At 46.3% G+C, this 124,309-nt stretch overlaps 5 protein-coding genes and 1 non-coding gene across 6 annotated transcripts; 2 read left to right on the forward strand and 4 right to left on the reverse strand.

Annotated features, from left to right (window-relative positions):
* Window positions 1-3,105: 3,105 nt before the first annotated feature.
* On the reverse strand, window positions 3,106-4,971 carry LOC116976491 (paraneoplastic antigen Ma1 homolog). The gene has a single exon (XM_033026383.1). The coding sequence runs from the start codon at window positions 4,969-4,971 to the stop codon at window positions 3,106-3,108; it is 1,866 nt and encodes a 621-aa protein (XP_032882274.1).
* A 28,412-nt stretch (window positions 4,972-33,383) lies between these two features.
* LOC116976150 (cystatin-S-like) lies at window positions 33,384-36,839 on the forward strand. The gene is made up of 3 exons (XM_033025758.1): window positions 33,384-33,613; window positions 35,101-35,169; window positions 36,594-36,839. Exons 1-3 carry the CDS (start codon window positions 33,422-33,424, stop codon window positions 36,669-36,671), a joined length of 339 nt encoding a protein of 112 aa, XP_032881649.1. The 5' UTR covers window positions 33,384-33,421; the 3' UTR covers window positions 36,672-36,839.
* Window positions 36,840-41,229: 4,390 nt separating this feature from the next.
* On the reverse strand, window positions 41,230-57,044 carry LOC116976492 (solute carrier family 22 member 3-like). The gene is made up of 11 exons (XM_033026384.1): window positions 56,634-57,044; window positions 55,022-55,125; window positions 53,755-53,909; window positions 51,295-51,463; window positions 50,113-50,230; window positions 48,669-48,775; window positions 46,147-46,361; window positions 44,918-45,026; window positions 43,706-43,818; window positions 42,158-42,257; window positions 41,230-41,435 (listed from the first exon to the last, which is right to left on the reverse strand). Exons 1-11 carry the CDS (start codon window positions 57,042-57,044, stop codon window positions 41,375-41,377), a joined length of 1,662 nt encoding a protein of 553 aa, XP_032882275.1. The 3' UTR covers window positions 41,230-41,374.
* A 7,504-nt stretch (window positions 57,045-64,548) lies between these two features.
* LOC116976151 (solute carrier family 22 member 2-like) lies at window positions 64,549-98,794 on the reverse strand. The gene is made up of 11 exons (XM_033025759.1): window positions 98,353-98,794; window positions 94,816-94,919; window positions 94,569-94,723; window positions 93,494-93,662; window positions 92,130-92,244; window positions 88,341-88,447; window positions 85,817-86,031; window positions 81,096-81,204; window positions 79,478-79,590; window positions 76,584-76,683; window positions 64,549-64,854 (listed from the first exon to the last, which is right to left on the reverse strand). The coding sequence occupies exons 1-11, from the start codon at window positions 98,746-98,748 to the stop codon at window positions 64,749-64,751; spliced, it is 1,689 nt and encodes a 562-aa protein (XP_032881650.1). The 5' UTR covers window positions 98,749-98,794; the 3' UTR covers window positions 64,549-64,748.
* Window positions 68,991-69,182, reverse strand: LOC116976551. Its single transcript, XR_004412969.1, has one exon. It is a non-coding gene; the product is annotated as a U2 spliceosomal RNA (small nuclear RNA).
* A 7,040-nt stretch (window positions 98,795-105,834) lies between the features above and the next one.
* On the forward strand, window positions 105,835-121,532 carry LOC116976152 (bitiscystatin-like). The gene is made up of 4 exons (XM_033025760.1): window positions 105,835-105,972; window positions 107,137-107,339; window positions 117,243-117,353; window positions 121,049-121,532. Exons 1-4 carry the CDS (start codon window positions 105,945-105,947, stop codon window positions 121,178-121,180), a joined length of 474 nt encoding a protein of 157 aa, XP_032881651.1. The 5' UTR covers window positions 105,835-105,944; the 3' UTR covers window positions 121,181-121,532.
* The last annotated feature ends 2,777 nt before the right edge of the window (window positions 121,533-124,309 follow it).

Consider the following 124,309-nt stretch of genomic DNA (forward strand, 5'->3'; position numbering starts at 1 on the left):
CACATGTAAGACCGATAAGTGTGGCTCATACCAGTGGCACTGCCAGAAACCAATACAACCCACAGCAGCCTTTTTTAGGGTATGGCCAGGGACGGCCACCCTGGAAGATGCGGAAGCATCAACCTCCAGTACTACCTCGAACACAATCAATAAAAACAGAACCCCCCTTTTTCAAAAAACCAAGAAAATAATGCAACCACCAGTAACCATGGAGGTACGTGGGTGGGGTTCTTTTGTAAAAAAGGGACCCACGACGGGAGGGTGGGAGGTTGCAATACGACAGTTATGAATGGTGTAAAATCACTACAGACTCGTATATTCTAAGCAGTATTCAGGGTTATCTGATAGAATTTACTCATTCCAATAACCCCCCAGTACAACATACACCAGAAAGGCATTTCGTCCTTATAAAAACCGAACAATCTAAAGCCCACATGGAGCTACAACGATTGTATACAAAAGGTGTGATTGAGCATACTACTCATGAACAATTAAAATTTGTATCAAACATATTATTAAAAATTAAAAAGATGGGGGTTGCAGGATTATCATTGACCTTTCAACCCTAAACACATTCGTTCAATATGTTCATTTTAAGATGGATACCTTTATCACTGCTAAAGAATTAGTATCAGCTGGTTTCTATATGACAAGCATTGACTTAAAAGATGCATACTATACAGTACCCATCAGAGGGGAACACAGACGGTAGTTAAGTGTAAATTGATACCAGAAACTAATATGGATTATCTAGGATTCACCATTAACACGGTCAATATATTAGTAACTTTACCAATAGATAAAGCCGCAGCCCTACAGGAGGATTGCAGCGAGCTTCTTAAACACCAACAGACCCTCCATTAGAGGGTAGGCCGGATAATTGGGAAGATTGTGGCTACATTCCCGGCCACACATTTTGGGCCATTATATTATCAAAATTTGCAAAGAGCAAAAATTAGAGCACTCAAATTTAACAAAGGTCATTTTGATAGACCTATGGAGCTGCCTACGGAAGCTATAATTGAACTACAGTGGTGGGAACATAACATTAGGTATTGCTCCAACCCCATCATTATGGACAACCCGTCTATGGTATTACAAAATGGTGTATCCAAAGAAACATTTGGATATCGGCAACATACCTACCAGGTAAGCTAAATTCAGTGGCAGACACCAGGTCACGCAAATTTAATGAAAACACGGAATGGATGTTAAATAAAAATGTATTTGCTGAAATTACAGCAAAATATGGTAGACCAGATATTGATATCTTTGCGTCCAGGTTGAATCACCAATTACCAAGGTATGTCTCCTGGAAACCAGACCCTGGGGCAGAAGCTACAGATGCTTTCTCACTGCATTGGGGGAAATGGCGTTTTTTATGCTTTCCCCCCATTCTGCCTCATCAACCGGGTACTAAGGAAAATTCAACAATATTCGGCATCTGGGATTATCATAGTACCCGATTGGCCTACTCAACCGTGGTATTCGGTCATACAGGGGATGGTGTTAGAACCATGTTCCATTATTGGACATAGCCCGAATTTATTAATTCATACAGTAACGGGGGGGGGGGGGGGGGGGGGCAGTCACCCATGCCATAATACTATGGATTTGTTGATTTGTAGAGTCTGAAAGACCCACTACACGGCATGGGGCTGTCAGACAGGACGATGAATCTCATCACATCCGCACAAAGACTGTCAACACGGAAGCAGTACCTCGGACACATCAAGAAATGGGGCATATACTGCTTTGACAACAACCTCGACCAAAGAGCCAAGAACATTCCGGCCGTATTGGAATTCTTAACAAACCTCCATTATGACAAACGATTGGGCTACAGTGCCATCAATAGTGCCAGAAGTGCACTCTCCAATTACCTATCACAAGGAACGGAGCGGCACACGGTGGGAACGCACCCCCTGGTAACAAAACTTATGAGGGGCATATTCAATGCAAATCCCCCTAAAACCAGGTACTCCAAAATTTGGGATGTGGGTGTCGTTTTGAACATGCTGAGGAGCTGGTCGCCCATAACAGCATTATCACTTCAGAAACTGACCATGAAGATGGTTATGCTCATGGCGTTAGTTTCTGCACAACGAGTCCAGTCATTAAGCAAACTGAGCCTGGACTCCTTGATCATCTCACCCGAGAAACTGGTGTTTGTCATACATGAGTTAATAAAACAAAACAGACCAGGTTCATCGGGTCAAGTGATTGAATTTATGGCATATCCATATGACAAACGTCTGTGTATAGCAAGACATATCCAATTATACATGGAATATACTAAGAGCATTCGAGGGCAGGAAATGGCTCTGTTAATTTCTTACAAGAAACCGCACAAAAGGGTCACGACCCAAACTATCTCAAGGTGGCTCAAATGTGTCCTAAAGATAGCAGGAATAGACACTAATGTTTTTAAATCTCATTCCACCAGGGCTGCAGCAACATCCGCAGCAAAAATTCTGGAGGTACCCATGCACCAAATCCTCAGAATAGCAGGATGGTCATCCGAAAGGACTTTCCAAAGGTTTTATAATAAACCAGTTTTGGAGCCATCATCATTTTCGGAAACCATTTTACATTCAATATTATAATTTGCCCGAAGGGTTACAGGGCTATGATTTCAATTAATAAATTTATTTTCTCGTTATATCACACAAGTCTTTGTATAAGTGTGTCTAAAATTGCTAATGATACTCTCTCCCAATACCCAAGGCAGTTGTGAAGCATGGACTCGTTCCACGGCATGAGGTCACAGAGCTTTGAAATCTTCACGTAGTCACTCACGTGACTCCGAAGTAAAATAGTAAGATTAAACGAGAACTTACCAGTTTGAAGTTTGATCTGTATTTTATGAGGAGGAACGTTGAGGGAATACGTGCCCTCCGCTCCCACCCTCCTATGATCATATCAAAACTGGTATCTCTTTGATAATCTTACTATGTTAGGTCATTATAGTTTCTGTGACCTCACACCGCTGCTTTGAAGAATGACACGCATGCGTTGGAAGCGGGTTCTTCACGTATTCCCTCAACGTTCCTCCTCATAAAATACAGATCAAACTTCAAACTGGTAAATTCTCGTTTAATCTTACTATTTTGTTGTATTAGTGCCAATGACAACAGGAACTGGGTCAGGACTTGGCGAATCAGGGCATATTAGAGCTACCACGGGAACTATTTCTTCAACTCCCTTGGAATTAGGAGGCAGTCCCAGCTCAACTGCCACATAGCCTGTATATGGATAGCTAGTGTCACTCAGTCCCCATATGGCAAGGTCTTTGAGTGGGTGAATGGGCACATTGGGAAGGAGTCTGGTGTGCCAACTCTCAAAGATGATAGTGACTCTGGAGCCGCTGTCTAAAATGGCTCTACAGGGTTGACCATCAATTTTCACATCAGCCATCATGGATGGGCCAAGCAGTCCTTGTGGCAGGTTACGAGGCTGCTGTGTGTAGACTGGACCAACCTGCTTCGACTCAGCAAACCTTTTGTGTGACGCTTTATCTTCCTTACTTTTGCGCAGAGCACCGAGTAATTTTTGGATTACTTTTGGGCTGTTCTCTGGGGCTGTGCAGTGTGTGGCAATATGACCATTTTCTCCGCATCTGTCACAGAAGAAGCTCTCTGAGTCTTTGGCATTATGTGGTTTAGCTGCTGGGCTGGGTCTGGCCTTCCCATCCCTCTTTTTAGGGTCTGCAGTCACAGGACTGTGAGATACAGACATCACAGTTAGCTGATGTTGTAGCTGCAGCACCTGTTGCCTCAACATTTGAACTTCGTCTTGCTGCTTTTCCCTTAGCTCACCAAGCTCTGCACGAAGCTCTTGAATCTCTGCCTTCAACTTTTGGTCTTCTGTAGCTTTGGTATTGGCTTGGTCTCTGACTTGTACTTGTCTTACTGTTGTAGTTAATTTTCGTCGAGCTGTCTCATATTCCTCCTCTTCACGAATCTCATTTAGGAGCTTTAAGAAGGTAGGAGGTTTCTCTTTTCTTTCTCTCAATCTCAACTGTAACAGCATCATATCAGAGTCAGTAGCACCTCTAATGAGTTGGTGAATTCGAGCATGATCGGCTCTGTGGCTGAGAAGGCCTCCTTTCTGCACTACTTTGGTCAACGAGCGTTCCAGCCTCCTTAAAAAGTCAGAGAGCTTTTCACCAGACTGTTGGTGAAGGCTCCTGAAGGCAAAATATAAGTCTTCTCCTGACACGGGCGTGCCAAAGGCACTTTCCAAGGCCTTTACATAGCAGTCAGGGCTAGCATCGGGGTCGTTTAGTCGTACAGCCTGAATTATTTCCAGGGCCGGCCCCTTTAAGCTCTCGACTATTCTCTTTCGTTTCTCACGTTCAGAGCAGTCACATTCTTCAATCATTAGATAAGCTTGTTCGAGCCAATGGTCAAGGCTCTCCTCTCCTGGCGGCGTGGGAAGGTTTCCAGAGAACATCCGCAGACGTCGAAACGCATTGTTCTCACTGGTAGGTCTCATCGTTTTTCCCAACAGGTCTCCCACTGCTCGGATGATGGGCTCTGGGGAGCTTCCTTGTGGAGTCTCTGTAGTCAGCATGGCTTGAACATCATTTACTGATTTTCCTTCATCAGTCATTAGTTTGTTTAGCTTAGCTAAAAAATCTTCAGCTGGGCTCACAGGTTCATTGAAGAGGAAAATTTTCCATTCTGAGCCTCCCTTCACTGGCTGCAGTTGGGGGGGAATGTGATCTGACTGTACAACTTCACGGCATTCACAGAGTACCAGGTTGCTGCCAGTCTGAATGTCACTTTGGACGTCCCGTACCTTTACTCTCCCAAGTGCCTTTACTGTCTGAACAGTCTCTTCAATGTCTGCTTGGTCAGTATTAGTCGGCACGTCAAACAGGACAAAAGCATGGTTTGGGTCTAAGCATGCTTCACGACACCAGCTATGAAGCTTAGCTGCTAACTGAGAGTCTGCTTGAGTAGCCATTATACTACAACTGCTATAGGCACTTTAATACAAAAGTCGGGAAACAAAAACACTTCTTAAAGGCAAAAACTAACAGTAAATGAAATGGGAATTAATCCCAGCGGTGCCTCCATTTTGTGTAGCGCTTCTTTGCCCTCTACATGAGCTGCGCCCCAGGTTCGTAAACTTTAATTCCCTTATAGGTGTTTTACTGGTGTTTCTCACACAGATATTCAAAAAAAAACAACACTCAATAAATCAATCTTTTATAGTACCTTTAAGTATTAATTACTATGTGGGCCCACACACTCACTCACACAAGCCGGCAACATTAAAAACAAAACAAGAATAACCCCACGTTGCTGGGCTGGTCGAAGCTGGAGAGCGTCGCGGCCAAATACAGTGGAAGCCGACAAGTGCACAGTGCAGAAGCTCACAGGATGGCGGGGAGTTGGCTGACCAGAGAGGACCCCATGTGGCAGAAATCTTCCTTCTCCCTCGTTGTCTCCAGGGCTCAGCTAACCGCTGCTCTCACTCTCCTCGTAATCACAAAGTCCAAACAGCGACAGTCTTTAATCCACCCCTCCGAGCTGAAGGGGTAGCAGTTAGCCTAGGCTTCTTCTGTCTTCTTCTGGACTTCTTCTCTCTCTCTCCTGGACTTCGATTACCCACAATTCCCAGCTCCCACCCCCAAACCAATCACCACACAGGAAAATGATCTAACTCATTAACAACAAATCAAATGCAGAACACATATTCACAGCAAAACTTATATAAATCTCTTAATAAGAAAAACTAATATGAAGTTACACAGGGCTACATAACATTATCCAATCTCATTGGATGGCCTGCAAAACAAAGCTTTTGACTGTACCTCGTTGGTATATAAATCTATAGGTGGTGGATACATGGAATGAGCTGACAGAGGAGGTAGTTGAGGCAGGTACGAGAACAACAATAAAAGACATTCGAACGGGTACATGGATAGAAAAGGTTTAGGGGGATGTGGGCCAAATGCGGGCAGATGGGACTAGCTTAGATGGGGCATCTTGGTCGGCATGGAGGAGGTGGGCTGAAAGGCCTGTTTCCACGCTGTATGACTCTGCAACCCTAGGCTATTAAATACTTTCACCTCCAAATAAGCTGTGAATTACTTAGACTTGGGGGCATAATATTTGACTGTTATTGTTTGTTTATTGTTTGTTCTACAGAGTACTATGTCTACAGAGTTCTGCTGCTGTAGTAAGAATTTCACTGTTCCGTTTTAGGCATAGATGGGACATCTTGGTTGGCATGGGTATGATGGGCCGAAGGGCCTGTTTCCTTCCACGTTGTAGGAACCTCTCACTTAATTCTGTTTTCCGCCACAAATGGAGAAGTTGTCCCTTTTGTTAGAGATGGTGACAGTGCATCAGAGATGGACTGCGTTTGATGGAAGGGGGGGATTTTGTTGATCAGTGTTTTTCTCTCTGATCGAGGGCTCTATTGCTCCACATGACTAGTTAATTCCAGTCCCATGCCAGCTTGGACCAACTCCCATAGCAGTCTTTGCCTTACTTTCCTCTGCAACAACAGTTTCTATTTAAGTAACAGCTTTAGTGATTTGGTCCTGTCACAAGACTTGGCAGAAATGTGGACGGTTGATATTGCCCATGAGAGCAATAGACTTTGCTCCTGTTTTTAGTGTTTTTAATATTTCTTTATTTTGAATATCTTTACTTACTCCATCTTTTAATTGTTATTATTGGTGTGTATTAACTATTTTGTCAATGATTAGTGATGTACAGCACTTTGTTGCAACTATGATTGTTTTTAAAGTGCTCTATAAATAAAATTATTATTATTATTATTAATAGTGACTTTATTAACTTCTCAAATGGAGAGGGGCAAAGTTTAAAGGAGATGTGCGCGCCAGGTTTTTTTTTTACAGAAAGAGTGTTCGATGCCTGGAACATGCTGCCAAGGGTTGTGGTAGAGGCAGATATTATAGTAGCATTTAAGAGGCTTTTAGATAGGCACATGGATTTGCAGGGAATGGTTTAAGGGTGGGCAACACAGTGGTAGAGTTGCTGCCCTTACAGCGTTAGACACCTGGGTTTGATTCTGAATACTGGTGCTGCCTGTTGGGAGTTTACACTGGGAGTGTTCTCCCAAAGACCACGTGGGTTTCCTCCGGGTGCTCCGGTTTCCTTCTACATTCCAAAGACGTGCGGGTTAATTGGCGTCTGTAAATCGTCCCTAGTGTGTTATAGAACACGTGTACTGGTGATCATTAGTCGGCTCTGTATCACTAAACTAAACTAACTCGAACAACCAATTAACACTCTAACAAATGCTATACACCTGCATCCTATCTTCCACTAATCCTAGCCCATCATTAACCTTGTAACACCACAAATATCACCCTTGCATAAAACTGAGATACACCTACACCGACTACAATTACAAAGAAATACACTTACTGCATGTCTTACATTTTATTTCTGCCCCCAACTGACACTATTTCTTCTCCCTTTCTCTGCTGCCTCTGACATCTGTTTTACGGCCTGCTGCAAACTGACCTGGCGAATTCCTAGTTCTCCAAATAGCGACGTGGTCGATCTCGCTATGAAACCTCTGTAACCTATCTCTGCCGGACATAGTCTCGCACTACATCATCGCTGCCCAAACTCTGCTGCCAACTTTACATATCTAAGCTTTTTCCTTTCATATGCCTCATCCACTAAATTCTCCCAAGACACTGCCAGTTCTATAAAAGACACTATCCGCTGACTAACTGACCATTGCACTATATCAGGCCTCAAACTAGTGCTAATTATTTAGTGCGGAACAACAAGCTTTCCTCCTAAATCTACCCGCATCTCCCAATCATTGGCTCCCCGTAACTGGCCTAACTCATACCTGTCTGAAAACTTCCCTCCTCTACCTTTCTCTCCCTCGCAGGCAAAATGAATTGCTACCCTCTCAGACCTGATGCCTACTGAATTCACCTGCGCTCATCTCCTCTCAATTGATGCAGCCATGCACTTCAAGACCTGGTTATTCCGCCAAGGTTACCGAGCCTGCGAAAGACTAGTCCTACATCCTGACACAATATGCCTCAACGTTGCCACCTCTGAACACAGGGAACACGCTGGGCCCCACCTACCAATTGTTTGAGGTTCTGCGGTGATGGCAGTACTCATAAATAGTCCTCATAGGAAAACATACATGCCCTGCCTCCATGCACCCACAGGCTCCTCCAGCTAAACCTCCTCTTTTCAACACTTTCCCAGCTCAACCACTGTCCCTGCTTAATCTGGGCATAATAAACAAACATTTAAAATAGAAGTTCAATAACAAGAAGAGATTAGTTTAAATTGAGGCACAAATATTGTGGGCCGAAGGGCCTGTTCCTGTGCTGTACCATTCGATGCTTCATTCTAAAATGTTCAATGGTCTACAAGGACTTTAGAAAAAGCTGTTGGTTGGCAAGCGAGTGTTAAAGTGTGTGTGTGTATAACCACATGGTGACGGAGAGGAGATGAGGAAGTGGTTAAACCAGTTCCCCATCCCTCCTTCTGTCTGGGTGCGCCCTGTGTCTCTCTATGTTGGAGCCAGCTGGAGGTTGGGAGGGGCAGAGGCAAGCTGACACAAACACGGAAATGGTTGCACATTGATTGGCAGTGTCGGTATAAGATTACCGCCTCTGCCTACGCCCATAGCCCAAGGAGCCTCGCTCTCCAGTGGAGGCGACTGCCTAATTGCAGACACTCATGGGACTGAGAAGGGAACGAGAAAGAAGAGGACATTTTAGCTTGGGTAGTGGCGTAGAAGGGAAAATACGTGTGGTTCTGCACTAATGAACAACGATGCTCCTGAGAAACCTTGTGTTGTACATAATAGTGTTATAAACACATGAGTGTCAACAGGGGAAAGGAACTAGGGCCTTGAGAGTTTCAAACTCACAATAACAAGGTTATTTTTCTTGCAGCTTTTTCAAATATAAAGGTCTTTCCAATAGCAATGAGTTTATTTTTGTTACTGCATGCTAAAAATACGGGTTTCAAACTATCTTTAATCGGACTTTACTGGACTTTATTTTGCACTAAACATTATATCCTTTATCCTGTATCTGTACACTGTGTTCAGCTTGATTGTAATCATGTAAAGTCTTTCCACTGATTCGATAGCACGCAACAGAAAGCTTTTCACTGTGACCATCGTAAAGTAAACTAGATACAAAGTGCTAGAGTAACTCAGCGGACCAGGCAGCATCTCTGGAGAACGTGGATAGGTGACAATTCGTGTCTGGCCTTTTCTTCAGACCTGAAACGTCTCCTATCCATGTTCTCCAGAGATGCTGCCCTACCCACGGAGTTACTCCAGCACATTTGTAAGAAAGTACAGAAGCCTGAAAACCGTGACCTCCAGATTCAAGAACAGCTTCCTCCCAGCAACCATCAGGATCTTGAACACATGAACCTCAGCAACTGTGATCTATTATGGACTGTCTAGTATTGTTCTTGTTAGTTTATTAATTTTTTGTATAATATATATTAATCGGTGTGTATTGTGTTTATGGGCCTGTTATTCTGCAGCAAGTAAGAATATCACTGCTCCTTTGCTGGCACATATGACATTTAAACGCTCTTGACTCTTTGGTTCCATTTGAACATGGGAGCACTCAGGGCAAGGTTCGAGCTGGAGAATCCTTGTGAAAGGAGAGGATAGGAGTAGGGAATGCCCATTACATCCAGCGGCAGAAGGGAGAGCCAACACAGGGCACCAGTGGCAGGAAGATGAAGTACGGGAAGAACACAGAACAGTACAGCAAAAGAACAGGTCCTTCGGCTTACTACGTGCCCCGAACATGATGCCAAGACCAACTTTTGAAGTTATGAGATGGGAATTGGCTAGGACAGACTGGCAAATTATACTTAAAGGGTTGACGGTGGAGATGCAATGGCAAAGATTCAAAGACCGCATGGATGAACTCCAAAAACTGTTCATCTCTGTCTGGCAAAAAAATAAAACGGGGATGGCGGCTTAACCTTGGCTAACGAGAGAAATCAAGGATAGTGTTATATCCGGGGAAAAGGCATATAAATGGGCCAGAGGAGGAAGCAAACCGGAGGACTGGGAGAAATTTTGAACTCAACTAAGGACAAAGGGGTTAATTAAGTGGTGGAAAAAAGAGCATAAAGAAAGCTTGCGGGGAATATAAAAACTGACTCTAAAAGCTTCTTTAGATATGTAAATAGGAAAAGATTAGTGAAGACAAATGTACAGGTAGGTCCCTTACAATCAGAGACAGGTGAATTTATAATGGGAAACAAAAAAATGGCAGAACACTTAAACAAGTACTTTGGTTCAGTCTTCACTAAGGAAGACACAAACAATCTCCCAGACCGAGGATCTAGTGGGAGGAACTGTAGGGAATCCACATTAGTTAGGTAAACTGTTGGGACTGAAGGCAGATAAATCCCCAGGGCCTGATTGTCTGCATCCCTGAGTACTCAAGGAGGTGGCCCTAGAAATCGTGGTGATCATTTTTCAATGTTCTTTCGACTCTGGATCAGTTCCTGTGGACTGGAGGCTAGCCAATGTAACCCCACTTTTTGAGAAAGGAGAGAGAGAGGAAACGGGGAATTATAGAACAGTTAGTCTTACATCGGTAGTGGGGAAGATGCTGGAGTCGATTGTTAAAGATGTTTTAGCAGCGCATTTGGAAAGCAGTGACAGGATCGGTCAAAGTCAGCATGGATTTATGGAAATCATGCTTGACTAATCTTCTAGAATTTTTTGAGGATGTAAATAGTAGAATGGATAAGGGAGATCCAGTGGATGTGGTGTATCTGGACTTTCAAAAAGCTTTTGACAAGGTCCCACACAAGAGATTAGTGTGCAAAATTAGTATTGGGGGTAGGGTATTGACATGGATAGAGAACTGGTTGGCAGACAGGAAGCAAAGAGTAGGGACTAACGGGTCCTTTTCAGAATGGCAGGCAGTGACTAGTGGGGTTCCTCTGGGACCCCAGTTATTTACAATATATATTAACGATTTAGACGAGGGAATTAAACGTTAGCGTATGACACAAAGCTGGGTGGCAGTGTGAGCTGCAATGAGGCTGCAGGGTGACTTGGATAGGTTGGGTGAGTGGGCAGTTGCATAGCAGATGCAGTATAATGTGGACAAATGTGAGGTTATCCACATTGGTCGCAAGAACAAGAAGGCAGATTATTATCTGAATGGTGCAGGAAAGAACTGCAGATGCTGGTTTAAATTGAAGGTAGGCACAAGCTGGAGTAACTCAGCGGGATAGGCAGCATCTCTGGAGAGAAGGAATGTGTGACGTTTCAGGTCAAGTCTGAAGATGGACTCGACCCGAAACGTCACCCATTATCTGAATGGTGACAGATTAGGAAAAGGGGAGGTACAACGAGACCTGGGTGTACTTGTACATCAGTCACTGTAAGTATGCATGCATGTGCAGCAGGCAGTGAAGAAAGCCAATGGCATGCTGGCCTTCATTGCGAGAGGATTTGAGTTTAGGAGCAAGGAGGTCATACTGCAGTTGTACAGGGCCCTGGTGAGACCGCACCTGGAGTATTGTGTGCAATTTTGGCCTCCAAATTTGAGGAAGGACGTTATTGCTATTGAGTGAGTGCAGCGTAGGTTCACCAGGTTAATACCTGGGATGGTAGGACTGACATATGATGAAAGAGTGGGTCGACTGGGCTTGTATTCACTGGAACTTAGAAGGATGAGAGGATATACTTATAGAAACATATAACATTTTAAAATGATTGGACATGCTAGATGCGGGAACAATTTTCCCGATGTTGGGGGAGTCCAGAACCGGGGGTCACAGTTGAAGAATAAGGGGCAGGCCATTTAGGACTGAGATGAGGAAAAACATTTTCACCCAGAGAGTTGTGAATCTGTGGAATTCTCTGCCATGGAAGGTAGCGGAGGCCAATTCACTGGATGTATTCAAGAGAGAGTTAGATCCAGCTCTTAGGGCTAAAGAAATCAGGGAATATGGGGGAAAAGCAGAAACGGGGTACTAATTTTAGATGATCAGCCATGATCATATTGAATGGCGGTGCTGGCTCGAAGGGCCGAATAGCCTACTCCTGCACCTATTTTTCAATGTTTTTTATGTTTCATATCTGCCTGCACATAATCCATAACCCTCCATTCCCTGCATATATATTTGCCGATCCAAAAATCTCTTAAATGCCACAATCCTATCTGCCCATCACCCCTGGCAACGGGTTCCTGGCACTCGTGTAAAAAACATCCCCTTTAAACTTTGCCCCTCTCAACAAAGCTATGCCCTCTAGTATTTGATTTTCCCATCTTGGGGAAAATGATTTTTTTTACCCTTTCTATGCCTCTCATAATTTTATATCCTTTTATCAGGTCTCTTCGCAGCCTTCGATGTTGCAGAGAAAACAATCCAAGTCTGTCCAACCTCTACCTGTTGTTGAATCCAGGCATCATTCTGGTAAATCTGCTCTGTACCCTCTACAAAGCCTCCACATCATTCCTATAATGGGGTGACCAGAACGGCAAACAATACTCCAAATGCGGCCTAACCAAAGTCAAATAAAGTGCTAGGAAGTAAGACAACTAGAGATGACTACTCATGGTGAGTAAGTTCGTCAGCAAGTGTAGTCTTATACAAACATGCCCATCCTTTGTTCCATTGCCCATATTTCCAATGACTCACCCAACAATCATCTCAATCAGTTCAGAGTCATATCTCATGTGATTGAAAGATACAGCACAGAAACAGGCTCCTCGACCCACCGAGTACATGTCGACTATCGATCACCCATTCACACTAGTTCTATCTTATCCCACTTACTCATCCACTCCCAATGCATTAGGGCCAATTTACAGAAGTCAATTAGCCAACAAACTCGCACGCCTTTGGAATGTGGGAAGAAACCAGAACATGCGGAGGAAACCCACACGATCACAGGGAGAATGTGCAAATTCCACACAGACAGCACCCGAGGTCAGGATTGAACCAGGGTCCCTGGCGCTGTGATGCAGCCGCTCTAACAGCTGCCCCACTGTACCACCCATCAAATGTTCATCTCTCACACACATTAAGGGCGGTTTTACAAGCTTGAAGCCCATAACTCGACGCATATAACAATGAACACAACATCGGTGAAGGCTATTGCTCGACTGACAGCTCAAGTCATTTGGTGTCATGCAACACAGAAACAGACCCTATAGCCAGACCTGTCCATGCTCACCAAGATGCCACATCTACATTAGTCCCACCTGCCTAAGTTTGGTCCATATCCCTCTAAACCATTCCTATCCATGTACCTGTCCAAATGTCCTTTAAATGTTGTTATAGTACCTGCCTCAACTACCTCCTATGGCAGCTCATTCAATACACCCACCACCCATTGTGTGAAAAAGGTTCCTATTAAATCTTTCTCCACTCATCCGGTTCTTGATTCCCCTACGCTGGGTAAATTACCCTGTGCATTCACCCTATCTTTGCCCATCATGATTTTATACACCTTTGTAAGATCACCCCTCACCCTCCTGTGATGCAAGGAATAAAGTCCTAGCCTAGCCCAACATCCCCCATCTCATTGGAGACCCTCAGACTATCTTTAATTGGACTTTACTGGAATTTATCTTGCACTAAACTTTATTCAGGTTATTCCCTGTTTCATAAATCTGTACACTGTGGATGGCTCGATTACTATCATGTATCGTCTTTCCACTGTCTGCATAGAACTCAACAAAAGCTTTTCACATGATGATAAACTAAACTAAACCACCTCCCTTCCCCCATTTTTCTCCAGGTTCTCCTCAGTTCCAAAAGAGGTGGCAGGCATTCCAAGCCTGTAAAAACTTGCATCCTTCCCCACAATCTATTGAACCATCACTATTTCATAATTCATCACTGATCAGGCCACTCCCTGCCGACCTCATGAAGTGAAGGACATGTTTAGGAAAGCTTGTTGGAACAATGTTGAACTGTGGGAGGCTGGGAGTGGGTGTTGGCTGGATTGTGGTATGCAAAAATACTTTAGTCAGCATTGAAACGCAAGAAAGTTGAATTCTCCAAATTTAGGCAACTACCAACCCCTGTCCACCTATTGCCTGCCAGGCTTTGACCCGCCCCATCTCTCTTCCAAACTTCCACCCCCCCCCCATCCCCCAAAAAACGTCACTTATCCATATTATCCAGAGATGCTACCTGACTCACTGAGTTGCACCAAGTTACTCCAGCACTTTGTTTCACCAGACTCCTGACTGCTCATCTAACTCTAAATGTTAAAGCTGATTATGCCCTCTAGACTTTGACACTTCCACCCTGTGAAAAAGGTTCTGCCTGTCTACCCTCTCATAATTTTGATATACTTCTAATATAGTACTGGAATGAGTAGGTTAATCTACGATGAGCATGTGTCGGCACTCTGCCTGTACTTGCTGGAATTTAGAAGAATGAGGGGGGATCTAATTGAATCATACAAAATAGTGAACAGCTTGGATAGAGTGGATGTGGAGAGGATGTTTCCGCTAGTGGGAGAGTCGAGGACTAGAGGTCATAGCCTCAGAATTAAAAGACGTTCTTTTAGGAAAGAGATGAGGAGAAATGTCTTTAGTCAGTGGGTGGTGAATCAGTGGAATTATTTGCCACAGTCGCTGTGGAGGCCAAGTCAGTGGATATTTCTAAGGCAGAGATAGATAGATTCTTGACTAGTACACGTGTCGGAGGTTATGGGCAGAAGGCAGGAGAATGGGGTTAGGAGGAAGAGACAGATACATTTTGTCCCTCTCACCTTAAAGCTATGCCCTCTTGTATTTGATTTTACCCTCCTGGGTAAAAGATTCAGAGTGTCTACTTCTGAGATAACGTGGCCACAGTGGCGTAGCGGTAATGTTGCTGCTTTACAGCGCCAGAGACCCGGCTTCGATCATGACTATGGCCGCTGTCTGTACAGTTTGTATGTTCTCCCTGTGACCGCGTGGGTTTCTCCTCGCGCTCCGGATTCCTCCCACATTCCAAAGACGTGCAGATTTGTAGGTGAATTGGATTCTATAAATTGTCCATCGTGTGTTGGATAGAACTGGTGTTTGGGTGTTTTGTTAAGTTAAGTTTAGTTTAGTTTAGGGATTCAGCACAGAAGCAAGCCCTTCAGCCAGTTGTGGTAGTGCTGACCAGCGATCCCTGTACGCTGACACTATCCAACACACTAGGGACAATTTACAACCAAATCCAATTAAGCTACAAACCTGTACATCTTTGGAATGATCGCTGATTGGCGTGGACTTAGTAGGCCAAAGGGTCTGTTTCCACACTGTGTCTCTGAACTGAACTAGCTTAAATGGGGCATCTTGGTCAGCATGTGTGAGTTGGGCCGAAAGGCCTGCTTCCCTGCTTATGTGTCTCTGACTCTAGACCTCCCCTGCCGTGGAAGAGTTCCTCTCTGCACTATGATCCAGTGGCTGTGGCCTGATTCAGTGTTCTGGGTAGCACCATCTGAAACACAGACTTTAACAAATTCACGCCCTAACCCTCCCCCTTATAAAGGCCCCTTGCGTGACTGTGGCTGTTCCAGAAGATACCAGGTGAACCGCCCAAGCAGCCTGTCTCCACCTGTCCTTTGTGCAACATGTACATTCCAACAGCATTAGCTGCTGCAACACCATGCCCTGCCCCTCCCAACACACCTCCGTCCCAGTGCAATACACCACCTGCCGGTGTGCTTTGGAAAAGGCCAGCAACTTACTGCATGGTTTAGTTTGCTTTATGTATACAGCATGCTAACGCCCTTCAGCCCACCGAGTTAACATATGATGAGCGTTTGACAAACTGGGCCTCTACTCACTGGAGTTTAGAATGAGGGGGGACCTCATTGAAACTTACCGAATAGTGAAAGGCCTGGATAGAGTAGATGTGGAGAGGATGTTTCCACTAGTGGGAGAGTCTAGAACCAAAGGTCATAAACTCAGAATTAAAGGGCGTTCCTTTAGGAAGGAGATGAGAAAGAATTTCTAATCAGAGGGTGGTGAAACTGTGGCATTCATTGCCACAGAAGCCTGTGGAGGTAGTCAATTGATATTTTTAAGGCAGAGATAGATTTTTAATTAGTACGGGTGTCAGGGTTCTGGGGAGAAGGCGGGAGAATGGGGTTACATAGAAACATAGAAACATAGAATCTAGGTGCAGGAGTAGGCCATTCGGCCCTTCGAGCTTGCACCGCCATTCAATATGATCATGGCTGATCATCGAACTCAGTATCCTGTACATGCCTTCTCTCCATACCCCCTGATCCCTTTAGCTACAAGGGCCACATCTAACTCCCTCTTAAATATAGCCAATGAACTGACCTCAACTAACTTCTGTGGCAGAGAGGGTTAAGAGGAAAATATAGATCAGCCATGATTGAACGGCAGAATAGACATGATGGGCTGAATGACCTAATCCTGCACCTATCACTTATGAACTTATGCGTCCATGCTGACCAGTGATCACCCGTTCACACTAGTTTAATGTTATTCCACTTTCTCATCCATTCCCTACACACAAGGGGGAAATTACAGATGGCCGATTAACCTACAAACCTGTGGTCATTGTGATGAGGGAGGAAACCAGAGCACCCGGAGGAAACTCATGCCAACACAGGGAGAATGTACAAACTCCACATAGACAGCAATCGAGGTCAGGATCAAACCCAGGTCTCTGCCAGGACTCCAGGGCCTGAGACATACGGAGAGGACTTTATGCCTTGGACGACAGATGGGTGTGGGATGACCTTATAGAGGTGTATAAAATCTTGAGGGGAGAGGTAATATTTTTATTGCCAGGATAGGAGAATCAAGAACCAGAGGACATAAGTTTAAGGTGAGAGGAATGAAGGACAGACTATTTTCTAAATGGGGAGATAATTCAGAAATTGTTTGTGCAAAGGTACATGGGAGTGCTGGTGTAGGATTTCCAAAATGTTAATTTGCAAGTTGAATCGGTAGTAAGGAAGGCAAATGTATTTATTTCGAGAGAGATCCAATACAAAAACAGGTATGGAATGCTGAGGCTTTATAAGACACTGGTTGGAGTATTGTGAGCAGTTTTTGGCCCCATACCTGAGGAAGGATGTACTGGCATTGGAGAGGGACCAGAGGAGGCTTACGAGAATGATCCCAGGAAGGATTGGGTTAACATATGATGTTGTTCACTGGGCCTGTACTCGCTGGAGTTTAGAAGGATGAGGGGGTGGACCTCATTGAAACTTGCTGAATAGTGAAAGACCTGGATAGAGTGAATGTGGAATTGATGTTTTCACTTGTGGGAAAGTCTAGGACCAGAGCCCATAACCTCAGAATAAAAGGACGTACCGTTAGAAAAGAGATGAGAAGGAATTGTTTTTGTCAAGACATTGGTGAATACGTGGAATTCATTCCCACAGACGGCTGTGGAGGCCGAGTCAATGGCTATTTTTAAGGTGGAGATTGACAGATTCTTGATCAGTAATGGTGTCTGGAGTATGGGGCGAAGGCAGGAGAATGGGGTTGAGAGGGAAAGATAATAAGCCATATTTGAATGGGGGAGTCAGGCACGTGCCGTCAGGGTAGGCGAGGTAGGCACTGCCTACCCTGACTAAAATTATGAAATGGTAATTGTTAAATATAAATAGTAAAGGCATGGGAGAATTATGCCTATCTAGAGATCGATCTCTTAGGTAGGCATAATTCTCCGTGCCTTTCAACCGCAGCATTTGTAACACGCAAATGTCTGTGCAGCCCACGTGCCGTCAGCGCTGCTTGAAGCCGTCAATGACAAGCGGGGCTGATGGCAGCTGAAATTCTGCCTTTGCTGTACTGCACATGTGCAGCGCAAGCTCCTTGGCGCGTTTTTCAAATATGGATTGTCATTATTTTATGAGTATCTTAGAAAACAAAGATACTGTGTGTACCGATAATGTGGTAAGTACATTTCTTGGTGCTTTTTGTTTTTAAATACCGTATTTCCCGGGGTGTGGGGGGGTGGCTCCTTTCACAGCGTTTGGCCCGGGGTAAAGTTGCGGGGAGGGCAGGAGCATTGTGAAGGAGGGAGTCGGGGCCAGTAACCCACTTGCGACGCTCCGGGCATGGAGCCACCGCATTGTGGCCGGGGGGAGAAGTAGCTCGGGTGGCTGTGAGTGGCCGCAGGGACCGGACAGCCCCTTCTGCCAGCCCGCTCACCTCTGGCAGTGCTCTCCATCTGAAAACCTCTCTCCTGCTGCTTGCCGGCCTCACTCATGTCAGCCGCTTCCCGCAAATCCTTAAACTCCGACAGCGCGTTCAAGGGATGAATTGCGGTTACTCGGCTGTGGGAATTTAAGGATTTGCGGTAAGCGGCTGTCATGAGCGAAGCCGGCAAGCGGCAGGTGAGAGATGTTCAGTCGGAGAGCACTGCCAGAGGTGAGCGGACTGGTAGTAGGCACTGAAGTGGCGGCCGCTCCCAGCCACCCGAGCTGCTTCCTTCCCCGGAAGTGATGGCCAGTTCTGCTGTCCATGCACGGAGCGCTGCGGCAGCGTTCAGTGAGTGAGTTACTGACATAATCCCCGACCCCTTCCTTCTCAACACTCCTGCCCTCCCTGCAACTTTACAACCTCTCCACACGCTGTGAAAGGAACTCCCGTTTTTCCCACCATCTCTCCACCTGCCTTCATCCTCCATCCCCCACCCAGTCAGTAATTTAAAAAATGAAGGAGATTTGGAAGCCTTGGGCTAATTGAATAGTTACTTATTTTTATTTTTTATTTTTACGGAGAGAACAATAACGCGCATGTGCGGTTTAAGATTTTTTTTTAAAAGCTGACTGACTGCCTACCCTAAGTAATCACTCACGGCACGTGCCTGGGTGGAGTAGACTTGATGGGTCGAATGGCTTCATTCTTCTCCTATCACTTATGAACTTATGAGAGGGGAAAGATTGAATATAAACCTGTGGGGCATCTTTTTCGCAGAGTTGTGATTATATGGAACAAGCTGCCAGAGGTGGTAGTTGAGGCAGGTGCTCTAACAACATTTAAAAGACATTTGGACAGGTACATGGATAGGAACGGTTTAGAGGGAAATGGGGCAGATGTAGGCAAGTGGAACTAGCTTGGTTTACAACCTTGTTCTTTCTGCCTCCTCTGGTGTGAGGAGGAAGTAGCTGCAGAAGGAGATTATTCCCCTTACTGCTCATTATCTTCTTATTTAAGATGGTTTATTCCGATGCTTTGAAAATGTGTCATATACTATTTAACAGCAGATACAGTAATCATTTAGATTTTTTCTGGCTTTGGTATTAAAGAAATGGTTCATTGTTTTGTAACTTGATAGTTCTTAAACATTGAAGTGTTCTCATCTGACACGGAACAAGAGCGGCCGTGGGTGGAGCTGAAGCCTTACAGTGCCTGAGACCCGGGGTTGATCCTAACCTCGGTATTGTTTGTGTGGAGTTTGCACATTCCCCCTATGGCCAGATGGGTGCTCCGGTTTCCTCCGACCTAGAAACATCGAAAATAGGTGCAGGAGTAGGCCATTCGGCCCTTCAAGCCTGCACCGCCATTCAATATGATCATGGCTGATCATCCAACTCAGTAACCTGAACCTGCCTTCTCTCCATACCCCCTGATCCCTTTTGCCACAAGGACCACATCTAACTCCCTCTTAAATATAGCCAATGAACTGGCCTCAACTACCTTCTGTGGCAGAGAATTCCACAGATTCACCACTCTCAGTGTAAAAAATGTTTTTCTCATCTCGGTCCTAAAAGACTTCCCCCTTATCCTTAAACTGTGACCCCTAGTTCTGGATCCCAAAGACGTGCAGGTTGGTAGATTAATTGGCCTCTGTAAATAGCCCTCTAGCACGTAGGGAGTGGATGAGAAAGTGGGATAACATAGAACAGGGGAGGGAGGGAGGGAGGGAGGGAGGGAGGGAGGGAGGGAGGGAGGGAGGGAGGGAGGGAGGGAGGGAGGGAGGGAGGGAGGGAGGGAGGGAGGGAGGGAGGGAGGGAGGGAGGGAGGAAGGGAGGAAGGGAGGAAGGGAGGAAGGGAGGAAGGGAGGAAGGGAGGAAGGGAGGAAGGGAGGAAGGAAGGAAGGAAGGAAGGAAGGAAGGAAGGAAGGAAGGAAGGAAGGAAGGAAGGAGAACATGAGTGAGTGGGAGGGAGACATAAGGGGGGGGGTAGGAAAGAAGGAGGGAGGGGGACAGGAAGGAGACAAGAAAGAGCAAGAAGGAGGGATGGGATGACAGGGATTGTAGAGGATACAAGGGAGAGAGGGTACAGGAGGGAGGGGGGATTAGGTGGAATTGAACACTACGATTTCACTACGAGCAAGAGGGTCAGTATTGGAGCATCTTTCCCTCTGCACATAGTGGGATATAAACTATGAACAGAATCTGAGCAAAGTTCCCATTAAAGACCAACAATCAGAATTGTGAATGAGCCATGCTGAATCGAATAAACTGCCAAAGCCTACGGAGAGTAGAGGGTGTTTAAGTATCACTGAATCATTTGCCAGGCTTCGCCCCACCCCACCTCTCTTTGACAGCTTTCTTTTTCCCTCCCACTCACTCCTCCCCACAATTTGTCAGAAGAAAGGTCCCAGCCTGAAGCATGGCTTCTCCACTTCCTCCACAGATGCTGCTTGACCCACTGACTTTCTCCAGCACTTTGTGTTGTCTTTAATTGTCATATGTACCTGCAACAGAACAATGAAATCCCTGCGTGTGGTAGCTTTACGTCAATTAATCTAATAACACACATATAAACATACAATAATGCAATAAATTAATAATCAAGTAGAACTAGGTAACCATAGTAGTGCAAATAAAGACAGTCCGTAGAAGATTATAGCTGCTGAGGCTGATGTGTAGTGTTCAAGAGCCTGATGGAGGCTGGGAAGAAGCTGTTCTTGAACCTAGAGGGCACGGTTTTCAGGCTCAGGCACCTTCTTCCTGATGGATGTAGCGAGATGAGATTGTGCATCTTTGATGATATTGGCTGCCTTTTAGAGACAGTTTAAAAAAAATCAAAATAAACTTTATTCAGTGTAAAAAATATCTACAAAACAGGTACTGTGCCAAAAATATTCTTCTGACATTCTCAGAGGCTATACATACAGTGCCCTCCATTCTCAGAGGCTATACATACAGTGCCCTCCATTCTCAGAGGCTATACATACAGTACTCCACAATTTGAGATTTGTAATAGAAAAAATCACATGTGGTTAAAGTGCTCATTGTCAGGTACAACCTCAACATTGAAGTAATATTGGCTCAACTAACATCTCTACGGTTGCAACAATTGTTAGCTTTGCGACTCTGCATTGGTGAATTAATTATATCATTATTACCATCATGAAGTAAGTACATTTTATTTATATAGCACGTTTAAAGCAACTCGCGTTGAAACCAAAGCACTTTACATAAAATAAATAATTAAGTTTCTGTACATCCATAGAAAAAAATTAAAAATAAGATAAATGACACAACACATTATAGAATTCAACATGAACGTCCCCCAACACCAGAATCAAAAATTTCCACTGTGGGGAAAAGCATCAAAAAGTTAAATCCTCTTCCTCTGTGAATCACCTGAGGTCGGGGCCTATTTGTGGCCTCCTTAGGCAGTCCGATGTTTTCAGGCCCTCTTGCCGGAAAGCTGGAACTCCGGCATCGGGTGAACATTCCTCGGCGGCTTGGAAATGTCTGGAGCGGCCGCTCCCTCCCCGGAGACTGCGGCACCCAAAGTCCACAGGCCGCGCTGGTTGGAGCCCCGACTCTGGCGATCTCATCAAGAGATCCCAGGCTCCACGGTGTTTTAAATCCAGCGCCGCCCGCCCGCGGCTGGACGCTTCGCACACCACAGGTCCTTGGATGTTGGAGTCAGCGGTCACAGCACTCCGGAGCTTACCGCACGGCGACCCGGTAAGGCATCGCCCGCTCCGTGATGGTGTCCCATCGCTGTGCTGCCGCCGAAGCTGTAGACCCGGCCGGCCCCGCTCCAGTCCGATGGTAGGCCGCGAGGAAGGGGCAAAGAAACAGCTCAGAGGGAAGCCGCCTCTCCGACCAGGTAGGGGACTAAGAAATAAAGTTTCCCCCTTCCCCTCCCCCACCCCCCACAAAAAAGACCTCCAACTAACATTTTGTTTTTTAACAGGACAAAAAATAAAAATAAAAAAGGGTGAAAGGGCGGACTGCAGGGAGAAGAAGCCTGAACACTGTGACCTCCAGGTTTAAGAGCAGCTTCTTTCCAGTAACCATCAGGATCTAGAACACTGCACAACTCTAACCTCAGCAACTAAGAACTACTATGGACTAAAAACAGATATTAGGTGCTGGAGTAACTCAGCGGGTCAGGCAGCATCCATGGAGAACATGGATAGGTAACTTTCCTCTGAATTAGGGTTAGACCTGAACTGTGATGGAAATGGGTTTTAGGAACTAGGGGTACTCTAAAGTCCTTGAGGCTGAGGTTGGGAAGGACGGGGGGGGGGGGGGGGGGGGGGGGGGTTAATATGCAGTCATACCCAGGTAAGAGTACAAGAATGCATAACTTGTTTATTGTGTATTTATAATATAGTTTATTGTGTATTATATGTCATAGCTGCTTTCTTGCATCTCTCTCTGTGTTTACATTACCAAATGTTCCATAATGGTATATAATCTACATTTTTTTCTGTCACCTCCTCTTTCCTTCTGCATGCCGTTTCTTCAGCACGCCTGCCACTAAGAAGCCATGTCCTCACATATTCTTCGGGGTTGAATTTTGACAGAGGAGGTCCCACCAACTTAATAAATAGAAGAGTTGAGAGATGATCATTTTGAAGTCTTGCACGTTGTGGTGACCTGCAGAAATTCATGCCACTGAAGCTTCTTTCACATTCTGCTGTTGTTACCGGAAATGTATTTACAGCCGTTAGCAGCTGCTGAAAATCTGCAGAAACTATCTTCCCTTTAGATTCCTTGAATTCTCTGAAGGCTCTGACACAAAGCCGACCATGTCAGCCAAATTGTTCTGAAATTTCTTCTACATCATTATCCCTAAAGGTAAAAAGTGAATCTTCTGGAATATTGTTAATATCTAAATATTTCGACGTTAATTAACTTTTTACATTTATCATTGGAAGCTGTTGTAGATTCAAGCAGCCTGGATTTCATATTATTGACCAAACTGCTCAAAAACTGTTGTCTATGTAGAGTAGGTACTTTACCAGCTCTCAAATTTATTCCATTCAATATCATCTGGCTTGTTGCTTTCTCCACTTGAGTATAAAATATTCCTGGCTTCTCTATTTGACATTCAAGAACCTTGATAGTTTGTTTAATTTCCTCATGTGCTTTAATAAGTGTACAATTTCGGTTCTGCACTTCAAGTGACAGATCAGACAACTCCAGCAAACTGTCCATCAACAAGCCCAAATTATTTACGAATGCTGATGATTCTAATACTTTTTTCAGCCCCTCGTACTTTGCTCTCTCTGCAACAGATCTTGAAGCATCACAGCTTGCTTTTCCAAAATGCTCCCAAACAGCTTTATAAGACGCCACATTGCCTTTACAGTTCGGTAAGACAAAGCAACCCATCTCACACTGAAAACATGACCAATTTTCGACAGTTGACAGTGAGGAGCCTCAGCGCATGCAGTTAACTCATCCTGATTCTTAGGAGATCTATGATATAAGGAATACAATTTATCACAAAATATCTGAAAATGATTCAAACCTGCAACTTCATTTATAGCATCACCTCCACTGAGTTCAAGCCTGTGACTGGCACAGTGCCAAACAATTGCATTAGGGAAATCATCAAGAAATAGTTTGCAACCCCTACATTTCATCCTAACATCACTGATGCACCATCAGTTACAAGTGATATCACATTTTCTTTTAGGTACTGTATTGAAAAACCACCTCTTTGTAAGCAACTTAGAAGCCCATCATATATAGATTTTGCATTTGCACCAAGTTTCATATGTTCTAAGTCAAAATAGAATGATATAGGTTGGGAAGATTCACCAACTGCTGCTCTCAAGCAGACTACTAGAACAGTTTTCCCATTATTAGTAATAGATTCATCAATCATAATAGACATTTTAGATAGTTTTGAAATTATATTTTCCACCACTGTCTTTCGCATCTGGTTCCCTATGTGGTGAGAGGGGCAAAGCGGAAGAGAGGGGCAGAGCGGGGGAGAGGCGGAGAGGGGGAGAGGGGGAGAAAGGCACAGCGGCAGAGATGCACAGCGGCAGAGAGGCAGAGCGGCAAATAAAATAACGTGGAATAATAAAATAACGTGACTTTACCTGAGCCCGTGCTCGTGATCCAGTAGCCCTGACAGTGAGTTTAAGAAATTCTCCCGTGAATTTTATTCAAAGGAACGCGGCATCATTAATACATGGTCAAAACACAATTACATTTACTGAGGAATGTGGATCGATGTATTGATGACACATTGTATAACTATGTGTTAACTACTGGCTGTTAACAAGTGCTAACAGTGGCAGTTAACAAATCGTTTTCGTCTGAGTTGAATAATGTGATAAACGACTCGAATCTTTCTGCAGTATTCATTAAACCCGAGCTGGAAACTGAAAAGTAGGGGAATGCCTTCCCCCTGTGTACCCCCCCATTTCCATCACTGGACCTGAAAATTAGAATTTGAATTAGACCTGAAACGTTACCTACTAAGAGTCAAGAGTGTTTTATTGTTCTATGTCCCAAAATTCTTACATGCAGATGCATAACAGATATGTGAACATCCATGTTCTTCAGAAATGCTTCCTGACCCGTTGAGTTACTCCAGCACTTTGTGTAAACCAGCATCTGCAGTTCCTTGCATCTACAATTATTATGGACTGTGTCTTTGATTGCTGTATGGACTTTGATTTTACATTATTTTGTGCTGGTTACCTTATTTTTAGGCTGGTGAATACTAATTTATTGAATTATTCATGATTGTATATTTAACTATGTGTTATATTATTAACAGGCCTGTAAAGCTGCAGCAAGTAAGAATTTCATTGTTTTTTGGTGCATATATATCATTTAAACGCTCTTGACGACCATCAGTGAAAGATTAAAGATTCCATTAATTTTCAATGAGCTCTGAGTTCCCTAAATGAGCATTGTCTAATTGTTGATACCTTTTAGAGTAATGAGAGTGGTCTAATGAGAGTAAAGCACTAAGCCCCAAATTGATTCAGACTCTCAAGGTCTTTGGAAGGTGATTGCGAGTTGCACCTGGGGATATGTTGAGTATTATGCAAATCTCTAAACTAGGCTGTGTTAGGATTTCATGGGGCTGGGTGTAAGATCTACTTAAAAGTGGCCTTTACCCTTGTTAAAACAAGTTAAACAAGTCTGGGCAAATCACAGTGAAACACTATTTTAACTAATTACACCAGCCTCCGTCATTCTGACGTCATTTTTCACTCATTTGTCATCAACAACACTTTAATCAGTCACCACTGACTAGATTTGAGGTAGGGAAGAATTTCAAACAACTCTTTGTAAGGAAAAAGGTTATCTAATGATTGAAAAAAATGAAATACCGTATTAAAGGCATGGTGCTTTGAAGACACAAGGTATCTTGAGCAATATACAAAGTGCTGGAGGAACTCAGTGGGTCAGGCAGCTTCTGCGGAGGGAATGGGCAGGCAGGATCCTTCTTCAGTATAGTCTAAAGTAGGGTCCCAACCTGAAACTTCACCTATCCATGTCCTCCAGAGATGTTGCCTGACCCGTTGAATTACTCCAGCACTTTGTGTCTTTAGATCATATATTTTCTGTTGTGTTTGTAGATTATTTTGCATTGCTGTTTAGCAAGGAACATAATATGGACACATTCTCAAATATGTCTTTCATTAAAGGCATATAATACTTAACTGTCAGCAATGAGTGGTACAAGCCAAATTTCGTTTGAACCTCATGTGAGGTTCAAATGACAAATAAATGGTATTGTATTGTATTGTATTGTAAGAGAGTATCACAAATCTTACCACATGCTCTTAAAGGTTTTCTCCCCCCTGCTCCAGTCAGTCTAAAGAAGAGTTCTGACCAAAAAGGTCATCTATCCATTCGCTCCTGAATTGCTGTCAGCACTTTGTATTTGGCTCAAGATTCCAGTTTCCACATTTGACTACAAAATCCCCTCAATGAGTCCCGACCCAAAACATCACCGTCCATGTTCTCCAGAGATGCTACCTGAGTTACTCCATCATTTTGTGTCCTTACGTGTATTAACCAGTATCTGCAGTTCTTTGTTTCTACCTCTCCTCAAAGCACGGTTGTTTTGAAGAAGTTCTCTCTCCGACAGGAGTTCTGTGAGACCCTCCCTCTCTGATCCCCCTCCATCATTCTTGCTCCTCTCCTGTTCTTCAACCATGTTCTGACCCAGACTTGCTTCTACAGCTTTGAGAAAAATAGTCCTGACCCAAAACGTTGTCTGTCCATTCCCTCCACAGATGCTTCCTGACCCATTGAGTTCCTCCAGCGCTTTGTGATCTGCTCCAGATTCTAGCGTTTGCAGTTACATAGAAACATAGACAATAGGTGCAGGAGTAGGCCATTCAGCCCTTCGGGCCAGCACCACCATTCAATATGATCATGGCTGATCATCCAAAATCAGTAACCTGTTCCTGCTTTCTTCCCATAACCCTTGATTCCGTTAGCCCTAAGAGTTATATCTAACTCTCTCTTGAAAATATCCAGTGAATTGGCCTCCACTGCCTTCTGTGGTGAAAAACTCTCTTGGTGAAAAAGTTTTTCGTCATCTGGCCCATCCCTTATTCTTACACTGTAACCCCTGGTTCTGGACACTCCCAACATCAGGAACATTTGTCCTACATCACACAATACTCCAGGTGCGGTCTCATCAGGGCTCTGTACAACTGCGGTAGGACCTCCTTGCTCCTTTACTCATATCCTCACGCTATGAAGGCCAAGATACCATTCGCTTTCTTCACTACCTGCTCTACCTGCATGCTTACTTTCAGTGATTGATGTAAAAGGACACCCAAGTCTTGTTGCATCTCCCCTTTTCCTAACCTGACACAATTTAGATAATATTCTGCTTTCCTGTTCTTGCCACCAAAGTGGATAACCTCACGTTTATCCACATTATACTGCATCTGCCATGCATCTGCCTACTCACCCAACCTAACCAAGTCACCCTGCAGCCTCATAGCATCCTCCTCACAGCTCACACTGCCATCCAACTTTGTGTCATCCGCAAACTTGGAGATGTCATATTTAATTCCTTCGTCTAAATTGTTAATATATATTGTAAATAACTGGGGTCACAGCACTGAGCCTTGCGGCACCCCACTAGTCACTGCCTGCCATTCTGAAAAGGACCTGTTTGATTCCTACTCTTTGCTTCCTGTCTGCCAACCAGTTCTCTATCCATGTCAATACACCACCCCCAATACCATGTGCTCTAATTTTGCACACTAATGTCTTGTACCTTGTCCTTGTGTCTCTCTTAAAAGTATATATCCGTTCATGAAGGACAAAGGAAACTATAGAGAATGGTGGACATTGCTCGGTCCACCAAGGTTACAGACATCCCCACCATCAAAGGGATCTACAGGAGAAGCTGCCTTAAAAAGGCAGCCAGCATCATCAAAGACTCACATCACCTTGGCCACGCTCTCATCTCACTGCTACCCTTGGGAAAAAGGTACAGGAGCTTGAAAACTGTGACCACTAGATTCAAGAACAGCTTCTTCCCAGCAACCATCAGGCTCATGAACACTGCACAACACTAACCTCAACCAAAGATCTTAGAGCAGAGCTCTGCTCTAAGATCTTTGACCTCAACAGCTATGATCTTCTATGGGCTGTATCATTAATTGCACTAGGGAGGCTTCTTCAGACATTCTCAAATCCATCATTTCAAAGGGAATTGAAGATAAGCTCTTTACAAATCCATTAACACCCATCTATTTTTAAGTAGGCCATTTTAGTAAGGACTCAGTGAGGAACCTCTTATCCTTTTCAATCCAGGGAACAGAGACAATTACTTGCACTAAAGAACATAATGAAGTAAGTTTACGATTGATGAAGGCAAAAATCACCACAAAATTGGGATTGTGACCCAACAATTAGAATGTTGACACCTGTAACAGGGGCCTGATTCTGAAACTAAATACAATTACACCAAGAAAATTATACCACCAGACTCAGGAACAGCTTTTCCCCACCTGTTATCAGGCTTCCGAATGGTCCATTCAGAAGCTGTGGTACCAGCATTCTGGCAGGCAGGTTTGCCACTGCTACACGGGTGGTTTTAAACTGAATAAGGGGGGTGGGGTGTCGAATGGGATAGTGGAGGATGGAGTTAAAGGGAAAGGGTTTCTTAAATGTGTGAGCGTAGAGACAGAGGGGTGTAAAATGAGGGTAGAAGCAATAGGTAGCAAGGTGAAAAGTAAAAGTGGCAGGCAGAAAAAACCAGGGCAAAAATCAAAAAGGGCCACTTTTCAACATAATTGTATAAGGGGTAAGAGTGTTGTAAAAACAAGCCTGAAGGCTTTGTGTCTCAATGCAAGGAGCATTCGTAATAAGGTGGATGAGTTGAATGTGCAGATAGCTATTAATGACTATGATATAGTTGGGATCACGGAGACATGGCTCCAGGGTGACCAAGGCTGGGAGCTGAACATCCAGGGATATTCAATATTCAGGAGGGATAGAGAGAAAGGAAAAGGAGGTGGGGTAGCGTTGCTGATTAGAGAGGAGATTAACGCAATGGAAAGGAAGGACATTAGTTTGGAGGATGTGGAATCGGTATGGGTAGAGCTGCGAAACACTAAGGGGCAGAAAACGCTGGTGGGTGTTGTGTACAGGCCACCTAACAGTAGTAGTGAAGTTGGAGATGGTATCAAACAGGAAATTAGAAATGCGTTCGACAAAGGCAAAACAGTTATAATGGGTGACTTCAATCTACATATAGATTGGGTGAATCAAATTGGCAGGGGTGCTGAGGAAGAGGATTTCTTGGAATGTATGCGGGATAGTTATCTAAATCAACATGTAGAGGAACCAACGAGAGAGCAGGCTATTTTAGACTGGGTATTAATGAGGAAGGGTTAGTTAGCAGTCTTGTTGTACGTGCCCCCTTGGGCAAGAGTGACCATAATATGGTTGAGTTCTTCATTAGGATGGAGAGTGACATTGTTAATTCAGAAACAATGGTTCTGAACTTAAAGAAAGGTAACTTTGAGGGTATGAGATGTGAATTGGCCAAGATTGACTGGCAATTAATTCTAAAAGGGTTGACGGTGGATATGCAATGGAAGACATTTAAAGACTGCATGGATGAACTACAAAAATTGTTCATCCCAGTTTGGCAAAAGAATAAATCAGGGAAGGTAGTGCATCCGTGGATAACAAGGGAAATCAGGAATAGTATCAAAGCGAAGGATGATGCGTACAAATTAGCCAGAAAAAGCAGCATACCAGAGGACTGGGAGAAATTCAGAGACCAGCAGAGGAGGACAAAGGGCTTAATTAGGAAAGGAAAAATAGATTATGAAAGAAAACTGGCAGGGAACATAAAAACTGACTGCAAAAGTTTTTATAGATATGTGAAAAGAAAGAGATTAGTTAAAACAAATGTAGGTCCCTTGCAGTCAGAAACAGGTGAGTTGATCATGGGGAACAAGGATATGGCGGACCAATTGAATAACTACTTTGGTTCCGTCTTCACTAAGGAAGACATAAATAATCTGCCGGAAATAGCAGGGGACCGCGGGTCAAAGGAGTTGGAGGAATTGAGTGAAATCCAGGTTAGCCGGGAAGTGGTGTTGGGTAAATTGAATGGATTAAAGGCCGATAAATCCCCAGGGCCAGATAGGCTGCATCCCAGAGTACTTAAGGAAGTAGCTCCAGAAATAGTGGATGCATTAGTAATAATCTTTCAAAACTCTTTAGATTCTGGAGTAGTTCCTGAGGATTGGCGGGTAGCAAACGTAACCCCACTTTTTAAGAAGGGAGGGAGAGAGAAAACGGGGAATTACAGACCAGTTAGTCTAACATCGGTAGTGGGGAAACTGCTAGAGTCAGTTATTAAAGATGGGATAGCAGCACATTTGGAAAGTGGTGAAATCATTGGACAAAGTCAGCATGGATTTACGAAAGGTAAATCATGTCTTGTAATATATTTTTTTATTAAAGGTAATCAATTACAATGCTTCAAACAACTTTATATCAAATTAATTCAATTTGCATTAAGTAAAACACTAGTAATACTTATCTACTGTTTTTTTAGAAATAATGATAGAGAAAGAATAGAGAAAGAATAAATCATTAAGAGAGTGATTAAATAATAATTTGATTATATATAGGAAAGAAAAGAGAAACGAAAAAAAAAAAAAAAAAAAAAAAAAACAAAACATTTTTAGTAACCACAATATGTATTATTAATAACACTACTACAAGTGATAGTATCAATAAAGACATATATGTAATTCCAATATAAAAATGAATTATTCTCACCAAATCCCGCAGGGTGCACGTCGAGCTGTGTTGCCAAGAACAGCTACTTCTCTAAATACTGTATATATGGAGACCATATCTGTTCAAAAGAATTATACTTGTCCAATAGGACAAATCTAATTCTTTCCAGATGTAACGTCTCCATCATCTCTGTTGCCCACATTTTGGTTGTGGGGGATAATGTTCCCTTCCAAAATTTCAATATGATTTTTTTTCCAATTATTAAACAGTAATCAAAGAAATTTCTTTGATTTACTGTAAGTGATAGATGTAAATCCGGAATTCCAAATATTATTAGCTTTGGGTTAGGGTCCAATTTAACTTTGATGACTTCAGAAATAACTTTAAAGATTTCTGTCCAATAATAATTCAATTTAGGACATGTAACGAAACTATGTATTAAATTTGCCTCTGCTTTCTTGCACTTATCACAAATAGCGGAGAGATTCGGAAAAATACTATTTAATTTAGTTTTCGAATAATGTAACCTATATAATACTTTAAATTGTATCAGTATATGTCTGGCGTTTAATGAACACCGGTGTATTCGTTGTAGACTTTCTTCCCAGTTTTCTTTTGTTATAGCCAATCCCATTTCATTTTCCCATGCTTGACGATATACTTCCGTTATTGGATTCTCCTTATCCAAAATGATGTTATATATATAGGCTATTAATTTTTCTGTATTTGGATATAAATTAAACAGTTCATCTAACAATCCTGCTTCTTTATTTTTATAATCTTGTGTATTGGATTTAATATAATCTCTAATTTGTAAATACCTAAACAAATGTTGTGGAGACAATCCATAAATATCTTGTAACTCCTGGAATAAAAGAAATTTTCCTTTTCTATACAGATGTTCTATCCTTGTAATTCCTAAATCATCCCATTGTTTAAACCCCCCATCTAATATAGCAGGCTTAAACGATGGATTATTCATAATTGGTAATCTAAATGAGAGAGACAAAGTCAGCATGGATTTACAAAAGGTAAATCATGTCTGACGAATCTTATAGAATTTTTCGAGGATGTAACTAGTAGCGTGGATAGGGGAGAACCAGTGGATGTGGTGTATCTGGACTTCCAGAAGGCTTTCGACAAGGTCCCACATAAGAGATTAGTTTACAAACTTAAAGCACACGGCATTGGGGGTTCAGTATTGATGTGGATAGAGAACTGGCTGGCAAACAGGAAGCAAAGAGTAGGAGTAAACGGGTCCTTTTCACAATGGCAGGCAGTGACTAGTGGGGTACCGCAAGGCTCAGTGCTGGGACCCCAGCTATTTACAATATATATTAATGATCTGGATGAGGGAATTGAAGGCAATATCTCCAAGTTTGCGGATGACACTAAGCTGGGGGGCAGTGTTAGCTGTGAGGAGGATGCTAGGAGACTGCAAGGTGACTTGGATAGGCTGGGTGAGTGGGCAAATGTTTGGCAGATGCAGTATAATGTGGATAAATGTGAGGTTATCCATTTTGGTGGCAAAAACAGGAAAGCAGACTATTATCTAAATGGTGACCGACTAGGAAAAGGGGAGATGCAGCGAGACCTGGGTGTCATGGTACACCAGTCATTGAAAGTAGGCATGCAGGTGCAGCAGGCAGTGAAGAAAGCGAGTGGTATGTTAGCTTTCATAGCAAAAGGATTTGAGTATAAGAGCAGGGAGGTTCTACTGCAGTTGTACAGGCTCTTGGTGAGACCACACCTGGAGTACTGCGTACAGTTTTGGTCTCCAAATCTGAGAAAGGACATTATTGCCATAGAGGGAGTGCAGAGAAGGTTCACCAGACTGATTCCTGGGATGTCAGGACTGTCTTATGAAGAAAGACTGGATAGACTTGGTTTATACTCTCTAGAATTTAGGAGATTGAGAGGGGATCTTATAGAAACTTACAAAATTCTTAAGGGGTTGGACAGGCTAGATGCAGGAAGATTGCTCCCGATGTTGGGGAAGTCCAGGACAAGGGGTCACAGCTTAAGGATAAGGGGGAAATCCTTTAAAACCGAGATGAGAAGAACTTTTTTCACACAGAGAGTGGTGAATCTCTGGAACTCTCTGCCACAGAGGGTAGTCGAGGCCAGTTCATTGGCTATATTTAAGAGGGAGTTAGATGTGGCCCTTGTGGCTAAGGGGATCAGAGGGTATGGAGAGAAGGCAGGTACGGGATACTGAGTTGGATGATCAGCCATGATAATATTGAATGGCGGTGCAGGCTCGAAGGGCCGAATGGCCTACTCCTGCACCTAATTTCTATGTTTCTATGTCCGATTCACCTCCACCCCATTGCGGGCATTGTACTTGGACATTGGACAGTCTCTGGAACGTATGTGTTACAATGCTGTGAACTATACTCTGCACTCCGTATCTTCCCCTTCACGAGTTTAAGTTGATGGTTTTCATGTAAAGTATTATCTGGGCTGATTGGTTAGCATGCAAAACAAAGCTTTTCACTGTAGCTTGTTACATGCGACAATAATAATAAAATTAAACCTAAAAGAGGCTCGGTTTCTCAACTGGTGAACGAACAAATTTTGCAGTCTCTTAAAATAGTTGCAGTCTTTTAAAATAGTCTTTTAAAATAGTGCTAAGGAGGCATGCTTTAACACTGAAAAATTGCCACAGATTAACCAGTAGCCCCTGCTATTCTCCTTTAGCCAAATGGCCTTTGCTAGTGTGAAACCATGTAATGCAGAGTAATTTGTTTCTAAGCATTTAGAGGATAAAGAGAGGCTCTAATGTTAAATGGCCCAATTTCTAAACCTATATCATTGCTGAAGTCATTAACGAAGAGATTATGTTTAATACTGTAATTTAGGGGGCTTAACTACAGATGAGGTATAGAATTTGAGGGAAGGGCGAGAATCCTGTTATTTGATCATTATCACATCATCCTTCTCCAGATGGACACTATAAAGCTAGATGCCACCACATCCCTGCAGTCACTTGTTGGTAGAGTGCAAGATGGCAGTCAGCTGGCTGTGCATGTGCGTCCTCCTCTCTGCTTCCCTCTCCGCTTACGCCATGCCCGACGAAGACCTCGACAATGCCGTGGGACTAATTGAGTCGGTGGATTTGTCGGATGAGGGTGTTCAAAATGCTGCCTTGTATGCTTGTCAAAATACCAGCTGTACTGTGTTGGAGGCTGAAAGACAGGTAGAGTATGTGTGTTGGACCCTGTGTACAACCATTCATCCCCGCTTTAACCAGAGCTGTTTGTTGGCGCCGAGAGATTTTCCCTGACTCCTCGCTCAGCGATTATGAGAAATATTTGTGATCAAAATTTTAAATAATGTTAAGGACACGAAGTGCGGTAGTAACTCAGTGGGTCAGCAGCATTTCTGGAGAACACGGATAGGTGACATTTTGGGTCGGGACCCTTCTTCAGACTGATTGTAGGGGGGTAGAAAGAAAGCTAGAAGAGGGCAGAGGCAGGACAAAGTGTTGCAGTTAATAGGTGGTTGCAGGCGAGGGGGGATTTTGATAGGCAGATGGTTTGAGATAGGATTAAGAGTTGAAGATTGTGAATCCAGAGGGAGGAAAGTAGTGAGTGGGCTGGGGGAGGAAATAGGTGTGAGTCCAGATGGAGCACAGGGGAGAAGAGTGTTTAGTAGGTTACCTAAAGTTGGAGAGATCAACAAATTCTGTTATTGATTCTTGCTTAGCGATTGTTGAGCAATTTAAGGACAGTGTTTTCAATTTTAAAAGATGTCTGAAACTATGGTTGGTTTGCAATGGACCTTGAGCTTTAGTCTGTGGCTTACACTGCTTTGCAGTCCAACACTCCCAAATCATTCTGTAAAAGGTCGACTGTATAAGCAAAGACACAACTCAACGGGTCAGGCAGCATCTGTGGAGAACACGGATAGGTGAAGTTTCGGGACGGGACCCTTCTTCAGACTGATTGTGGTAAAGTAGGGGTAAAGAAAGGTGGGGGGCAGGACAAAGTCTGGCTAGTAATATGTGTTTACAGGACAGGGGGGGTTTCAACAGCAGTTGGGTGGACAAAGACCGGAGCTGAAAAGACAAAAAGTATGAAAGGGAAAAAAAGATAGAAGAGGTGAGAATTGTGAAGCCGGAGATATTCTCCCTTTATTGTATAAGCCTTGAGTTTGGTAGACATAAAATATGTTGCTTAGATACTCTGTATACGTGCATGGTGAGGAAGCTTGGAGCCACGTGGAATAAATTGATGCAGAGATGATGAATTGATGACGATGATGTTGCCAAGACTGGAGGTTGGGTAGACTAGGACTTTATTCCTTGGAGCGCACGAGGTGGAGAGTTGCATAAGATCATGAGGGGAATAGAGAGGATGATTTATTTTCCCAGTAGGTTAGAGGAATCAAGAACAAGTAACACCATACTGTGCAGATGATACTTTGAGATTACAACAACATCAAAAGATCTGATGAACGTATAGTCATAGAGGTGTATAGCAAGGAAGCAGACCTATCGGCCCATTTTGTTCTTGTCAACCAAGTTGGCATTTTGGGCTAGTCCCATTTATAATATAACACCATCCTAGGCAGTCAATACATTGAGATTACAGGGAAATAAAAAAATATCTAATAATGTTGTTATTAATACATAAATAATGTCTACATAAAGATGGCTAATATTCCTGCTGTTATTCTGACCAGGTTATTGCTGGATTCTATTATTATCTGTCGGTGATGACTAGTGGGAGTGGCCAATCCGCTGGACAAATGGTAAGAATTATTTCTTGCTGATGGGCTGTTGACCATATTGGATTGGGGTGGAGTGGTGGGACCCTAACCTTGCCCTTAGGGGCGACACAGTGGCACAGCGATAAAGTTGCTACCTTACAGCGCCAGAGACCCAGGTTCGATCCTGACTAAGGATGCTGTCTGCATGGAGTTTGTACGTTCTCCCTGTGACCATGTGGGTTCCCTCCCACACTCCAAAGATGTGCAGGCTTGTGTATGGGTGATCAATGGTTGGCATGGACTCTGTGGGCCGAAGGGCCTGTTTCCACATTGTATCTGTGAACTAAACTAAACTAGACTAAACCACTGTCAGGAGTGGGGGTAGAAATCTTTCGTGACTGGATTCTGAGTCCCAGTGAAAAAAGTATCAGCACACAAACCATAGAAACTCCACTGTAGGAGCTTCCTAGATTGGGGGTGTGTGCTCTTTCTTCATGGTGCAGTGGGGCAGAGTGCCGCAGCGGGTAGAGTCAGAGAGACAGATCCAACCCTGACCTCGAATGCTGTCTGTGTGGAATTTGCACGTGCTCCCTGGTAGGGTACTGTCTGATTCACCATTCTGGACATTGGACTTTGTCTCTAGAACTAATGCTCTACAATGCTGAGAAATATATTCTGCACTCTGTATTTTTCCCTTTGCTCTACCACTTGTACTTGCATTTGACCTGATTGTATAGTATTATCTGATCTGATTAGATAACATGCAAAACAAGGCAAAACCTAGACCTAAACCTAATATACTTTACCTGTCAGATTACTATTGTCAAATTAGAACATTAGATCCAAGGAACTGCAGATGCTGCTTTATAAAAGACACAAAATGCTGGAGTAATTCAACGTGTCAGACAGGATTTCTGGAGGACATGGATAGGTAGCGTTTCGGATTAGGACTCATTGTGGTGGGGGGAGGGGAAGACAGCTGGAAGAGAGGAAGTGTGGGACAAAGCCTGGCAAGAGAGAGAATGGCATGTTGGCCTTTATAACAAGAGGAGTCGAATATAGGAGCAAAGAGGCCCTTCTGCAGTTGTACAGAGCCTAATGCCCCTGTCCCACTTAGGAAACCTGAACGGAAACCTCTGGAGACTTTGCGCCCCACCCAAGGTTTCCGTGCGGTTCCCGCAGGTTTTTGTCAGTCTCCCTACCTGCTTCCACTACCTGCAACCTCCGGCAACCACCTGCAACCGGACAAATATTGAAAGACAAGGATAAACAATGTGAAATTGTGAAGCCAGAGGTATCAGGATCGAACCCTGGTCTCTGGCGCTGTGAGGTAGCAACTCTACTGCTCTGTCTGTGTGCCACCCCTCAGATTAGAATATTAGTGATTTATCAGCTGCAATGTAGAGTGCCATACACGTTACATTTCACATCATCGTGCATCTTGAAAATATTTTCTCTTCTTTCAGAAATGCAACTTTGAAGTGTATGATCGTCCCTGGGAGGAGTCGATGTCACTTGAAAAATCTGAATGCACACCGCAATGAGACCAGACCTCCCGTCATCTGTAGTCCCCAGCGTGTTCATCTGCACCTCCACTCTGTCATGGTGCACAGGTTCACATGGAATTCCTAATACATGAATGCAGCAATATTCACGAGACACTCGTGTCATGATTGTATTTCATAATTCAATAAACTTTTTCCCAAGCAAAATTTTTTATTGGTTGTTGTGAACTCTGGTTTAATCTGACCAACTATTACATAATAGAGTCAAGAAACTGCAGTTGCTGGTTTACAAAGCTGTTACATAGTTGCCATCAGCCCCCTTTACTGACACTGATCTCTTCAGAACGTAGAACAGTGCAGCATAGGAACAGGCCCTTCGGCCCTGTCCGACTTGATTGTATTTATGTATATTATTGTCTGATCTGAGTGGATAGCATACAAAACAAAGCGTTTCACTGTACTTTGGTACCCTTGGCTATAATAAACTTAAAGAGACACGGTTTCTCAATTGGTGGTGAACAAAAAAATGTCCATGCCGAACATGATGCCAGGTTAAATTGATAGAACACAGAACAGTACGGCACAAGAACAGGCCCTTCGGCCCACAATGTCACACTGCCACTTGCCGGAGATTCAGAGTTGCTTCACTGAGGTGTTAGTGTCATTGATGGAGGACAGGGAGCCTGGCAAGGTGGTGAGATGGCTCTTTTAATGAATGATTCACTGGGTGCAAGAGAGGAATGACCTGATCTGGGTCACATGCAGACAGGCACAGGCTACAAGATACACGAAACAGGCAGTTCAATCATTTATCCTCAGCAAGGAACAAGGTCAGCCTTAAGACTTTGAAATGAAAACGCTGGAAACCTGAAATGAATGCAGAAAATGCTGGCAACACTCAGCAGGTCAGGCAGCATCTGAGGAGATAGCAACAAAGTCAATGCAGCAGAAGCAGCAGAACTCAAATTTTCTGAGCTTGTAAGTACATTCGCTCATCTCACCCAGGGAGGTTCTGTTGACAAAATGATAAAAGCTTTTAACAGTAACCTAGTTACGACACTTGATAAAGTTGCACCTCTCAAGATTAAAAGGAAAGTAAGGGTTAAATGGAGATGTTTTAGCTGTTAAAACAACTCCATGGTTGATTAACTCTGTTCATAAGTTTAGAAAATCATGTAAAGTAGCCGAAAGAAAGTGGAGAAAAACAGGACTAGAAGTACATCTTGGCATCTGTACAGAATCCATTGCTACTTATAATAATGTTGTAAGATCTGCAAGGAGGACCCATTTTTCTCAAATCATCACAGAAAGTGGTAGAAATAGTAAGAATTTGTTCTCCACCATTGACAGAATACTAAACTCTGCTTCAAACCCTGATTTTTCTAAGCCAAGCTTCAGTCTGAAGAAGGGTCTCGACCCGAAACGTTGCCCATTTCCTTCGCTCCATAGATGCTGCTTCACCCGCTGAGTTTCTCCAGCATTTTTGTCTACCTTCGATTTTCCAGCATCTGCAGTTCCTTCTTAAACAGTATTCTTATATATCGCCTAGAAAACTGGGTCGGCCTGTCAGATCAGGTACTAAGTTGGTTCCAATCATATATAAGTGGAAGGAAATACTTTGTTAGCCTTGGGGGCTATGTATCACAGCTGCATGATAAACCCTTTGGTGTAACACAAGGTAGCTGCCATGGCCCGTTGCTCTTTTCCTTGTATATGCTGCCACTAGGAGGAGTTATCAGACAACATCATGTAAATGTTCTAAGTTATGCTGATGACACTCAGTTATGCCTCTCTGTCGAACCCACTGATGCAAATGCCTTAAGCTCTTTGACCTCCTGCCTATTTTCCATTAAGAAATGGGTGAATGCCTACTTTCTTAAACTCAACGATGACAAGACAGAAATTTTATTACATGGATCAAAACCCAAGAGAGAGATGTTACTCGGTAAACTGGGAAATTTGACTGCCAATGTCAAACAGGAAGTCATAAGCCTGGGGGTAAAAATTGACAATTATCTTAATTTTAAATCTCATATAAATAAGGTAACAAAGTGTGCTTTCTATCACCTCAGAAATATTGCTAAAGTACGGCCTTTCTTAACTCATCATGACTGTAAAAAACTCATACATGCTTTCATATCAAGCAGACTTGATCACTGTAATGCCTTATTTACCGGTCTGCCTTCAAAATCCACCAACAAGTTACAGCTCATTCAACATGTCACAGCCTGGCTCTTAACAAATACCAAGCTAAGGGAACATATCACCCCAGTATTATATTCCCTTCATTGGCTCCCTGTGAGATTCAGGATAGACTAGAAAGTGCTCCTTCTTGTCTATAAAGCCCTAAATGGCTTAGGAGCAGCATATTTTACAGTCCCTCCTTCCCTATGCCTCTACCCGAGCGCTCAGGTCTTCTGATGCCGCCTGTTAGCCACTCAATGCCGCAGCAATAAGAAAATTGGTGAAGCAGCCTTTTTCATTTACGCCCCCAAGCTGTGGAATACCCTACCCAGGGCTATGAAACGCCCATTCAGTTGACATTTTTAAACGGCTGCTAAAGACTTATCTGTTTAATCAAGCTTTTAAGTGACTTTACATTTTCAATTTTATATTTTATACAAAAACCTCTGATTGTTTGCTTGTGAATCTGCTTGGTTGGAGGGGGGTATGGAGAGGGGAGGAGAAGGAGGAGGAGAGGGGGAAGGAGGGGGGAGAGGAGAGGGGGGGAGTAGAGATGGGGAGAGGGAGGAGAGGGGGGAGGGGGCCCTCCCTCTCTGCCCCCCCTCTCTGCCCCCCACCCCTCTCTGCCCCCCCCCCTTCCTCTCTAGGGAGTGGTGAATATTGGGACCTAAGGGTGAGTGGTGGAGTATTGCGTTCAGGAACCAGCCCTCCCCTGTGATGCCGCCCCCCCCCCCACCCGCCCCTCAATCTCTACACCCCCCCCCCCCCCTCTAGCCACGCCTGCACAGTTGGGGGTTATGCGTGAGTGGATAGGGCGGGGAATGGGGTAAAAGGAGGGAATGAATAATATTAATATAATATCAGGGAGGGGTAGTGTGTGTGTGTGTGTGGGGGTGGGGGTGGGGGGTGGTTAGTGTCTGTGTGACGCCGAAGGCCGCCCCCCCCTCCCCGCAACCGCGTGTTGAGGGGACGGGACCCAACGGGTCCCCCTTGGTCTAGTTTTTAAATAAATCTGTGCTTTTTAACCACCTATGTTCTTACTGTTTTATATAGCATTTTTGTTTAGACCTGTGTCTACGTGGAACGCACTTTGGGTTGCATTCAATTGCATGAAAAGTGCTATACAAATAAAGTTATTATTATTATTATTATTATTAATAATGTTTTATATTGATTAAAAGATTGAAAGATACAGCGTGGAAACAGGCCCTTTGGCCCAATGAGTCCACGCCAACAATCGATCACCCATTCTCACTAGTCCAATGTTATCCCACTTTCTCATCCACTCCCTACACACAAGGGACATTTTGAGTCGCTCATTCATTTCTCAAATTTGATTTACTGTGTTAATTATGAGTGGCTTGACTGATAATCCAGAGATTACCACCTCTGAGTTTCTGCTTCTTACTTTGGAGGCTCTCTCCCTATACGGGCCGAAGTGTTACTCCGGCAATCAGCACCTTTGGTGGTGCTAGACAAACAGGTTTTCTGGACTATTGGACATCACTGCTAGGTCGATGATATTTCATCAGAACTCCTCTGAGATATTCCCTCAGATCTCGTTGTTTAGTTTAGAGATACAGCGTGGAAATAGGCCCTTCCGCCCATTGAGTCTGCGCAGTTCTATTCGACACACTAAGGGCAATTTACAGAAGCAAGCCTACAAACGTTGTGTCCATGTGTAGGTTTTAAGACACGTTGACATCCAACTCAGTGGCCACCATCAAGAAGTAGTTACAGAGCTTTACAGCATTGAAATGACTCTTCGGCCCACCTTGTCCATGCTGACCAAGTTGGCAAAGTGGACGTCCCATTTGCCTGCATTTGGCCCATATGCCTCTACACCCTTCCTATCCATATATCTGTCAAAATGTATTTTAAGGTTATAATTGTATCCGCTTCTATATCTTCTTCTGGCAGCTCATTCCAGATATGGACTATCCTCTGGGTGAAAACGCTACCCCGAGGTCCCTTTTAAATCTCTCCCCTCTCAGGCAGGAGAAAGGGGTTGAGAGGGAAAGATAGATCAGCCCTGACTGAATGGCAGAGTAGACTTGATGTGGCAAATGGCCTAATTCTGCTCCTAACACCTGTAAACTTAAGAACTCCCCCACTAACTCTATTGAATAGACAGTCAGTTTTAGAATGCTCTCTGATACAGCATTACTAACCAGCATTGAGACATGATGGTTTAACCTCCCCATATATAGTGATCATTCATTCATGTACCCTAGGTCCCAGGTGATAGATCCCAATGTTCACTGTTGATTGGTAAAATATGTAGGGAGACCCACCCAACCTTATGATTAACCAACACTACCAACTCCAAACATTATTATAATAGGAAAACTGATTTCTTACTTTTATTGGAATAATGCACAATTTGTTAATCAAAATGTCAAACAATCTGCTTCATTTTCTATCTACGTGAGCATCTACCACCAGAATGAAAACAATTGGTTGTGTTTTTATTGATCAGTCGGAGTTATTTTGTTTTAGCTCTGATTAAAGGCTCATTACCGGACGCACTCCCCTCCGCTGGGCTTGCATTTCCTTCCCTAGGTTGATGCTCGCAGGTTTATCATCTCCTTACATTCATCCTGGTCGTGTCTGTAAAGCCTGTAGTGACAAAGCGAAGCAGAGTTTAGCAATGTGGAAGGTGAAGGGCAAAGCCTGCGGCTCTGATCGGTCCGTGAATTCACCTCCCGGGCCCTCGGAAAGCACCCTAAACTAAAGTCCCTCCATCGGCTCGGGAAAGGGGGACATGGCGGTCTTGGCGCACGGAAGCAGAGGGGCGGCTGCTGGAGGCTACGGACGGCGTGTTTGCGGATGGCGTGGAGGGACGCATTGTTGTGGTCAAGCGTGGTGATTTTGGTGGATTCTGCTCGCCCTACAATCAGCCATGATCACAATGAATGGCGGTGCTGGCTCGAAGGGCCGAATGGCCTCCTCCTGCGCCTATTTTCTATGTTTCTACATCAGCCGGGCGAGCAAGCGAGTGAGCGAGCGGCAGCAGCGGCGATGGAAGGAGCTGACGGCACCGTTCTGGGCAAGACCGACCCCATCTTCGCTGATCCAGTGTTGCCAGCACACTGGGCCTTAAAGTGAAAAAATAATAAACTACAGATCTCCTTGGGCCATGATCAGACTTTACAGAGACTTGGAAGTTGCAAGATGGCGCCGGGACGTGGCGACTCTCTGCGTGCTGTCCCAGAAGAGGAATGCATTGACAGGATAACACACAGAACAAACATTTCACTGTATCTCTGTACATGTGACAATAATAAACTAAACTAAAGAGATCCAGTGACTGGTTTGGTACATTCCCCACTCATACATACCGGCCAATGTTTTCCACATCCTTTATATTTTCGGGCAGCCTCATTCCCCTCGTTTCAGGCAGTAGCATCACTAATCCACCAGCTACCAGAGCAAGTGCACCTGCGGTAACATGGAAACTAATTACAATCCTCTTTATGTGCTCTTCAGTGCAGTGACACCAACGACCATGCTGATGTGACAGCCAGGGAGACGGAGGAAGTTCAGCTTGTTCCCAACAACTCTTACAAACATCTACAGATGCCCCGTAGAAAGCAAACCGTCAAGTTGCATCACAGCTTGGTATGGGGGCAGCTCTGCCCAAGACCACAAGAAGTTGCAGAGACCAGACTCCCCACCATTGAATCCATCTACACTTCACTTTGCCTCCGAAAAGCAGCCAACATAATCAGACATGTCCCATCCTGGTCATTCCTTCTTCTCCCCACTCACATCCCCTAGAAGATACAGAAAATGAAAGCGAGCACCACCAAACTCGGGAGCAGTTTCTTCCCCGCTGTTATCAGGCCACTGAATGGTCCTTCCACAAGCTAGAGTACAGTCTGATTCAACTCAACCCCATTGCGGATATTGGACTTTGTCAATGGAACTGATGTGCTACAATGCTGAGAACTACATTCGGCATTCTGTATCTTCCTCTTTGCTCCAGCTATTCTACTTGAGTTTGAACTGATTTTAACTATGAATGGTATATCCGGTCTGTTTGGATAGCATGCAAAATAAACCTTGGTACATGTGACAATAATAAACCTAAACCTGTGACCACATGGGTATCGTCCAGGTGCTCTGCTTCCTCCCACATCCCAAAGCTGTGTGGGTTTGTAGGTTAATTGTAAAATTGCCCCTAGTGTGTAGGGAGTGGATGAGAAAGTGGGATTACATAGAATTAGTATATCTATGCTGTATCTCTAAACTAAACTAAAGCATGCATTGAGCCACAAGGAACTGCAGATGCTGGTTTATACAAAAAATAGACACAAATTGCAGGAGTAACCCAGCAGGTCAGGCAGCATCTTTGGAGGATATAGAGGTAACGTTTTGGGTCGGGACCCTTCTTCAGACTGTTCTTCAAACAAGAGGCAAGGGAATGGAGAAAGAGGGAATAAAGACTAACACGGATGAGTGAAGTTAGACATGGACTCAGACATACATTGCATTTTTTGTTAAAAATTATTTATCCAGAGTGCTGGAGTAACTCAGCGAGTCAGGCAGCATCTCTGGGCATGCATAAGTGAAGAAGGATCCCGAGCGGAAACGTCACCTATCCATGTTCTCCAGAGATGCTGCCTGACTTGGAGTTACTCCAGCACTTTGTGTCTTTTTTGAAGAATGCAGTGACTGTTTCAGGAGTTTCACTGTATCTCTGTACGTGTGACAATAATAATGTCCACTGACTGGGTCAACAGTGACAGTTGAGTGTAACCAGGGGCACCTTAGTGCTGGGCCCTCTGGTCCGGGAGAGGAAACTGGTCCACGCTTGTCTGTTGTACCTTCACCAGCACACTGATGAAACATGTCACTTCATCATTCAATCCCTTCCACAAACTCACCAAAGATCACCAGCGGGAGCTCTGTCCAAACTGCGGCTAGTTTATAGAGCACCAGAGGTGCTGCAAACCCACTGATGTCACTCAGGGACAGGCACACGGAGACTCCGAAACTCCTGGGGAATTTTTTGGAAGGAAAAATAATGATCAGATCACAAACTGGCAACCATCTAACCGACAGGGCAAAGAAACCTGAGCAAAAGGGAGAGAAGATAAGGACAGGCACAAGGAACTGCAGATGCTGGAATCTTGCAAAATGCACAGAGCTGGAGGAACTCAGCGGGTCAGGCAGTGTCTGTGGAGGGAATGGACAGATGACATTTCAGCTCAGCACCCTTCTTCAGACTGATGGAGTAGGGGGGAGTAAGCTGGAAAAGAGAGGTGGAGGCAGGACCAAGCCTGGCAAGTGATGGGTGGATACAGGTGAGGGGGGGGGGGGGGTGATTGGTAGATGGGGGAGTAAGTGACAAAGGCTGGAGGTGAAAAGGAGACAAAAGGGTGTCAGATCAGGAGAGAAGAGGAAGAGTGAAATGTAAAGCCAGGGACGGGCAGGATGTAGGTGGAAGGGGATGGTGTGGGGGGGGTGGGGTGGGGGGTGGGGGGGGGGGTGGGGGGGGGGGGGAGATGTGTGCATGGAGGAGGGGATAGCAGGAGGGTGACTTTGGTTGGGTGGGGGGGGTCTGTAGGTGGTGGGATAAATGTGCACTCACCAGGGTGGGGGTGGGATGGTGAAAGAGAGGGGGGCAATACTTCACATCGTTGGGTTAACATAGAATATAGAAGAGTATAGTACAGGAACAGGCCCTTCAGTCCACAATGTCTGTGTCGAGCAGACTCATAGGGACACACAACCCAGAAATGGACCCTTTGACCCAACCTGCCCATGCCGACAAAGATAAAAGCATGACGCAAAGCCCAACCCTAATCTGCCTGCATGTGTTCCGCATCCCGCCAGTCCCTGCATATCCATGTGCCTATCCAAAAGCCTCTTGAATGCCATTATCGTATCTGCCTCCACCACCCCCGGCAGCAAGTTCCAGGCACTCGTCACCTTTTGTGTAAAAAAACTTGCCCCCACACACCTCCTTTAAACTGTGACCCTCTCACCTTCAAGCTGTGCCCTCCGTTCATTGCCATTTCCACCCTGGGAGAAGGGTCCTGACTGTCTGCCCTATCTATGCCTCTCACAGCAAAGTAGGCAGCCCTGCTGGTTACCTGATGGAAGTGGGCTGCAGCTCGTTGGTGAGCAGGAAGAGGATGCTGAGGGAGATGGTGATGCCGAACCGGGCCAGTGTGGTGACAGCGGTCTTGAGTCTAGGCATTTCTTCCAGGGGGTGAAATACAAGGGAGAAAGCAGAGTTTACTCTCTGGGGGAAACAACTGGTTGCATCAGGAAATAACTACGACCAAATAACACCCACCCCTCCACTCCCCCTTTCCTCTGCTCCCCCCCCCCCCCCCGTTCACCAACCTTTACCCCTCCCCATCTAAGTAAGCACACATTCCCCGCACCACCTCGCACCACCACCCCAGTCACTCTGCTCCTTCCCCTTCCTCCGTACGCGCATCTCCCATCCCCGAGACCTCCTTCCCTTTTATCCCCCCCACTTTCCCCTCCCAAAAGACCATATGACTGAGGACCAGAATAAAGCCTTTCGGCCCATCGAGTCTGCTCCGCTATTTGATCACGGTTAATCTATTTTTCACTCTCAACCCCATTCTCCTGCCTTCTCCCCATAATCTTAGACGCCCAATCAAGAACCTGTCAATCCCCGCTTTAAAAATACCCAATGACTTGGCCTCCACCGCTGTCTCTGGCAATGAACTCCACAGATTCACCACCCTCTGACTCCCCCGTTCCCGTCCACCTCTCCCTCCCTCCGGCTGGGCCAGGCTCCAGACTACCCCTGTTCTCCGTGCTCCTCTGTAAACGGCCTACCAGCTCTCCACACACTCCAGGCCCCTCCCTCACAAGGGGAACTCCTCAGGGGAGGAGGGGGTCAGCCCTACATGGAGGGAACTCCTCAACCCCTCCCTCGAGAGGGAAACTCCAGGTCCTGCCCCCCTGTGGGGGAGGGTAACCCCAGGCCCTGCCCCTCTGTGGGGGAGGGTAACTCCAGGTCCTGCCCCCCTGTGGGGGAGTGTAACACCAGGCCCTGCCCCTCTGTGGGGGAGGGTAACCCCAGGCCCTGCCCCCCTGTGGGGGAGGGTAATTCCAGGTCCTGCCCCCCTGTGGGGGAGGGTAACCCCAGGCCCTGCCCCTTTGTGGGGGAGGGTAACCCCAGGCCCTGCCCCTTTGTGGGGGGAGGTTAACTCCAGGCCCTGCCCCCCTGTGGGGGAGGGTAACCCCAGGCCCTGCGCCTTTGTGGGGGGAGGTTAACTCCAGGCCCTGCCGCCGTCCCTGGGGTACTTCCCTCGGGAGATGAGGGGGGATCCATACTCACCTCCGGAGATGCAGGCTGCGATGAGGCAGAAGGCCGCGGCCAGCACGCTGGAGGCCACGAAGGGGCTTCTGCGCCCGACGCGGCGGACCACCAGCAGTCCCAACATGGTGGCGGGCAGCTCCACCGCCCCTGCCACAAAGGTGTCGCTGTAATTCTCTACCCCCTGCAGACCCAGGCGCAGGGTCAGGCCCAGGTACACCAGGCCGCTGGTGAACCTAGGGACACAGCAGCGTTATCACCGGTGGACAGCAGCGTGGGTCACGGAATATGGGACACCAAACATGGGACATGGAACACGGGGCACAGACCCCAGAGCACGGAACATAGGACACGGTACACAGAACATAGGACACGGTACATAGGACATGGTACATAGGACACGGTACATAGGACATGGTACATAGGACACGGTACATAGGACATGGTACATAGGACACGGAACATAGGACACGGTACATAGGACACGGAAACGCAGCATAGAATATATAACACGGAACACAGAACATGGATCACAGAAAATGAAACACAAAACATGAAGCACAAAACATAGAATATGGAACCCAGAACATAAAACAGGGAACAATACGGTACAGGAAGAGGCCCTTTGGCCCAACATGTTGTCAAGTGAAACTAATCTTCTCTGTCTGCACGTGATCCATATTTGTCTATTTCCTCTTCTTCCTTGTACCTATCTAATAACCTCTTAAACGCCACTATCGTATCTGCCTCCACCACCACACCTGGCAGCACATTCCAGGCCCCCACAACCCTCTGTGTGAAAAACTTTTCCCGCACATCATCTTTAGAAAGACTGGATAGACTTGGTTTATACTCTCTGGAATTTAGGAGATTGAGAGGGGATCTTATAGAAACTTACAAAATTCTTAAGGGGTTGGACAGGCTAGATGCAGGAAGATTGCTCCCGATGTTGGGGAAGTCCAGGACAAGGGGTCACAGCTTAAGGATAAGGGGGAAATCCTTTAAAACCGAGATGAGAAGAACTTTTTTCACACAGAGAGTGGTGAATCTCTGGAACTCTCTGCCACAGAGGGTAGTCAAGGCCAGTTCATTGGCTGTATTTAAGAGGGAGTTAGATGTGGCCCTTGTGGCTAAGGGGATCAGAGGGTATGGAGAGAAGGCAGGTATGGGATACTGAGTTGGATGATCAGCCATGATCATATTGAATGGCGGTGCAGGCTCGAAGGGCCGAATGGCCTACTCCTGCACCTAATTTCCATGTTTCTATGTTTAAACTTTGCTCCTTAAAGCTAAGTCCTCCAGTCTTTGATATTTACACCCAAGTTTATCCAACCTCTTCTTGTAGGTGTACAAAGGAACAGCAGATGCTGGTGTACATTGAAGATAGACACAAAATGCTGGGTTAACTCAGCGGGACAAGCAGCATCTCTGGATAGATGGAATGGGTGACATTTCGGGTCAAGACCCTTCTTTAACTTCTTGTAGCTAAGTAATACCTACACAACAATCTATCTCCAGGACAAAATCTTAATGCAAGAACTCTCCTCAGCTGCTTTAATCTCTCTTTAATGCCTCAAATCCAAGTATCATTCTGGTAAACCTCCTCTGCACCCTCTCCAAAGCCTCCATATCCTTCCTGTAATGGGGCAACCAGAACAGTACGCAATACTCCAAACGTGGCCAAATCAAAGTTCTATAAAACTGCACCATGACTTTCTGACTGTTATACTCAATGCCCCGACTGATGAAAGCAGACATTTAACCCTCCCTCTGGCTTTACATTTCACTCATCGTCTCTCCTGTCCATTCCTTCCACAGATGCTGCCTGACCCATTGAGTACCTCCGGCACTTTGTGCTTATTTTCCTTTTACAACATAAGCAGTTCTTTGTGTCTGCAAGGATTAGAAGCACACAGTTTATTGCAGCCACCAGGAACTGCAGATGTTGCAAACACAAAGTGCTGGAGGAAATCAGCGGGTCTGGCAGCATCTGTGGAGGGAATGGACAGTCAACGTTTTGGGTCTGGACCCTTCTTCAGACTGATGAGGGCGAATGGTATTCATGTAGATGGGCAAAAAGGTGAGTGTAGGCATGATGGGCTGAAGGGCCTGTGTCTGTGCAATACGAGTCTTTGGGACGACAGATGGCACAATGGGCTAAGTGTTCGGCTGGCAACCGGAAGGTAGCCGGTTCGAATCCCGCTTGGAGTGCATACTGTCGTTGTGTCCTTGGGCAAGACACTTCACCCACCTTTGCCTGTGTGTGAATGTGTGTGAATGTGTGTGAGTGATTGGTGGTGGTCGGAGGGGCCGTAGGCGCAGATTGGCAGCCACGCTTCCGTCAGTCTGCCCCAGGGCAGCTGTGGCTACAGAAGTAGCTTACCTCCACCGAGTGTGACTGAGGAGTGAATGAATAATGCGATGTAAAGCGCCTTGAGTATTAGAAAGGCGCTATATAAAATCCCATCCATTATTACAACACTGACTTTGCCCTGGACTTTTGCTCCACCTGAGGCGGCTGCAATCTCAGTTTACAAACCTACCAGCAGTACATCAAAATCAGCGTGCGTCTTCTCATCTGTGCCGTCCTGAACAGATCGAGGAAGGAAAGATGCCTCACTACTTCGGGACTGCTCTCCGCCATCATCATCTGGAAGGCAAGGAAGGGTCATGTCATGGGAACTGAAGCCGCCACCTCGACCTGTGATTGCGGGAAAGAGGTCACACTTGCCACCGACTGTGCTACCTGGTGGCTAGTCCGCTGGCTAACACTGGAACATTGGGGCAGTAGGGAATGAGTGGGGGTGTAGGAAAGAACTCCAGATGCTGGCTTACACTGAAGATAGACACAAAAACCTGGAGTCACTTAGTGGGTCAGGTAGAATCTCTGGAGAAAAGTAATAGGCGATGTTTCAGGTCGAGACCCTTCTTCAGCCTGAAAGTCAAGAGAAAGGTAAACAAGAGATGAACAAGAGATACAGTAGAAGGTACATAGAACAAATGAGTGAAAGATATGCAAAAAGCAACAATGATCAAGGAAAGGTGGAGCCCACAATGGTCCATTGTTGGCTGTGGGGTAGGTGATAATGAGTTATACCGACAATGAAACTCAACAGGACGACTAGTATGAAGACCAGGGTGGGGGAGGGATGGAGAGAGAAGGGACGCAAGGGTTACTTGCAGTTAGAGAAATCAATATTCATACCGTTGGGTTGCAAGCTGCCCGTGAAATATGAGGTGCAGTTCCTCCAATTTGTGTGAGGCCTCACTGAGAATGGAGGAGGCCCAGGACAGAAAGGTCAGTGTGGGACTGCGAATGGAATTTGGCGCAGGAAGTACATATAGAACCATTGAACCATCAAAAGCTTTGACCAAACTTGTGTCAATTATGTTCTGCGTTAGCGAGACCACATTTGGGATACTGTGCTCAGTTCTGAGCGCCAAGCTACAGGAAGTATGTCATTGAATTGGAAAGGGTGCAGAAGAAATGCACCAGGTTGATACCTGGGCTTGTATTAGAGGGAGAAGTTGGATAGGCTGGGACTTTTTCTTTGGAGCGTTGGAGGCCGAGGGGTGACCTTATTGAGGTGACCAGGATCATGAGGGGCATGGATGAAGTGAACGCTCACAGTCATTCACAGAGTAAAGGATTTTAAAGCTAGTGCATAGGCTTAACTCTTAAGGTGAGAGGGGAGAGATTTAAGAGGGACCTCAGGGGCAATTCTTTCGCTCAGAGGATAGTCTGAAATCAGCTGCCAGGGAAGCTACAGAAGCGGATATAATTATGACTTTTAAAAGATATTTGGACAGATATATGAACATGAAGGGTTTAGAGGGGCATGGGCCATGTGCAGGCAAATTGGACTAGCCCTGTATGCCAACGAGGTGGGCTGAAGGGCCTGTTTACGTACTGCACAGCTCTGTGACTCTACAAGTGGGGCACGTGAGGTTGTTCCAAAGCTTCTTGCCTCAAACACCATTGGTTACCTCTTTGTAGTTTGATGGGAGACTCTTGCCATTCTGGTCCGCCATTTCCTGAGCCACTTTCAACGCCTCCTTCAGCCTCTTGCGGGTCAGCAACCAGCGAGGAGACTCGGGGATCAAACTGAGGGTGGAACAGGTCCAATCAGCCAACACCGTGATGGATGAACAACCAATGTCTACGACAGTTTTAGTTTAGAGATAAAGCAAGGAAACAGGCCCTTCGGCCCACCGTGTCCACGCTGACCACCAATCAGCCATTCACACTAGTTCTACGTTATCCCGCTTTCTCATCCACTCCCTGCGCACTACCCACTCCCCGGCCTGGGGCTCGCGTGTATCGGGCATCATTGAAAGGCACAAGCACGTGGACAGACGTGGCCTGCAGAGGCACGGAGCGGTGAGCAGAACACCGACAACATTGCCTGGCCAGGCCCGACCCCTGCAACACCGACCCAGTGCTGCCGCCAGGACAAGTTAGGGCTCTACATTTGTACAAACTTTGAAAATTTAGAAGTACATGATGTATCTTGTGTGCTGCCTCAGTGGTTTAGTTTAGTTTGGAGATACAGTGCGGAAACAGGCCCTTTGGAGTGTGGGAAGAAACCAGTGAAAACCTCTGCGGTCACGGGGACAAAGTACCAACTCCATACATACAGTGCCCATAGTCAGGACCGAACCTGGCGATGTAAGGCGCCACCGGGCTGCCCCGTCTACTATTCTGCACTACAGTCTTTTGTACTCCTGTACATATGTGATTGTGCTTATATATAACACAGGTTTACTTGATTGTATACAAAACAAAACAAATTCACTGTATCTAGGACATGTGACAATAAAGCAACTATTGTTACTATTGACTATTAGAACAGAGAACAAAGAACAATTCAGCACAAGAACAACTATTTGGCTCATGTCTATGCTGAAGATGGTGCCAAAACCTTATCTTATCTACCTGGACCTTATCCATATCCCTCCATTCCCTGCATATCCATAAGCCTATCCAAAGACTCTCAAACGACACTATTGTAACTGCCTCCACCACCCCCTGTAGCGCATTCCAGGCACTCACCACCCTCTGTGTAAAAATGTTGCCCTCGCCCATCTCCTTTAAACTTTCCCCCTCTCATCGTAAAGCAATGCCTGTTGATTAATCGGCATAGAAAGTTTGCAGCAAGTCGACATTACCAGCAGTAAAGCAGCAGGACAAAGTTTGGAACGGTGACGGCCATTTGGATTCCTTTCCAAGATTTAATCATGTAGGCAAAGCCAGGAAGTAGCATCACTCCTAACGAGAACATCGTCTGAGTCACCACTATCACCACTCTTCTTTGTCTACATCCAACCATCTCTGTAGCTGAAAGGAAATAACAATGTCATAGAGCCATCCAGCCCAAAGCAGGCCCTTCAGCCCTACTCATCCATGCCATCCAAGATGCCCCATCTAAGGCAGTTCCATTTGCCCTTAATGGAAACGCTGAGCATTTTGTGTACCTTCGATTTTCCAGCATCTGCAGTTCCTTCTTAAACACTTTGTCTACTCCACTGCGAAATCTCCTCAAGGTATGCCTACTTTGAAGAAGTTCTCCTCCTCCCTCCGGAAATGAAGAAGGGTTTCGGCCCGAAACGTTGCCTATTTCCTTCGCTCCATAGATGCTGCTGCACCCGCTGAGTATCTCCAGCATTTTTGTGTACCTTCCATTTGCCCTTATTTGGCCCATCTCCCTCTAAACCTTTCCTATCCATGTAACTGTCCCAATCTCTTTTAAAGGCTGTTACCGTATTTGTAATAACAAGGAACTGCAGATGCTGGTTTGTACAAAAGATATACGCAAAGTGCTGGAGTAGCTCAGTGGGTCACTCTGCAACTCTGCAGAAAAGAAAGACTATTTCAGTCTGAAGATGAGTTACCCCAGCATTTTCTATCTATCTACCTGCCTCAACTACTTTGGCAGTGTATTCCATATACCCACCACCCTCTTTGTGAAAAAGTTACCCTCAGGTTCATATTAAATGTTTCCCCTCTCACCTTAAACCTATGCCCCCTGGTAATTCCCCTATCCTGGATAAAAGACTGCATTCACCCTATCTATTCCCCTCATGAGGTAGTACATGAGGTACCACATGTGTAGTGTCTTGTGCTGCAAGGAATAAAGTCCATTATGGTCTACATGGTAACAAACTACTTATTGGCACCTTGAGACATCCAGACTTTGACCCAAGCCGTTCCCCACACACCTGCATTTGACTAGCATCCTTTTCCCCACTCGTGACATTCCAGAAATCCGCAAGAGTAATGGTCCTGAGGTATTCAATATAATGAACTTTGCTTGAATATCCTTTTGTGTAATGCTAAACATATATTGCTAAAGATTAACAAGAGTTTTAACACTCTGACTCTCCAGCAAAGTTAAAGGATCAGCCCTGTTTGTCCCAGAAACATAGAAGATTGGAAGAATTGAAACTCAAGCTATATACGAGGATGTTGTCAGGACTCGAAGGCCTGAGCTATAGGGAGAGAGTGGGCATGCTAGGACTTCATTCCTTGGAGTGCAGGAGGCTGAGGGGTGATTTTAGAGGTGCATAAAATCATGAGTGGAATAGATTGGGTGAACACATAGACTAAAAAAAGTTTTTTTTTTGGTGGTTTATTTAAGGAAGATTATAATTTGAAAGACCGCGACAAAAATTTGATTTTATATTCTTAAATCAGTTATATTTTGCAGTGTTGTTCATCATAAAAATATGACGGATATGACTGAGTGCAATGGGCAACCTGGAAAAAGAAGAGGAAAAAATAAATTAAATTCTCTAAAAGATTGCGCCAAACATATGTTTCCCATAGTAGAGATGTTCATCTATGTGAAACAACATTCAAAGCAGCAAAAATTAAAGTTTTATTTTCGGGTTTCCAGAAACTTAAAAGTAGACACTTATGCCCCTGTCCCACTTAGGAAACCTGAACGGAAACCTCTGGAGACTTTGCGCCCCACCCAAGGTTTCCGTGCGCTTCCCGGAGGTTTTTGTCAGTCTCCCTAATGGTCGAAAGTGGTTTCCGCTTCTTCTATGTTCGGCGATTATTTCAAAAAATTCAAAACCGACCTTCCACTACCTGCAACCTCCAGCAACCACCTTCAACTAGCATCGCAACCGGCTTCGACTAAAAAATTACCAATTTTTAAAACGGCAACCTATTTTTAGTCGCGGCTGGTTTTGAATTTTTTGAAATAATCGCCGGGCTGTGAATCCGGGTCCCTCTCTCCCTTCTCTTCCCTGTGCCCCATATGGATGTACACCCACCTGTATCACCGCTCATTTGTCAGGCTTTGACCTGCTCCCATCCTTCTCCTCCCACCACAATCAGTCTGAAGACCTGGAATGTTACCGCTCCATGTTGTCCAGAGATGCTGCTTGACCCACTGAGTTACTCCACCAATGTGTCTTATTTTATCCCGACTTCATCAGAGCATCAAATTAACATTTAAAAAGGAAAATAAATGAACAATATGTTGTGGATTGAGGGACATTGTCTTTTTAGAAATATAAAAATGTTCACCTTGGCGTTAACATTTTATTAATGATATTTTGTAGTGTTTGCACAGTTAGAAGCCTGCAATATGGTCAATTGTATTAAGCTTTGAGGCTTACCAATGACAGCAGTGATGACGGATATCCCTCTTCCGAACAAGCCCTGCAGGATTCGGAAGATCACAAACACGGGATATACGGGTGCAAGGGCAACAAAGATCCCAGCCACTCCTGTCCCACCCAGACAGACCAGTAAGGCCAGTTTCCGCCCAAACCTGAAATCAAAAGCAGCTATCAGAGGCCAGGCGCAGAGTGTAGCGGTCACCGATTGTCAGGAGACGGAGGAAATCCAGCAGGCCTCCAACGACTCTTACAAACTTCTACAGATGCACCGTAGAAAGCATAATGTCGGGTTCCATCTCTGCTCGGTTTGGGAACAGCTCCGTCTAGGGCAGTGAGAAATTGAAGAGAGATGTGGCAGTGGGTGTAACCCAGTCCATCACACACACCTGACTCCCCGCCACTCACTCCAGCAACATTTCAGCCAACATAATCATAGACTTGTTCCCCATCTTCTCCCTTCTCCCGTTCAGCAGAAGATGCACAAACCTGACCTCACACCACCACACTCAGGAACAACTTCTACCACTCTGTTATCAGGCTTCTCATAAGCTGGGATGTAGTCCCGATTTTCCAACCAACCTCATTGTGGATGTGGACATTTTCATCAAAATGATAATGCAACAATGTTGAGAACTATATTCTGCTCTCTGGTATTTTTCTTTGTGCTCTACCATTGATTGATAAGTTACAGCATGGAAACAGGCTCTACAGCCCACTGAGTCCACACCAATCATACATCACCCCTTCACACTTGATCAATAGTGCTTTATTAATAGTTCAATATTTCTTTGTTATCCCACTTTCTCATCCACTTTCCACATACTAGGGACAATCCACAGAGGCCGATTAACCTACACTGTACAAACCCGCACGTCTATAGGATGTGGGAGGAAACCCGAACACTGGAGGAATCCCATAGATGTTGCAAACTCCACATAGACAGCAGCAGAGGTCAGGATGGAGTCAGGGTTTCTGGTGCTGTGAGGCGGCAGCTCTACCAGTTGTGCCGCACTGTTGTGTATGGATTGATTGTACGCATGGACAGAGATAATGTGAGCAACAGCGCAGTAGAAGTAGTGCAGTGGTGCAGCGAGTAGCTAACTCCCACGTTCCATCCTGACGTCTTGGTGCTGTCCATGTGGTTTGCAATTTCCTTACCCAGCATGGAAATAGTGTTATCTGATCTGACTGGGTAGCATGCTAAACAAAGCTCTTCCCTCTAGTTCGCTACACGTGACAATAATAAAGCTAAACACAGTCATACCTGTCTGCAGCGTAGCCTGTGATGAGCACTCCAAGGGAAAAGCCAATCTGAATGCAGCCTTGAGATAAATCCACCTTCCAGGCATCGTCACACACAAGGTCGTACTTCAGAGGTGGCACGTTGAGGGAAAGAAAGCAGGTGATCATTGATCGGCACGATTTGTCATGTCATCACAAGCCTTTGGATTGATTCAATGACAGATGCAGCAAGCAAACAGACCCTTCGGCCCACCAGCCATCATCATTTAACCGTTCACACCAGTTCTGGGTGTGGATCCGATCTTCCAACCTACCTCATTATGGATATTGGACATTTTCTCTAAAATTGTAACTCTACAATGCCAAGACATTATATTCTGCACTCTGCTATTTTTATTCTGTAATGTACCTTTTATACTTGACTGACTGACTGGTTGATCCATTGATCGATCGATTGACTGACTGACAGACTGACTGATTAACTGATTAATTGATTGATTTGTTGATTGATTGATTGATTGAAAGATACAGGAAGGACACAGATGGTCCACACTGACAATTGATCACACTGGTTCTGTTATCTCACTCTCTCATCCTACAGTAGAGGCAATTTGCAGAGACCAACTAACCTACAAACCCGTACGTCTTTGGGATGTGGGTGGAGACTGGAGCACCCGGAGGATACCCACGTGCTTGCAGGGAGAACGTGCAAACTCCACACAGTTCAGGTAAGAATTGAACCTGGGTCTACGCTGCTGTGCCGTCTTAATTGCTGTATACAGCATACAAAATACTAGAAATTAACCTGGGTATTGTCAACAGATTCACACATTATATGCTCTCGAAGGCATTCCTTTAACCTTGGCTTAAATGGGCTTGTTCTTATGATAAAGGGGCAAGATGAAGGCTGCGCAGAAGCACACCAGAGACATTAGGGCAGATACATGGATACATGCCAAATGCAGGCAATGGGACTAGCCCAGTATGTCACCTTGGTCAGCATAGACATGGTGAGCCGAAGGGCCTGTTTTGTACTCTACAGCTCTATGACTCTATGAAAAAGATGCCCCTCAAGTTCCTGTTAAATAATTCCCCTTAGATCATAAACCTTTGTCCTCTGGTTCTTGAATCCTCTATTCCGGGTAAAAGACACTGTGCATTAACCCGATCTATTCCCCTTATGATTCCATACACCTCTATAAGATCGCCCCCCAGCCTCCTGCGCTCCAAGGAATAAAGTCCTAGCCTGCCCAACCTCTCCCTGTAGCTCAGGTCCTCGAGTCTTGGTAACATTAAAGCGGAGATTGACAAGTTTTTGATTAGTAAGGGTGTCAAAGGTTATGGGGGGAGAAGGCAAGCGAAAAGGATTGAGAGGGAAAGATAGATTAGCCATGATTGAATGGCAGAATAGACTTGATGGGCTGAATAGCCTAATTCTGCTTCTATCACTTATGAACTTACGAATCCACGCCGAGCTGTGATCACCTATTCACACTAGTTCTATGTTATTCCACTTTCTCAACTACTCCCTCCACACAAGGGGGAAATTACAGACTCAATGGGCCGAATGGCCTAATTCTGCTCCTATGATTTATGGACAATAACACGGGCGTAACATACATGTGATCATTTACCTCGCTCACAATGGTCGTACGGGAACTGTCATAAAACCAGCCGTCTTTGCAAGTTGTGCGTAGAACCTCTCCGGAACTATTAGCGATCAGCGCCTCTGGATAATCGCAGCTGAGGTAGGTCAGGTTCCAGTCTATGTCGTAGCTCTCACACCGGCTGTACGCCGGGCTGCCAGACCTTGCTGGAGGCACGGTGTAATTCCTTTCCTCCTCAAGAGACCAGCCGCACTTTTCCCTCAGTCCCACCACAGCAGGGCTGCCTCGACACCAGTGGCTCGGAATCACGCCCAGGAAACCAAAGACGGCGGTGATGAATGAAAATGTCACCCCGCACAGAGACAAGAGCAGGACGATCCACTTCTGGCATCTTCCAAACTCCCCGATGTCCTTCAAAACATCGTCAAAGGTTATCATCTTTCCGCTGCTGCCTCCTGTGTGAAGACACGAGGGTCTGGTGCCTGGCAGGGTCGTGTCCCTCCTGAGGAACTGTTGCGCTCCACTGGTGCGGAGTGAAGCAGGTACAGAGGTCATGTGCACAGCATCTCATAAACATCCGGCCCACAGCACGGACACACCAGGCAAAGCTCATACACCACAAGCCCAGTGTGTAGAACATTAACTCAGCACCTTGGAGGTTGCAGGGAGACCTGATAGAGGGCGGCACAGTTGCGTAGCTGGTTGAGCCGCTGCCTCACAGCGCCAGAGAACTGGGTTCGATCCTGACCTTGGGTGCTGCCTGTACGGAGTTTGCTTGTTCTCCCTGTGACTGCCTGAGTTTCCTCCAGATACTCCATTGCCTCCCATTTCCTAAAGGCATGCAGGATTGTAGGTTGATTGGTCCTCTGTACACCTAAATCTTTCCGAGTCGGGCGGTGATAAGTGGAGCAGATTAAATGGTACAGATGTGGAATGGTATAAGAGAGGAAGATGAGGAGTGAAATATAGAACGGAGGGAGGGATGGTGGGTGGAAGGGATCAGGAGGAGGGGGGAATAGTGGAGCCAGAGTAGAGAGGGATGGGAGTTGAGCGGATCGAGGTGGTTAAAAAGATCTGGGGTAGTGGAAAGAAATGCGTACACGGGGGCAGAAAGAGTACAGTCTATCCGGTCCACACACTTGCTTGTTCCCTGAGCACCAATAATTGAATGATACAGCATGGAAACACGGCTTTTGTCCTGCCGAGTCCACACCAACCATCGATCACCCATTCATATTAGTTCCATGTTATCCCACTTACTATCCACTCTCCATATGCTATAGGGAGGCAAGTTACAGAGGGCCAATTAATCTACAAACACGCACGTCTTTGGGATGTGGGAGGAAACCGGAGCACCTGGAGGGAACCCAGGCGGTCACAGGGAAAACATGCAAACTCCACACAGATAGCACCCGAGGTCAGGATCGAACATGGATCTCTGGCGGCGTGAGGCAATGGCTCTACCATCTGCGCCACTGTGCCACCCTAATGATAGAGCAGGAATGGTCATAAGTTATAGGCACAGAATTAGGCCATTCGGCCCATCAAATCTACTCTGCCATTCAATCATGGCTGATCTATCTTTCCCTCTCAACCCCATTCTCCTACTTTCTCCCCGTAACCTGATACCTATACTAATCAATATTTTGTCAATCTCCACCTTAAAAATATCTATCGACTTGGCCTCCACAGCCGCCTGTGGAAATGAATTCCACAGATTCACCAACATCTGGCTAAAGAAATTTCTCCTCATCTCCTTGCTACGGGTACATCATTTTATTCTGAGGCTGTGCCCTCTGGTCCTGAACTCTTCTGCTAGTGCAAACATTCTTTCCACATCCACTCTATCCAGGTCATTCACTATTTGATCCGTTTCAATGAGGTCCTCCCCCCTCATCTTTCCAAACCCCAGCAAGTACAGGGCCCAATGCCAACAAACAGTCATCATTTGTTAAGCCAATAATTCCTGTGATCATTCTCGTAAACCTCTGCTGGACCCTCTGCAATGCCAGCACATCCTTCCCCAGATATGGGGCCCAAAACTGCTCACAATGAGAAACAGCCGTTATCAATAAAATTAATCATCAACGCATTGAGGGGAAAACTCCCAGATGCGGAAATATTCCGAGAGGCAAAGGTCCATTGTCAGCTGCTCCTCCCAGGCATGGTCACATCCGAAATCAACCACGCGCATCATTGCAACATGCCCGGCCATGCCACATGTCCATCTGATCCGCATTGAGGTGAATGAGTGCAAGGTTGCATTGGCAGCCGTTTCCATGGTCACTTGCTCATTCACACATTGTTCCTGGTGATTTGTTTTAAGTTGCCCTGTGCAAGTGCAGGCTTTACCCTCTGGTTCCTTCGTGAAATGTGTCGTGTGACTGACATAATCGTGTGACTGACATAATCGCTGAGGAAGCATTAGAATCAGCAATCGTATCATCTCAAAATCTTTCTTCATCCGCCAAGTGTACAGGACAGCTCTTCATAGCCCAATCATGGAGCAGGGAAACAGGCCCTTCAGCCTGCCTTGTCCATGCCGACCAAGTTGGCATATTGGGCCAGTGGCATTTACTTGCAAATAGACCATATCCCTCGAAACACTTCCTATCCATATATCTGTCCAAATGTCTTTTTAAAAGCATAATTGTACCTGCTTCTTTTGCTTCCTCTGGCAGCTTATTCTAGATCAGGACTAACCTCTGAATGAATAGGTTGGCCCTGAGGTCCCTCTTAAATCTCTCCCCTCTCACCTTAAGCTGACGTCCTCTAGTTTTAGACTGCTCTCTCTCTTGGAAAAAGACTATGAGTGTTCACTTTATCCAGCCCCTCATGATCATGTACACCTCAGTAAGGTCACCCCTCAGCCTCCGACACTCCAAGGAAAAAAGTCCCAGCCTAACCAACCTCTGCACAAAACTCAAGCCTAGGTAACATCTCTTGTAAGAGAGAGTCCAACCACCCTTGGAGAGGATACAGAGGAGGCTTACCAAAATGATCTGTGGATTAGGGGGTATTTGCTACAGGGAGATGTTAGACAGACTTGGACTTTCTTCAATGGAGCATCAGAGGTTGCAGGGAGACCTGATAGGAGTATATAAAATTATGAGAAGCATACTGTAGATAGGGCGGAGAGTCAAATCATTTTACCCAGCATGGAAATGTCAAGAACTAGATGGCATAGCTTTAAGGTGAAAGGGACAAAGTTTAAAAGAGATACAAGGGGGGAAGGTTTTTCACAGAGAGAGTGGCGAGTGCCTGGAACATGCTGCCAGGGGTGGGGTGGAGGCGGATATGATAGTGGAATTTAAGAGGCTTTTAGATGGTACATGGATATGCAGGGAATGGAGGGATATGGATCATGTGCATGTTCCTGTGCTGAACTGTTCTATGGTTTATGTTCAATGTGAACAATTCAGGTCTGTTTAAGAATTGGGGAAAAATAGTAGTTTTAGGTTGCAGAGAAGGCGGGGGGAAACATGGATAAGACAAAAACAATCTCTGTGACATGTGAGGCCAGCTTGGTTTATTTATTGTCCTGTGTACAGATACAGTATCTAATGAAAAGCTTGTTCTGCATGCGATCCAGTCAAATCACCCCATACATGAATACAATAGTCCCTCTTCTGGAACAACACGCAGAGGGTCGCTACGTTATGATGCCATCTTTCAACTTCCAAGTCTCTGAAAAGCCCGATCTTGTCCCAAGAAGATGGCATTTGTCTGTTTTTTTTACGTTGAGGCCCAGGGTCCTGGTGGCACTGGATAGATGAGGAAGGGGTCAGCCTGACCCAGCGCGATGCCAGTAGCTGCTCATGGCGATAAGTTGGTAATGTCATTTGGAGAATATGATGTGTAGCAAACAATAGGTCATGATTTAGTTTAGTTTAAAGATACAACATGGAAACATGCCCTTCAGTCCATTAAATTCACCCCGACCCGTTCACACGTTCTGTGTTATTCCATTTTCTCATCCACTCCCTACACACTAGGGGCAATTTACAGACCAATTAACCTACAAACCCAGACATTTGGGGGATTTTGGAAAGAAACAGAGCACCTGGAGGAAACTCGCGTGGCCACCGGGAGAACTCCACACAGACAGCATCCACGGTCAGGCGTGTGTCTGGCGCTGTGAAGCAGCAGTACTACCAGCTGTGCCACTACACCATGTCTTGTATGGAAAGAGAGGGGAGAAAACTGAGCCAACATCACACGTGGTAGCCTCACAAGCAAACCAAGCCAGTTGTAATACGGTGAAAGTGAGCTGTACAATTCAGTATTTAGTCCAAAAGGTGGCCAGGGAGGAGATGGGGTCTGTTCCTCAACCTTGTGTTGGGCCTCACTGTGACACAACTGGAAAAGCAACAGCCTGATAGGTCAGAGTTGGGGGCGGGATGGGGAATTAAAGGGGCAGCGGTGGGTAAATTTTACATCACCCTTGTGTAGTGACAGATTATTTGCAAAGTGATCACCCAAATCCACATCTTGTTTCTCCAGCATGTAGCACATTGCAAACACCCGATGCTGTACACAAGGCTGCAGATGCTGGTTTAGAAAACAAGACTCAGCGGGTCAGGCAGCATCTCTGGAGAACATGGATAGGTGACATTTGGGTCGGGACCCCTCTTCAGTCTCATTCTTCAGAAGGGTCCTGTAGATGGTTTATGCATGCAACCTATAATGTAGCTACCTCATCACCATTAACCACGCCCCATCATATTAGTATAACTGTGGTATCCTCCCTTTGTTTCCTCCCACTTGGTCCCGGTACGCCTGAAGGCTGGATGCAGTCAGTGCTGGGACGTGTGTGCCATGTGCTATAATAAACTCTTAGTAAAGGTTACAGTGTGTCAGGAAATACTCCTTTACATGGTGTCAGATAGTTAAACGCGCGCCTCCCATTTACCGGTTTTCTTTTATTTGTCCCCTGAGTGCCCTGTGTTGGGTTTCCCTTGATATGGCATCCTCATGCCGAAAGCCATCTCCCCTTGTCTTTGACGCTGACATTGCGGAGCGATGGTCGACTTTTATGATGGACTACACTCACTTCGTCAACATTGCGCACCGGAACGACCCAGCCGCGGTCAAAGCCTCACTCCTGCTTAACCTGGCCGGTCCCGACGCCTTGAAGAGAGCTCAGGCTTTCGTCTACGATCCAGCAGTCCTGGATGACAACGGCCAGCCTGTCGAGCCAGCTGAATCTGCCGATGACCCGGTATGTCTTTTGTGCAAGTTTGCAGAGGATTGCGACCTGCCCTCCAACCGCATCTTGGAGCGGGCTAGGTTTTTCTCACGGAAGCAGCAGCTGGATGAACCTGTCGAGTGTTTCATCGCTGACCTGCGCTACCTTGCTCAGCGGTGCCGTTTTGAGACCATGCGCGACCAGCTCACCAGGGACATTCTCGTCACTGGCATGCTCGACCAGAAACTACGTGCCGACTTGCTGCAATGGCCTGACCTAACCCTGACTCAAGCAATGCATGCGTGCCGCATCGCCGAAGTGGTTACCCCTCTGCATGGGCAGAGGGGATCTGACAGCCGAGCCATAAATCTGACTGGTGTTGCTGGACAACGACGTATGCAGGGCAACTTTCGCCCTCCACCGCGGCCCGTTCGTACATCTCGGGTCCCACGATCTCAGAAGTGTCCAAACTGTAATTATGTTCACCCCACGGAGTCACAGTGCCCAGCCCTTGGAAAATCTTGCAATTTCTGTAAGAAAATGAACCACTTTGCAGCTGCCTGCCGGTCCCGTGGGAATGTGCCCTCGGCTCCTAGACAATTCCTAAACAACCTTCAGCAAGTTGATAGTGAGATGGATTCTCAATCCTCTGTTGACACTGCCCCCAGCTCTGAGCTCAGCTATTCCATGGGAGATGCAAGTGTTTACACTCTCCTCCACAGCCGATCTCGCCTCCCCGATCCATCTGTGCTCATTACCGTGAACAACAAGTCCTTCTCTGCAAAGCTGGATACTGGAGCAAAAGTGAACGTAATGTCAACATCACTGTTTCACAAGATAAGAAATAATGAGCTGTTGACTGCAGATCGCTCTGTTTTGCGTGCCTATGGGGGAGAGGAGCTAACACCTGTGGGGAGGGCGACCTTCCATTGCGTGCTACAGAAATCTTCCCGTGACCTGTCGTTCTTTATTCTGGATTGTGACTGTGTAACTTTACTGAGCAACCAGGCCTGCCAGGATCTTGGTCTGGTATCCTTTGACCGTACGGTCCACGAGGTGCAAGCAGTGATGGATCCACTATCCGAGTACCCGGACCTGTTCGACGACAAGTTGGGGAAGCTGCCGCTGGTGTATAAAATCGCAACAGACCCCTCCGTGGTGCCTGTGATCTGCCCATCTCACAGAGTGTCGTTCGCCATGAAGGGCAAGGTGGAGGCTATGCTGAAGGACATGGTTAACATGGGAGTGCTGGAGGCTGTCAGCAATCACACCGAATGGGTCTCCACCATGGTCGCCACAATGAAGAAAGGGAAGAATGAAATACGGGTATGCATCAACCCTAAGGACTTGAATCTGGCGATTAAACGGCCCCACTACCCTATGTGGACTGTTGAAGATGTTGCCGCCCAGGTCGGACAAGCCACGGTGTTTTCCGTCCTCGATGCCAGGAGTTCATTTTGGCAAATACCCCTGGACAAACGTTCCTCGGACTTGACCACATTCGGTACGCCCTTTGGCAGGTTTAAATTTTTGCGGATGCCGTTCGGCATCAACTCCGCCAGCGAGGTATTCCAGCGTTCTATGGAACAATTGTTTGCAGGTCTGCCCTGCGCGATTATTGTGGACGACATTCTGGTCTATGGAAGGGATGTGGCTGAACATGACCGCCACCTCCGACAGATTCTGGACCGCGCACGTCAGATCAATCTAAAGCTGAACCAGTCAAAATGCAGGTTCCGGGCAAATGCTACCTATCCATGTTCTCCAGAGATGCTGCCTGACCCGCTCAGTTACTCAAGCATTTTGTGTTTTTTTTTGTAAACCAGTGCATGCAATTCCTTGTTTCTGCCTAAAACCACAAGGTCAGAAGACATAGGAGCAGAATTAGGCCATTCTGCCCATCGAGTCTGCTCTGCCATTCGATCGTGGCTGATCTATTTTTCCCTCTCAACCCCGCCTTCTCCGCGTAACCTTTGACTCCCGTACTGAACAAGAACCAATCAACTTCCACTTTAAAATTACCCAATAACTTGGCCTCCACTGCTGTCGGTGACAATGAATTCCCCAGATTCACCATCATTTGACCCTATGAAATTCTTCCTCATCTCCTTCCTAAAGGTATGTCCTTTTATTCTGAGGCTGCATCCTCTGGATCTAGACTCATACACTACTAGAAGCATCCTCTCCACATCCACTCTATCCAGGCCTTTCATTATTCAATAACTTTGAAGTACAGGTGAACTGCTCCAGCAGCTGAATAGACTGGGTCCCCATACGGTGGGAAGGGAAGAGGTAAAGCACCAAGATTGTACCAGTTGCAGTTTACAATAGAAAGTGGAATGAGATGAGATGAGGGAATCTGGGACAGAAGAGAGGAACCGCCCAGCCCATTGGAGGATGTCTCCAGTGTTGGAAGCTTGTTGGACACTGAGAAGGATGATCTGGCGAATGGGCGTGGCAGCAGGTGGAGCCGGTGCCTCACAGCACCAAAGATTCAGGTACGACCCTGACCTGGGGTGCTGTCTCTGTGGGGTTTGTTCATTCTCCCTATGACCGCGTGGGTTTTCTCCGGGTGCGCCAGTTTCCTCCCACATCCCAAAAAATGTGCGTCTCTGTAAATTGCAGGGAGTGGATGAGAAAGTGGGAATACATAAATCTAATGTGAATGGATGATTGATGGTCGCCATGAACTCAATGGGCCAAAGGGCCTTTTTCCAAGTTGCATCTCTAAACTAAACTTGCAGACACAAAGAGTAACGTTCATAGCTTCATTTTTATAATCCTTACAGACAAATGTGGCATAAATAGTGAATCACCAACATATCTGATTACAAAAAATCTGACGTTTGAGTGATTTTTAAAAGCGCGTGTCACTGCTAAGCTTTGAGGATATGCCATAAAATATAATTGATGATTAGATTTACTCGGAGTTTGTTTTGAATGATTTAATCTCGTCATATGATGATTTTCTCTGAGGCAGGTTCCTTTTCGTTGCTTGTTTCTACTGAAGAATTTGGAGCCACCATCTCATAGCTTCGTGCAGGGACAGCTTCCGTCTTCCTGAAGAAACAAGCACACGTTCTCTTATCAAAAGATGTGTGAGGGATTTATTTGTGTGTAAAGTCTTTTACATTTACATTGTCTTCAACTCATGGCTTTTAAATAGCACTCAGATAATGTGGTGTCACAGCTTCAGTTCCTGGTTGTGTATCTCTCTGCAGATCTGTACTGGACCCAGGATATTGATGCAATCATGATGAAACCGCATCAACGCTTCTTAGAAAATTGAGTAGATTTGATCGGTTGATGAATACTCTATCAAACATCTACTGGTGTACAGGAGAGAGCACACCGACTGGTTGCATCACGGCCTAGTGCGGCAACTTGAAGGCCCAGGAATGAAGGAGATTATAGAGAGTGGTGGACATTGCCTGGACCATCACGGGTAATGACCTCCCCACCATTGTAGGGGTCTACAAGAGGCACAGCCTCAAAATCTCAACCAGTGTCATCAAAGATCCACACCACCCTGGCCACGCTCTCATCTCGCTGCTACCATTGGGAAGAAGGTACAGGAGCCTGAAAACCCTGACCTGCAGGTTCGAGAACAGCTTCTTCCCAGCAACCATCAGGCTCTTGAAGTGAACACTGCCCAACAATAACCTCAGAAACAAAGATCTTCTATGGACTGTTGATGGTTTCTGGTTGCACCACAGGCCCGGTTTGCACTACTATAGTTACCTAGTACTACTGATTATTAAATTATTGTGTTATTGCACAGGGTTGCAAACATTGGGTGAGAGTTGGATGTGAGAAATTGCCAAAGACCAAGCCCGAGGGAGCAAAGCGACCGGGAGCAGGGGGGGGGGGGGGGGGGGGGGGGGGGGGGGGGGGGGGGGAGAAGTGCCCCCTCCCATTGTTACAGAACATTTGCATTTTTCAGCTTGAAATTGTTCAATATGGTGCATACTGTAGCGAGTCTTTTAACTTACACTTGAATGCAATATATATGCTTTAAATTGGATTGGAGCGTTTTTGAAAGGGGGGAGGCTGTGCGATCACTGATCACTGGCCTTGGGGGTACCCGGTGTGGGAGTGGAGCAACCGAGTGGGGAGAGGGTGTGGAAGAAGGGTGTGTCCCCTCCCAGGGTAGGAACCTTTTGAAATTTGATGTATTAAAATCATGTTTTAGTGCACTGTAGAAGTATGATTTCAATGTTTTTTGTATGAAGTATTTTTAAGAGGTAACTTTTTAAGGGGTAACTTTATCCACACAAAGGGTGATGGGTGTATGGAACAAGCTGCCAGAGGAGGTAGTTGAGGCAGAGACCATCCCAACATTTAAGAAAAAGTTAGACTGATACATGGATAGGACAGGTTTGGAGGTATGGACCAAAAGCAGATGGTGTAGCTGGGACATGTTGGCAGGTGTGGGAAAGTTGTGCCGAAGGGCCTGTTTTCACACTGTATCACTCTATGACTACAGTATACCTCCACCATGCATGAATGCTTCAAAATCAAGTGATCGAGTTTTATTGCCATATACTCAAGCATAGAAACATAGAAAATAGGTGCAGGAATAGACCATCGGCCCTTCGAGCCAGCACTACCATTCCATATGATCATGGCTATTCATCTAAAATCAGTACCTCTTTCCTGTTTTTTCCCCATATCCCTTGATGTCGTTAGCCCCAAGAACTAAATGTAACTCTCTCTTGAAAACATCCAGTGAATTGGCCTGCACTGCCTTCTGTGGCAGAGAATTCCACAGATTCACAACTCTCTGCGTGAAGAAAGTTTGTTCTCATCTCAGTCCTAACTGCCCCCCCCTTTATTATTAAACTGTGACCCATGGTTCTGAACGCCCCCAACATCGGGAACATTTTTCCTGCAGTTACAGTAAGTGAAAATAGTAAGATTAAACGAGAACTTACCAGTTTGAAGTTTGATCTGTATTTTATGAGGAGTTACGATGAGGGATTACGTGAAGAACCCGCTCAGTGCGCAGGCGCGGCATACTTCCAAGCAGCGGTGTGGAATCACAGATAGACACAGTTATTTGAAGTAAACATAGTAAAGATAAGGAGACATCAATTTATTAGTTTGATCCATATAATGAGGGTGGGAGCGGAGGGCACGTAATCCCTCATCGTAACTCCTCATAAAATACAGATCAAACTTCAAACTGGTAAGTTCTCGTTTAATCTTACTATTTTATGAGGAGTTACGATGAGGGATTACGTGAAGACTTCAAAGCTCTGTGATTTCAAACCGTGTAACAGTTCATACTTCACTCGCTGCCGAAGTCATTCGAGGGAGGAAGTATGTTATCGTAATCAACCATGAATCTGTTTGTAAAAACAATAATGGTGTTATTAACAACAACAAGACCAATTGCTCCCCCGGGCTTAAATTATATATTTTTTGCAGATTCTTTTTCTGCAAACGATACAGGTTCTGTCAGTGGTTTGTTATAAAAGTTTGGAACGTATACTCCCTAGACCACCCTGCAGTAGCCAGGATGTGGTCCATAGGCTCGTCCATCCTCTTAGTTACTGACGTGGAAGCTGTTCTGGTGGAATAAGATTTTATACACGTTAGTATTTACTCCAGCAACTCCCAGTACCTGCTTGAGCCACTAGAGATAGTTTAGCTCGTCACCCGACCATGAGGTTTCCTGTGGCTGACCCATAAGGCTTTTTCCTCTCCCTCGGTATTGCTTATTGTGTCGATCTCTAAGTGGGTCATGACACATAAAACGTGGTTCAGGTGGGTATGCCCGGAATTTCATGACTGGACCTGATATTCCTGGTCTGTTCTGTTTGGCCAACCCTTGAATGGGCATGTGACACTATCTGGTGTTATAACCATGTTGTCCCATCGCAGTAGATGGGAGAGCTGGCTCTTTGTGTTGATGTAAGGCCACCAGCATGTCCATCTTCAGGGTAGGCTGTTCCAGGGTGAGTGACCTGGCTGGTGATCATCCCCTAAGGTATGTCAGGATTTCACTGACATCCCAATTTGGGTGTACCTATTTCTGGGGAATGGATTGATATACCTCTCCTGTATCTGATCACCAGTGAGCGGTACCCAAGTTGAGTAGGCTAACAGAACATGTCCTTCATTGTGGTGAAGACCTGCCAGGAGCTCCAGTACAGTTTTTTGTTATAGTTGAATGTGTAATTCCTGTTTTGGAAACAGTGTACCATTTCTTGATGCTCCTCAGGTATGTTCCCTAGGATATGCGACGGAATGCTGTCATCAGGTTGATAGTGCTGCTGATCCAAGCACAGCAATGGTCTTCCCAATTCTGCAATTCTTTTAATGACCATGTCGAGGATCACTGGGAACCATGCTTGTGGACTTGGTCCACTGTAATTTGCGTAGTACCCGACTGATGAAGCCGTAGTACCTATTGAAGAGGTAGAAGGAAAGGAAAACATAGAGATTAGGTTCCCCCCACCCCTCAATACGCGGGAATGTCTCCATTGCCGCTGCCTTGAGATTGGTTTCATGTGACGTAAGTTAGTACGTGGTGATTTAATTGGATATAAGGAATCGATATCTGGTGTCCATATTGCTTAGTGATTTCAGCAAATATTTTTGGTTTAAATGTATGTTTACAGTATTTAGCTCACCTGATAGGTGAGTTACTGATGGTCAAACATGTTTGACGACATACGGTTTCCAATTGTTAATAAATTGTCCCCTAATATCGATGTTCTCCGCCCAAGTGGTTTGGTATATGCCACCACTGATGTTGTTATCTTATAAACGAACATGCAAATTTGGTGGATTACTGAGCAAATGCTTCACTAGAATTAAGTAAGTTAATATATAACATGTTTAAGTCAATTCATATTGGCATTAAGTATTACAAGCTCAGTAACACATCAGGACACATAAGATGTTACTCAAAACAGGTGGAAGTGTACAACCATAATCCTTCCTGCCGATAAATTCCATGATAACACTACAGATTAATCCATTTGCCCCCATATTACAGGTATGGAGATAGTTTTGAACACTAGTATCTCAGCTCATAGGAAAGGTACAAAGTTCAGTAGCTGGTAATGCTGCTATATCCCAATTACTTTGCCACGTAGTTGATTGGTGGTTAATGCACCATGACTGATAGTCTTAATGAATACCAGATAACAACGTTGTGGATGGTCAACGTAAATATCTGGATATATATTTTGTGCACCGTTCCCAGAGGCACTGCAATACTGGGTCGATGCGTGGAGTGGACGGAGCAAGCCCCTATTCCATCTCCCTGTTCCAAAATTCAATTTAATATATGGTCCCTAGATAAGGGACGTATCAGATTATTAAACTGATAAGAACAGATACTACACTTGATCTTAGCCAAAAGGCCGAGAAGCGATGCAGCTAAAGCTGTATCCAAGGATAGTTTGTCGTTAATATATAGACATGCCATGACGGAATGTTTCTAAGTGTCAGGGCTAGTTGATTCTGGATAACTTTGACTTAAATGCCGCAACGCTCATCATGGTTACTCCATCCAGGTAATTGCGGTATATCCGAAACTTATATGAGAAGGTACTGAATAGTGTGCATCTTCAAGGTCGATGTCTACCATAAAGTATCCTTGGATCCATGGTAGTAGTTACAAATCCCATGAATGGGTATACCTGGTGAAATACTCAAGTGGTTTATCAACGATGGTGCGACATTCACCATCGTGGGATGGTAGACCACTTGGGGTGCTTGCTGAATTGGTGGCAAGATATTAATTCTATTCCCCTTGTATTTATTTTTTGGTATATAACTACCAAGAGTGATAGCTTCCTAACCAGGCGTGATTCATCCACCCCTTGTTAGTACAACCCTTAACCTTTATGTGATGGTAGGAACCATACTTATCTGTCTTCATTGTTGTTTTCTTCGGTTTCTGGTTCCTTGTTCTTGTAGGGACGATGTTTGTTGGGGGGTGGCACATTTTCCCCTGGGGCCTACTCTGGGCCGTGGCCTAAAATGCTACAGGTTTGGCATGCAGGCCCCGAGCTTTCACCAGTACCATGAGGTAGACGCCCCTGGTGGACACGTAGAGGTACTGCTGTCTGGTTTAGTGTGGTGCTCATTCCAGACTCTGCCCTCTTGTGCCGAATAGTTTGAACACTTCGTCCAGTTTTTTAGGACTGGTTTGGTAAGTGCCAGGTAGCAGGATCTGTGCTTATGAGGTCGGCGTTCTCATAGTCCTGTTAATTTCATAGATTGAGGGCAGGTTTGTGAGTTCATTTCAGAAGTTATGAGGTATACCGTTGAACAGTAGGGTCAGGTGTTTTGCCATACTACCCTGCCCTTCTGGAATGAGCAGGTGGACATGATAGCCGACGTCAGGGTACCAAATGCATTTTTAAAATATTTAGGTTAAACGCGCTGCTCAATGTATCCCCCAATAATGGCGGGCACTTTGAGTAAATGCAATTTAGGGGAGGCGTGATAAAACCAACAGCCTCATGGCTACCTGTCTTGGAGAGGTTTTTTGGAAAAGACAGGTAGTAAGCTGGCCATCAGTTGAGACTGAAAAGCCATCTCGCTAGTGGTGGAGCCACATAGCGGCCACACCCAGCAGCTCTTCCTGATCCTGTACCTCAAGCATACTCCCGATATTGTTCAGCCAGTGACCCCTCTTCATGACCAGCCCAGCCACTGGTCACCCCAAAGCTAACCACACTAAGGAGGAAGCGATGGGCAGTGCCTAGGCACTGTGGAGGGTATGCCTGAACCCTCCAGCGAGACTGCCCCTCACGTAGCGTGTCTCGCAGGAGCTCCTGCTCCAGGAGCCGCTCCAGCGGCTCAGGCGGCTGTCTCTCTCCCATGCGGGTGGAGAGACGTCCCCTCCGACAAGTCGGAAGCCACCGGCCGGATGCCTCTTCGGATGGCTAGACATCCAGCCCGCAGCTCAGGCACTAGCGGGACTGGCTTCGGCGCGGTGTGGGGATAGCGGAACGCCCGGTTAAATGTTCCTACCGCCTTCTTCTGGAGCTTTTGTGCCTTGTAGTAGCGAGAGCGCCCCTCAAGCAGCGCGTCTCACAGGCACCTGCTCCGAGAGCCGCTCCAGCGGCTCAGGCGGCTCTCTCTCCCCCCGTGCGGGTGGAGAGACGTCCCGTCCCAAATCGGGAACACCTGCCGGATGCCTCTTCGGGTGGCTATACATCCAGCCCGCTAGCGGGCTGGGCTCGGCACGGTGTCGGGGAATAGAGGAACACCGGGTCGCTCCTACCGCCTGTTGCTGCCCCCCTTCCCCCCGACGGGAAACGTTCCTCCTCGAACGGGGGACAGTTTTGTTCCAGAGCCTTTTTCTCTGCCTGTAAAACACAAGCAGAAAAAGGGGCTACCCTGTAAAAGAAACCCGACCTCAGGATACTCACCTGACGGTCCGTTTCATCTGTTGCGGGAGTGCCTAGCTCCCGCTGCCGCTGTTGCACTGCTGGCGTAATGCCGCGCCTGCGCACTGAGCGGGTTCTTCACGTAGTCACTCACGTGACTCCGAAGTAAAATCTAGCAGGCAAGCAGGATGCTTTCTCCAACCACCCCCAGTTGAAGTCCACTATCTTCCACCGTATATACCCAGTGCTCGGTACTTACTTCCAGCAGCCACTGGTTGTCCTCCAGGATGCACCGAGCCGCAGCCTGATCCATGCCGGTCACCTGGGCGAATTCGGCACAGAGACTCTCACGGCAGCGGCCCGGGACTCATGCACTGAGGCTGCTCCATGGCCGGAGCTGCAGTGAGTGACTCGCCAGCCCCGCTCCCCGTCCGCATCTGTCCCCGCCGCTGCTTCTGCTTCCAACACCCGCGGCCCATGCAGTTGATATGAGTTTTGAAATTTTCGTTGATCACAGAATTTCTCACAACAGAGCGAGAGATATTTGTGATCAGCGTGAGAATTTGGTGAAATGCGTGATTCTCACGCTCAATGCATGGGAGTTGGCAGCCCTGCTTCTCTATCCCCCTCTCCCTCTCCTCTCTCTCTCCTCTCTCTCTCCACCTCTCTTTCTCTCCCCTCTCTCTCTCTCCCTCCCACCTCACTCTCATCCCTCTCTCTCCCCCCCTCTCTTCCACTCTCTCTCCTCTCAACCCCCCTCTCTCTCCCCCCTCTCCCTCTCTCTCTCCTCTCTCCCCTGTCTCACCCCTCTCTCTCTCCCCTTCCCTCTCTCTTCTCTCTCCCCCTCTCTCTTTCTCTTCCCCTCTCTCCCCTCTCTCTCCCCCCTCTCTCTCCCCCCTCTCTCCCTCCCACCTCACTCTCCCCCTCTCTCTCGTCCCCTCTCCTCTCTCTCCCCCCTCTCCCCTCTATTTCCCCTAACTCTCTCTCCCCTCTCTTTCCCCTAACTCTCTCTCCCCCCTCTCTCTCTCTCCCCCTCTCTTTCTTCTCTTCTCCCCCTCTTCTCTCTCCCTCCCTCTCTTCCCCCCTCTCTCCCCGTCTCTCTCTTTCTCCCTCCCTCTCTATCTCTCCCTCTCTCTCCCTCTCTACACACTCTCCCCTCTCTCTCCCTGTCTCTCCTCTCACCTCTCTCTCACCACTCTCTTCCCCTCTCCTCTCTCTCCCTCTCTCCCCCATTTATCTCTCCCACCTCACTCTCCCCCTGGCTCTCTCTCCCCTCTCTCTTTCTCCTCTGTCTCTATCTCCTCTTTCTCTTTGCCCCCCCATCTCTCTATCTTTTCCCCTCTCCCCTCTCCCTTCCCCCTCTCTCTCTCCCATTCTCTCCTACCCTCTCCTCCCTCTCCACCCCCTCTCTTCCCTCTTTCTTCCCCCTCACCCCTCTCTCTCTTCCCCCTCTCCCACCTCTCTCTCGTCCCTCTCCCTCTTCTCTCTCCATTCAAGCCCCCTCTGTCTCTCTCCTCTCCTCTCACCCCCCTCTCTCTCCCCCCACTGTCTCCCTGTCTCCTTCCCCTCTCTCTCTCTCCCTTCGGCACAGAGACTCTCGCGGCAGCGGAGCTTCCGACGGCTCCGCGGCCCGGGACACTCGCACTGTCTGGAGCGCTCCACGGCCAGAGCTGCAGCGAGCGACTCGCAGCGCTGCAAACACTCGACAGCGCCGCAAACTCACCAGTCCCGGCTCCCCGCATCTGTTCCCGCCGCTGGTTCTGCTTCCATCCCTCCCGCAGCCCCGGCTCTCCAACACCCGCGGACCATGCAGTTTATCCGAGTTTTGAAATTTTCGTTGATCAAAAAATTTCTCACCACTGAGCGTGAGAAATGCCTGATGAGCGTGAGGGCGTGAGAGTTTGCTTGAGGGCGTGAGTCTCACGCTCAAAGCGTGAGAGTTGGCAGCCCTGTATTGCATTTAAGGGCCTGTAAAGCTGCAGCAAGTAAGAATTTCCTTGTTCCGTTGCCGGTACAAAGGACACTTACACACCTGACTCTTGGAGTAGTTGTTAGATCACTAGGTAACCAGCTTGGACTGGTGACAGGAATCCAGGGGTTGCAAAAGAGGTGGGCCTGGGAGAGTTAGTGTGTGGGCCGAGCTCAAAGCACAGCCTGACCCTCAGGCACTGTCCAGCAGAGGCCTTACCTTTGTCCTACTCCGTCCCCATCTCAATGAGTTCCGCGCCCACTATGACTTGGAGCGCTTCTACCGTTGCCTCCACCTCACAGCGCACTTCCATGGGAAGGAGTCCTCGCCCCCCAATGATGACCCTTTTTGCCGTCTCCAATGCACCCCCTCCTCGTGGAACCCCTCTCGTAACGTCCCGGCTCTGGAACTCTTTATCCAGAACTGCCGCCGCAACGTCAACCGCCTCAACTTCTCCACTCCCCTGTCCCACTCCAATCTCTCCCCCCCTGAACACACTGCCATTGAATCACTCCGCAAAAACCCAGATTGGGTTATCAAACCAGCCGACAAGGGAGGTGCCGTGGTAGTCTGGCGCGTCGATCTCTACAAAGCTGAGGCCACGCGCCAACTCTCGGACACCTCCTCCTACTTACCCTTGGACCATGACCCCACTGACGAGCACCAGGCCACCATATCTAGCACCATCACCGACTTCATCAATTCCCACGCCCTGCCCGACCAAGCTTCCAACCTCATCGTTCCCCAGCCCCGCACGGCCCGTTTTTACCTTCTCCCCAAAATCCACAAACCGGGCTCTCCCGGCAGACCCATTGTCTCTGCTTGTTCGTGCCCCACCGAACTCATCTCCACATACCTTGACTCCATACTATCCCCCTTGGTCAAATCCCTTCCCATCTATGTTCTAGACACCTCAGACACTCTCTGCCGCCTCCGCGCATTCCACTCTCTGGGCCCTCACCCCCTCATCTTCACCATGGATGTCCAGTCACTCTACACCTCCATCCCCCACCAGGATGGCCTCAAAACCCTCCGGTTCTTCCTCGACCAGAGGAGCAACCTATACCCAGCCACTGACACTCTCCTCCGCCTAGCGGAGTTGGTCCTCACCCTCAACAACTTTACGTTTGACTCCTCCCATTTCCTCCAAACACAAGGCGTAGCTATGGGCACACGCATGGGCCCCAGCTACGCCTGCCTCTTTGTCCGGTACGTTGAACAATCCTTGTTCAATACTTACCAGGGCCCCATCCCCGACCTCTACCTCCGCTACATTGACGACTGCTTTGGGGCCACCTCCTGCACCTACACACAACTGACTGACTTCATCCACTTCACCACCAACTTCCATCCGGCACTCCAATACACCTGGACCATTTCCGACACTTCCCTACCATTCCTTGACCTCACCATCTCCATCGCAGGGGACAGACTTCTGACCGACATACACTACAAACCAACTGACTCACATGGCTATCTGGACTACATGTCTTCCCACCCTGCCCCCTGTAAAGACTCCATCCTCTACTCCCAATTCCTCCACCTACGCCGCATCTGTTCCCAGGATGAGACGTTCCACACCAGGGCATCGGAAATGTCCTCGCTCTTCAGGGAACGGGGATTCCCCTCTGCCACCATAGATGAGGCTCGCACCAGGGTCTCATCCATACCCCGCAACACTGCTCTCTCTCCCCATCCCCGCACTCGCAACAAGGGCAGAGTCCCTCTGGTCCTCACCTTTCACCCCACCAGCCGGCAAATACAACAAATAATCCTCCGCCATTTCCGCCACCTCCAACGTGACCCCACCACTCGCCACATCTTCCCATCTCCCCCCATGTCTGCCTTCCGCAAAGACCGCTCGATCCGCAACTCCCTTGTCAATTCTTCCCTTCCCTCCCATACCACCCCCACCCCGGGCACACCTGTCCCTTCACCTCCCCCCTCGACTCCATTCAAGGACCCAAGCAGTCGTTCCAGGTGCGACAAAGGTTCACCTGTATCTCCTCCAACCTCATCTACTGCATCCGCTGCTCTAGATGTCAGCTGATTTACATCGGTGAGACTAAGCGGAGGTTGGGCGATCATTTCGCCAAACACCTCCGCTCATTCCACAATAACCTACCTGAACTCCCGGTGGCTCAGCACTTCAACTCCCCCTCCCATTCCCAATCCGACCTCTCTGTCCTGGGTCTCCTCCATTGCCAGAGTGAGCAACACCGGAAACTGGAGGAACAGCTCCTCATATTCCGCCTGGGTTGCTTGCGTCCGGTGGCTTGAGCATTGAATTCTCCCAATTTTGCTAGCCCTTGCTGTCTCCTCCCCTTCCTTAACCCTCGAGCTGTCTCCTCCCATCCCCCCGCCCTCGGGCTCCTCCTCCTCCCTTTTTCCTTCCTTCTCCCCCCCACCCCCCATCAGTCTGAAGAAGGGGTTCGGCCCGAAACGTCGCCTATTTCCTTCGCTCCATAGATGCTGAGTTTCTCCAGCATTTTTGTGTACCTTCGATCTTCCAGCATCTGCAGTTCCTTCTTGAACACTGTCCAGTAGAGGGCAGACGTGGGTAAGTCAGGCACTTCAGTCAATTATGGTGACGGAAGGTAAATGAATTGATTAAATTAAATCAAGAAAGTATTTAAAGGGCAAGAAACCAGGTGATGCCTTGCTGCTCTGGTGTATGGGATGCACAGTGGGCCTGTTAGCGTGCATAAGGTTCACCAGATGTCATGGAATTCCCCACTGATCAGGAATGTTGGATGAAAGGGGACATAGAATAAATGGGACGAGTGTAGAGTTGGGCTGAAGGGCCTGTTTCCATGATGTATGATTCTATAACTCTATTTACTGCAAGAGCATTTGAATACAAGTATGAAGACTGCAGTAATGCAATGGCCTGGTACTGGGATACGGTGAACATGTCTAGTCTTTCTATCTTAGCCAAAGTCTAGACGGCATGAGTTTAAGGTACGAGGGGCAAAGTTCTGCAAGGCACGTTATTTTTACACTGAGGATGGTGGTGCCTGGAACGTGCTGCCAGGGGTGGTGGATGAAGCAGATAGGATGGTGGTGTTTAAGAGGCTTTTGGATAGGCACATGGGAATGGAGGGATATGGATTATGTTTAGGCAGATAAGAGTTGGCCTTGACATCATTTTGGCTTGGACATTGTGGGCTGAATGGCCTGTCCTTGTGCTGTTCTGTTCTATGTTCCATGTCTAGGCAATGGAACAATTAAATTCTCCCTTGCTGCTGCTTTACAGGGCCAATAATGGAATAGCCAGAGGGGGGAGGAGGGCACGAGGTCACAGAGTGAAAGTTGAACCTCTACACAGACGGCACATGAGGTCAGGATGGAACCCGGGTCCCTGGTGTGCTGTGCCACTATGTGCTGGGGTAAAGGGTCACTGTGTGTGGTCCACATGGGCTCCCAGTCTTGTAGAGCCTCCCACAGGCTGCCTGTTTACATACCGTCCCATGAGTTCTGCATCTTCGATACTCTCCGGTAATTTGACCCCCTTGGTTTCGGGTAAACACAAGACAAGGCCTCCAGCGATCAGAGCGATCACCCCTGAAAGTGAATGGCAACACAGCGTGTGATGATCAATTATTACATTTGCTGTCCAAGGAAACAGCCTGGAGTTTGACAAATCACATTCACTGGAGCAGTAATGGCTCTATGGAGCCCTTCCATGTTTACTAACATAAACTGGCCTCTCCGCCAGCCTCTCTGAGTGGTATGACACCAAGTTCAAGAACAGCTTCTTCCCATCAGGCTCTTGAACACTGCACAACACTAACCTCAGGAAATGGCGTGACAACACTGCACAACACTAATCTCACAAAAGGAAGTGGTGGCGCTGCCTGCAGTACGTTTTTTGTTTCTCTTTTTGTTTTGTTTTTTTGTCTTGTTAGGGGTATGTTTTTGATATATTTTTAGTTGTGTATATGTGGGGGGGGGTTTTTAAATCTCTTCCTTGAACGGGGACGCGACCTTTTCCTTGTTGTGTCTCCGTTTCGCTGGGGCCTTGCTTCGTGGAGCTGGCCGCCTCCAACTGGAATCGATCTGATGGCTCCGGTGGCAGAGCCTGTGGACTTACCATCATGGAGCTGGCTGACTTCGGAGACTGTGGTGGCACTGCGGCTGCGACCCGACTTCGGCGCTTCGGAGGCTTCAGCCGCAGGCCCTGTGGACGTTAACATCGGGAACCCGCATGTCCCTGGTAGGAGACCAATTTTCGGGAGCTCCCACAATGGCAACTTCACCCGCTCCGAATCGCAGGGTTTGAATCGGCCCGTCGCAGGGCTTTTCATCGCACGGCGCGGCTTAATCGGCCGCTGGACTTACCATCGCCCGCTGGGGGCTTTAACATCAAGAGCCTCGATCACCTCAACGCAGCAATTTGACTGCCTGACCGTGGGAGAAGAACAGGGAAGAGAGAAGACTTTTGCCTCCCATCACAGTGAGGAGGTGTTTGGAGATTCACCGTGATGGATGTTTGTGTGAAACTGTGTGTTTTCTTGTTGTTGCTGTTATGACTGCAGGGAACGAAACCTTTGTTTGTTTGAATGACAATAAAAGGCATTCCATTCTATTCTATGATCCTCTATGGACCATGTCTTTGATTGTACTATGGACTTCAGTTTTGCACTGTGATGGTTACCTAGTTTTACTCTTATTCATTTATTATATTATTGATTATTGTAGATTTATCTGCGTGTTATTGCATTAGTGGCCCTATAAATCTGCAGCCAGTAAGCATTGCATTGTTGCTTCACCAGTACTCTAAACAATACTAAACCATAACAAGCCCTTTGGTCAACAATGGCTGTGCAAAACATGATGCCAAGACTCACTCTTATCTGCTATCCATATCCCTCCATTCCCTTCATGTCTATCCAAAACTCTCTTAAAGCTCACTATCGTATCTGCCTCCACTACTAGCCCTGGCAGTGTGTTCCAGGCACTCACCTTTTCCTTGTTGTGTCTCCGTTTCACCACAGCAACATCCTCGAAGCTTGATAGCGTGCACCACCAGACTCAGGAACAGCTTCTTCCCCTCTGTTTTCAGGCTTCTGAACGTTCCTTCCATAAGCTTAGGGTACTGTCTGATTCACATCTACCCCTTTGCGTACATTGGACTTTGTCGACGGAACTGATGTGTGGCAATGCTGAGAACTATGTTCCGCACTGTATCTTCCCCTTTGCTCTAACTATTATACTTGAGTTATTTATGATATATCTCATCTGCTTGGATAGCATGCAAAACAAAGCTTTTAACTGTACCTCGGTACACGTGACAATAATAAACCTATACCATTTATTAGACTATTGAAACATCCTTCCGTAAGCTTGGGTATGGTCTTGATCTTCCAACCTACCTCTTTATGGACATTGGACTTTTTCTCTGTAACTATATTCTGCACTCCCTGTTGTACATGTATGGCTTGATTGTACTCGTGTATGGTTGGATCTGACTGGATAGCATGCAAACAAAAGCTTTTCACTATACCTTGCTACACGTAACATACAACATACAACATAGAACAGCAAAGTACATGAACAAGCTCTTTGGCCCACAATGTCTGCGCTTAACATAATGCCATGACCATCTCTTAAATGCATAATCCATATCCCTCCATTCCCTGCATATTAATGTGCCTATCCAAAAGTCTCTTAAATGCCTCTATAATTTCTGCTTCCACCACCACTCTTGGCAACACGTTCCAGGTACTCACTACCCTCTGTGTAAAAAATATGCCCCGCACATCTCTTTTAAATTTTGCCCCTCGCATTTTAAAGCCATGCCCTCTAATGTTTGATTTTTTCCATCCTGGGAGAAAGGTTCTGCCTGTCGACAATATCTATGCCTCTCACAATTTTTACATGGTTTTTAGTTCTAGATATACAGCGTGGGAACAGCCCCTTCGGCCGATTGAGTCCAGGTTGACCGACGATCACCCATACACTAGTTCTATGTTGCCACACTTTCTCATCTACTCGCTACACACTAGGGGCAATTTACAGAGGACGATTAACCTTCAAAGCATGTCTTTGCAATGTGGGAGGAAAACGGAGCACCCGGGGAAAACCCATGCAGTCACAGGGAGAATGTGCAAACTCCACACAGACAGTCAGAATCGGACTTGAGTCTCTAGCGCTGTAAGGCAGCAGTTCTACCACTGATCCAGCTGTGCCACTCATGGCTATGTATTTCTATCATGTCTTCCTGCAACCTCCAAAGAAAACAGTCCAAGTCTGTCCCACCTCTCGCTGTAACTCATGCCCTCTAATCCAGGCATCATTTTGCTAATAATAAACCGATACCAGTACCAAATTGGTTAAGAGCAAGTAGCCTACTCACCGAAAACCAGAAGAGGCAGCTCTGTCCACAGCGCTGCTAGCCTGTACAAGATAAAGGGAGCCACTATCCCTCCAAAGTCACACATTGCTGAACATATCGAAACAGCAAAGTTTCTGTTGGAGAAAATAAGCTTTTGATATCACAACCATTTGAACTCAAAATGTACCAATTCTACTCTGTAGGTCAAAAAGCAGCATTTCCTTTTATAATCACACTGACTCTCAACAGAAATGTTATCTTGCTTGGATTTGCTATTTAGAGTTTAGAGATACTCTAAACTCTAAACACTAACATAATAATTGTCCATTTGTGATGGATAAGGAATAAAACATGTTTCAACTGGTTAAATGAATCCGTCTGTTTAGAAAGTGTTTTGAATGCAAAACGCCTGCTGCAGGATTAATCAGGACTCTCATGGGTATATTTTAGTTAGAGTTTAGAGATACAGCATGGAAACAGGCACTAGGCCCACCAAGACCACGCCAACCATCAATCACCCGTTCACACTAGTTCTATATTATCCCACTTTCTCATTCACTCGCTACACACTAGGGGCAATTTACTGAGGCCAATTAGCCTACTGACCCGCATGTCTTTGGGATGTGGGAGTAAATCCATGTGCACAGGGAGAACGTACAGACTCCACACAGACAGTGCCCAAGGTCAAGATTAAATCCAGATTGATGGCACTGCGAGGCAGCAGCTCTACCAGCTGCACCACTGGGATTAGCTTGAATGGGGCATCTGGGTTAGCATGGACGAGATGAGCTGAAGGGCCTTTTTCTTTGTGGTATGACTAAGATTCGCTTTCTGACTATGTCACGTGTCACTGCCCTTGAAGAAACACACGGTGGGTTGCTGAGTTAATTGGTCTTGGTGAGTTCTGCGGCATAACAGGGCACGGGAATCTGACGAGAATTAGGGGAAATGATGCAGGGAACATTTGTCAGGGAATCGAATTGATCCGATAGACTCAATGGGACAAAAGAACCTCCTTGTACGGTGAGAAAGGACACAAAGTGTTCAGCAGGTCGGGCAGCATCTCTGGAGAACATGGATAGGTGACATTTTGGGTTGAGACCATTCCTTAAACCTCCGGAGATGCTGCCAGACCTGCTGAGCTACTCCAGCACTTTGTGTCCTTTTGTGTATTAACCAGCATCTGCAATTCTTTGTTTTTACTTCTGGTACGGTGAATGGAAATACTCAATCTTTAAATGCAATTAACTCTACACTCATTATCTTTCTGTTCTGCACTTCTCTAAGTAGTAAAGGGGGGCAGAGTACGGTGGGAACACCCTGCAAAACAAGGGAAGGGATATCACTCCATGGCCCACATGAGTGGCAAGTGTATTTTGTTTAATGATAGTTGCGAATACTACTGAGTGTGACGGTAATTAATATATAGACACTGAGAATGTATGAAGAGTTTTTGCAGTTTTTGTTTTTGGATATATTGTTTAATCTGAATAGAGTTCATGTTTGGAATAAAAAGGTGGTAAAGAGATTGAGATAACTGAATCATAGCAAGCTGTTGGGCATTAGAACTCAATGCCTTTTGATTGCAGCTGAACAGATATGCCGAAAGTCAGCTATTGCAATTTGTAAATTCACTTACCTTAAAAATGTTGGGTACAATTCAGTATTTACAAAACAGACCATTAAAAAGGCTATCGTAATTCCAAGTTTGCCCAAAGATGTGATTATTGTTTTCAGCCAGAAGAAATCTGAATTAGAAATAGGTTAATGTACAATTTGCAAAAGATAAAGTATTTTCTCAAACAAAATTGAACATTTTGATTTTCACGTTATTTAAAATTATATGGGAAATCAAGTTATTATTTTATCAATTCATATTTTTTGAGCATCATTTTAATTTTATTGAGGAAAAAGCCTTTTTTTGAGTTATTTGAAACATACTACTCTACAGGATCAGGCCCTTTGGCCCACGATGTCCGTGCTAAACATGATAACCCATCACCTCTTCCTGCACATAACCCATATCTCTTCATTCCCTGTATATCCCTGTGCATATCTAAAAGCCTCTTAAACACCACTATCATATCTGCCTCCACCACGACCCCTGACAACATGCTCCAGGCACTCACTACTTGTAAAAATCTTGCCCCACACATCTCCTTTAAACTTTGTCCCCATGATCTAAAAGCTATGCCCTCTAGTCTTTGACATTTCTACCCTGGGAGAATTGTTCCGACTGTCTACCCTATCTATGCCTCTCATAATTGAATATACCTCTATCAGGCCTTCCTTCAGCCTCCAGAGTTGTTCCAGAGAAAACAATCCTACTCTGCCCAATTTCTCCTTGTAGCTAATACCCTAATCCACGCATCCTACTGGCAAACATCTTTTACACCCTCTCCAAACCCTCCACATCCTTCTTATATGCAATAAATTAATAGGTATTTAGATCTGTTCATTTACAAGTATTTGTTATGTAAATTTACAAAGATTGAAAGGAAAAGTTTCATTTGTCTAGAGCTTCATCCATTCTCCCAAAGCCTTCTTTTGTCTGCATAAATTGACCTGAAGTTGCCCAGCGCTGGAGTAACTCAGCAGCTCAGGCACATCTCTGGAGAACATGTATTTAGGGACGACAGATGACGGAATGGGCTAAGTGTTCGGCTGGCAACCGGAAGGTAGCCGGTTCGAATCCTGCTTGGAGTGCATACTGTCGTTGTGTCCTTGGGCAAGACACTTCACCCACCTTTGCCTGTGTGTGAATGTGTGTGAGTGATTGGTGGTGGTCGGAGGGGCCGTAGGCGCAGATTGGCAGCCACGCTTCCGTCAGTCTGCCCCAGGGCAGCTGTGGCTACAGAAGTAGCTTACCTCCACCGAGTGTGACTGAGGAGTGAATGAATAATGCGATGTAAAGCGCCTTGAGTATTAGAAAGGCGCTATATAAATCCCATCCATTATTATTATTATGTATAGGTGATGTTTTGGGTCGAGACTGAAGAAGGGTCCCAACCTGAGATGTCATCTATCCATGGTCTCCAAGATGCTGCCTAATCCACGGAGCTGTTCTGGCAATTTTGTGTCTATGTTGGCCTGAAGTTACCAGTAGGTGGGGCTGTTTGTCAAGCTCTGGCACTTCCAATATCCAGCTGCTGAGTGTAAGCAGCTATCAAGCCCTGGGTAAACCAGGCTTTGTCCAGCCTCTCCTCTCTTCCAGCTCCCCCCCCCCCCCCCCCCCAAATCTGAAGAAGGGTCCCAACCCGAAAAGCCACCTATCCATGTTCTCCAGAGATACCGTCTGACCCGCTGAGTTACTCCAGCACTGTGTGTCTTTGTTTCTGTACTTGGGGAAATGTGCAGGTTCCATGATTCACTGGATGGTACGTATGAGGTGGATTAAAATCAATTCCAGAATGTAGGACCATGCATGTCATGATTCCAAGGTATTGATTTTATGGGAAGTGGATACTGGGCTTGTGGCCTGGGTGGGTCCAGTGAGCAAACAGATGTGTCATATCAGAGTCTGCTCCACCTAACACACCTGGCTGTTCTATCCAGCTATGGCGTGGGGCAGGGCCATTTGACTGTGGCATGACGCATTGCTTTTTAGATAAGGAATGGTGCAGAACTATCCAGCTGTGAGCTGCCGCTGCACCATTATAGGCTCCAGTGCCTTCCCAGCTGTGGCTTACTGCCGTGCTTTCCAGCTGTGATGTCTTTCCATCCTGTCTGTGCTTCCTTCACCACCACACGGCTGTGGCATCACCGCCATCAGTTGGCCAAGATCTTCAGACTGAAAACGGCCTCAATCAATCACATTATCTCATGGGGAGCGAAACACTGCAGCTGCTGCCTTACAGCGTCAGAGACTTGGGTTCAATCCTGACCTTGGGTGCTGTCTGTGTGTAGTTTATACATTCTCCCTGTGACCACGTGAGTTTCCTCTGGGTTCCCTGGTTTCCTCCCACATGCCAAAAACATGCAGGTTTGTAGGTTAATTGGCAATCTGTAAATTGCCCGTAGTGTGTAGAGAGTGAATGAGAAAGTGAGATAACATAGAATCAGTGTGAACAGGTGGCGATGGTCGGTGGGCTGAAGGGCCTGTTTCATGCTACATCTAAACTAAACAAGGATCTTGCGAACTTCTGTTGCACATTTTTAAAAGAAGCACTCACCAGGTACAGGATTAGAAGGCGGGGTATACGGACAGGTTATTTGGGAATGTCTGTATGATTTAAGAAATCCTGTGTCCCATTTCACCCAAGACTGCCCCCAACACAAAACATTTGCCCACATAGCAGTAACCTAGAGAAGATGCAATGCCTCAATCGCAGAACCATCCAATTTCCACTTTACTAACACTCTACTCCGCCTAGCCGAGCTCGTCCTCACCCTCAACAACTTCTCCTTTGACTTCTCCCACTTCCTCCAAGTCCAAGGCGTAGCTATGGGCACCCACATGGGCCACAGCTATGCCCGCCTCTTTGTAGGGTATGCTGACCAATTCCTGTTCCAGGCGTACACTGGTCCTATCCCCGAATCTCCGTTACATTGATGACTGCATCGGTGCTACCTCCTGCACCCATGCAGAACTCATGGACTTCTTCAACTTCACCACCAATTTTCATCCTGCACTCAAATTTACTTGGACTATCTCCAACACCTCCCTCCCCTTTCTTGATCTCACCCTCTCCATCACAAGAAATAGACTATTAACTCCCACAACTATCTTGACTACACTCCCAATTCCTCCGTCTACACTGCATCTGCGCCCAAGATGAGGTGTTCCATACTAGAACATCCGAGATGTCCTCATTCTTTAAGGAACGGGGGTCCCCCTCTCCCATCATAGGTGAGGGCCTCGTTCATGTATCCTCGGTACCCCGCAGCTCCGCCCTTGCTCACCATCCCCATAGTCGCAACAGAGACAGAGTCCCCCTAGTCTTAGCTTCCACCCCATCAGCTGTCGCATACAACGCATAATCCACCACCTTTCTGCCCTCAGTCACCTCCATTGTCAGATTGAGGCTAAATGCTAATTGGAGGAACAGCATCTCATATTTCTCTTGGGCAGCTTACAACCCAGGGGTATGAATATTGATAGCCCCAGCATTCCCTTTCTCTCTATCCCTCCCCATCCAAGTCGCACTAACTTCTCATTTCCACCCAACAAACAGCTAACAATGGCCTGTTTCCTTTATCAACGTTACTTTTTTGCATATCTTTCATTAATTGTTCTTTAAGCTCTCCACATCAATGTCTATATCTCTCATTTCCCTTATCCCTAACCAGTCTGAAGAAGGGTCTCGACCCGAAATGTCATCCATTCCTTCTCTCCAGAGATGCTGCCTGTCCCGCCGAGTTAGTTCAGCTTTTTGTGTCTATCTTCAGTTTAAACCAGCATCTGTAGTTCCTTCCTGCACATGTTGCAATGCTAACTATTTTACTCTACACTAACAGTAAACACTGCCAAACATCTCTTCCTTCTGCCAAACACACTAGGAGGTAGATCATAAGATCATGTGATAGGAGTAGAATTAGGCCATTCGGCCCATCAAGTCTACTCCGTCACTCAATCATGGCTGATCTATCTTTCCCTACTAACCCCATTCTCCTGCTGTTTACACATTGTGGTGGGCTGGATCACAGACAATGACAAGACGGAGTACAGGACTGAAATAGAGAACTTAGTAATATGGTGTCACGACAATAACCTCTGCAGGAAGCATGCCCCAATCATCACTAACGACTCTACTCCCTCAGAAGACTGAGGAAATTTGTTACGTCCCCAATGACTCTTACAAAATTTTACAGCTGCACTGTAGAAATCACACTTGTTGCATCACAGCTTGCAAGAAAATGCAGAGAGTTGTGGATGTAGCCCAGTCCATCACACAGATCGGACTCCCCGCCATTGACTCCATCTATACTCCACGCAGTCTTGGGAAAGTAGCCAACAAAATCAAAGACTTGTCCCACCCCGGTCTTTCCTTCTTTTCCGCGCTCCCACCTGGCAGAAGGTACAGAAGTTTGAAAGCGCATACCACCAGACTCACGAACAGCTTCTTCCCCTCCATTATTACGCTTCTGAGGTCTCCATTAGCGAAGGTTCTGTCCAATTCACCTCTACCCCATTGCAGACATTGGAGTTTGTCTATGGAACTGCTCTACAATGCTGAGAACCATATTCTGCAATCTGTATCTTCCCCTTTGCTCTACCTATTGTCCTTAATTGTATTTATGTATAGTTTGATCTGACTTGATTGGATAGCATGCGATACAAAGCTTTTCACTGTAGCTCGGTGCAGGTGGCAATCATAAACCAGCGGGTGTGAGAGTCGCAGTGGGTGACCCGTGACTCACCATCAGGGATGAGGACGGTCACCAGGCAGGTGACCCCCGCCAACAGGTTGCCCGCTGCAAAGGGCCAGCGACGGCCCACTCGATCGATGAGCAGCAGGATGATGACGGCTGAAGGGATCTCAATAAGTCCCGAGATGAAGAAGTTGAGGTAGATGTTCCCATCTATAATGCCCAAACGCAAGACCAGGCCGAGGTACACTATGGCACTGACAAACCTGAAAGGGAAGGAGCTTTGCAATTAGGAGAGACAATAAGAACTGCAAAAGCTGAAATCTTCACCTCCTGTCTACCTCACTGGAGACCTTTGAAATATCTTTAATCGGATTATAACTTGCACTAAATGTTGTACCCTTTATCCTTTATCTGTACACTGTGGCCAGCTTAATTGTAATCATGTATAGTCGTTTCTTTAACTGGGTAGCATGGAACCAAAGCTTTTCACTGACCTCGGTACGGGTGACAAGAATAAACTAATCTAAATGACGGCACAGTGGCGCAGTGGTAGAGTTGCTGCCTCACAGCGCCAGAGACCGGGGTTCATTCCTGACCTTGGGTGCTGTCTGTGTGTGTGGAGTTTGCACGTTCTCCCTGTGCGGGGATCGCTGGTCGGCGCTGAAGGGCCTGTTTCCGCGCTGTATCTCTAAACTAAACTAAACTAAATTAAACTAAACTAAACTAAACTAAGTGCTGGAGAGACATGGATTTCACGTTCATAATTCACTCAATGGAATAATGTATGCAGGACAGTGGAAGAATGACAAGGTAAGCAAGCAGACACAAGAAACTGCGGATGCTGGAATCTCAAGCAACTGGAGGAACTCAGTGGGTCTGGCAGCATCTGTGGAGGGAATGGACAGACATGTTTCGGGTCAGGATCCTCTTCAGACTGATGGAGTAGGGGGGAAGAAAGCTAGAAAAGGGAGGTGGGGGTGGGACAAAGCCTGGCAAGTGATAAGTGGAGGAAGGAACTGCAGACACTGGTTTAAACCAATGAGTGTGTGGCCCACACCATCCTGGCCACACACTCATTTCACCCCTGCCATCAGGAAGAAGGTACAGGGGCCTGAAAACTGTAATGTCCAGGTTCAAGAACAGCTTCTTCCCTACAGCCATCAGGCTATAAAACACTACAACCTCAAATAATCTCAGAACTACAATAGACTATTATTATCATAATAATAATAATAATAATAATAATAATAATAATAATAATAATAATAATTATTATTATTATTATTATTATTATTATACTACTATCGATTGTTTTTTGTGTGTACGTATGTGTGCGTGTATGTGTATATATACAGTATTTATATATATATATGTGTATGTACATGTGAGTATGTGTATATATACACACTAAACTTTTTATTTTCTCTCGTTTATAACATTGTTTACAACGTACTATGTTCACATATTCTGTTGTGCTGCTGCAAGTAAGAATCTCATTGTTCTATCTGGGACATATGACAATAAAACACTCTTGAATCTTGAAACTGAAGATAGACACAAAAAGCTGGAGTAACTCAGCGGGACCGGCAGCATCTCCGGAGAGAAGGTATGGGTGACGAGACCCTTCTTCAGACTGAAAGTCACGGGAAAGGGAAACGAGCGATATAGAAGATGATGTAGAGAGATAAAGAACAATGAATGAAAGATATGCAAAAAAGATGCAGGAGAGGAAGGGCGGGGGGGCGGGGGGGGGGGGGGGGGTGGGGTGATTGGCAGATGTGTGGAGTAAGTGACAAAGGCTAGAAGTGAAAATAAGGGTCAGATAAGAAGAGAAGAGGAGCTACCGCAATGATACCAGGATTAGGGGCTATTAGCTACAGAGAGACGTTAAACAGATTTGGATTGTTTTCTCTGGAATGCCAGAGCTTTCAGGGAGACCTGATAGAAGTATAAAAAATTATGAGGGACATAGATCGGGTCAGCAGTCAGAAGCTTTTTACCCAGGATGGGAAAAAATCTACGACTGGAGGGCATAGCTTTAAGTTGAGAGGGACAAAGTTTAAAGGGGATGTGCAGGGCAAGTGTGTTGCACAAAGGGTGGTGGATGCCTGGAACGCACTTCCAGTGGTGGTGGTGGTGGAAGCAAGTACAATTGTGCGTTTCTGGGGACTTTTGGTTAGACATATGGAAATGCAATGAATGGAGGGATATGGATCAGGTGCAGACAGATAAGAGATGGGCTGGCATCATGTCTAGCACAGACATTGTGGGCCGAAGGACCTGTTCTTGTGCTCTACTATTATATGAAATGTAAAGCCAGAGGGAGGGAGGGAGAGAGGGGGAAGGGGAGTGGGCGGGGGAGGAGAATATGCAGGGAATGGAGGGATATGGATCTCGGGCATGCAGATGAGATTAGTTTAACCTGGCATCATGTTCAGTATGAACATTGTGTGCTGAAAGGTCAAATGTGGACAAATGAGACTAGCTTAGATGGGGCTCTTGGTCGGCTTGGACAAGTTGGGCTGAAGGACCTGTTTTTTGTGTTGTATAACTCTGTGTAAAAAGATCTCACCAGTTGTACATCAGGATCAGAGTATGCTTCCTTATCTGAGGCGTTCTCACCAGGTCTGTGATCGAGGGACTCCTTAACTCATCCTCGGAATTGTCGATGTGGACTGCCTGCCGTAAAGAGAATCCCAAAATGATCAAGTGTCTTGGGAGGTCACCTTTGGATTAGTTAACTGTTCCATAGGATTGACACCAATTCAAACCATAAGCCGTAACTTAGAGCTATTATTATGTGCTTCTGCCATGTCAATGAATAGTTTCAGGATACGACAATTAAAATAATAATACAAAGTGCTGGAGTAACTCAGCGGGTCAGGCATCATCTTTAGCTTAGTTTAGAGAAACAGCTCGGAAACAGGGCCTTCGGCCCACCAAGTCCGTGCCGCCCATTAGAGACAAGGTACAATTATATCGAAGCCAATTAACTTACAAACATGCATATCTTTAGAGTTTATGAGGAAACCAGAGAGCCTGAAGAAAACCCACATGGTCACAGGGAGAACAACTCTGTACAGACAGCACCCGTCGTCAGGATTGAACCCAGGTCTCCGGTGCAGTAGCTGTGCCGCTTCACCACTGTGCCGTCCCTGGAAGACATGAATAGGCGTCGTTTTGTGTCAGGACCCTTCTTCAGACTGATGTACAATTGGTTAGATCTTTCTATGTAGACTCATACAGCACAGAGACAGGCCCTTTGGTCCAACTTGTTTATGCTGGCCAAGGTAGTCCCTGCAATCTCTTCCAGAGATGCTGCCTGGCCCGCTGAGTTACTGCAACACTTTATTTCTTTTTGTAAACCAGCATCTGCTGTTCCTTGTGTCATCTAATAATGACTGGTTTTGAAAAAGAACTCTCAAGACAGACTCATCAGTCTGAAGAAGGGTCATGACCCTAAATGTCGTCTGTCCATTCCCTCCACAGATGCCAGACCCACTGAGTTTCCCCAGCACTTTGTGCTTTGCTCAAGATTCCAGCATCTGCAGTTCCTTGTGCCTCACCAGACAGATGGGATTAGCAAGTTCTCAGAATTGCCTCAACTTGGCACTTTGGTCTAGACTTACAGTGGCATCACGATCATGTGTTGCATTCCTTGCAGGAGCAGGGATACAGTCTGTTGTTAGTGCCTTTGATTGTGGTCAGGAACCCACGTCCCTGCTTCTGGTGATCATCACAACCCAGGAGAGTACATGTGGTGGTGATGTCAGATGGAGCAAGTTCCCATTCTCATTCTCCCTGTCACCGTATGTGTTTCCACTGGGCGCTTCGGTTTCCTCCCACATCACAAAGACATGTGGGTTTGTAAGTGAATTGGCTTCTATAAATTGCCCCTGGTGTGATGGTGAGTCGTGGAATCTGGAGGGTAACGGTGGGAATATGGGGAGAATGTAGGGCGGCACAGTGGTGCAGTGGTAGTTGCTGCCTTATAGCACCAGAGACCTGGGTTCCACCGTGACCACGGATGCTGTCTCTGCGGAGCTTGGACGTTCTCCATTCTGACCGCGCGGGTTTTTTCCCGGTGCTCCAGTTTCCTCGCACATTCCAAAGACATGCAGGTTTGTAGGTTAATTGGCTTCTGTAAATTGTCCCGAGTGTGCAGGATAGAACACGTGTGAATGGTGATCGCTGGTCATCGTGGACTCAGTGGGCTGAAGAGCATATTTCCAGCTGTATCTCTGAACTAAACTCAAGTAAATTAAACTAAACTAAACTAAACTAAGAACAAGGGATCAATCTAAAATTAATATGGTGATGTAGTATTATAGGTTTTAGAGGCTTTTAGATAGACACATGTGTTTGCAGAGAATAGATGACTTGCAGGCAGAGGAGATTAGTTTAACTCAGCATCATGATCGCATGGACATTGAGGGCTGAAGAGCCTGTTCCTGTGCTGTACTGTTCTATGTTCCAGTGTCAATGGGTGGTCGATGGTCAGGGTGGGTTAAAGGACCCGTTTTGTACTGTATCTCTCTATGATTCGACGATGTCATTCCCCAATCTAGTACCACTACAATAAATCAAACTTTTCTATTTTGTTCCAACTAAAGTGGACACTCAATTTTTCCACATCTTCCACTGACTCCACTCTTTGAGCTGCCAGAGGAGGTAGTTGAGGTAGGTAAATAACAACCTTGAATAGACATTTGGACAGCTACATGGATAGGAAAGGTTTAGAAGGACATGGGCCAAAGGTGGGCAAATTGGACTAGTGTAGATAGGGTATCTTGGTCGGCATGGGCAAAGGTCCTGTTTCCGTGCTGTATGATGCTTTAAATGTGGCTAAGTTACATCTGGTCCCCATTTTCATATCATTGATATAGATTGTGTGGAGGTGGAATCTCAGCTCCAGTGTCACGCAAACTCCATGAGTGTGAGCCTCGCTAATCAAAATCACCCATCTAATCACCTTCTGTTTGGGATCCAATCCTCAATCTATGTCAAGGTATCACCCTGACCCCATGTGCTCTAAATTTTTTTGCCAAGTAGCTTGATGCTCAGGGCAAAGTCTTACGACCCTCTGGGCCTTCAAGAGTGGTGACGGACAGAGGAGAGGATCGATGCCAATGAGGAGGCTGGGGGCTAACCTGCTGCATCCTCGGTGGTGATCTGGTGATTCCGAGGTCGGCTGCAGGAGGCGAGTGGACGGCACATTCGTGGGTGAATGCGTCCATGGAGTGGGCCGCTGGAGGCCATGCAACAGCCAGGGAATCACTTTAATCAGACGCCGCTGGAGGCCCCACAGAGTTCAGTCGAGCATGCGGATCGGACGCGGCCTGCAGTGGCACAGAGCGGTGGTGCAGCTTGGGAGGACATCAATAACATTGCCGACCATTACAACTCCGACCCAGTGCCGCTGCCATGACCACAGCCCTTTATGGCCAGGTTACGATTCAATATTTTTCAGTACTTTGAAATTGAAGGGTACAAAATGGTGCCAGAAAATTGGCAACTCTTGAGCACTGCCTCAATGTAATCTACTCTCTTACATTCTTGTACTTGATAATGATTGAGCCTACGTATAGTAAGAATTGTATTGAATTGTATGCAAAAAATAATGTCACTATACCGAGGTACATTTGACAATGATGGTCCAATGGTATTTTATTATCACAAGTACCTATGTAACAATAAATTCCTTTTTTGCATACAATTCAATAAAACCTTTACTATTCAGAAGCACAATCATATTTACGTACAGAGTGTGAGAATCATGGTTTACACCGAGGCAGTAGGCAAGAGTCGCTGCGTTTTCGGCACCATTTGTGTAATAAAAGTCCAAATGTGTAATCTTAACTTGGCAGGAAAGGCCCGTTGCCCTGGCGCTGATATTGGGTCAGAGTTGCAAGGATCGACCTGGCGAGGTGTTGTTGTCAATGTCCTCCACAGCTGCTCCACTGCTCCGTGCTGCTGCTGCAGGCCACGTCTAATCCATGCGCTCGGCCTCTTGGAGCGGCTCCTGATCCAATTCAGCCCCAGGTTGCTGTATGGTCTCCGGCAACCCACTCCTCTGGCACCTCCACCCGGACACTGACCCGCAAACACGGCATCCCCTCACCACAAATGGTCACCGTGTAGCCTCCGTGCCCCAGGGTACCTCCCACAACCGACCTCGGCCCTCCTATGGGTGTGGCTATGGAAGGTGAGTTCCCAACCCCCTCACCAACACCGATCCTCTCCTCCATCCCATTGAACCATTGTAATAAGCTGCAGGTACCCATGGATTTGACCCCAGTCCAAGTCTGGACCAAGTGTGTAAAAAGTGATGTAAGGTGTGGACAACGGTGATGCCGGTCACCTCAATATTCATCGAGAAGCTCTTCTTGTTCTTCTTCGCAATCTTCTGCAGAATACTGACAGCCTCTTCTCTCCTCTTCCTCGACAGTAACCACCGGGGAGACTCTGGCAGCAGCCTGTGTTATATAGTCATAGAGTCATACAGCTCAGAAGCAGGCCCATCGGCCCATCTCATCCATGCCAACAAAGATGTCCCTCCTAAGCTAGTCTCATTTGCCTGTGTTTGGCCCACATCCCTCTAAATCTTTCCTATCCATGTACCTGTCAAAATGTGTTTTAAATGTTGTTATTGTATCTGCACAACTCCCTCTTCCGGCAGCTCGTCCCCTATACCCACCTCCCTCTGTGTAAAAAAGTTGCCCCTCAGTTCCTCTTAAATCTTTTCCAACTGATCTTAAATATATGTCCTCTGGTTCTTGATTCCCCAACTCTGGATAAAAGATAAAACTCTGCATTCACCCTGAGATGCTGTTCCTCTATGTCAGAATGAGGCTAAACACAAATTGGAGGAGCAGCATCTCATATTTCGCTTGGGCAGCTTATGTGGTATGATATTGATTTCTCTCACTTCAGGTAGCCCCGGCATTTCCTTCGCTCTACCCTCCCCCACCCAAGTCGCACTAGCTTCTCATTTTCACCCGACAAACTGCTAACAATGGCCCGTTTACTTTATCATGGTTATATTTTGCATATCTTTCATTCATTGATCTTTATCTCTCCACATCACCATCTATATCTCTCGTTTCCATTATCTCTAACCAGCCTGAAGAAGGGTCTCGACCCGAAACATCACCCATTCCTTCTCTCCAGAGATGTTGCCTGTCCTGCTGAGTTACTGCAGCTTTTTGTGTCTATCTTCTATACTCAATACTCTGACTGATGAAGGCCAATGTGCTGGATGCCTTCTTGACTACCCTATTGACATGATGACTACCCTATCTACCTGGTAAATTTAACTCGTAAATTTTCACTACACTCCTTGCACTTGAATGGCATTCTGCCTGTAGCAGTATGCCCGAAACTGAACACAATTCCAAATGTGGCCTCATCAACCTGTTGTACATCTGAGAAATAACCTCCCAACTTCTATACTCACACTAATACATGCCAATATGCTGAAAGTCTTCTTGACCACCCTATCTACCTGTGATGCCACTTTCAAGGAACTATGTACCTGCACTCCTAAATCCCTCTGCTCTGCAACACTCCCCAGTGCCCTGCCCTGCCATTCACTGTGTTGGTCCTGCCCTGGTTTGCCTTCCCAAAATGCAACACCTCGTACGTATCTGTGATTACCAAACAGCTGTGTGTTGCCTCCACAACACTGACTCGCACGCACAACCGAGCAGTAATGATGGACTTTACCAATAGTAGACCAGGAATACGAAGTTCGGGACAGTGGTCACCAGTTGCAGGTTCCTCCAGGAGGGAACAAAGTAAGCGATTGCAGAAAGGAACATCATCCCAAAGCTGAAACACATCTGGATTGCAATCCCCACTGTTCGTCTGTGCTCCAGTCCAACCATTTCAGAAACTAAAGGTTGGGTGAAAATAAACATATTTCAGGATCTTCAAAGGCAACTTCCTGCACCAAACATTCCCACAGCAAGATACACCAGGTCTCCTCTCATTTCCCCTCCATCAACCCCCCCACATCCCCCCCTCCACCCCTCCACCCCCCCCCCCCCCCCCCCCCCCCCATCCCCCCCTCCCACCCCCCCCCCCCCCCTTCCCCCCTACAGAGGGATCTTGGGATCCGGGTCCATAACTCCATGAAAGTGGCACGCAAGTAGATAGAGTGGTAAAGAAGGCATATGGTATGCTTGCCTTCATCAGTTGGGGCATTGAGTATAAGAGTCATGAAGAAATGTTGCAGATTTAAAGCACTTTGGTTAGGCTGCATTTCGATTATTGCACGCAGTTCCATTACAGGAAGGATGTGGAGTTTCTGAAGAGGATGTAGAGGAAGTTTGGAAGAATGATGCCTGGATTAAGGGGGTATTAACTAGAAGGAGAGATTGGACAAAATTGTATTGTTTTCTCTGGAACGTCGGAAGCTGAGGGGAAGCTTGATAGAATATACAAACTTATGAGAGGCATAGCTAGGATAGATGGTCAGAACCTTTCTCCCAGGGAGGAAATAGGACTGCAGTCAGGCTCTTAAGCAGTTTAAGCAGCTTAACGACAATCTGCCATAGACACTAACAGCAAGGCATAATAAAATATGTTCACCAGCACCTTCTTGTCTACAAAAAAAACAGTGCTCACAAGAAGTGGCCTAGAGCTCTCTGAAGACCTGGTCTCTGCGTACATGCGCCTCGCTGCAACCTATACCCAAGTTAACAGACATCTTTCAGATCCACTGTCTGGTTTTGACCAGTGTCGGGATGTAACTACATTGTTAAGTACTCAACACCAGAGAGAGAAAGGAGAAGCTTACTCAAGACATAGCCACCAAGCCAACCTCCCTTGCTGAATAGTCCTTGCAGGGTGCGGAGGATGATAAACCAAATGTAATTTGGAGCAAAAGCTACGGCCACTCCTGCCACCGAGGTCGCAAGGTTAGAAATCATGAAGCTGAGCTTCCTACCATATCTACAAGAAATAAAGGGAAACGGTGCTATTTAAAATAGACACACACTGTTGAATATCACAGTCCATTTTATGCCGATGAGATTGATACGTACATGTCTGCTGCAAAACCTAAGAATATTGTTCCAATCATAAATCCCAGATTCAGGCAAGCTTGGGCTAGATCCACCTTCCAGGCATTTGCACACACAAGTCCGAACTGTACAACCCATGGAGTAGATAAACACAACAACATAACGTTAATATTCTGCACGTTCTCGTTCGCACACAGAGTCTTACAACACGGAAATAGGCCCTTCGGCCCAACTCGTTCATGCCCCATCTAAGCTAGTCCCACCTGCCCATATTTGGCCCATACCCTTCTAAACTTTTCCCATCAATGTACCTGTCCAAATGCCTTTTAAACGTTACAGTCCCTGCCTCAACTGCTTGGCAGCTCGTTCTATATATCCACCACCCTCTACATGAAAATGTTGTCCCCCAGTTTCATATTAAATCTAGCCCCTCTCACCTTAAACCTATGTCCTCTTGTTTTTAATTCTCACCCTATCTATTTGGGACGACAGATGGCACAATGGGCTAAGTGTTCGGCTGGCAACCGGAAGGTAGCCGGTTCGAATCCCGCTTGGAGTGCATACTGTCGTTGTGTCCTTGGGCAAGACACTTCACCCACCTTTGCCTGTGTGTGAATGTGTGTGAGTGATTGGTGGTGGTCGGAGGGGCCGTAGGCGCAGATTGGCAGCCACGCTTCCGTCAGTCTACCCCAGGGCAGCTGTGGCTACAGAAGTAGCTTACCACCACCGAGTGTGACAGAGGAGTGAATGAATAATGCGATGTAAAGCGCCTTGAGTATTAGAAAGGCGCTATATAAATCCCATCCATTATTATTATTATTATCTATTTCTCTCATGAATTTATACACTTCTCTAACATCATCCCTCAGCCTTCTGTGCTCCGAGGAATAAAGTCCCCTCCTGCCCAACATTCAGGCCTTCGTGCCTTGGCAACATCCTTGCAAATATTCTTGGCACTCTTCCCAGCTTAATGACATCCTTCCTATAACATAGTAATCAAAATTGCTTAATTATTGTTAAGCTTGATTCTGTTTGTCCTCGAGTCCTGACCACATCCTTCTTTGCACTCTTTCCAGTTTCTGAGTGTTAATATTCTACTTTTCTTGAAAAAACTTAACAGACTCTGTCCTAGATAATGGCTTTGGGTCACATTCTCAACACCACCGAACCAAAACTCTTCATTGAAGTTTAATTTATCAAATTCTTTTTAGGATTAACACTAGACGCAGGATCAGCTTCTTCCCCAGTTTTCAGGCTTCCGAACGGTTCTTCCATAGGCTAGGATACTGTTCCGATTCATCTCTACCCCATGCGGAAATTGGACTTTGTCTCTGGAACTGATGCACGACAATGTTGAGAACTATATTCTGCACTCTGTATCTTCCCCTTTATCTAATGTGCTTGAGTTTAGCTTGATTGTTTTTATGTATACTGTTATCTGATCCGATTTGATAACACACAAAACAAAGCTTGTGACTGCACTTCGGTACTCGTGACCATAATAAATCTAAAGGGTCTCGGCCTGAAACGTCACCCGTTCCTTCTCTTCAGAGATGCTGCCTGGCCCACTGAGTTACTTCAGCTTTTTGTGTCTATCTAAATCTAAACCTTGACCAGTAGACAGCCATGATCATATTGAAAGGTGGTGCAGGCTCGAAGGGCCGAATGGCCTACTCCTGCACCTATTTTCTATGTTTCTATGTCCCCAAATATAGAATTTCCTCCACTTTCTGTCAGGTCTACTTTTAACAAAAATGATGGCAGGAACAAATCTGCCGCATCAATCCCCCTCATGATTTTATACACCTCTATAAGGTCACCCCTCAGCTTCTTTCTCCTCAGATGCTGACATACCTGCTGAATAATTGCACTTTTATACCTGCCCCTGTGTTGGGCTGGTCTAGAGCTTAGAGGAGGATCCAGACTAAATTTGGCGACTTCAAGAGAGTAAAGAGTGTTTATTTCTCACGTGCACCAGCAATGGAACAAAAAAAACGTTATTCGCTCCATCTTAACAGGCCCGTTATCACAATAACACACAGATAAATATGTAATTGTCAATAATCCCCAAAAATTAAAACAAAGTAGCCATAAGAGTGTAAAACCAAAGTCTGTGCTGTATTAATTTATTTAATATAAATGAATGTTTATAAAAACAAGTAGAGGATATTTATATGAATGTTGCCAGGACTTGAGGTGCTGAGCTATAACAAGAAGTTGCACAGGCTAGGACTTTATTCCTTAGAGAGCAGGAGGCTGACGGATGATCTTATAAAGGTGTCTAAGATCATGAGGGGAATAGACCATAAGACTGGGAACAGAATTAGTCCATTCAGCCAATCAAGTCTACTCCGCCATTCAACCATGGCTGATGACTATTTCCCTCTCAGCCCCATTCATAGATAGTGTGAATGCTCTGGTCTTTTAACCAGAGTAGGGAATCAAGAACTTCACTATATAAGTTTCAGGTGAGAACCATTTGACCGCATTTGGCCCATATCCCTCTAAAACGTTCCTATCGATTTACCTGTCCACGAGTCTTTCCAATGTTGTTATAGTACTTGCCTCCTCTGGCAGCTCGTTATTATATCTCCACCCTCTGTGTGAAAAGTTGCTCTTCAGGTTTCTATATAATCTTTCCCCTCTCACCTTAAAACTATGTCCTCTGATTCTTGATTTCCCAACTCTGGAAGAAAAGACTATGCATTCACCCTATCTATTCTCCTTGTGATTCTATACACATCTATAAGGTCACCCCTCAGCCTCCTGCGCCCCAAGGAGCCCATTAAATTTTGCAAGTGGTTACAAGCTGGGACCTCGAGACAATGGGGTAGAGATGAATTGATCAGTACCCTAGCTTGTGCAAGGATAGAAACATAGAAACATAGAAAATAGGTGCAGGAGTAGGCCATTCGGTCCTTTGAGCCTGCACCGCCATTCAATATGACCATGGCTGATCATCCAACTCATTATCCAGTACCTGCCTTCTCTCCATACCCCCTGATCCCTTTAGCCACAAGGGCCACATCTAACTCCCTCTTAAATATAGCCAATGAACTGGCCTCAACTACCTTCTGTGGCAGAGAATTCCAGAGATTCACCACTCTCTGTGTAAAAAATGTTTTTCTCATCTCCGTCCTAAAAGATTTCCCCTTTATCCTTAAACTGTGACCCCTTGTCCTGGACTTCCCCAACATCGGGAACAATCTTCCTGCATCTAGCCTGTCCAACCCCTTGCGAATTTTGTAAGTTTCTATAAGATCCCCCCACAATCTTCTAAATTCTAACGAGTACTGAGTCTATCCAGTCTTTCTTCATATGAAAGTCCTGCCATCCCAGGAATCACTGGTGAACCTTCTCTGTACTCCCTCTATGGCAAGAATGTCCTTCCTCAGATTAGGAGACCAAAATCCTAATCTGGATTTCCTAATAATGAGGAGGATGGATCTCCGTGCACCAGAGTATCGCTGTGCATGCACAGGACGGCCAGGTGCATGCATGGTAGCATGCATTCTCTTGGCTTGCACCAGCAGGGTCCCCGCCGCCCTGCAGCCTTACCTCGGTGACGATGCTGGGGTGCGAGCCCTCCTCGAACACCCAGCCGTCGTGGCAGGAGGTGAGGGGCAGCATAGTCGAGGCGTTGGGCAGGAAGGAGAGGGGGCTGTCACAGCGGCCGGCTGCCGTCCACTCCCACTGCACATCGTAGCGGCGGCAGCGGCTGTCAGCGGGCGGCACGGTGTAGTTGCGCTCCTGCTCCTGCGACCATCCGCAGCTGGCCCTCAGCTCAGACGCCCCGGGGCTGCGGCACCAGTGCTCGGGTGTGACGGCCAGAAACACAATCCCCACGTACAGGGGGGAGAACATGGACGAACAGATGCACAACAGCAGGAAGATTGTCTTCTGGAAGGGCCCGAAGCTTCCGGCTTCTTCTAGCAGGTTGTCGAACGTGGTCATGTCTCCTCAGCCCTGGAGATCCCCCTGGCACCAGTGAATATGTCAGCCACACTGTTGCAGGCAGATCAAAGGTCTTCCGTGTCTGTGTTAGTACTTGAGTTAATAAATAAAGGACTTACACAGCCCCAGTTCATGACACAGACCAGACCTGACTCCCCACCATTGACTTCATCTGGACTCCATCTAGAAGTCAGGCAGGATTGCCCTCTCTCCCCAGTCTTGTTCATCTGTTACATAGAAACATAGAAAATAGGTGCAGGAGTAGGCCATTCGGCCCTTCGAGCCTGCACCGCCATTCAATATGATCATGGCTGATCATCCAACTCAGTATCCTGTACCTGCCTTCTCTCCATACCCCCTGATACCTTTAGCCACAAGGGCCACATCTAACTCCCTCTTAAATATAGCCAATGAACTGGCCTCAGCTACCTTCTGTGGCAGAGAGTTCCAGAGATTCACCACTCTCTGTGTGAAAAATGTTTTTCTCATCTTGGTCCTAAAGGATTTCCCCTTTATCCTTAAACTGTGACCCCCTTGTCCTGGACTTCCCCAACATCGGGAACAATCTTCCTGCATCTAGCCTGTCCAACCCCTTAAGAATTTTGTACGTTTCTATAAGATACCCCCTTAATCTTCTAAAATCTAGCGAGTACAAGCCGAGTCTATCCAGTCTTTCTTCATATAAAAGTCCTGACATCCCAGGAATCAGTCTGGTGAACCTTCTCTGTACTCCCTCTATGGCAAGAATGTCTTTCCTCAGATTTGGAGACCAAAACTGTACGCAATACTCCAGGTGTGGTCTCACCAAGACCCTGTACAACTGCAGTAGAACCTCCCTGCTCCTATACTCAAATCCTTTTGCTATGAATGCTAACATACCATTCGCTTTCTTTACTGCCTGCTGCACCTGAATGCCTGCTTGCTTTCAATGACTGGTGTACCATGACACCCAGGTCTCGTTGCATCTCCCCTTTTCCTAATCGGCCACCAATTGGCTGTTGTATGGAGCCTTTTGCCGAGTCGATCAGGAAGGATGAGCAGTGAGCAGTGACATTGCCAGATAGTGGGGGCACTCAGGTCAAAACCTCCCTGTACATGGATGATGTCGCCATCTTCTGCTCGGATCCAGGGTCGGTCCGCAGATTGATCAGCGTCTGCGACCAGTTTGAGTCGGCCACGGGAGCCAGGGTGAACCGCAGGAAGAGCGAGGCCATGCTCTTTGGCAACTGGCTCGACCGATCTTCCATCCCCATCACCATCAAGCCTGACTTCTTGAAGGTGCTGGGGATCTGGTTCGGGGGAGCTGACGCTTGTGACAAGAATTAGCTGGAGCGGATAGCCAAGTTGGGGAAGAAGCTGGAGCTGTGGAGCAACACTCCCTCTCTGCACCTCTCTGCATCTCCCTCTCCCTTCTGCAGTTGTACAGAGCCCTAGTGAGACCACACCTGGAGTATTGTGTGCAGTTTTGGTCCCCTAATTTGAGGAAGGACATTCTTGCTATTGAAGGAGTGCAGTGGAGGTTTACAAAGTTAATTCCCGGGATGGCAGGACTGTCATATGCTGAGAGAATGGAGCAGCTGGGCTTGTACACTCTGGAGTTTAGAAGGATGAGAAGGGATCTCATTGAAACATATAAGATTGTTAAGGGTTTGGACACGCTAGAGGCAGGAAACATCCGGTAGGCGGCGCGACTCTCGTCTGCAGCGGCCTCTGCAGTCCGTCTGCGTTTTTATTATTTTATGTCTATGTTTTTATGTAGTTTTTGTTATTTTTGTTGGGGTATGTGTGTGGGGGGGTTGGGGGTAACTTTTAAATCTCTCCCTGCACGGGAGACCCGACCTTTTCTTTGTCGGGTCTCCGTTGTCGTTGGGGCTGCAACGAGGAGCGGCCTCCAACAGGAAGACCGGGGGCTGTGGTGCTGACTACTCACCTCACCGTCGCGGAGCTGGCCGAGTCCAGAGCGGGTGTAGCTGTGGTGGACGCTGCTGCGGCCCGACCCCGGAGATTCGGTGGCTGCAACTGCGGGTTTGGCGGGCGGCGGCACCGGGAGCCCGCGGGTCCCTGGAGGGAGCCCGCTTTTCGGGGCTTCCGCAGCGGCAACTTCTCCCGCCCGAGTTGCGGGGTTGAAGAGCTCCTGGAGCGGGGCCTTACACCATTGCCCCGCGCGGCTTGGAATGGCCGCGGGTCTCTGCGAGCGCACGCCGGGGGCTCTAACACCAAGACCCGGTGCGCGACCTTGCATTACCCGGCGTGGCTTTAATGGCCACGGGACAATCGCCATCGCCCGCCGGGGGCTTTGACTTTGACTCTGACATCGGGGGGGGAGAGTGCAGTGGAGAGAGAAGTTTTTTTGGCCTTCCATCACAGCAATGTGATGGATGTTTATGTAAATTATGTTGTGTCTTGGGTCTATTTGTTTGTAATGTATGGCTGCAGAAACGGCATTTCGTTTGGACCTCAAGGGGTCCAAATGACAATAAATTGAATTGTAATTGTAATTGTAATTGTAATGTTCCCGATGTTGGGGGAGTCGAGAAACAGGGGCCACAGTTTAAGAATAAGGAGTAAGCCATTTTGAACGGAGACGGGGAAACACTTTTTCTCACAGAGAGTGGTGAGTCTGTGGAATTCTCTGCCTCAGAGGGCGGTGGAGGCAGGTTCTCTGGATGCTCTCAAGAGAGAGCTAGATAGGGCTCTTAAAAATAGCGGAGTCAGGGAATGTAGGGAGAAGGCAGGAACGGGGTACTGATTGGGGATGATCAGCCATGATCACATTGAATGGCGGTGCTGGCTCGAACGGCCGAATGGCCTACTCCTGCACCTATTGTCTATTTTCTATTGTCTCTATAATGGGAAAAGATCTGGTCATCAGGTGTGAGGTGCTCTCGGGGCTGCTGTACTTGGCGCGAGTGTGGCCTGTCCCTCCCTCCTCCTCCACAGGGATCACCCGGGTCGTCTTCCAGTTCATCTGGGGGTCGAGGATGGACCGGGTGCGACGGGCCACAATGCACAAGTCGGCAGACAAAGGGTGTAAATGAGTGCCCAACGTCGCCCTCACCCTGATGGCCACCTTCGTGTGTGGCTGCATCAGGCGGAGCGTAGAGCCAATGCACGTGGGCACCAACAAGGCATTGTTCACCCCCACATAGAGACACCGTGTACATTGTAACACTGGATACAGAGACACCGTGTACATTGTAACACTGGATACAGAGACACCGTGTACACTCTATCACTGGATACAGAGGCACCGTGTACACTGTAACACTGGATACAGAGGCACCGTGTACACTGTATCACTGGATACAGAGACATCGTGTACACTGTAACACCGGATGTGGGAAATTATAGATTATGGCAAATTCACCACGTCCGTGGTTTTCAGCCCAACAAGAAACATCAACAGAATGACATTGAATTAGATTTCTGAAGACTGAGTCTAGCAGAACCGTAGGCACGGCAACAGCACGGTAAATCATTTCTCTGGTTAGGTACTCTATTAATGAGAGTGAAATGGAGTTCATTGCATCCAATGGATGTCAAACCTGACAGTTCAAATTCCATTTTAAGTCAACCACAACTCTAATTCAATTTAGTTTTAGTTTTTATTTAGTTTTAGAGATACATTGCGGAAACAGGCCCTTCGGCCCACCGGGCAAATTTAATTCAGAGAAGTGCAAGGTGTTACATTTTAGGAAGTCAACCTAGAGCAGGGCCTTGACAGTGAATGATAAAGCACAGGAGGATGGTCTTCAGCTATCGCAACTGCCCACGGCTTCTGCTCCCTCACCCATTCTTCCTTCAGACCGGATGGTCAGCTCTAGATTCCCACTGGGTCAGTAGCACAGAAGCTGGACCTTCGGCCCAACAAATCTATGTTGTCTATCAATCAGCCATTTGAATTACTATTTTGTTCTCTCCATGTTCCCTTCACCACCCCTCTCCCTTCTCTCACCACTGAATTGTCTGAAAAAGTATCTCACCGTGTTTAATAGTCCCTTTCTGAACAATTTGAAGAGGAAATAGAATTTATTTGTCAAACGCTCCAGATACAAACCAGAACAATGGAAATCTTGCTTGCTGCTTTTCAATCGCATTATAAGCAACAACAACAAATAAACTATCAGCGATTCTAAGTAAACCAGTCCATGAGAGAGCAAAAAAAATCAAAGTATCTCGAACAACCATAACAGTGCGAAGTCCTTAGTAAGTTGTTCGATGCTGAGTTATTTTGTCTGCTCGACTGCAAAATCTCCTCTAGGTATGCCCCGCTTTGAAGTTCCCCTGACGAGAGGTCTGCAACACCCTCTCTCGCTGCTCCCCTTCTGATTCCTCTACTCTCCAGCTCCTTGATCATCGTCTGCTTTGGTCCATCATTTTCACACCTTACAGGGCCTGTCCCACTTGGCATCATTTGCGCGTCACACAGGTGGCAAGCGAGGATTTTGAGCATCCCAAAATCCTGGGGCGCCGCGCGCTACCGCACGTCACTGCATGCGCCACCATGCCTCACCACGCGCCATGCAGGCCAAACAATTTTTAGGATGTCGCGTAAATGACGCACAAATGACCCAAGTGGGACAGGCCCTTACCCTTCCATATCTCCAGTTTCCCTCTCACCTGACTCTCAGTTTGAAGAAGGGTCTCGACCCAAAATTTCACCCATTCCTACTATCCAGAGTTGCTGTCTGTCCCACTGAGTTACTCCAGCATTTTGTGTCTATCTTCGGTGTACACCAACATCTGCAGTTCCTTCCTACACACTATCTGTCCCTGGATGTGGCCAACGTTGCTCTCATGAAAGGTCAGGTCATCATTTACTCCATTGGCCTTCAGCGGGTGTCCAGTAAAGAACACACGTGTAGGATCTATTGAATCCCACAGCAGAAAGCAAAGAACAAGCGACACTTAGCTGAGCCAGACACCTTGTGTCACGTTTATTCCGGAAGCCCCTTTTACCAATATTCTCACCAATCATAATCCATGTGTTGATGACCAATTAGTGCATCTGACGGAGTTGTTATTGAGTTCTTGTGGCTGGACCTTCTCGTGAGGTTGCTGACGAGTTGCCAGCGATGACAGGCTGTATCAAAACCAACGTGGGCGTGAATGCTCCACAGTTCCCCCTTCAGCCACCGAGCCATACAAGGTGGTGACTGCCTGGCTTTGTTCTGCCCAGCACTGGTCTGGTGGTTGATTTTACGGCCTGATCTTGTTTGGTACTGCAGTGTGGGAGGCCTTTGAGTGGAAGTGTTCAGTGGATGAGGTAGTCGGTCGGTTCTCGACGTATGCTGGCTTTAACCAGTCAACGGATACGGTGTCAGTTTTTCCATTCAGAAAGATCACAAAACGTTTGGGTGGGCATTGGATGACTTGGTACTGGCCGTCGTATGCTTGCTGAAGAGGTCAGCGGACAGCATCATGTCGGACCAAAACATGTGTGCAGCGTTGGAGGTCAGCAGGCATGTAGACCATTGCAGGTGTCGGTGTTGGCCTGAGTAGCTGCATAGTTCACTGGAATCGATCGACATACCTGCTTGGATCATAGGATCTGTCTGTGGGGATTGGTTAGACAAATTCGCCGGGCAGCTTCACAGTTGTGCCTTAAACCATTTCCGCCGATGAACATCCTAGGTCTGCTTTCACCGCCGTACGAATGCCAAGCAGAACCAGAGGCAACCGTTCACTCCAGTTCGACGCATCGACCTCCGGCTGCCAGAGCGGCTTGCAACTGGGGATGGAACCGTTCAATCAGGCCGTTCGCTTGTGAATGATACGCAGTCGTTCAATTCCGGTTCGTACCCAAGAGGTCGGTTAGTGTTTGAAACAGCGCAGACTCGAATTGCGGTCCTCGGTCTGTTGTGATTGTACTTGGGCCCCAAAGACCGAAATCCATCGGTCAACAAAAGCGCGGGCTATTGTTTCCGCTGAAATATTGATGACTGGGATAGCATCGTGCCATCTTGTGAACCGGTCTTCACAAGTGAGCAGATTTGTATAGTTTCCTGACGGTGGGAGTGGGCCGACCAAATTCAGGTGTATGTTCTCGAAACGGGTGTTCGGCACAGGAAACTCACTCAGATTAGGAGTAAGGATTTGAGTATAGGAGAAGGGAGGTTCTACTGCAGTTGTACAGGGCCTTGGTGAGACCACACCTGGAGTATTGTGTACAGTTTTGGTCTCCTAATCTGAGGAAAGACATTCTTGCCATAGAGGGAGTACAGAGAAGGTTCACCAGACTGATTCCTGCGATGGCAGGACTTTCATATAAAGAAAGACTGGATGGACTCGGCTTGTACTCGCTAGAATTTAGAAGATTGAGGGGGGTTCTTGTAGAACCTTACAAAATTCTTAAGGGGTTGGACAGGCTAGATGCAGGAAGATTGTTCCCGATGTTGGGGAAGTCCAGAACAAGGGGTCACGGTTTAAGGATAAGGGGGAAGTCTTTTAGGACCGAGATGAGAAAATCATTTTTTACACAGAGAGTGGTGAATCTCTGGAATACTCTGCCACCGAAGGTAGTTGAGGCCAGTTCATTGGCTATATTTAAGAGGGAGTTAGATGTGGCCCTTGGGGCTAAAGGGATCAGGGGGTATGGAGAGATAGTGGTAGTGGATTTAAGCCCGTCGTTTGACGTCATTTCTTCAGGATTAAGGAGCACGTCCTCTACTTCCCATGCAATCTGTCCTGGAAGACGAGCTGCTAGGAACCCGAATTTTGTCCATCGGCTCGTGACATTGAGGGAGTGAATTTGAGCTTCTAGTATTGAAAACCACCCTCTCGCATTGGTTGTAAAAAGAGTTGGGGCGTCGAGTTTTACTTCGTAGACCGACACCATTTCACTTTTATCGTCATACATTTTGTGAGTAAGTGGAAAGTTGCGTGTAGTTGTAGGATCTACTCAATCCCACGACAGAAAGCAAAGAACAAATGACACTTAGCTGAGCCAGACACCCTGTGTCATGTTACTTCCTGAAGCCCACTTTGCCTACATTCTCACCTGTGTGCAGATAAGGCAATTAATGCGTCTGACTTTGGAATTGTTATTGAGCTCTTGTGACTGGACCTTCTTGTGAGGCTGCTGCCGATTCGCCAGCGGTGACAGGCTGTATGCAAAACCAAAATCGCACCCTGACTGATGCACCACAGTTTCACTCAGCAATACGAACAGTCGGGAAAGGAAGAGACAACAGACAATGGAAGACACTGCCCGGTCTATCACAGGTACTGATCTCCCCATGATTAAAGGGATCTACAGGAGGCGCTGCCTCAAAAAGGTAGCCAGCATCATCAAAAACCCGCACCATTCTGGCCACGCTCTCATCTCACTGCCTCCTTCGGGAAGAATGGACACGAGCCTGAAAACCGTCACCTCCAGGTTCAAGAACAGCTTCTTTCCACGACCATCAGGGATGCGGGAACACCAACCTCAGCAACTATGATCGTCTTTGGACTGTGTCTTTGGTTGCACTATAGACTTTGGTTTTGTATTATTATGACCTGGTTACCAGGTATCACTGATGGTTAAGTTATTGATTATTGCATATTCCTTTGTGTTTTATTGCATTCAACGGCCTGTTAAGCTGCAGTCATTAAGAATGTCATAGTTCTGTATCTGGTACATATGCCAATTAAACACGCTTCATTTTTTTGACCTTCTGCTGCTTTGTCAGGTTCCCCTGATCAGGATGGGCCCTGACTTAGTTTCCAGCTGCAAGTTGCTCCAGATACACGATTTGGGATGGATCGGTCGGTTTAAGAAATGTGACATTTGCGTGGGTAAAAACAACCAAAGTACATGAAATCATTAACATTTGCAGAAGATAGCTGTTAAACCTGTTGCTTTGTAACTTTAGAACTTGGTTGAAGAACAGGCTTTTCTGAACATAGAACAGAACAGCACAGGCCCAGGCACTTCAGCCCACAATGTCCGTGCTGAGCCTGATGCCAAAACCAACTATTATCTGCCTGCACGTGATCCACATTGCTCCATCCATATTCATGTGCCTATCTAAAAGCCTTTCCAATGCCAATATTGTATCTAGTAACGGACTCATTATGTAAACATTTATTTTAATGAAGAATCCCATATTTCACCATCCATTCACCTGGGAATGGTTCAGCACTTAAATATTAAGCCAGTGTTTGAGAGAGATAACATTGTTAATAATTATATTCAGGAAGGAACTGTGCCAGAGAATACATGGGCAAATATGCGTGTGTTTATTATGTTGTTCGTCAGCATTTCGTAGAGTGCTTAGACCTATCTAAACCGATAACATGGAACAGTGACCGTGTGTGTGACACAAAGGAGTCTGCCAAACCCAGCTAATGTTTGCTACCAGAGTTATTTGTTACTTGCTGAAACTGTACCCCATTGTCCAACAGGCAAAATGTGCGTGAGATGGTTGTGCCTCTGTGCCCTAATCATCGCTGCCCTCCTCTCTGTCCCCACTGCCGATGGAGTGCCCATTAGCCCCAACAACAAGGCTGTCAGCAGCTCACTGGATTTTGCCGTTGAATCGTTCAACAGCTTCTCAGAGGACGATCACCTCTTCAAAGTAGGAAGGATCTTGTCCTCGCAATATCAGGTAACTAGATCAACCTTTGGTGATCCCTTTAACCCTGAAGCTTCTTCTTCGAGTCCGTTGCAATCTCAGATGTCGTTCTGCCAGTATCTGGCGCAGGTCACAGCTGGTCGGGTCGGTTCAGCCAGATCCTGGTAACCCTGAAGCGATACGTGTTTGTCAGGGAGCGCTGACTGCACATTTTAAAGGCTAAAAGAACGCCTTCTGCTCTAGTTTACTTTCCACCTTGACTGACAACTTGGGCCTGCCCTGTTGTACAGAGAATGTGTCGGATAAAATAAACATGGAGGCACGAGGAACTACAGATGCGGGAATCCTGAGCACAACACATAGTGCTGGAGAAACCGAGTGGGTCAAGCAGCATCTGTGAAGGGAATGGACAGATGACATTTCGGGTTAGGACCCTTCTTCAGACTGATGGGGGGGGGGGGGGCGTTGTAGGGGGGGAGCGGGTGATTAGCAGATGGGTGGAGTAATTAACAAAGGGTGGAAGTGAAAAGTAGGCAAAAGGGTGTCAAGCGGAAAAGTGAAATGTAAAGCTGGAGGGAAGGGTATGGTGGAAAGGGGCAGTGGGGGAGAATGAATATTAGCTACTTTGTTATCAAAATAGATTGATCAGGAAAGTTGTGCTTAATAATCAGACAAAGAGCCTTCCTCTCCTTGGTTGCCATGACAGGGCATGGTTGTGAGGTCATGGGGTCAGTGAGGTCGAGCCTTGTGATGTGCTGAAGGGTAGTGGTATTGGGGGACTATAGTCACCAGTGCATTGTGTGCTACCCAGAGACATGAGTTCCGGTGGGCGGCGCGACTCACGTCGCAGCGGCCTCTGCAGTCCGCCTGTCTTTTTGTTATTTTTTGTCCCGTTTTAATGTAGTTTTAATTTTTTTTTGATGGTGTGAGATTCAAAATCAATCACAAACTCTTCAGAGACAAAATCAAAGAAACAAGTTTTCCTTTATTACATTTCTGCGCAGAAAAGGGTGTCCCTCCTCTATCATCCTCTAGAGACACACAAAAATGGAGGTTGTATCTATCTTTTTATACCTTTCTTCACTATGGTCACCACCTCATGTCTCCCCATCGAGCTTCGTCCAATCATAACATAAAGCCCACATTCCCACGAGAACGTCCAGAAACGTCTCGGAACATCTCCTGACGTCAAAGGCTTCTGCTGGAGTTTTTATCTGTTACTTCTTTATCTAGAAGTTCCCTCTGTCCTGTATATTGTTACTTTCTTCGACCAGCAGTCTGGCTTCTGCTGACACCTTATTTCTTTCTAAGTTATAATTTTCAGAGTTTTAGTATAAATCAACCATCCCTATTAACCCTTCTCTCACAATCCACCATTTTTCTTTTTGCTACGCAACTCTTGATTTATACTATATCTTCCTTTTCTAGTGCTAGCAGCAGATTCTTCGCCTCCCTATCCTCCTCTCTCTAGTCATACTGTGTTCTGAAGGCCATCATGACGGTGCTGTTCTTTGTCAGGGCTGTCTCTATAAATCGCTGAGCCAGACCCCGTGCGCAGGGAATGATACAACATCCGAATAGGCACAAAGTCAATGGTTCCTTCCCTTCACGCACAGTCCATGGGCTGATATTGTCCGGTGGGGCCTCCACAGGACCCTTAAATCGGCTTGCGTGTGTCCACCCTTTTTCTTTTTGTTCGTACTGCTGTCTCGGTGATTAATAACACAAGGTAGGGTCCAGTCCACCTAGGTTACAGCTTTTCTTCCTTCCATGATTTTACAAGATCCCAGTTCTCTGCTTTCACAGAATGGAGTGGCAAGTCGAGATCGGGACTCTGTGCCAGCAGCCCCTTGGTTTTTAATTCTGTAATAGAACGAGATACTGCCAGTAAATAGTTCCTTAAGAAAACATCACTACCCTCTATGGTGGGTATTCCTTCTCTCTTTCCCCAAATATCTAACTCGTTCAACCTTTCTCTTATAAATATGCCTACCAAAATTATACACCATACTCCACAATTGACCTCACCAATACCTTGTACAATTTAACATTACAACCCAACTTCTATACACAATGCTCTGATTTATAAAGGCCAACACACCAAAATCTTTCTTTACCATCCTATCTACATGAGATTCCACCTTCAGGGAACTATGCACAATTATTCCTAGATCCCTCTGTTCAACTTCATTCCTCAATTCACAATCATTTACCATGTACGTCTAATTTGAATTGTCCTGCCAAGATGTATCACACTTATCAACATTAAATCCATCTGTCATGTTTCAACCCACTCTTCCAAATGACCTAAATCTCTCTGTACACTTTTAAAATCTACTTCATTATTCACAACACCACCTATCTTAGTATCATCTACATACTTCTTAATCTATCTTACCACACCAACATCCATTTTATTGATTCACATGACAAACAACAGTGGACCCAGCACACATCCCCGAGGTACCCCTCTAGTCATTGACCTCCAACCTGACAAACATCCATCCACCATTACGCTCCCTCATTTCCCATACAGCCACTTTTTAATCCATCTTGCTATTCCTTACTAACCTCTTCTTAACCAACCTTATTTCCTTATTGAACCTTGTCAAAGGCCTTACTGAAGTTCACCACTTTAACCTCATCAATTTCCCTAATAACCTCTTTTTTTTAAAGTAAAAAAATCAAGATTAGTCAAATATCACAATCACAAATCCATGCTAATTCTTCCTAATCCTACCCTATTTATCCAAATCCCTATAATATTGCCTTTAGTATCCTTTCCATTATTTCCCACCACTGATGTCAAACAATGTTCTTGTTAAAACTCTACTCTTCTTTGTCCCCTTGTTCACTTACCTCAGGGCTATTATCTATTCATACCTGCAGGACAGCCCTCATGTAATTATTGAAATTGTACTAGGTATCTCAACCTTCTAAACGAACATCGGTCGGTGATTTAGAAAACTCATACATACACCTTGTCTTCAGGTTTAAAGGGTCCTTCCTCCTGGTCCATCTCCGACAGCTTTTACTTTACCTGTTCATAAATAGACTTGTATATCATTATTAACTGTTTCATATACTTTTTTTTATTATTCGATCTGTAACTGTTCCAAACTCGGTCCCCTGCAGGGACTTCTCTATTGTGCCACCCACGACTGGTTAGTTTGCATGCAACATTTCTTCAGTGCCAATGGAAGAGCATTACACAAATGTTCCATTTATTCTTTTCATCAAATGAAAACAATCCGTTGTCAAAGCTGATTTCTGTAGGTTTACCAAACCTCTTAATTACCTTATTCATCATAAACGACACTCTAGTGTTTATACCTAAATTGATTCAGACTTACCCTGGACATCTCTTCCAGATGCTGTTTCAGCTGCTTTGTCTGCATTTTAATTTAACTTCTTTGACATGTACTTTTTCCGTTTCACCATACAATTTCAACATATTTTCCGACCTAGTCTGAACTATATCCTGCCTTTCCCAAGGTTATCATCTGCTGTCTTATATTCTGAAGTATTTCTCTCTCTCTCTCTCTTTACTTGTGGAACAAACCAACAAATTGTCCACATCAGCAAATACCTTCTAAGGCTATAACCATATAACCATTACTGCACGGAAACAGGCCATCTCGATCTTTCTAGTCCGTACCGAACACGTATTCTCCCCTAGTCCCATATACCTGCGCTGAGACCATAACCCTCCATTCCTTTTCCGTCCATATAACTATCCAATTTATTTTTAAATGATAAAATCGAACCTGCCTCCACCACCTTCACTGGAAGCTCATACCACACAGCTACCACTCTCTGAGTAAAGAAGTTCCCCCTCAACTTTCAACTCTGCCTTTCCCATCTAATTTAAAAAAACCTACCTCATCCTAGCCTTTCTTGACATCCTTCCTTAAATCCCTTCCTCTCTCTTGGGGACCCCAGTCCTGTTAGGGCTTATCATCTCCAGATTAATTTCACTCCTGATAGGACTTTTCGAGGAAAAGTTCCCCAAGACATGTATTATTGGCATGTAATTCTCTGGCCCCGCTTGGTTCCGTCATAGGACTCACTTGTGTCAGTTCATCACTTATTTCAGTCTTTTCAACCAGAGGCTTTGTTCATTGACATTGACCACAGAGACCAACTGTTTACTGATTCTGCTTGACTTTAAGAAGAATGGCTTCCACCACAATAGTTCATAATATAATGTTCATCAACTGGTTGCCTTCTATTTCTTGTTCATTTTCAACTCTCCACCTTTTCATTCCCATTTGTTCCTTGGGGTTCACCTTAAGTGGGTAACATTTGCTGAGGGGCCTGCATACCCTCGGTCATGACGGCATCCAACCAGAAGATGGCGCTGTGGCCAGTAGTCATGCTGCAGTGACGGCATCCAACCAGAAGATGGCGATGTAGGCGGTAGTCAGGCAGCAGTAACAGCAGCTGACCTAACGGTGGCGCTGTTGCCGGTAAGTTTTGAACGGCGGCCATGTTTGTAGTCTATTGCCGGTCATTGTAACAATTTACATAGTGGTTCCCACCACTTCACCAATGGTGCCTTCAAATCTTCCATGGCCAACAATCGTCCCACGTTCTCCTCCTCCAAAGCCCTAATCCATTTTTTTTTTTTTTTTTTTTTTTAATTTTAATTTTAGCCCTCAGTTCATGGGTGCTCCAAGGGATAATCTGTCGTCTCTTACTTCTGTTTCTCTGTCTGTCTGTCTCTCTCTCTGTCTGTGTCTGTGTGTCTCTCTCTCTCTCTCTCTCTCGACGCTGAATAGATTCAGGACTACATGGCCCCTGCTTGGCCAGCCTTCACAAATGGGGCAGCAGCCCAACCCCACGGTGTGCTTGTGGCACTCCCGTACAACACATCATTGAAGCATGCCTTCAACAGAGACTCAAAGGAGGACTTGTCACCCTTCACACAGCAGATCAAGAGGCAACTGCTTGGCTAAAGGATTTTGCATTCGCTAAATAAATAAAATCTCTCTCTCTCTGTCTGGCTGTCTCTGTGTCTGTATCTCTCTCTCTCTCTCTGTATCTGGCTCTCTCTGTGTCTCTGTGTCTGTATCTCTCTCTCTCTCTCTGTATCTGGCTCTCTCTGTGTCTCTGTGTCTGTCTCTCTCTCTCTCTGTCTGTGTTTCTCAACTTGTATGTCTACCATAAAACAACATAAAAGCTGGTCATGTTTCATCAATTAACTTATTTCCAGTTAACTTTACTGACAAGAAATCTAAAAGAACATCAAGAAACGATTTTTACAACTTCTCTTTTTCAGGTTACCAGGATACAAAGAGTTAATTTTTGCAGCTTGTTCGCAATCCCCCACGGCCCAAACACAGTGGGAATTCCCACCTCCGCCACGGGGGCGTCTGTGTTCAATTTTACAACTTGCTCATTTCAACCATTTGTTCCAAACCGGTTTTCAAACAAATCACTTCGTTTCATTCTTACTTCAAATAGGTTAATCAATTTATATTTTCTCCCTGCCTGCACTGTTGTCCCCGGCCTTTGCCGTCTTCTATCACATCCCCCTTTCGCGGCCTCTGCCGTCTTCTTATCTACTACTTTCGGGAGTAACTCCCTTATCATCCTGTCTCAGGAATTGATCTAACTGTTCTCGTCAGACCTAATGAATCTTCAAGGAGGCAAACTCCCTTCCCCCTCAGGGTCCTCTCCTAGGTACCTCCCTCGGGTCTAATTTCTACCGAACGTCTTATCTTCCCCTTCTGCCCTTTGACTCCCCGTCTTGTTGGCCGGGTGATTTTCGTCCACCCCGGCCCCTGTCTTCTCTTTCCCTTGGGTATTTTGGCCCCCTCCGGCTCTGCATTTTCCGTGGACATCTCCTGCCCATATGCAGCTCTGCATTTTCCCCAACTGACTATACCTTATCATTGTTGGCTTCTCCAACCCCTGGGTATTTCCTGCCCTCCAGGGTCCAGCATTTGCCCCAATTGGGCAGAATGCGGGGATTTGGCCCACAGCCTTTTCCCTCCCTTTTTCTTAACACTGTGTTTATCATCCCTGCCTTGCCCGTATAGACCCCCTGAATCTTTCAGGGCGTTAACCACAAGGTCTTATATTCTTAATACCGTGTTCATCATACCTGCCTTGCCCGTACAAGGTCTTATATTCTTAATACCGTGTTCATCATACCTGCCTTGCCTGTACAAGGTCTTATATTCTTAATACCGTGTTCATCATACCTGCCTTGCCTGTACAAGGTCTTATATTCTTAATACCGTGTTCATCATACCTGCCTTGCCTGTACAAGGTCTTATATTCTTAATACCGTGTTCATCATTCTCAATCGCCCAGGAAGTACTTAATAGTCATTTTCCTACCTGGGTTCCATGCACTGGAATTGCTCAATTGATTTTTCGCGATTTCCAACCACTCCCACGCTATCACTTGTTTCTCGTGTCTCTCTGTGTGGTCCTGGATACTACTGCTCAAACAGCTGGCGGCAAGCAAGGAGTCTGAGACTGCTAAATTCAGCAGGGTGCACCTTCCCTTCGTCCGTCTACTCCCGTCAGCTGGCTGGAGTAATTGATCCCGGAACCGAGCCCCCATCTGTGAGATTCAAAATCAATCACAAACTCTTCAGAGACAAAATCAAAGAAACAAGTTTTCCTTTATTACATTTCTGCGCAGAAAAGGGTGTCCCTCCTCTATCATCCTCTAGAGACACACAAAAATGGAGGTTGTATCTATCTTTTTATACCTTTCTTCACTATGGTCACCACCTCATGTCTCCCCATCGAGCTTCGTCCAATCATAACATAAAGCCCACATTCCCACGAGAACGTCCAGAAACGTCTCGGAACATCTCCTGACGTCAAAGGCTTCTGCTGGAGTTTTTATCTGTTACTTCTTTATCTAGAAGTTCCCTCTGTCCTGTATATTGTTACTTTCTTCGACCAGCAGTCTGGCTTCTGCTGACACCTTATTTCTTTCTAAGTTATAATTTTCAGAGTTTTAGTATAAATCAACCATCCCTATTAACCCTTCTCTCACAATGGGGTATGTGTGTGTGTGGGGGGGGGGGGGGGGGGGGCGGGGGGTGGGGGTGGGGGGGGGAACTTTTAAAATCTTTCCCCTGCACGGAGAACCCGACCTTTTCCCTGTCGGGTCTCCGTTGTCATTGGGGCTGCAACGTGGAGCGGCCTCCAGCAGGAACGTCCTGGGGCTCCAGTCACGGAGCTGCGGACTTACCCACCATCACGGAGCTGGCCGAGTTCGAAGCGGGAGGGGAGCAGTGGTGGCGCGCTGTTGCGACCCGACCCCCGGAGATTCGGAAGCTCCAGCCGCAGGTCTGGTGGACAGTGATATCGGGAGCCTGCGGGTCCCGGCTGGGAGACCGCTTTTCGGGGCTTCCGCAACCGCGACTTCTCCCGCCCGAGTCGCGGGGTCGAGGAGTACCTGGAGCGGGGCATGACATCGCCCGGCGCGGCTTCAACGGCTGCGGGACTTTGCTAGCGCCCGCCGGGGGCTCCAACACCAAGACCCGGAGCGTGGCCTTGCATCACCCGGCGCGGCGTTAATGGCCGCGGGACAATTGCCATCGCCCACCGGGGGCTTTGACTTTGACTCTGACAACGGGAGGGGAATGGGGAGTGCAGGTGAGAGATAAGTTTTTTTGCCTTCCATCACAGCGAGGAGGAGATGCGCTGTGATGGACGTCTGTGTAAATTGTGTTGTGTCTTGGGTCTTTTTTTCTTATGTGTATGACTGTAGAAACAACATTTCACTTGAGCCTCTATGAGGTTCAAGTGACAAATAAATTTTATTGTGTATTGTGAGTACGTTGAGGTAGTGCCAAAAGATAAAATACCCAGAGTGCTTGTTGTCGTGTTACAGCCGCATTTTGGAGGGGGCAGCACAGCGGGGTGACATCAACGTTTCCCCTCGCACAAGCAATCTTCATTTGGATGATCTGTCCCCAGAAGCGTTGCCTTCTTGTGTGCCTTCTTGGCTGTCATTCAACGCTGTTTTGCCCCTTCAATGTCAATGGGTCCAAATGCTGGAATTCCGCGTCTAACACCTGCACCTGCAGAAACTGTAGACTTAAGGAGGTGGCTCACCAACAGCCAGGGATAGGCACTAATCAGCAGCTATGGGAGTGAATCCCAGATCCTGAGAGATGAATAAATAAAACCTTATTTCCTGATTCTCTTGGCCTTACCTAACCCACGGCCCTGTTTACATATTCGGTTAGTCCTCTGGCAGCTCACTCCAGGTATGGACTACACTCTGAGTGCAGAAATTGTTCCCAAAGTCCCTCTTAAATCTCGCACCACACTTTAAGCCTATGCATCTTAGTTTTAAAATTCTGTCCCCTGGGAAAAAAGACTGTGAGCATTCACTTTATCCATGCTCCTATGATCGCACACCTCTTGTACACCTCAATATGATCATCCCCCAGCCTCCTAGGTTACAAAGAAAAAAAGGTTCTCACCTATCCAACCACTCCCTATAACATAAGCCCACAAGCCTACGTAACATCCTGTTGTCTGCACACTTTCCACTAAGTGGATTTCAATTAATTCACATAATTCTCTGGGCAACTGACATCACATTCAAGGACACATAGTGCTAGTGCAACTCAGCGGGTCAGGTCACATTTTTGGAGAACATTGATGTTTTTGGTCGTCTATCCATGTTCTCCAGAGATGCTGAGTGACCTGTTGAATTATAGAGTAATTAACTCATACAGTGTGGAAACAGGACCTTTGGCCCAACTAGCCCACACTGGCCGACATGCCCCAGTTACACTAGTCCCACCTGCCTGTAATTGGCCCATATCGCTCCAAACCTATTCTATCCATGTACTTGTCTAACTGTTTCTTAAAAGTTGCGATAGTCCCTGCCTCAACTACCTCCTCTGGCAGCTCGTTCCATACACCCACCACCCTTTGTGTAAAAATGTTACCTTCAAATTCCCATTAAATCTTTGCCCCTTCATCTTAAACCTATCTCCTCTGGTCCTCAATTTCCCTACTCTGGGCAAGAGACTCTGTGTATTTACCCAATCTAATCTTCTCATGATTTTATACACTTCGATAAGATCACCTCTCATCCTCTTGCGCTCCAAGGTATAGAGTCCCAGCCTACTCAACTTCTCTCTATAGCTCAGACACTTGAGTCCTGGCAACATCCCCGTAAATCTTCTCTGAACACTTTCCAGCTTGCCAACATCTTTCCTATAACATGGTGCCCCAGAACTGAACACAATACTCTCAATGCGGGCTCATCAACGTCTTATACAACTGCAACATGACCTCCCAATTTCTACACTCAATGTGTAGGAAGGAACTGTAGATAGACACAAAATGCTGGAGTAACTCAGCGGGACAGGCAGCATCTCTGGAGAGAAGGAATGGGTGACATTTGGGATTGAGACCCTGGTCTGAAGAAGGGTCTCAACCTGAAACATCACCCATTCCTTCTACTGTGTACCCAATACTCTGACTGATGAAGGCCAACGTACCAAAAGCCTTTTTGACCACCCTACCTACCTGTGACTCCACCTTCAAACAACTCCAGCACTTTGTGTCTTTATTGTAAACCGACATCTGCAGTTCCTTCTTTCTGACATCACATTAACTTGTTTCATATCCCCCTAAAGTGGTGCTGCTCAAACTTGATGTTATTTCCATACCCTAGCTTATGGAAGAACCATTTAGAAGCTTGATAATAAAAGGGAAGAAGCTGTTCCTGAGTCTGGTGATGCGTGCATTAAGACCACACTTTAATGATAACTTTAACAGGAACCAACTTGATCCATTCTCAAAAACAAGACCATTAACCTCTTACCAGACACTAGGACACAGCATGGTGGTAGAGGCACTCGAGATGCTGGTGGATTTAGTACTGAAACTACAGCCAATGTTTTTTGTTTATTAAACTCTGGGTAAATTGTTTCGCTGCTAGGACATGGGCGGAATATTGTACATCCTCGACGTTGAACTGGCGAAGACGGAATGCAGGAAGGGAGCTGGTGAGGACCTGAGACAGTGCCCCATAATGATGGGAGGCTCCACGGTAAGACACGGTAATATGTCTCTTCAGGGAACGGGGATTCCCCACCGCCACCATAGATGAAGCTCACACCAGGGTCTCATCCATACCCCGTAACACTGCTCTCTCTCCCCATCCCCGCACTCGCAACAAAGGCAGAGTCCCTCTGGTCCTCACCTTTCACCCCACCAGCTGGCAAATACAACACATAATCCTCCGCCATTTCCGCCACCTCCAACGTGACCCCACCACTCGCCACATCTTCCCATCTCCCCCCATGTCTGCCTTCCGCAAAGACCGCTCCCTCCGCAACTCCCTCGTCAATTCTTCCCTTCGCTCCCGCACCACCCCCTCCCCGGGCACTTTCCGTTGCAACCGCAAGAAATGCAACACCTGTCCCTTCACCTCCCCCCTCGACTCCATTCAAGGACCCAAGCAGTCGTTCCAGGTGCGACAAAGGTTCACCTGTATCTCCTCCAACCTCATCTACTGCATCCGCTGCTCTAGATGTCAGCTGATTTACATCGGTGAGACTAAGCGGAGGTTGGGCGATCGTTTCGCCGAACACCTCCGCTCAGTCCGCAATAACCAACCTGACCTCCCGGTGGCTCAGCACTTCAACTCCCCCTCCCATTCCCAATCCGACCTCTCTGTCCTGGGTCTCCTCCATTGCCAGAGTGAGCAACAGCGGAAATTGGAGGAACAGCACCTCATATTCCGTCTGGGGACCTTGCGTCCGGATGGCATTAACATTGAATTCTCCCAATTTTGCTAGTCCTTGCTGTCTCCTCCCCTTCCTTAACCCTCTAGCTGTCTCCTCCCACCCTCCCATCCGCCCGCCCTCGGGCTCCTCCTCCTCCCCTTTTCCTTCCTTCTCCCCCCCCACCCCCCATCAGTCTGAAGAAGGGTTTCGGCCCGAAACGTCGCCTATTTCCTTCGCTCCATAGACGCTGCTGCACCCGCTGAGTTTCTCCAGCAATTTTGTGTACCTACGGTAATATGTCCACTGGCGGAGCTCTGATCATCAGCCAGTGGGGGAATGGGAGTGGCAGAGTGTGGATGGGGGGGGGGGGGAAGTGGGCGGGCAGGGGGTGATGAATAATTGCGACATGTCCATCCCAGCAGATGCCAATACTCTGTTGGCAATCTCCTTGCAAGATCTCAAGGAGGATATGCAACTGGGTGGGACAGAACTTGGAGGAAATGTATGCAGTCATATGGAGGCGGTGTACAGGAAGGGACAAAGCCGACTGTATTTTTTAAGGAGGCTGAGGTCATTTAACATCTGCCAACCCCTACTGTGCAGTGTCTACCATTCAGTGGTGGCCAGTGCTCTGTTTTTTGCTGTGGCCTGTTGGGGAGATGGCGCCCGCATAGCGGACAAAAACAGACTGGACAAGCTGATCAGGAAGGCCGGCTCAGTGGTCGGGGCTGAGCAATGAACGGTCCAGCAGGTGGCAGAGGCCAGAACTCTGAACAAACTAGGTTCAATAATGACCAACCCCACTCACCCACTCCATGCCCTGAAGGTGATCAAGAGCAGCATCTTCAGTCAGAGACTGATTGCACCAATGTGCAAAACTGAGAGACATAGGAAGTCCTGTTTACCAGCTGCTATAAGGTTATATAATGCGCATAAATAACTGCACTTTTTTTAATTAATTGTATTTTAACTTGTATTTTAACTTGTCAAGTATGGAAGCTATTTGAGGAAATGTGTGGTGTTATGTCTGTCTTGAAGCTGTCGTGGCACTGTAATTTCCTGTAAAGGATTATTAAAGGTATAATCAATCAATCAATCAGTCAGAGGGAGAATGTGCTAACTCCACATAGACAGCACCTGCAAATAGGTTCAAACCCGGGACTCTGGTGCCATGAGGCAGCAGCTCTACCAGCCATGCCGCCATGTTGCACCTGACGCCATTAAAGTATATGCGGAAAATAAAATGCAATTAATACATGTCTTTGATTAGAAACATAGAGAAATAGGTTCAGAAGTAGGCCATTCTATCCTTCGAGCCAGCACCATCATTCAATATGATCATGGCTGATCATCTAAAATCAATACCCCGTTCCTGCTTTTTCGCCATATCCCTTGATTCCTTTAGCTCTAAGAACTAAATCGACCTGTAACTCTCTCTTGAAAACATCCACTGAATTGGCCTCCACTGCCTTCTGTGGCAGAAAATTCCACATATTCACAACTCCCTGGATGAAGAAATTAACTTAGACAGAAATTAAAGGAAAAGCGGTGACTGTTTTAAAGTCACTTTAAGCTCAGGGGTTGCACGCACTCGCCCCACATGATTCTTATGCTTCGCCCATAGTTCAGAGGATACTGGGAACAGAGCCATTGGTAACCTTGGCGAATCCTCAGTAGGTAGCTGTTGCTGTTCAAAAAAGCGTCCCATTCCTTTCTGACCCATGTGATCTTTCCTTCTGTGTCATTAAAGAAGTCAACCTGGACCTCTCCTTTTTCCCTTGGCAACATTAAAACATGAATTGACCGTTTGTCCTTCAGCTTCTTTATCATCTCCTTCACTGCTGCTGGAGGTCTAGTAGCTATGGTCATGTGTGACTCAGAGGTGTCACAAAGGTTAAATCGATCCCTTTGGTGTTGAGCGAGGTGGACTATTATTCCTAATCCCGGGACCCCAAAGAACAAATAAGGGATCACTGATAATTGTTCAAGTTTATTCAACCGGGGAAGGCTTTTTCTTGGTACCCGGGATTTGGGAGGCGCGTATATAATACCACGTTCGCTTATGCTCTTGGCTGGTTTCGACAGGATACTGTAAATACTGGCCTTTTGGATCCTGCACTCTTTGCAGGGCACAATGAAGTCGGCTGACCAATTGACTGTACCAACAGTCAATTGCCAACAGTATAGGATGGTACATTTTGCCCTTGTTCTTCCTTATTAATTAAATTTAGCAATTGATGGGTCCGAATTTGAGGTAGTTCTATAAACATACCTTCTGCGGTGCAGTGTAAAGACTGCTCCCAGCTTGCACAGAGCCTGTCTTCCCCGTAATTTTTTCTTCCACACTTATCTCAATGCTAAATGGCCTCCCCTTATTCTTAAACTATGACCCCTGGTTCTGGACTCCCCCAACACCGGGAACAATTTTTCTGCATCTAGCCTGTCCAATCCTTGAAGAATTTTATATGTTTCTATAAGATATCCTCTCATCTTTCTAAATTCCAGTGAATACAAGCCCAGTCGACCGATTCTTTCATCATATGTCAGTCCTGCCATCCGGGAATTAACCTGGTGAACCTCCGCTGAACTCCCTCAATAGCAATAATGTACTTCCTCAAATTAGGAGACCAAATTTGCACACAATACTCCAGGTGCGGTCTCACCAGGGCCCTGTATTATATTCACGGTGTTGTCAAATCAATTAATATTCAATGTACCATCTAGTGAACACATTCTGTGTACAAAACACTCATGTTGGCTCTTTGAACAACACACCCTCTAGTGGTTTTGGAGGTGTGGTACTGAACTCAGTAATTGCTGCCCCTCTCCACAAAGTCCTTGATAGATCAGTGGAATACCTCTCCCCAGATTCAGGGGTGCAGGAGCAGCATGGGGAATTGTCTGCCTCAAGGAAAAATAGTCTCCACATCCCTAGGTTGATGGTGCATTGTGTTTACCGATTGCACTAGTCTGGGCACTGCTGAATCTCTGTTACGATGCTTTGATTCCTTTTCAGGTCCTCTGCCATTTTCAAGTTCTGGACACGTTCTGGCGTTCCCAGAAAAGCCTTCTGAAATCCGAGTGCGTCCAACGGGAGACGAGCACAGAACATCTATCGGGAAATCTCGCCTCAACTGCCCAGGCCTGATGGATTCCAGAAAGCCAACACTGGGTTCCCACCTCTTCCAATCGATCACAACAATGAGGACCCCAGGCATCTTCTGCCCGTCAAGACTGCTGCTCTTCATCCTTTCCAGACCTATAGCTCTGATTCCCTTCTCCCAAATCTTTTCTGCATCTTCTCTATTGCAGTCATTGGTGAGAAGGGAGTAGCATATTAGACTGCTCCATAGAGTGGTGCGTAACACAACTTCCACTCTTTCATCTGTCCCACTTCTGGAGATAAACGTCTGCCTTCTCTGTGGCCATTTAATTTGTGGTGCTTGTCCTCAGGTGTAATTCTGCTTGCTCAATAAACCAATAGTTTTATTGCAAAATAAGGTGGCTGGAAATTTGAATGACTGGATGTGATCTCGCGGTTGGTGGGGCTTGCAACATCCAGAGCTTTCCCTGTTGCCTGAGCTCATTATGCGCTCAGGCAATTACCATGAAACGAGTTAAAGAGCATGGAAATAGACCCTTCGACTCACCTTGTCCATGCCAAACACGTTAGCATACATGGCTGGTGCCAGTTGCCTGCATTTGGCCCAGAGCATTCTAAACCATGTTCTCCAGAGATGCTGCTTGATCCACGGAGTTACTCCAGCGCTTTGTGTTTTGCTTGGTTCCAGCCTCTACATTTCCTTGTGCCTCTGGGGGTGGGAAGACTACAGTTCCTTTTGCCTCTCGGGTAAAAACTTACCTCCTTACCGGCTGTCAAGGTAACAATCTTACATCACCCCACAATTAGAATCTTACCACTCATGTAACTACCTTATGCAAAGGATACATAGATACATTTTCTATAGAAAAACATAACATATTGTCCTATATGCTTGTCCTATAATTATTTTATTTCATTGAATATTTATCCTAACACAACTTGATTAAACCCAAATCAAGAGGGCTTGGCCTACAGGGAGAGGTTGGTCAGACGAGGATTTTATTCCCTGGAGTACTGGAGGCTGAGGGTGACCTTAAAGAGGTGTATAAAATCCTGAGGGAAATAGAAAAGGTGAATGTACAGATTTTGTTTCTGGGTAGGGGAATCAAGAACTAGACAGAAGGTGAGAAGAGAAAGATTTAATGGGAACTGAAGCGGCAACGTTTTCACGCAGAGGCTGGTGGCTATATGGAACGAGCTGCCAGTGTAGGTATTTGCGGCAGGTGCGGTAACACGATTTAAAAGACATTTGGATAGGTACATGAATAGGAAAGGTTTAGGGGGATATAGGCCAAACACAGCTTAAATAGGTCGTCATGGTCGCCATGGATGAGCTGGGCCGATGGGCCTGTTGCCATGTTGTATGATTCTATGACTCAAAAAACTAAAAGTGAAGAAAAATCAGACATTTATTGAAACCAAAGATGCTTTGCAATTACAAACACACACAGCGATGTCCCTCTGTACCTGTGGACCAGATCACTGCCCCCATAGGACACTTACAGAAAAACAGGAGTGGTGTAACACCAGAACATCTGAATTCCTGCTTGTCGAATGTCCCTGAAGCCTCCGATATTGAACAGCTTTTTGATTTCTTCAAAAGAACATTATTGCTTGTTTAAAACTTGTGGTTAAAGTAATGATATATTTTCTTTGCTCAACTTTCTGTTTAAACCATGGCAACAAAATCAAAGCTGATCTCACACAGGTTCCAGGTGTAAGCAGAAAGGTAAACACGAGCATCAGTAATCCATCAGTGTTCATTTACACAGCTGCTGCAGCATGCAGCATGGAAACAGGCCCTTCGGCCCAACTCATCCATGCCAACCAAGATGCCTCATTTACACTAGTCCCACCTACCTGCATTTGACCCATATTTCTCTAACCCTTTCCTATCCATGTAACTGCGCAAGTGTCTCATAACAGTTGTTATAGTACCTGCCTTAACTACCTCCTCAAGAGTAGCAGTGTCATGTACATCCTAATGATATCACCTCTCATTCTTCGAAACTCCAGCCTCCTTATGAGCCAACAACCCACCCCACAAATCAACCAAGCGAACCTTCAACCAAGAGTAATACATACTGGCAACAGGACAGTGAAATTCTTATTTGCTGCAGCTTAACGGGCCTGTAAATTCAATAACACACGGATAAATATATAATAATCAATTATATAGTAAATGAATAACCGCACTATGTACAAAACCAAAGTCCTTAATACAACCAAAGAAACTGTAGATCCTATTGGCCAACATATTGGACCATAAAATGGGCCTAACTTATTGTTGATGGTGGCAAAGGCAGAGAAAGGATAAAGGAAAAATTGAAGACACAAGGTGAGAGGGGCAGTTTTGGATGTGCAGCGGGGGTGGTGCTGGAGGCAGATACAATAGTGGCAGACCCACTGAGTTCTTCCAGCAATTTGTGTTTGCTAAAGGAAAAACATGAGATACCTGGAGTATTGTGGGAGTGCAACGTTGGTTCATGAGATCAAAACCCGGGATGGCTGGATTGTCATATGTCGAAAGAATGGACTGGGCTTGTATACACTGGAATTTATAAGGATGAGAGGAAGGGATCTTATTGAAACATATAAGATTATTAAGGGATTGGACACGCTAGCGGCAGAAAACATGTTCCCGATGTTGGGGGAGCCCAGAACCAGGGGCCACAGGTTAAGAATAAGGGGCAGGCCATTTAGAACGGAGATGAGGAAAAACTTTTTCACCCAGAGAGCTGTGAATCTGCGGAATTCTCTGCCTCAGAGGGCGGTGGAGGCCGATTCTCTGGTTGCTGTCAAGAGAGAGTTAGATAGAGCTCTTAAAGATAGTGGAGTCAATGAATATAGGGAGAAGGCTAGAATGGAGTACAGATTGTGGATGATCACCCATGATCACAGTGCATGGCGGTGCTGGCTCGAAGGGCCAATGGCCGCCTCCTGCACCTATTGCCTATTGTCTATTGTCTAAATTAGTTGAAATTCAACATTTAACTGGGATAAGGGGCAATTGGGGCAATTGAGGTGAATGAAAGGTAAAGTCGAAGGTAATCCCTTCTAGAACAAGGCTATCACCATAAAGACTGGCCATGACTTTCTGCTGCTGAGTCATGGCATCTATTGACCCACTGGACAGATGACAAACTGCATTAACCGCTATGCTGAACAAAGAAC

This window comes from Amblyraja radiata, chromosome 8, assembly GCF_010909765.2.
Source record: "Amblyraja radiata isolate CabotCenter1 chromosome 8, sAmbRad1.1.pri, whole genome shotgun sequence".
NCBI classification, from domain to species: Eukaryota; Metazoa; Chordata; class Chondrichthyes; order Rajiformes; family Rajidae; genus Amblyraja; species Amblyraja radiata.

Excerpts from the sequence above, each read along its gene's own strand:
- LOC116976491 (XM_033026383.1), bottom strand. The coding sequence starts at position 4,971 with ATGGCTACTCAAGCAGACTCTCAGTTAGCAGCTAAGCTTCATAGCTGG.
- LOC116976150 (XM_033025758.1), top strand. The coding sequence starts at position 33,422 with ATGGCAGTCAGCTGGCTGTGCATGTGCGTCCTCCTCTCTGCTTCCCTC. Across the intron at positions 33,614-35,100 it reads TGTTGGAGGCTGAAAGACAG|GTTATTGCTGGATTCTATTA; the intron begins GTAGAGTATGTG and ends TATTCTGACCAG. Across the intron at positions 35,170-36,593 it reads GCCAATCCGCTGGACAAATG|AAATGCAACTTTGAAGTGTA; the intron begins GTAAGAATTATT and ends CTCTTCTTTCAG.
- LOC116976492 (XM_033026384.1), bottom strand. The coding sequence starts at position 57,044 with ATGATAACCTTTGACGATGTTTTGAAGGACATCGGGGAGTTTGGAAGA. Across the intron at positions 55,126-56,633 it reads GTACGACCATTGTGAGCGAG|TACGACCTTGTGTGTGACGA; the intron begins GTAAATGATCAC and ends CCACCTCTGAAG. Across the intron at positions 51,464-53,754 it reads CGTCATCACTGCTGTCATTG|CTACAGAGATGGTTGGATGT; the intron begins GTAAGCCTCAAA and ends ATTTCCTTTCAG.
- LOC116976151 (XM_033025759.1), bottom strand. The coding sequence starts at position 98,748 with ATGACCACGTTCGACAACCTGCTAGAAGAAGCCGGAAGCTTCGGGCCC. Across the intron at positions 94,920-98,352 it reads ACCCCAGCATCGTCACCGAG|TTCGGACTTGTGTGTGCAAA; the intron begins GTAAGGCTGCAG and ends TGGGTTGTACAG. Across the intron at positions 64,855-76,583 it reads GATGCAGAACTCATGGGACG|GAAGACGGAAGCTGTCCCTG; the intron begins GTATGTAAACAG and ends TTGTTTCTTCAG.
- LOC116976152 (XM_033025760.1), top strand. The coding sequence starts at position 105,945 with ATGGAAGACACTGCCCGGTCTATCACAG. Across the intron at positions 105,973-107,136 it reads CACTGCCCGGTCTATCACAG|GCAAAATGTGCGTGAGATGG; the intron begins GTACTGATCTCC and ends ATTGTCCAACAG. Across the intron at positions 117,354-121,048 it reads TAATGATGGGAGGCTCCACG|GTCCTCTGCCATTTTCAAGT; the intron begins GTAAGACACGGT and ends ATTCCTTTTCAG.